Consider the following 137,524-nt stretch of genomic DNA (forward strand, 5'->3'; position numbering starts at 1 on the left):
TGGTGCTATCCTGCCGGCTTTGTCTGAGATGGATCAGGTTTAGAAGGACTGCAATTTCAAATCTCTGTTCCCTCATAAACCTGTGTAAAGTCTTGGCCAATCTACCTATGGCTAACCCCATAATAAACTTCACCATGCATCAAAAGTTCAATCCATAGCACAAGGTGCCTACACTTAATAGTTGTATATGTGTTTTGTATTTCCCTGGATGCCAAGATGTGTATCTCTGTATGTTTATCAGGACTTTCAGATTTAAGTAGCCTTTGAATCCTATGCAGGAACTATCCTGGGACAAAACTGCAGCCTAGGACTTGACTTCTCAGTTGAGTGCCCCGAACACATGGCAGTGGAAGTCAATCTCCTTGTGCACCCTTGGCTTAATGATTCCTCCATCACTGCACAGCAGTGCTGCATCAACAAGATGCAAGGAGGTGATGAATCTCTTAGAGAGGAGGGTCTCCCACATTGTGGGTTGGTTATTTAATCGTTCATTATTCAGGGCTGCTGAGCATTAGGTGACAAAGGTGTGTGCATTGCAGAGGGAGCAGGAGCTCAGTAGAATATTGGCATTAATCAGAGACAGATCTTGTGCCTCCAAGAGATGTCATAGTATTTTCTGGGAGGAATATGTTAGAGGTTACCAGTCTGATATGGTAATTTAACTATCAGATATCACATGCAGAAGCTCAACAATGTAAACATAACACTACTTTCACAGGAAGGATATTAAAATACTATTTGGGAAAAAAACTGTCAATCACCCTCCCTTGAGAGTGCATCTTCCCATTTCAAAATAGAGACACTTTGCCACAGCCATTACTTGATTTGCCCAAGGTGTCACAGGAGAGGATTTAGGATCCTGAGTGACTTCTGGCTCCGTTTTCAACTACTAGGCAGCAGGCATAAATATGCGAGGGGAGCTCTGCTTGTTTCTTGGGACTGTGTCAGCTGTTTTGGGCAGAAACCATCATCTAGGTCATCTTCTGTACAGCCTCAAGTACAGTTGGGTCCTAGCCTGTGACTGAGTCTCCTTGGCACTTAGCAGTAAATAATGAATAAACTGAGTTTCTGACCAGCCTTTTTTTCCCCGGGCAAACCTCAAATGACAGATTTGCCTTTTTGCTGGGGGCACGTGTGCCCTGGGGCTTCAAGCCTCTGTGCAGTGCAGGGTGCCCTTAGACCTCAAGCCTCCTCTGAAAGGAAGAAGCTCCTCTCTCCTCTTGGCTTTGGGATGAAGAAAGTTATTGTCTCTGCTCTGACCGTTAGTGCTCCTTATGTTAAACATCTACACTGTAAGTACAGGTATGCCTGATGCCCCTTTATAATTCAGAGAGGAAAAAGGCAGCAATGTTAACGCCTCAAGTTAGATGAGACTCTACGCACCATGTGTAAGCTACCTTTCTGTTCCCTGAGAGCACTAAATTTTTGTATAGGTTCTAGAATTTGTAAGTAATCTCTCCGTTGTTGAAGTTCCAAGAATGGGGTTGTTGGTGTTCCCTCCGCCCCCATCCCACCTGCTATTGCGCTGAAGCATCTAGGAATCCCTGGCTTTTTGATTGATTTTCCTCATTAAAAAATCCGTGGTTGTAGGTGTCATTTCTGCAACATTTTAGGGCTAATTATATGACAGTCTGCTGCCAAAATTTCTTGGGTTTGGCTCTTGCAGTATTTTTTCTCTGTGTTGGATTCCACTCTGGTTTTATTTGTTTACTGTATATAATAAGTACATACTGTCTTGCTATAATTCCCTGTATTTATTGCACTGATGCTATGAAAATGAAGATCTGGCTGAACTCTTATTATTGGCAGATAAGTCTCTGGGAGTTGTGACTCACTAATACTGCAAAAATAAGAATCAAGTTTAAGTCAGGTTCAGTATTCCAGCCTGTGCTTTCTCATTAATTCATCTCCTTTTATGGAAGTGGTTAATTGTTCTTTTTTCTTTCCTAATTTCTAAAAGTTAGTGGGTTTTTTTGTTGCTTAATATTCATAGATGCTCCATTGATTATTTTGAAAACTGCTCCTTCTAATAACTCTCCTTTAATTATTGAAATTTATTACCTAGTTTGTTGTGCTTACTCATGCCCATGTTTTTTTTTAAGTATTGATGAATGTGAATACTGTAATACGTATTAATAATTAAAAATCTTGCCAGAGTAGTTGCATGTCAGTGATTCAAAAGGTGAGATGCCATATGGGTCTGCTTCAGAGTCGCATAATCACTGAGACTGGCTGGCACCTCTGGAGGTTGCCTAGTCCAACCAGTCTAGGGTCACCTACAGCAGGTTGCTCAGGGCTGTGGCTAGTCAGGTTTGAGTATCTCCAAGGACGGAGACTTCAAAACCCTCCCTGAGCAACTTTTTCCAGGGTTAAAACACCCTCCCAGTAAAGAAGTTTCCTTATGTTTAAATGGAATTTCTTGTGGTTTCAGTTTGTGCTCGTTGCCTCTTGTCCTATCCTTGGTCTTCACTGAGAAGAGTCTGGCCCCATCCTCTTGACACCCTCCCTTCAGATCGATAAGATCCCCCACTCAGCATTCTCTTCTCCAGGTTGAACAGTCCCAGCTCTCTCAGCCTTTCCTCATATGAGATGCTCCAGTCCCTTCATCATCTTAGTAGCCCTTCATTGGACCTGCTCCAGTAGCTCCATGTCTCTTTTGTACTGGGGAGCCCAGAACGGGAGACAGTTCTCCAAGTGTGGCCTCACTAGGGCTGAGTAGAGGGGAAGGATGACCTCCCTTGATCTGCTGGCAATGCTCTTCGTAATGCAGCCAGGAGGCTGTTGGCCGCCTTTGCCACCAGAGCACACTGCTAGCTCATGGTCACCTTGTTGTCCATCTGGAACTCCAGGGCCTTTTTCTGCAAACCTACTTTCCAGGAAGTCATTCCCCAGCCTGTACTGGTGCACGGGGTTGTTCATCCCTAGGTGAAGGGCCCTGCACTTCCCTTTGAACTTCATGAGGTTCCTCTCTGCCCATCTCTCCAGCCTGTTGAGGTGCCTCTGAGTGGCAGCACAGCCCTCTGGTGTATCAGTCACTCCTCCCAGTTTTGTGTCATCAGCAAACTTGCTGAGGGTGCACTCTGTCCCTTCATCCAGGTCATTGATGAATAAGTTGAACAATACTGGACCCACTTGACCCGGGGGGACACCACTAGTGACTGGCCTCCAACTGCACTTCATGCCACTGAACACAGCCTTCTGAGCCTGGCAGTTCAGGCAGTTTTCAATCCACCTTATTGTTTACTTATCTAGCCTGTACTTCATCAGTTTGTCTATGAAGATTTTATGGGGGACTGTTGAAAGCCTTACTGAAGTCAAGGGAGATGACATCCACTCCTCTCCCCTCATCTACCCAGCCAGTCATCTCATCATAGTAGGCCGTATCAAGTTTACTAAGAGTGCTTTCTCCCTCATAAATCCATGTTGACTATTCCCAATTACTTTCTTGTACTTCATGTGTCTGGAAGTGGTATCCAGAATTAGTTGCTCTGTCACCTTCCCAGGAATTGAGGTGAGGCTGACTGGCCTGTATGTAGTTCCCCAGATTTTCCTTCTTGCCAATTCTTGGAGATCAGGATGATGTTTCCTTTCTTCCAGTTCCAGTCTGTTTCCTAATCTGGGCCTCCTCCACTGATGGTAAGTCTTTATTGCTCTAGATTTCTCTTCTGGTCTCAAGGGCTTGGGATTTCTGAGGGCTGGTCTTACCAGTAAAGAGTGAGGTGAGGCAGGCATTCAGGACCTCGACCTTTTCTGTATCCTTTGCCACCAGGGACCCCATTTAGCAGCATTAGCATGTTTTCCCTAGCCTTCCTTTTACTATGTACTTGTAGAAGCTTTTCTAGTTGCCCTTCATGTCCCTTGACAATTTCAATTCCAGGTGGGGTTTAGTTCTCCTAACCCCATCCCTGCTTGCTCAGACAGTGTCCCGCTATTCCTCCTGGGTCACTGATCTCTGCTGCTACCGCTTGTACACTTCCCTTTTATGTTTGAGTTTTTCAGGAGCTCCTTGTTCACCCATGCAGGCCTTCTGCTGGCTTTGTTTAATTTTGCTTTTCAGGATGGTTGCTTCCTGAGTTTAGAAGAGACGATCCCTGAAAATCAACCAGCACTTCTGACCCCCTCTTCCAGGGCTATATTCCACAGGAGTCTTCCAAGCAAGGCTGTGAATGGGCCAAAGTCTGCTCTCCTGAAGTCCAGGGTTGTGATCCTGCTTTTTTCCCCTGCACAGTTTCCTGTGAGAAGTCCAGGCTGTCAGTCCCTGCATGAGCCCCCTCACCAAGCAAAGCAGTCACTGGATCAAGTATGTAAGACATGCCCCCCCCCCCGCCACACATTTTCTCCTGTCTTTTTTTTTTTTTTTTTTTGGGGGGGGGGGGGGGAATGACAATCCCCCAGAGGGGAGGGAAAAGATCTGGCTGTAAATATTGGGGGTGAGGGAGCAGGCACTGATACCTGAATTAAGTTATGCCCCTGAGAGATTTTTGCAGTGATGGGAGCTCAACTTTTTTTTACTGCATAAACCCCTGGTAGCAGTCAGAATAACAGGTTTGTGGCCTGTGCACAAGTGCCAAGTGTCTATCGTATGTGTAGGAAAACCAAACACTGTGAACAAGTCTTGTGTTTTCCATAAATCATTCTGCTTCATTTCTGAAGTAGAGTAATTGGCAGTCTGCACCCTATGTGCACATATGTGAGTAGTTTGATTTTAAATGTATGAAACTACTCATCTACTTAATTTTAAGTGCACAAATTTGCAGGATACAGAGCAAGATCTTTGCAGGCACAAAATGAGTATCTATGAAACCAAAGCTCAGCATGAGAGAGTTGCAAATCAAAGCTCCATAGGGTCAAGTCATCTACCAGTTGCGCTCCCTTAATAAACCAGTAACTAAGTCACTGCAAGGCAAGAAGGCAGTTAAAATACTGAGTTGTAGTTCAAGCTCATGTGTTTTCTCAGTGGTAACACCTGGCCTTTGCTCTCCACCCACCCCTGTGCTGTTGGGCAGCACAGCCTTGTGCATGGGTTGCAGCAAAGTCTTGGTGACACCTGAGGGGTAGATGTGGCTGGTGTGGGACCTGACCTGGGACTGTTTGTGGTTCCCTGGCAGCCCTCCAGCCTGGCTGCTGCACTGCCAAGAGGGCACAGGCAGGAACACATGCATGGCAGTGGGCACTCCCATAGCATGATTGGCAGTTGGCAAAAGACTGGTCTCTTTTTAAGGGCTCACATGTGTAATGCTGACACTGAAAGGGTGACTCACAGCTTGCTTAAGCCTGCTACAGCTACTGCTGTACCTATACAGACAGGTATTTGTTTCATGACAGCAGTACATCATAGTCACTGCTTTTCAGATTATTTTTTGGGGGCATCCACTGCTCAGCACTATGTTCGGTAAACCTTTAATGTTCCTTTATTCACACCTATGGAAATCTTGTTAATGCTTATGTATGAAGGGGAATGAAGGAATCACTTTTGAGTCTTGAGTTCTGGGTAACTTCAGTAGAGCGACAGCTCATGTATGAATATAGGGCAGTGTTGGTTTGCTGAGATAACCCACACATGAGCTGACGTGTGCTGGCAGAATCACTCCAGGATTTTCTCATTCTACCGCTGGAAAACTGCAGCTAACCCTTACAGTGTGGAAACAATGAAGACTCAGCATGCAATCAGTGCAGGGAACCTCCCTAAGGTCTGACTGCATATTTAAGAAACAGAAAACATTTACAGTTCACATACTGTTAGTTATAGTTTACATTTTGTTAAGCATAATTATAGTTATGAAAGCTCTTTGCAACAGTAGAAATGTTAATTTTTGTTTTTAGTATCCCTGAAAGGACCATGGGCCGAAGGAGGAATGTGGAAGTAAGACTGGCTCACAACTTAGTGATTAATTTTTAATTAATTTAAACCAATTGCCTGCAGAGTTTTGTTTTTTATATATATATTTTTGAAATAATATCCTTCAGCACATCTTCCAGTGATCTAAATAACTGTCTTCATCTACTTGAGGTAACAATACTCATGATGAGTGACAATGCTTTCTGTGGACTCAAATAGTAAAAAGCAAGCACAGCAGCAGTTAGCCTCACTAACACAGCTTTACTAGCTGATTACAGATGCAGCAAATGCTTTGACACAACTAAGATGTTCCAGCTGTTGCCTTTACCTACCTATTCTTCCCTCCAATGAGTGCTGTCTTCAACAGCCAGACACCTTCTCCAAGTCTCATGCTTCCCCATGAACAGCCTCACCCAGCCCCTTAATTCTTGGCCTTCATCTCCACCCCTGCTCCCCCACTGGGGTGCTCTCCCTGCAGCCCCCAGGCCCATCTACCAGGACACTTTCAGTACAAAGTGAAGTGAGACACCAAGTTTCACACCTCCCAAGCAAGCAGTTCCAGAGCAGCAGCAGCAGCCGCCTTGTAAGAGACTGCACTTTGCCACCACGCTGGTCACCACCTTGCCACCACAACCAACCTAATGCAGCTGTGAACAGCATAGACAGAGCCAGGCAGCGCCCTCCCCCCCAAAAAATCACAGCAGACTCCACATAGGCTGCATGGACAGGTCTGCAGGTACCCAGGGAAGTACCCTGTGAATATAAGATGGGGGTAGTCCTAGAAAGTCAAGTGATGCATCAAAATGAGGCATCCCATTTAAGCAGGATGGATGCAAAATTCCCCATGACCTGCTAAGGCTACTGTTTTGATCACTGCCTCTAGCACTTCCAAGACATAGAACAGGACCTGTCCCTGTTTGGGCCACCAAGAGACCCACAACATTTTACAAGCACTAGCAGCAGCACAGGAACATTTTGCCTTTTTTTCCCCCTCCTCTTCCTACTTTAAAGTCAGCCTGATATTTGCAGAAAGACCAGTAGGGGTGATGACAGACTAACAGAATACAAACAGGATGCAACTAGGAGGGGGAGTCCAGACAAAGTAAAACAATATGTATAGGAGTAGCAGTTTTAGAACACTGCTTTTTGGATTACACCACTTGAGCCAGTATCATTTAAGACCAAACACAGACTATTTACAGCTTAGTCAAAAGAATTTATTAGAAAATGTTAAGCACTACATAAAACTAGTTTTAAAATATTTTTTCAGTAGACAGCACTCCAGCCTTACACTACAAACACCATATTATTGACTTTGGACAGCCACTGTGCTCCTAAGACATATCTTTAGGATGAGACATTCAAGCAGCATGCACAGTGAAACAGTGGGAGGAGTGCAAGGAAAACCCTTATAATTTGCATAAGTTCACAGAAGGTATACAGTTTCATAATTCCCCCCCCCCCCCCCAAGACAATTTAGAGCAAATGAATTACTGATACCCTACAGGTATCACCTGGGCTCAGCATTTCCCATCATTTTATCGTCTGCAGTAGTGCATGTTTGGAGTTTTAATACAAGGAGTTTCAATAAATAGAAATACAGCTTTAATACTATCTTAACAAAAACATGACTACAAGGTTAAAGCACATGCTTCCTCAGGCAGTCAACACTAACAGACTTTGCTGCTTTTCTGGAAAAATAGGAGGAGAGTCTATGTATTAAGGCAATGCATTTTTTTATTTCAATATAGCAATTGTAATGAACTGCATATTTTCTGATAAATTCTTAAGTATTTCATTGTAAAAAATAAAAAGTTACTGATCACATTCTAATCTATCATATTCTTCATCAGGATTTGAAATACAGTGGAGCATCACTACAGTCACTGCCCTAACAATGTGGCAGCAAGTGACATCTTTTCTTCCAGCCAAGAGCTGCAAAAACAAGAAATTAATGACCCCTTCCTCCTCCCAGTTTAAATCCTCCATTGTTCCTTCCCACCCAATTTCCACCTCTCCTTTTAAAAAGAACATTTATCTGGCTCCTGAAAGGAGCTTTATAGCAAGGCTCAACTGTATAGAGTAAAAAGCTATAAAAAGTCATTAAAATCCAAAAAATCAGAGACAAAAAATGTAATAAAATAAGTACGCATGGCGTGATCAACCAGGATCGACATAGCAATTTGCTACATTTTTCAAAAAGTGCTAACCAATTTTAGCTTAAAATTGTTCAAGAGATCATACAAATTGCTACCACAGTGTAAAACAGAGTATTTTGAAGAAAAAAAAAAAATGCCTAAAACCTGGCTTGACTGTAGAAAATGTATTATATTGGTTTCTAATTTACATAGTATTATTTAGGCACACAAAAATAAATATAGACAGTCAAATGCTTCATTAAGTCTGTAGAAAGTTATAGTTAAAACCAAGTGATCAACTGTTGTGACATTACTTTTTTTTTTTTTTTTTTTTTTTTTTTTTTTTACACATGATATATATATATTTACACACATATATATCTCACGTGTGCGCGCACATGGCTGTATATCCCTTATTTCATCCTCAGGCTGCAAAAGTTTAGAGGGCAATACTACTTTCATGCCAAGACAAGTTCACTTGGGGAACTACTGGCTACTATGAGATGAGTTCTCAAACAACCTCGATGGACACTTTCTGCCAAAATGGTGTATTCATGCTTTTGGCTGGAGCAGAACCCAGATCTTGAGCCAACACCAAAAGGTTGTTACCACACAGCAGGACTGAAGGGGGATGCTAAAATTTTAGTAGCACTGTCTTACAAAAAGAGGGAACCAAGGTTCCTTCTATACTGTATTGCTCTTGTAATACTAATTTGAAAGGATCCCAAGCTGGCTTTTTCCATAAGGAACTAGTAATGATCTGTGCTCCAGCAAACCTATCTTCTGCTATTTCAGTAAAACAGGTTTGACATCAGGTGTAAGCATTCTTCTAGCACATTTAATGAACCCACATCTGCTTTCAAAGTGATTTTGGTACCTGTACAAAACACTAGAGAAACATGCTCCAGAAAATCTAAAAGCTGCATGTGACTTAAGACCAGGTACTTTCAATTGGTGATCTATGCTACAGGCCGTAACGGACTAGGAAAAATATTACACAGATCAGACTGGCACAACTGGCAGTCTCTGATCAACAGGGAGATGATCACAAATTCCAGCTTTCTTCATCTTCCTCGAAGTTACAAAGAAACTAGTGCTTATTTTTTCAGGAACATCCAACTCTACAGCATACTAACTGCCTATGTCATTTTAATAGCTAAGAACTGAGGTTGTCAGTGCGTTATAACTGATACATAGAGATTAATCAAGTTCATCCCGCTATCTTGGAACAAATTGAAAAACGTCACAAACAAAAACAAGCAGCATAACTTTTATTTGGTGTTACAACAGATGTACAGTGCCCATGATTTTGGGCACTGAATCTTACTGTTTATGATTTTTTTAAAAAAAATCTAAACAGTTCTTCTGTTCAGACAACTCCATGTGCTTTTTTATATACACAGTGACCCCTGCATTCAGTCTGTCCAGTTAACACTAGAAATCTTTGTCAAGGCAATACATTATCTTTGCTATAATTAGGGAGAAATCAAAAGAAAAAATGTACTTTAATCTGATTACATGTACTGTACATACCTGTTCCAAAATCAATGTACTCAGACAGAAGTTTCTAATTTAATGCACTCCATTATTCAAGTCAAAATGCTGTACATCTAAGTATCCACACAATCGTACAATCCTAATAACTCTCTCCTTTACACCTTTTACTTTTTTAGACATCTGTTTTTAAAAAGGAATAAAGAAGTTGTACTGTAGATCTACATTTCTTTAGAACAAAACATTATATACTACATTGAAAAATAATTTTATCAAAACCAGATTCAAATCAGCCATGTACAATTTTCAGTTAACTGTTCATGTTGAAATTGCACTTTGTAGATAGAATAAAATTAAAAACTGAAAACATGATCTATTTTCTTTCACAGGACACTGCCTCTTCTGGATTCTTCTTCCGTGAATGTTTATATTTGTCTACATATGCTTTGACTAGATTTGCCACTTTTGCAGAATTAACTTCTCCGCTCTTGCTATGACAAACCTACAACAGTATTAAAGAAAAAGTAAAATGTGTTTGAAACATTATTGTTGATTTGCCACTGTTTTACATTACATAACTACCTTCTCCCCACCACAAGTTCCTCCATGGCCAGCAGAATAACTTAGGAAACTCCTAATACTTCCTAACTGCTCAGTTCCATTCAACCATTTCAAACAATAAACCAGGTAGTGTTCTGAGGAGCTAACGAAGCTCTGATAAGTGTTTTTGTTCTCCCTTCCCAGCAACTACCAGTTGTCCCCAAAACACACACAACCCCCTCTCAACCCTACCTCAACTGAAATGTACACATCTCAGATTTTATTAATAAATCAACTTACTTTATCTACAGCTTTCCGCACAATTTCTTTATATTCCTCCTTAGTGATGTCTTTATTTTGGTAGAAAGGTTTAATAGCCAGTTTGACCTCTTGTGCTGCTTTTTCTTGAATTAACAATTTCTGAAGAATGAACAAACTTGCGTTATTTTTAGATGCATGCATATTCATCTTTTTAATGTGAAAGGAATGATTTAAAATTAGTTTGAATCAATCCTAAATTAAAACTCTGCAGATAAAAAGTTACTCTAAACAACCAGGAAAACATGTTCAGTTCAGTCAAATTTCAACACTAACGAGAACTGTATGTTTTACTAAAAACAGACTATGGCCCCACAGCAATTAAAACAATATTTGTAAATAGTGCTGCTCTAAAGATGGCGACTCTTTAAAAAGTCAGTTTGCTAGTTTGTTATGTCCTATAACCTTCCCCCAAAGTACTGAAATATGATGAAGATAATGGTAGTGAGTATACTACACACAGTTTCATAATTTGCTCTCTTTTGTATGACAATTATATATATTACTCTGAACTTCGAACTTGCCTGGTCCTTCTTTGAGCTATCTGCGCTGGCTTCCACCGTTACACTTGCTTTGTTTTCTCCCAATTTCACAGCAGCATTAGAGCTTTTGATATGACTTGATGATGTTGCATTACCAGAACTTGGTCCCTGGACTGTTCCCACATTTCCCAGGGCTGCTGTTGGAGCAGACAAGGCTGGAGCAGTCATGTTATTACTTACATGAGGAGCACTTGGAATTCCCTGTTTTAAAAAGTTATCAGTAGTTAATATGTTATCCTTCAGTATGTCAATAAATCTTCCTGGAAGTTTCAGCAGCTACAGAAATGACATCAGTACTACGTGTTTGGGTTCATTAGCTACTTTCCACACTGTCCATTATTATAGAAAATGTGCATATAATACCAGATTTAATCAAAGGAAAAAATAAAGCTTGAACAGCAATGTATCCTGCATGTCATCATTGCAGTTTCTAGATTCTGGCTCTAAGGGAGGTGCCAGTGATGCACAACTCTCAAGCAGGATCCTGCAAACAGGCATGGATGGTGTTACCAGCACCAAAACATGCATACAAAAAAAAATAGCTTAAAACACATTTGCATTCATGTATCATAACAGTGTTTCTCCAAAAAGGTTATTTTCGCTTTTTTTTTTTTCTTAAATCAGCTTGAACTTGCAATGAATGTCAAATGTAAACATACCTTTAGCTTTGAGTAAACTGTGGGTGAAACACTGATTGAGCACTGGGATCTATTCTTAAGGAAAGGCCATTTTCAGTGCATTCCCAGACACAGTCTAAAGACACTACAGACACTGTTGATATTTTGGAATTGAGAAATGAAGTAGTTCGCAACAATTCAGATTGAGGCCGGTTTTAGCAAAAGCCAAGAATGCATCCCCCCAACATATTACAAACACTGTTTCTGGCAGGCGACCCTAAATGTCCCTTTTTTCTCTGCAAGTAACCATCATTATTTTTTGCAGGTGTGCATTTATCCAGATGGGAAATAACAAAACAGGAATTTAAGCTCTTTGGAAAGGACAGATATTGAACTGTTAAAATGAGTATGCTAAAGCTAGCCAGTGCTATCTCTTCATCTGTCTTGAGCAGGAAAGGATAGGCTAGGACCCTACAGTACTCAGTATTTTTATTGCGATGCCACCAAGGACTTATTCAATGAAAGCAAAAAGAAAAAGGAGCAGTAGCTCCCAAGAGCATTTAGGTGCATGGACACCGTTTCACAAAGAGAAGAGCCAAATATAACAGAGGCTTTACTAACAAATACCTCTATTTCGCAGCAACACACTAAATCTTTGTAGAATATTTATTACTGCACTGGATAATTAAATTTGACAGAGGTTTATGCCACACATTCTTATTGCTTATGTTTTAGAGATTAAACATTCTGAATTTCCAATTGTGAAGATAGTTCATCACAGACAACAGGCCTAAGTCAAATCAACAAGCTATCTCCTAGCTTTTTAGCTCAAATAGTACCTTTCTATTTTGCACACTATTTGAAGTATTTCATATGGCCTCTAACCCCACTCAGTATTTCCCACAGAACTCAACTCCGTTTGTTGTAAGTTTATGAATATGAATGATTAACAGCAATTGAAAGGGGAAAGAATGTAGGTCATTAAGCAATTCACATTTTTTAAAGACAACACAGGAAAACAGAGGTTTAGAAATCACTGTTCTAAAACATCTCTTTTTCAACCTGGAATGCTGGTAAAAGCATTTTACATTAGAGTTAGTGGCCTACAACAGAAAAAAGCAAAAATCTCAGTTGTACCCATAAGAATCCTTTACACACCACAGATGTGGTTTTATGTTTCCTTGGAAGACCATATAGCCTACTGGAAGTTGCTAATATTCCTTTCCCTGATATAAAAGCTCTTAATATAAACAGCTGGCTACAGGAGGTGCTCACATACACAGAGGCTGTTTTAAGCTGTCTTGGAAGGCACAAACGGATGCTCTGACCCACCCTGAGCACAGCAGAGTATTTTGGAAACTGCAGAAATGAAGTTTAGTCTCAGAGAAGACATGGAAAAACAGGAGAATCAGGCAAGTGTGAAGTAAAACATACCAAAGAAATAATTTGGAAATTCTCAAAGAGACTGAAAAGATTAAACAACAGAAAATGTGTGGGGAGGGGCTGGGCCACAACGTGCCAAGACCATGACTGCTGGAGAATGAAACTGAAGAATAAACTGGTGCCACACAGTATGTGAAGTATTTTTTTCCTTTCTCTCTGATGATATATCCCAAAACAGAATTCCAGCAAGAGGTAGAGGTGCACTTACTACACACTACTGAACAAGGATTAAAGCATTTCCTAGAAGCTAGAGTCAGGTTTTGAAGGAGAAAAACTTTAACGTGCCTTATTTCTGGAACTGAAGAAAAAAGTTAATTGACAATACTGAAGAAAATTTTCAGTGCTCCATTATCATTTGGAACATCTCACTACTACAAATACCCAATTATGGCATTAATAGTTAAAAACTACAAACTCAAACCAACCAATATCCTCATGAACACTTCCACTGCATGTGGGTAGGGAGGAAAAAGAGGGAAGTTAAGAGAAAAAGAGAAACTTGTAAGTATAAATTTAATCAAGTATGCACTATTAAATACAAGAAGCCTTTTAATAACCTGTAACTAATATATTATTTTAATACTGCTCTTACCATGGTTTCCGATAAAGCATACCTGCAGTTGTTTTCCATCTTGCTGTGAAGCAACATAGTTGACTTGCTGAGACGGTGGGGGTGGAGGTGGAGGCGGAGGTAATCCCTGAGACAGATTTGTGGGAGCAGCTACCTGTATGAGAGGTACTCCGGTATGGAGATGCAAAGGCATTGGAGGATGGATGTTGAAAGGACTGCGTTGCATATTCATCATAGGAGGATGGACACCCACTGGATACGGAAAGATATTCATAGGTTGGTGCTGTGCATTCACTTGTGGCATTATATTCATTTGTTGCTGCATCATATTCATCGGTAACTGAGAACCATCACTTTGCTGGTTGCCTTGGTCTTTGAGGTTTGGATCTATCAAAAGAAAAACAGACAGTACAAAGTACAAAATGTGTATTTTATAAAGCACAAGTGGAACCAGATGTCCAAACTCTTCATGAAGTATAGAGTATCAAAAAAGAACATCTATAACCCAAATATTTTAAAGATACTGTATTACACTATTACGGAATACTCATCACCAGATATGCCATGGGGTCAAATGCTAGTTTCTTATCACATATTCAGCTCTCTGCTTCCCTTTGCCTGATCTACATGCTGTCACTGTAGCCATTTCTGGTAACTATAAAAACAATCTGATGTATATTATCATTGAATAATCATCATCCTCAACCAATTTCACAGATCTTCATGTCTGAAAAAAGTTGCTCAAAAAAACCCCAAACCAAAACCCACCACACTTTACTGGCACAGCAGATAAAGCCTAGAAGCAAAGAAGTGCCATGCTAAGAGTTTATTTTTAAAAGTTGACTTTAGTCTCATGTTATCTTCAACAGAAGCCAAAAAGTCACATACAAGTCACATTCACAGACAAGCAGCAAGTCTTCCAGAAGTCAAGAAACTAGTTTTGAGAAACAGCTGATGGACTGTAATTCAGATGCATTTCTCTTCCCTTAGAATTCCTTTTATGAGGAATTCTGTCACCTCCTTGAAAAGGATCAGGAGTCAACTCCTTATGCTTCACCTCAAATCACCTTTATTTAAAGATACCAACCCAGCATGTTTTACCCAGATTTGAGAGATTATACTATTCTCATCCCAAATTCAGGTTTCAAAAATGAATATAATAGTGCAATCATTCCCAAACTATGTGACATGAAGCCTGCAAATCACACAAACAGTCATTTCAATTAAAGGTTTGATAAATGTTGCCTACAGCAAATTGAGAGTTGTCAAAGTTGCCTCAAAACTGAGAAGCCACTGATGCATCTCTGAACAGAGGAAGAAAACTGCTGACATAAGATGAAAACAAAAATAGAAGATTAAACAAGGAGATAATGGGAAAGTGCAAGAGTGGTCGTCTTCAGAACTGGATTTTATAGTTCTTTTAATTTATAATTCACATATGCCATTTATTTCAAAGCATTAATAATCTGTGGGCAACTTCTTAGTTCTTCAGAATCAAACTCATCTGGAGTTAGGTCACTTTTATCAAAAACATTATTCCAATCAGGGCACTTACCTTGTAAATAGAAAATACACAAAAATATTACACTTCCATTGGGGCTTTAGAGAATTTTTATGCTAAAGTACAATAAAACTAAGGTTTTTGCATTTATAAATCTTCCCTTTTTTCTTTAAGCATTTAAAGAGGAAAATGTTTATTTAAAAGTAAGATAAAAGTCAACATAATGATTTATCATCTCTGGACTCTACAGTGCAAGTCTTCACAGACAAAAAGGCAAGTCTCCTTGAAAAAAACACCCTTTTTGAAAGGTGGGCAGATTCTAAAAGTAACCATGAAGAGGATATACTTTCTCTTCAACCTGATCCATTTACTTCAGTAGTACTCTTCAGATACATAGTCAGTAAATTTTATGATATAAAACTTGTGCCTTTAAGCAAAAAACAAACAAAAAGCTACCAAAAACCCTGCCAAAACCCACCAAAACTGCACACCTAAAAACTTCCTATCAGAAAAAAGACTATGGATTCACCCCAAATTATTTTGAAGAACTAAAACTCAAGATGGGACAGTGTGACTAGCGTTTTACTTAGCTACTGCAGCTGTGACTAAATTACCTTTTATTTTTCAAGACTATGAATACCTTGCTCAGGTGTCTCCTCTTCTTGTCTCATTCCCCATCCAGACTGCGGGCTTGATGAATTTCGTCCTCTTCTTGAGTAATAATTCTGCACATCCGCTGGTAAAGTCTTTCTTACAGCCCAACTGGATGCAGATGTCCAGCCAGATCTATCAGCAGGCGTATCAAAAGAATAATCTTGTTCATTCTTACGTCTGTATGGCTGATGTTCTGGGAACCTTGAAGTTTCATTCCCAGAACCATTGGAGTTCCCTGAGAGGGGTTTTCTATTTTGCCAGTGATTTTCACTCTGGTCTCCATACATGAAGCCACCTCTTCCATGCCCACCTCTTCCACGCCCACCTCTCCCACGATTTGAAACCCAACCAGAACTGAAGTTTTTATTCCAAGAATGTCCTGAATTATCATGCCGGTAGTCTTCCCAGTGTGGTTTGTCTCGTTCTCTGTTCCTAATTTCAGGAACAGAATTTATCCTTTCCATTACCCAGTCTGGACAATCATTTCTGCGTTTGTCTGAAGAACATTGATCATCATTATGTTTTTCTGTGTTGTCCTTCTCTTTAAGATTTTCATTCTGTTTTTCTTGATCACTCCTTTTGTATCGATCATTTCCTCTGGGACTTCTCCAACTGTCATTTGCCCATCTCTCTTTCCATCGAGGTGAATGACCATCCCTCTCATTCCTAGAGGACGAAAAACCTTTATTTCTTGTTCTAGATCGTGATCTTGACCTAGATCGTGACCTAGACCATCTCCTATTTCTTCTTTCTCTGTCACGATCTCTCCTTTGACAATCTCTGTCACTGCTTCGAGACCTAGATTTTTGCCTTGGAGAGGAATCCTTAGCTCTTGACCGAGAAGATGATCTTCTGCTTTCCCTTACAGTTTCTCTTTTGGGAGATCGAGACAGTGTTTTCTTCTCATCTTTGATTGTCTCTGTTTTTGGAGACAGAGATGAGGATCTCCCTCCCTCCCTAACAGTTTCCTGCTGAGGTGATCGAGAGCTGTCTTTGGTTTCCTCCCTTTTAGGGGATGGTGATTGGGATTTCCTACCCTCTCCCCTAGTAGGGGACCAAGTTGTTGATGGAGAGTGAAATCTAGACCTTCTAGTTCGAGTCTTTTTATCTTTTTTAAATTCCGATTGACACTCTTTTTCTTGAGGAATTGTTTCATCTTTTTCATCAGAGAGTCCTGAAAGTGATGTACAGTTTCCAGCAACATTCTCTACTGATTTCAATTCTCCTTGATGTATACTCTCGACAGGTGGTAACTGTTCAATTTGAGGATCATTCTGGTCACTGCAAAATGAGTCACAATCCATTGGTATCATTTCATTGTTATCTTCACCAAAGTGCTTATCTTCAGTATTTATTTTGTGTGACTCTGAAGTTCTACCCTCTTCGCTCTCTGGTGTAGCCTTCTCTTTTAAGGATTTTTCTGATGCACTGTCTGAAGTAATGTTGCTTATTAATGTATCTGCTTCTTTGTCTTGGACAGATTTTAAGTTTTGAATATCTGTACTTACAGAGTCTACTACTGTCCTTTCTTTAGCCTCAGAATCATCTATTTCTATGGCTTCTGGAGGCTCGTGCAATTTACTTCTGGGGCTCTCTAATGGGTAATTTTTCTCCAAAGACTCTGGATATTCCAACAATTCATTTTTTGGAATAACTATCGGTTGATCTATTTTTGTCAAAGTTTCAACATTCACCAATAATTCATTCTGAGGACTAGAAAATGTCTGATCTTTTTCCAGTGTTGTCATATGCTCAAGTAATTCATCTCTGGGAATAGTCATTGCTTCCATTTGCTCAAGAGTATCTTCACAGATATCCTGATTCTTAATATCTACATTTTTTTCAGTAACATCCTTTATTTCAAATTCCAGACTTTCTCTCTCTAAAGTTAATATCGGAGGTTCTTGGACAGACAAACTTGCATCTGTATTTCCTGAAGTATCTTCATCTTTGTCACACTTTCCTGTGGTTTCCTCAATTTTTGCATGTTCACTACAGCTTTCCAATCCATTAGCAGATTCTGTTTCCACACTATTTCTGTGCAGAAGGCTTGTATTATTGCTTTCATTATCTGACTGGTGGTCTTTATCTAACATTAGAACTGCTTCAGACTCAGCAACTTCATCATCTTCCACTGAATCACTGGAATATTTTTCAGAATGTGCAGAACTTCTCAGTTTCTTTTTAACGAGAGGTGTTTGTTGTTTAACTATTCTTTTAGACTTTCGTTTCGGAAGAGCTTTCTCCGATTCTGAAGATGATTTATTCAGAGATGTGTTACTGCCATCAGGGGCACTGCACCCAGAATTGCTTGATCGAGGTGAACTCCGAGATTGACCAAGAGTCTCATTTTTGCTGTTCCGCGCAGATCTTCTTCTAGGAGTAGTATTAACAGACTTCTTTCTAGTTCCTCTAGTACCAGATGAACCAGAAGCTTGTTTTTTCTCTTCTCCTTCTTGGGTACATGCAACAGCATATCCTTTGCCTGAAGATTCTAACATAAGTAGAACATGTTAAAGTCTGAAAACGTTTATGCAAATACAGTTAAGTACATAAAATGAGGTTCTCTGGTTTAACAGACACCCTCAAATAATACAGTAAGATTTAATAAGAAATGCTGCCACAGCTTAAGCAGCTAAATCATATATTTTGTCTAATACAGACTTCTTTGAAGAACAGAATCAGCCTAAAGAAGTGACATGTTAGCTATCTAAAGGTGTATTTTAGAAGCAGCACCAACATTGCTACATGGACAGTAATGGCATTCACGAACATTGCTACATGGACAGTAATAGCATTCACCATTGTGACTCAGAGAAGGTTTGCTATCGCTATTTAAACAGTGAGAAATTAAACCATTAGTAAAGTAACAAATTAACCACACAGCATTGGTAACATACAGCAGTTCCAGTCATTCTAAATTGAAGGCCTTTTGGCAGACTGAAGTTGGCAGTAAAGCTCAATACTGTAGAAAGATAAATTTTTAAATGGCCATTAGTGGATTATCCCATGGAAAGCAGTTAATCAGAAGTACCCATGACACTGTTCCTCCTTACAAAATCTGTTTTCAGACACTGCAAGCTCATTCGCAGGTTATGACCAAGACCTTCTGTGCTCCATAGCAACCTGGACTTAAACTCTGCTGCAAGGCTCCCGGGATACCTGCAGCATTTGACTGACTGAAAGATGACTAAAATCTGTGGCAGCCTGTGGCAAGTTAAAAAAACTAAAGCTGTATTAAGAATGAAAGCAAGCTGTACAAAGCAGCACAGGAGCTCTTGTGTTAATACTGTATTAACTTTATTTCACACTAGCCACAATGTAGTGGACAGGTGTCACATTTTGCAGTGGTGCCACAGAAGTCATTGTAGGAAAGCCAACGGTTATAATTACTGCAAAGCTCAGGAGTTTAATAAGACAACTAAAAAAACCCAACAACTAAGTAAATATACTTAAATTTCATCCTGACTTTAGAATTAAGTATAATTTATTGAGATATCCATTATATTGTTTCAGACTTCATGCAGATCTTGAAAAGCATCATGAATTTGGTGTCTTTTACAGCTTCATTTTCATATACAGACTAAAAACTTGCTAAGACATTAACTTCTACAAGGCCTGGATTTTGCAGTGAATTTATCACACTATGCTTGAAAACAATTCTAACTCTCTGTACAGGGCTGTTATTTTCCATGCTTTTACTACACTAAAATATTTCAGTTTAATGTATTCTTAAATGGATTAAAGAGAAATAAGATACAAATTGATAAGACAAGAAGTATATAACAGCACAAAAACCTCTTTCTACTACCTACTACTTGTTTATTAAATGCAAATATATAATCTGATAATCTTAGAAAAGTAATTCCCAAGCACTTCATAGTTTATCACTTTAAAAGGCCAAAATAGAGGACAGGAGTATAATCACCTAGTCTGAGCTCCTGTGTAAACAAAGGAGAAAGATTCCATATAATACTTAACCTGACCATGAAAAAAAAAAAAAAATCTTTGTATTAAGTCCCAGTGTTCCCTGTTTCCTCCATCTTCTGCCTTTTATTTCATCTCCCAGATTTCCTGTAAGAGAAGGCCCTGCTCCCTTCTTCTTGCATTTGCCATGTGTGTCGCATTCAGGTTTTTCCTCGCTTTTGCCCTTACCTTTTTTTTAGTCTTTCCTCTTCTCAGCTGCTATATGAAGAATGAATGAGAAAAGGAACACTCGGCTCACTGGGTGCAGCCAAAATCCTCAAGATGTTAAGACATTTTGACATCCAAGGTCCACTAGTTTTGCTAGGAAATTTGAAGGCTCTGCACCTTATTTCCTGTGTGCTCTTTATCAGTGGGAACTCTTCAAGTCAAACTTGAAGATCACTTAAGACTAGTATCAGTATGAAAAGTACCGAAAAGTACAGTATTCAGTAGGAGCATACAACAATGTTCTAAGACTCAATCTTGATGACTGTCTTTCTCCATGCTTCAACTCTCTTAGCTTAGCATTTAGTGCAGTCTGTAGTTGCAATGTACTTTGTCTACAGTAGAAGTACTATTACATAAAACAGCTGAACTTCCCAATTACAGGGCCTAGAAAGAGTCCTGTATTGTTACTTTTCGTCACTATCTCCCTGGGTCGGGAGCAGGTAATTTGCACGCCTCCTGCCTTCCTTAGATGTGGTGTTTCTGAGGCTCCCTCTCCAGAATCCAACCCTTTAGCTCAGGTGTGGCAAGATCATACAAAAAATTAAGTTATTTTCATGTTATTTGCTGCTTCTTGTTAACTTGATAATTTCACATTTCATAATCACACCTTTAAGAGAGGAAGTGGAATGTTTATATATAAAAAAATCTGAGCTCTAATCAAGACAGCAAATGAAGAGACTCCATTTTAATCATATTTTAAAACAAAAATATAAGGGGGAGAAAGTAGGGGGAGATCATTTCCTTTTCTTTCTTTGTCAAGACTGAGGCTCAAAATCTCCTGCTTCTCCCAAAAGACAGCATAAGAGATTTAGTTCCCTGTTCTGCACTAGGATTTGACAGCGTTATCAGCATTCACAGATCAGTTGTCAAAATTATCAAAACTAATTCCTCACGTGTCCTAAATAATCTAATGTTGAAAAAATAATTTGGGATTTATTTAAATGTTTGCAATCTCTCATAAGAATAATTCTTCAGTTTTTTCTGCTTGTGGTGTAGATTAACGAAGTATGACTAAAAGAGAAACCAGCACACTTTTCCCATTAGTTTTCCTGCATCTTTCTTCTCTGCTTCAAAGAGCAATAGCTGGCTTCATTCTTGAACATATCTCAGGCATATAAGCTCAGTCATCAAATAGCTTAACAGTCCTTTCCTTAGACCTAAACTTCTAAACTTCATTAATTAATTTGTTAAATTAAAATCTAAATTATATTTAAAATCATTAAGCATTTGCAACACACAGTAGGGTCCCCTCATCAATAATGAAGAATAACCTTCTTCCAAAGTTTAAGAAACAGAACCAGAGCATAAGAAAAGGATTTGAAGATTCTTCTGCTGCTGCTACCATCATGACTTAGTTCTAATTTACGTAAAATGGCTTATTCACTGGATTTAACTCCAACACATCTAGTCTTCTCAGGTGAAGAGGACCTTGTAGTAATGTTTGAAATGCGCTTCTGAATCTAAGGTGGGTGAAAGTTCTGGTATTATTTTAACCTTCACTTTTCAGTAATAAGGATCAGAAAGGTAAGTCAGAGGCATGAGCTAACATGTCTACTCATTACCACTAAAAGCAGAAATGGTTAAGCATCAGATAAAGTGCACTTGTGGGAAGGGAAGCTACATTCTTTTTGAGTACAGAGAGACTGGCAGTTAAAGCAGCTGGAGGAAGACAGAGTGCACTCCCTCCCTGCCTTCTCTTCTGCCAAGTTTCTGCCAGATCCTGGAGCTAAAGTCACTTTTTGCAAGCTTTTGCCCTATAGCTTGCTCGTGTAGTAAAAAGAATCCAGACTGTACTGTTTCTTGATTATCCTTTGTCAGCAAATAGTTTGCTCCTTACACTGCACAGTGTACCACTGAAGTATGTCAAGCAATTTATGATGGATCAAACAGCCATTTATACTTAAAACAAGAAAAAAGTAAGTTGTAAGATTAAAGAAACAATACGGAATTTAAATATGGAATTAAGTTACATAAAACACTTGATATTTTAATCTTCAAACAAAGAGTAGTTATGCCAGTTTTGGAGTGGCTGGCTCATCTTCTACATTCCAATTTCAGAAATAATCCAGCTGGTTTCAAAATAGCACCAAACTGCATCACAAGAGTGTGTACCCCCCCGCCATAACTAAGTATTCTGTTTAGATTTCCAAGAATCAGTTTTGGACAATATTCTACATGAGCTATAAATAAAACTTACAAAAAAAAAGTTTACCAAAGTTTTCCAAAGGCCTGATATTTCTTGGAAGAATTGTCCCTGGCACCGTAGTAGAAGTAAAAAGAAAGGTCTCAGCTTCAGCTCCGTAAGACATTAAAGGAATTCTAGAAAATTAAAAGCATTAAGATTAGTTGCTTTAGCTGTTTGTAACAAGTGTTGGAAATAAGACAAAAACAGTGTTATCAAAAATACTAAGCAAGCATTACGCTTCCAGTGTAGTTACAGTTAGAGAAAGGCAAAAGTGATAGAGCATGAAAGTTTATTTCTTCAAAAATACTTTTTTCAAGGGGCATGCACTGATTAAGGCACAAAGTTTAACTTCTAACAATCTTGCAAACAAATCAGACGTGGAAGCCCTACAGTAAGCTCTGAGAAGCTCTGTTTTCCACTACATAACAGTGACATCACTCTGGCCTTCAACTCTATATTAAGACATTAAACCTAAAAATGGTATTGAAGAATGGAGAGAGTTTTTGGTGCAATTTCTGTAACACTGAGCATTATTTACTCAATTAAAAAAGTCTGAGTATCCATTCAGGCTATATAGCATAGTGTAATATTAAACACAACTGTTCTTAAGTACAAAATTTCTCTAACATATTGGAACTAGAAAATGAAGAGACTGAAACCTCGTTCCAGAATGTCCTGAAGTTTCTTCATTAATTAGGCCAATGTCTAAAACAAATTTGAATTTATTGCAAGGCTTACATTAATATCTAATCTATTAAAACAGTTTGAACAAGGTGTGTTATGTTAAATTCACTCTTCGAAAGCCAAACATAAAATGCAGCTAAAACTGTAATCCAAATCAGTAGGCTATACTACTGGAAACAAAATTTTTAACACTGATTTAGCACTTCAGCAGAATAGCCTCTTTTGCAGAAAAATTAGAAACTGTATATATGTAAAATTAATAAAGGCATGTTTATGCATTTTTTCCTAAATTATCCCACACATTTAACTACTCAAGAATGAATACATTCTTAACATTTTTACTTCAGTAAGAATTGCTTCAAATGAAGCTTACCAAAAACACATAGAAAGCCCAGTGAACATGAAATGCATCACTTTAAATACACATTTTTACTTTTATTTTTTTTTAAACATATGAAATATTCACACTGCCTCACCAGAAAGGCAAACCTTGCAGAAAGACAGAATTTAGTTGTAGATCTAAAATTTTTAACAATTATCAACAAGTTAGAATGACGCTTTCCATAAGGAAAATTGTATGTAAACATGATATAAATTCATTATTTAAAGCGTAGGTGCAACTTTTAATTATAATTAAAAAATCTATTTTATTCTCATCATTAATCTTTGTTTTAGGGCAAGGAGAGAGTTAAGAGATATGTGGGGAAATTATCACCACAGACAGAACCAATTTCTCACTGTCTTTTTTTAAAATCTGCTATTTTTAATGCTACTACATGCATGAAAACATTCCTAGGGTATGTTTTAACACTCATCTGCTCTCCAACAAACTTATTCTTTACTTTGTGTTTCATTTCATGAAACTCCTCTTACTCTTTCTGGATGCATTTGTTTATACACAATTACAGAAAAAAAAAATGTCAGAACCAACCCATGCAGGGGATAAAGAGCAGTTAGACATTAAAGCAAATGTAGTCCAATTTCTAACGATATAAATAATTTTAGAAGTGTATTAAACACACTAACTTCCTAACTAACAAAATGTTTAAACTTGCATTTCTGTGAAAAAGTGACATATTAAGGTGCACAACTCAGCAAAGTTACTATGCCAAGCATTATGATGAGTATTAGGATAGCATTAAGATATACAGAGAAAAGTCCATTTACATAAAAAAGCATGCAGCAAATATACCAAAAATTTAACAGTTACATGCAAACAATCTAGTTTTATGATCAAATGGTATTGTATCTAAAAATCAATTTAAATTAATCAAATTCCAAACTTTAAGTAGTTCATTAAGATCCTTTGCTAGTATACATGCTAAACATGTACCTTTCAGCTCTAGCAAGCACAGATGGACAGGACAATTCCAATTCTTGTCTCTTCTGTCTGATCACTGCATTGATTTCTGTGAATTCTGTACTGAAATAAAAATTTCACACCACTTTAAAAATAAATTTGTATTATGACTGCTTTATACTTCAATAATTGCTTCCATTAGTTACTATTTTTTAAATTAAACTGTATTAGAACTTTCAACAGTCATGATGAAACTGTATCTGTGTACTGTTTAGATGGAAAAGCAGTCATAGCAATAAGAGAAAAGTCCTAAATAAATGACAAAGACAGAAGGCGAAACAGGAGACAAAATTTGTCTTCAAGGATTTCGAAGGATGGAGAAACTTGGTATCCCTGACAAATTAATATTGTTGCATGCATGGCAAAAAAAAAAAAAGTCCCCCCCCCACACTGGGAGACTGTTACGCACACACAAATGTCTGATAAGGCCGTATTATCCAAATAATGTTCTTCTAGACATTATTACAGACTTTTAATATCTACCATTACTTCAACTGTTTTTTTTTCCTCCCTTCCGCCTTCTCAGCCATATATGCTTTTTATGCCTGCTCTTAAGTACTAGTCTCATTAAGCAAAATTTGCTCTATGGATGTTTAAAGTATTCCTCTTGTAGTCAAGACACAGAAAATCGTTTCTGCTACAAAAATACAAGAGAGTTACTGTTAGCTGTTTTGCTAACTGCTGCTGTAATAATAGGACTGACCCCTCTCTATTTAAGGCTTCAATTCAGCAAGGAGTATAGATACATGCTAAAAATTAAGCATCCTGTTAGTTCCTATTAAATCAATGAGTTTAAAAGCATATGCTTAAATATTATGCTGAACACACAACAGGCTAACTGGGACCTCCCTTAGCAATGCTAATTTTATAATGTTAGTGTTTATTCTTTAACTGCTGTTTAGCAATGAACATAAAAGCAGCCATCCTTCAAAATATTTCTAGGTAATAATAGACAGATGGAGGCAAAAAGAACTATAGAATCTACAATGCTGTAACTTGCTGGTTTGTGTTAAACACTAGTATATACTTACCAGTCATTTCTACAGTTTAAAAAGGATTCTTCATTGCTACTGCTGGCTGGAAGCGTACTGTAGAAATTAGTTCTAAAGCTCTTACTCCAGCAGGTCTGTCTTCTGGGCTACAGAATAAAATGACAAATGAAACAGATCCAAAATGAAATAATTAGCATTTCATACATAAAAATGCACTGAAATTAAGTTATGTCAGCAAGACTTTAGCTCACAAAAGCAGGCACCACAGTAGCTCCATGGTTAATTCTATATTGAGATCTGTAGTTACAACAAATTTTCTCTATTCAATCTTAAACACCTGCTCTTTGCAGACAAATCTAATTTTCTATAGACTTTCTACAGGAAAATTGTTAATGCTCCATATAGAAACAACCTATAAATCAGCCATATCTTTACTATTTCACAATTCCCCTTTCTGCTAGCTAATGAACCACAGTGAGTACAATGGTAGCACCTTCAGACAACACACAACTTCACAAAGTCTTTCAATGAATGCTTGGTGTTTAAATAACAAGACTGCCCAATTTAAGTAGCTGGGATTCTCCTTTGCCTGCAAGTGGAGTTAGGGAATTCAAGATTGACTGGTATTGTCCATTTACTGGGTCCTCACACAAAGGGACAACATTCCTGTTTATATTTCAAACACCACTATTTCAATTGTTATGAATACTTAAACCACTAAACATCAGTGTATTGCCTTTTGCATTGTGTTCAGTGAACAGCTTGACTTTGCTGGTGTTGCTATGCACTAGGCTGGCTGTAGAAAAAAGCTGAACAATAGATCTCCTTACATTTTCCTCTGATTACCAGACTGACATATTTACATATATTGAACTGTTTTTGAAATGTATGTCCTACCACCTAAAGGGTTAATGCCACTTGGAATCTGGCTGAAACATTCCGTGTTCATTCCACTTCATGGATATTTTAAAGTTAGAACTTACAGGGTCTTCCCTCCATTTGCTTTCAGAATATATTTACTTTGTAAAAAAAGCCTCTTTGTAGTAAGATGTGTACAAATGGATTTCTCAAGTGTGGAGTCATGTTCTACATGCTCTATCAAGCTTTGGCAAGAAAGATGGTTTTGACCTGAACATGCCTTATTTCACCAATGTTCAAATAGTGAGCCTCTGCCAAAGAGCTGTCATTTTAAAGTTTTTTTTCTTCAAAAAAAATACTTGTTTCAAAAATTAACATTTCTCTCTTCATCTAAAAAAGATGTCCAAGTGTTCCAATAATATCTTTATGAAGTGGCAATTAGTAAACTAATGCTTTAAAAAAAATTTTTAAACATGTATCAGATAATTCTGAATCCTGCACCTGTCACACTGAGGTTTTGGGGAGATTTTATTTTTTTAATAAGTCTACTTTTGCTAATGTACCTTTTTTGTGACAGATACTGTATGAAACATTAACACTATTCAGTACTGCACAATAAATTACTGAAACTAGATATAAAAGTGTTTATCAACCCTGAAGCCCAACTACAGGCTGATCTACCAATAAGCTCTATCTTTCCAGTTCAAATGCTTTTCAAATCAGTGAAAGACAATTTTGACCTTACACAGTAATGGAACCAAAACTTGCAAAGGCCTGACTGAGAAGATAAAGTCTGGAGCTAAAGATAACCATAAGAACTATGCTCCATATAAAATAAATGAGAACTCAAGCAACCCACTATTGAAAGTCACGTAATGCAGCAGGTATTAACATCCTACAGCAAGCAAGGCATCAGGCAAAATATGGACTTAAACAGTGTTTTTCTTCCAATTTTTAAGATCTAGGTAAGACAGAATAACCAAGAATATAATCATTTAACTTAAAATTTAAATTAATTGCCCAAATCTATTCCATGCAAATATGCTTACAGGTATAATTATTAATAAGAAATACTGATCATAGACTGGCATCCCAGAGACTTGAAATATTTCTGAAAGGGCAGGAAGGCAGAATTCAGAAAACAGAGCCTTTAGAACTTCCTAAAAATTCCACTCAGAACCTGTAGTATGGGGTAAAATTTATTAACTAAACAAGAAGTCTGGAAAAAAAATTCTTAAAAGCAATCTCCCATTAAATTCCAACTTCATGGAAACTATAAAGCTAACAGTTTATCTGTGCAACAAATCACTTCAGTTAATTACACTGCTGAATATTTTTACAACAACAACAACAACAATTGGTGAATAAAGATGAGAAGAGGGTAGGTAGTATCTTCTAATGCAAAATGCTAATCTAAGTGAAAATATTTACCATCACAAAAGTAAACAATCTGGGAGAGAAGGTCATATAACCTAGTACTACATTCTAATCACTTTCTTCAAGACAAAAAAAGACAAACTAAAAAGGCAGAAGTTATATTTGAATCATATTACAATTAACAAATAGAAAAGTTAAGTCAAGAATAAGCAGAAAGGTAGTTTTAAAAAATGAAAAATGTTTACAATGTTTCATTATCAGAACCAACCTTGTTTATCTTCACAGACAAAGCTTTCTTGTTTCGTTTATCACACAAACCTTTACCTGTGTGAAATAAGCAGCAATACACTTTGATCTTAATATATTAGTTTTTAATTATTCATTAAAATCCTTAATGCAATGAGATGTTAATGAAAGTGTATCCAAAGTGTATTTACAATGTGTTTACATATAAATTCAGTTTACATTTCGATATTTAGAAACCTCCAAGGAACAAGTTTTTACAACTATTCTTAAGCTACAGTCAGGGAATAACAGCTTATGGAGCAACGAACCATTACAGAATAGCAGCTTTTTTGTTTTTAACCTACAGAACTGTTAACAAGGAACTATTTGTTTGTGCTACTCTATCTCTTAGGAGGAAGCCACATACTAATGACTGAGGGAAAGAGCAAGTCTTTCAGCTTGCCGTGAAGAAGCTCAAAAGTTTATCTGTTTAACTTCCAAAAAGGAAAGCTGAGATTTGACTTCATTATACCAGATACATACGTACTTTGGGGAGAAAAGACAGGGTACAAAAGGGTTCTTTATTCTTGCAGAGAAAGGCATAACCAGGATCAACAGCTGGAGGCTGATGCCTGGCAAATTCAAGTTAATCACATACAACAAAGAAAAAAATGGATGACATTTTCTCACAAGACGGCTGATTCACCCTAGAGCATCTATCAATGTATTTTCTCTTCAAATTAAAACTGGATGCTTCTCAGGAAGGTAAGCTTTGGTCAGATGCAAATTACTGCACTTAGGGACATGCGTGGGTTAAATTTAATGCCCTGTAATGTGCAGATTAGATTAGATGATCAGTTCATCCTTTTAGGCCTTAAAGAAAAAGCAGGATTTAAGGGCAGTAATTTCATTATCAGATAATGAGAATGCTTTTTAAAATCTTGAGAAAAACTAAGATTAACACCCCAAACTGACTTTAAATTGCTCTTTCCTCTTCAAACAAATAATATTAAGTCACTTCAGTTTCATCTGTACTCAGCCAGACTAAAGAAGATAGTATCTAGAAGAATTCCTTTTTTAAAAACATGTAGCTTTGTACTCCTTCAGCTTTGTGAAATATAGTTTATAAATTACCATTTCATCGATACCATTTTCCATTTGGATTTCACTCTGCCTTAGTTATGAAATATAAAAAATCAGATTTTCAGTCAGCTCCAATTCTTTTGGAGACTTGATACAAAACACTATTTGGGCTGGAGAAAACACACATCAATAGAGATATTATATACACTACAGAAAAATCTAGAGTATTTCTATGAAATGTTTTAGATGAGCAAAATAAAAATGCTTGCAATTTCACAACAGCTATTTCCATGTCAAGCATTTTTGACCTTTTCAGATTTTTGCTTAGTTTCATAAGTTATGAACCCACTTAAAGAGCAATACCTATTAACAAAGTCTCTCAATATGGAACCCCTCAAAACACTGCTAAGGCTTTTCATTTCTGAACGGTCACTGAAGACTTCCTATAAATAGAAGCTTATCATTAGCTATGCACTACATGATGCAGAAAGTGCTTTTTAGGCTGAAACTAAATGCATTTCACTTGTGACTGGAATTAAGGAGGTAATTTTTCCAGCAAAAAGAATATAGTAATTCCAGATACTCAGAGTTTGTTCTCTTAAGTTCCAGACTCTTCCACATCAAAATCAAATATCAAGCAATAAATGTGAGCAGTTAAAAAAGAAAATCTGAAAGTTTGGCTCATCAAGAAAAATAACTGTTAAGTTCCATAATAAAAACAGCAATTCTAACAGGTATAAACAAACAGATGAAAAAATATCAACTTACTGTATTTTTTCTTCACAACTTTGTTGAATTTTGCTGCTAACAGCCCCCTCTCTGCAGGTACAGCTCTTCTGCAAAATTAACAGACGATATTATGAGCAGTAATCTCTTTGGGCACAACTAAGCTAAGAGCATATATGTCCAACCAAAACCAGTTCCTATTTCAGGGAACTTTTATTTCATGCACATAAAATTCATGGCTTCTGACTGCTATTAAAACTCCAAACTTGCATGCTGTGTAGCACAATCTGTATATTAAATACCATAATGCTTCCAAAAGCTTACAAACGGAAAAACATCTCATCTACTTACACAACAAACATCAGTATTAAATCTGAATGTTTTACTCTGCTTGATTTCATTGCAACATGTAAAAGATGTCACAACTCATATGCACAAATACTTAGAAAAGTATCAGTGGCGTTTCAGAGAGGTGCAAAGGTCTCTCTCCTTAGTATCTTGCTTATTTTCTAAATAATAAATAGTAAAATCACTTAAAATCCAATCTCAAGAACTCTATGCATCATACAGACAACTGAACAATGACTTTAAATTATGAACATTTAGTGAAATTTACCTGTGTATTCCTAAGTTACCCCCATATGCAAGTGCTCACACATAAGCATTTCAAATTATTTTTTCACCCAGAATTTAATGAGAGAAGTAATCTTAAGAAAAAGTTGCAGTATCAAAATACATCTTAAGTTATTCCCTTTTGAAACTAGCTAATTGGTTATGAGACATGAAACATAAGAAAACGATGTGCCTCAAATGTACAGAGCCATGAGAAACAGATAAAATACTGTGCATCGGTATCATGCTTTGTTTCTGAAAACTGAGTACATGGAGAGTTAATTACTAAAGAGATTATCAACTGGGAAATACAAAAGTTGAAGAGAATTTTTAATCAACCTGCGAACATGCCAATACTTGAAACACCTGATTAATAAAGGGCAATATCCAAATATGCTTCCTATATTTTGTACCTGTAAATTAAGTACAATTTTATATATTCTTAAAGGAAAAAAATAGACAATTCTCTGAGATACAGAATGACTGTAGCCCCTGTTAAGCTGACATAACAAGCAAAAACATCACTGACAAAGAACAGCAGCACTTTCACCATCCTCTTTAGAGACATAACTAGTAATTTTATTTGACTGATCAGGAATTAATTTAGAGATGGGAGGAGGGAGAAAAGGAACAGAGTTGCAGCGAAATAGCATGCCACCAGAAGTGATATTTCTGTCCCTTGCTTAAAGCTCTAAAATTAAATGAAGGATTTAACAGGAAATCAATATGAGCTCTTCTTTACAGCAAATGCAACAAGACAAAGTTTCTCAACACAGGAGGAATATTTCCACAGTTCCCTCAAACTCACCAAAATGCAATCCTTTCTCAACTATAACTATGCTTTATAGTAAAAAGAAGAGCAACACCAATGTTTACAATAATATGCAAGGGTAGGTTTTATCCATTTAGATAACCAAAGAAAAGTATCACTGTTGTCAAAATGTGACCTAGCCATACAATCTTAACTCAAATTAAGAAGAAATTTGTCAGATTTGTTTTGAAAACCACCACTTTTACACCTCAATGCAATGTATACACTGCTTCTTACACCGTTTACTATTTATTCCAGTGGGAATTACATCAGTGATAAAAGCTAAATTACCACCGATGGAGGAATCAAATTTTTCAAAAAATAAACTAAAAGAAATTAAATAATTTCCAAGCTGTACATTTTATAACAACTGAATTTCTATTTTGGGTATCCCAATTAGAATGCTTTAAGTGCAATACGAACCTGATAAAACTCCTCATCTTTGCGTGGCTATATTTTCCCTTATTGCAGGCACAGATTTCCTCTTCTTCCATCTTGCTTAATTGTTTCTTTACCTGAATCTGCATTGAGAAATAAAGTCAGTCTTCAATCTAGAAACTCAGTAAACACCAACTTTAAAAACATTCAAAATCTCTAAAGGCCTACGGGCAAATAAGCTCAAATAGAAGGACTTGAAACCTCCTCAAATCATAGCTTAATTTCATAGTTCACAGATTTAAAGATATTTTGACTTGTTTTTCATAAAATGGAAGAAAACCCTGATACGTATATTAACTATGCCAAAGATGCATACAAATTCCACAAAACCACCAACTCCTTGAATATTCAGAATGCCATTGCAAGCATCTCAAAAGTTACGCTCTTTCTTCTATTGAGAATTAGTTAGTCCAAGGTCTCTGAAATAAGCTGGTTAATATGACTACATGAAGCTCAGCTTTGAAAAAATGCTGAACTATAGTTCAACTTCCAAATGCTTCCTCATTCTAAAAAAAGGAAAAATATTGTCCTCTGGAGTAGAGTAGCTTATAGATTTCATACAACAGAATTTTGAAAACATGGAAAAAAATACCATTTTTATTACAAACTGAATCTTAACAGTGGAAACCTGAACCATGAAGTTACGTGAATGGCTACATTTCAATTGTTTTCATGGGATACTTCGTATTTTCTTATTCTACAATCTTGACTTGCGTGTAATTTAGTTTTCCAGCTGTTATTCTAATTACGAATATCACAGTAGTTTAGCTATCAACTTCCTGATACTGCCCCTGCTAATACTGACCACAGTGGCAATGTTTCTCTGTACATCCTCCATCTATCCCTACTGTTCCAGCACCTCTTTTTCAGAGCAGGATCCCTCTTTGTTCTGTTTGTCTACTTGTTCACACCACAATTCTATGAACAAGAAACCTGATGCACTAAGTAAAGTTGATAGAGCCTTTAAACTACTCCCATGAAAATCTTCAGTTTATCTTTTTTCAGTTGCTCCCTCAGTTCTTCAGAAGTAAAGATGAAATAGGTCAGTATGTTTCCCTATGAAAAGAAATGATCTGCAGCTGTTAATCTGGTTCCTTTACAGCTGGCTACCTAGGGGCTCCAGAAGCATGCGTGCACACACACATACACCAGAAAAGAAGGAGCCTGTTTCCTGAACACAGTGAAATGAAAAATCAGTAACTCAGGACTTATTTAGAACCATAATTTTATCTCAGAATTTCAAAACTGTACCTAGAAGTACCAGAAGCTTTTTGCACATATTTTCAAGTTCAGTAATCAACATCTATCGCAATTAAGTGTTTTTTCGTACTTGATAAACTGTTCTCTATAGCAGCTTTATTCAGCACATTTGAATGGCCAAAAGATTCAGAAGTCTAGACTGAGCAAGGCTTATCATTAATTCACCCCTCCTGCTTTCATGAATTTGTCCTTGCCGGTGTATTAGAGACAGTGGTAAGACTTCAGATCAGCTAAAGAATGTAAGACTGTCTGCTAGTTAATATAACATTTGTTTACAAAACCTAATTAAGGGGGGAAAAAAACCCTTCAAGAATGATACTCTTGGGTATATCAAAAATGTCTGAAGATGATCACGAAGCTGCTGATTTGTTTATATTTTATTACTGTACACATTTATTTTGGAAAAATTAATAGAATTTTAAGTGTCAAATATTCTACAGAAATGTTAAAGCTGTAAGTAATAAGAAACCGTATTTAACAGTCACATATGAACAGGAGGCATGTATGTTCCTACAACGTCAGCTATTTAAGATAAAAGGCTGGGACTTACCTTTATCTGATCTTCTAACGCATCAAGCTTACATATGGCTTGAAATGGTCTGCGATCAATAGGACACGAGGCCTTTGTCTGAAAAATTATTTTTCTTGTTAAAAGATTTATAATCAACTAGGGGAAAAAATCTCCATTTTCTATACTTTTACTCACACTTACAGTACTTTGACAGAAATATGCAAAATTACAACTTGCTGACACTAAGAATTTATTTGCATTTACTGACCATGCAATTTAGTATGTCATTTTGTAAGTAGATTTTTCCTTACTGGGAAATCCAGAAGAAACGAGAACATAACTCAGAAGTTACATTCAAAAAAGGAAAAGCATTTACATGAAAAGAAAAAAAAAAAGAAAAAAGTCATGGTTAACTTCCTTTTTTTAAATCCTTGTTAGGTAACTCTAGCATTGTACCACTACACAAAAGCCCCTTCTATTTCTTAATGTTGGAAAGCTAAATATGAGCACACAACAGCAAAAGAAAGTAATACAGTTACTAGGCACAGGTAGGGACAGCTACCATGCAGAACAGCACCACTTGCTCCTTAGTTTCAACGCTGTAATACAAAGTGTGGTAAAACTCACTAACATGTCCCTCAACTTCTCAGCTACTTAACTTTTAAATTCAGTGTCTTTTGACAGAAATCAAACAAATGACTCTCTATGAAAGATTACTGCTTTAATCTCTGTTTCAACTTTTCAACCTCCTTACTTCCTCTCCACCCTCATTTTATCATTTTCACATGTTTCTTTACTATCTACTGAAATCTTTTCCTATTTAGCCTTTGACTTCCATAACACTGTGGCTCTTCTAATATTGACCCAGAAGCATCAGCACGAAACCAAATTTTAAAATCTGCCCAAGAATTTTAATCCACTGCATACACCTCATGCTTTGTCAGCAAGCATTCTGGCACTGTTGCTGAACAGCTTTGACAAATAATATTTTTCTGCTTACCAGCTTCTCCCATAGACCTAACTTCAAAAAAGACTGAAAGTGAAGTTCTAATATTAACAAGGGAAAAGTGTTGGTGCTGACACAGTACAAAGAAACCACATCTCTGCAAGGAAAGCTAAAAAAACCCCACAAGGGGCATGCATACATGTGTGCGTGCACAAGCCTACTTGACCAACTTTTCTACTACATTCTAGCTCTTTTTGACAACCAGTCAAGAGAACAGACTCCCATGTTTGAGACAACTGCATTTTGTAAAAAAGTTTTCAATAGAATGGCCCTGAAGGAGACTATTTTGCTCCTAGTAGTAACCTGGAACATCTGGAGTTATGCCATTTCACTTTGGTCTTATCATCTCATCAAGCAATCTTCAGGCTCTGCCTTCTTTAGGAAATATTAAAATATATTCTTCTAGTATTTTCTGTAAGTAACCAAAGACAAAGGAATTACTTTGCTAAAAAACATGCTAGGAAAAAAAACCAACAAAAAAACAATTAGCACATTTTCCACTGAGGCTGAGTCACAAAACTGTCTCATTTTAAACAGTACACTCCAGGTATTCCAAGATCTAATAATCATTTTACCTCTGAACCACTACATTGGAGAAGCTGCATGCACAGTCATGTCCCATTTAGTATCTAAAATTCATTTCATAACCAGAATTCATCTAGTGTTTTTTTCTGCTTAGTTTCTTTAGAAGAAATTGTGTCCACACCTGCTCCCCCCATCTGCATGTCATTTGCATTCCCTTCCTTCTCCCCAGAACAACTTTTGAATTTAGTGACCATTTTCAACCAAATCTGACAAAAGGTAGAGGTCTCTCCAGTGTATTACATATTCAAAATTCAATGGAAATACAGATTTAATGTCCTTTCCTTAGCCATCTAAATGCCCACCCATTGAAGAAAAGGCTGCGCTACATGTGGATACAGACACTGAACAAAGAAGTATTACAAACCATAGAGCAGGGAAGCTTCAACCGAAGCCCCACCCAACCAGGCAATACAGTAAATCAACTTTTAGAGATGTGCATAGGAAATCAGATATTAATTTTTGATGCCAGAGAAGTACTTATTCATTTTAATTCCATATATATGCTCATCCCCCTTCCTTACTTCAGGGGTCTTCACAGGCTCTGTTCAGAACTCTTGGGGTAGGGAGGAAGTGGGGGAAATCCAACCTCTACTAGCCCTACTTCATCCACTAAACAAGAACCAGTATTTCAATTGTGTAATTTCTGCCCTTAAGGGAGTTATCAGGGAATTATGCTGTTTTTTAATTCATGCAAGATATAATGCTTCTCTTACAAGTAGAATTGCATGAGCAGCTATGAGAAACCTGCATACAAACTCTGTTGTCAAGTTAAAGAATGAATTTCTTTTATGCTCGTTGATTGGGGCTTTTCATTTTCCAGTTGATTGTTTCTTCCTCATCATCGATTGCAAGGAGTGCCCAAGTTCTTATTTGCCTATACAGCCCCCAATCACTGAGCATTCAGATGGCTTATAATTTCAACTGAAGTACCCAGAACAGAGTTAGATTTTATTTATTTATTAAAAGAACAGGGATCCTTGCATGAACAAGCTGTTAAACAAAGGGTAGATTAAAGCCATTACCTCACCAGAGCTTCAAAAGGAGAGGTATTTTATCCTTACCTACACCTTCCCCCCCACTGAAGAACTCCATTGTTCCCTGCAATGCCATGGCCTTGGTGAAGAAAAGGGGCCTGGGTAATTAAGCCAGTTCCCTAAGAACTCAGATTATGAAGACTGTTTTTGTCTTGTATCAAACATAAAGCTAGCCCAAACAGAGGAATATAGCAGTGTTGCTCAACTGAGATACGTGATAGTATGCAATGCATTGCAACTGTTGAACCAGCTGCAAACTTCTCACAGTAAGTACTTCGATTCTTAGATGCACTAGACTGTCAAAGACAGGTCAAAAGAAGCATAATTTTCTAGTTATTTTAAGTTCATTTCAGAATTAAGCTGATCTGAAATTTAAGTTATTTTGAGAAGAGAGTCTGTTTCTATATATTTTAAATTTACACAAGAATGTTATGTCCCCAAATTTAAGTCACAGTAAGTTGTTTATTCATTGCTATGAAATACAGAATACTACATGTATTAGCAGTAAATCAAAACATTTTTACTCCACTAGAAAAATGTTCACTCTTATTTTTCAGTGGAACTGGACTGATGTTTAATAATTACATACATTTATACATAGTAATTAAAAAAGAGGAAAAGATTCTGGAAGAATCAAAAGCTATGGTTAGGTTCAGACATGTTCAGAAACAGCAGATATTGTTTTCTACTCCTATGCAGTTGCTTTTCATAGCCCTAATTTTATCTGATATTTTGCAGCAAATCTTGAGATATTTTAGCAAAGACATGATAGTTTAAGTGTTCCAATTGTCAGGGGTCCTTGAGGGAAGATAGAGGTTGCTCTTTGTTGTATATTTGTCTAACGATACATCAGCTTTCACCTGTCAGCTAATAGATGGCCTTTAAAGTGGAAATGGAAAGAACAAAAGACCCAGGAAAACAAACAAAATAAACCACACATTCCCTGCCCCTCCTCCCAAGAGGAAGAATGAATCTGTGCTGCTGCAGGGGCAAGAAAGGGTTAACACATAGGAAAAAAAACTGACTAGTTTTTTGCAAAAAGCAGTCCCAAAGAGCAGCAGCCTTTTTCCTTGTCTCTTGTCTTTGAGAAGATGCTTCGGGAACAAAAAAAAAAAAAAAAAAAAAAAGCACAACACAACACACACACAACCTCATTCAAGGCCCCTTAGGCTTCTATTCAGGAAGCATCCTAAGCAATAGTGAACATGCACTGTCCTTTTGGAGGAAAAAAAACTAAAACAAGAAGTTAAAGATAGAGAGATGAAAGGAGTCCAAGTAGAAGCTACCACTTTTATTGTGCATAAAAGGGAGAGGGAGGAGAAGAGATCTAGAAAAAACACAATCTTAAATGAATACTACTGTATGCAGTTATAATTTTTTTAAACATAGCTCTCTAAAAACAGAATAAAATCAGAAAACAATATTACAATAAAACCTAGTATTTAATGTAACAATTAAAATTATTAGGACAGCCCAGCTTGTATTTCTTGAGGGGTTTTTTGTTTGTTTTTTGGTTTTTTTTTCTTTCTGACAACGCTTTTCTTGGAAAAGCCCAGAAGAGTAATCCAGAAGAGTAATCCAGCATACTGTTCCAAACATCTTTGGTTGTTTTACTGTGTACATGAAACTACATAATAGTTTTCCTGTAAAAACTGGTAACTCTGAAGTGATTCATTCTTTCACCTATCCTGTGATATCCCGAGAACCTTCTTCATAAGGTATGGAAGTACTCAATGAAGCCTGTAACCCCCGAAAAGCTATATATGAGCAGGTGTGGGGTTTTGTCCAAGTTCTCTGAAAACACACTTCAAAGTATTTTGATCTTTTTCAATGACCCTCTGGAAAAAATGTTGCTTTAGCTCCACAGGCAAGACTTGATGTTCAATATTCTTATAATTGCTGCAGTATCACAAAACAGTAATCTTGGTAATCTCAAAGAGGAAGTGTCCTGTATCTTAACTGCATCACTTCCAGCAGCATTTAAAAACAAACAAATAAAAAACCCACAGACAAAAGGCTGGAGCAGTTACCCATCTTCCAGCTGGGAATTTTTAGGAAAGCTACCCGGATAGGTAACCTAAAATGTTTTTGGCTGACAGAATAACTTTAACAAATAGCCCCATCTCATCAAGTTTCATGTTATGAGGTTTTTTGCACTTAGTAACAAGGTGAGATCAAGGAACAGGAGTTTCTGCAAAAAATCCCTTCCACCGGATTTTTTTTTTCCTCCAATGGTCCATAACTAAAAATGTATTCTTCCACTCCTATTAAAAGTTGACCTAAAAAGAAATATGGTCTTGTATGGTGTAATACTCCTTTATTAAAGAACCTGTTAAGCAATACCAAACACTACCAAGTTTTCTCCATTAAATTCAGGCTTAATGCTAAGGTTTGGATTATAGAAGTACTATCCAAATCTTTTACTTCACCCAGTAACCAACAGTACACAAAAAAAGCCCTGAACAATTCTGCCTCTATCTTCAGTGAAAAGGGAGACACCAGAAAGTACACTAGTATACTATTTCTAGAAAAAAGTAAAATCCCAGGATGACCGTTTTTTTTTTTTTCAGCCTTCTTAATAAAGTACATTTAACATTTTTGCAGTTGAGCTTTAGAAGAGCATCATTTCTGGCAAGAGATTGCAGTTTATTTTTATAGACATATCACTGATGGATCATAAAGATAAACAGAGCACATAAGAATAGAAACTCTAGTCTCAACACCCAGTTGACACTCATTAGTTACAACTTTTAACAGCTGTTTTCTCTCTACCCACATCATTCAGGCTGGCTAGTCTTCACTTCCTATGCAAGACTGCCATATGATGCTTCTATATCCCATAAAATGCTGACAAGTTCTACTGGAATAGTGGCCGTCTTTAGGAAAGGATGAAATGATTCATTATTTGTAATGAGCTGAGGATTCTATGGTAAGTAAAGTACTATGTCACCGTACTTTCTTAGATACTATATTATCCGAAAGGTGAATCCAAGCTCAAGAACATTCACACATCGAGTTTCACACTGCACTTCCTCAGCGATGCTGTTGTAAGTTGCTGCATGAATATATTTTTCTTGATAAATATGCCAAGAACAATTGCACACCATAAAAGCCAATATGTAATTTGAAAAAAATATCAGAAGTCTAGATTTTCTAAAATAATCTGAATAGTTTTCTGTGCAGCAGTTCAGATATTGTCTAGTTTCTGTCTCCAAGGCAGTGCATGCATAGAGAAGGCTTTTTTTCTTCTTTGGGCAAGGGGGTATTTCAGTTTTTAGGTTTAGGGTTTCTTTGGCAACACTGTACATTGGTTCGTCAGTGTAACCCCAGCTATGCCCACTGCTTTGCACTGCAAACAAAGGGCACTGCTGAACTTGTCGCCACATCAGCTACTTCTTTCATGTATCCTTAAGAACAAAGAAAGTCAGATCAGAAAGAGTAATACACATCAAGAATTCCTATAACATACATATACAGCATACTCTACATAAGCAATGATCCAAACCTTATACTAGTGAATGACCGTTCTAAAAATAGGACACTCACTAGAAATGTAATGCAGAGAAGCTCTTTGTGCCACCTCGTTGTTTCTGTGTTTAAGTCAACCACTGATACTGCACAAAGCCTGTCTGAATGTGCCCTGATGCTTCAGATAATTCACAGCTGAATGTGATCAATCCACTTTCAAAAGCCTCCAGAGGAGCAAAAGCAAATGACAGAAACCAAGGGTTAAAAGATACAAGCTTCACAGGGAAGGGCCCCAATTAACTTCTCTTACATGGCAGTTGTGATAATGCCCACAATACATGTGCATTATCACAACACATCTTTTCTTCAGCACTCTTCTGTTCCTATGAAGAATGTAAGAGGAATTAACAGCAAAGCAAGGATGGAATTGTTTGTCTAGCATATTTATTAACATTCTGAAGAACAAAAAGCAAGTTAACTTTCACTCTGCTTTACTGTATTCACTTCATCTCCTTTAACTTAAGATTGTTGTCTTCAAATAGGATATCAAAAAAAGGGAGGGGATAAGGAGCTTTCCTTTAACGCATCCAGGGAAGATATTCTTGCTGCTACTGCAGTTGTATGCAATTGATGAGGTGGTATTAGCTAATTTGATATCTGCTTGCCATAGATATCTAACTAATGTCACTTCACATTAGTCTTACTTAAATGTTTTTAGTACTGCTTATTATGAACTAATACATGTGCTTAGCAACTTGAAATACAAAACAGACTTACCAGAAGAGTGTTTAAAAGAGCTTTTCTAATTTTCACCCAACTGGTTCTACTAGCATTATGATAGACACAAGAAACACACATAACTACTTCCCTTGCTGTGACACAATACTGATGGTGTTTAAAGACTCTAGGTAGGGAGCTGCAGCTATTGCTCGGTATAAAACCTTTGTGATGTGGGCAAAACAATGCTATCATGCAGATGTTCTTTGCAGTGAAACAGCCCTTTACTTTACTGTCCTTCACTCTTCCCATTGAAGGGTGTGTCCAACAGCCTCAACTCCAGATTTAGGCATCAAATGCCTTGTACTCTTGATGAGCTTCAAACACAGCTTTACTGAAACAGCATCTCAAAAGTTCTACATTGGTAAATTGACAGTGTTTAATTTATTAAAGTTGAGGACAGCCAACACAGGGTGAATGACATTTATGCTAGTCTTTGCCTGCCTACTGAAAACAGTCCTTGGAACATTTTATCTGATCAACGCTGCCCAGTAATTCCTGGAAGAGCACTGGCTGGCACAGCCAAAGGCACACAAGATGACAGTCTAGTAGTACAGAACAGCCTACTAGTATAGGCAATATCGGACACTGCAGTTAACTACACTAAACATAGCCAAAGATGATGGAATAATTTAAAACATTTCAAAAAAGCAAAATTGAAGAGTAGTTACTTGGTGGAAATTCTAGTCTCTATCTCATCTTTAGGAGCTAGACAAGTTTCCTCAGAAGGAAAGAAAATACAGCACTCCAAATTAACTGAACACTTGAAGTAACACTACTGAATTCCCAAACCAAATGCTTGGATTTAGCCATCAGGACCTAGCATATCAGGTCATCTTCAGCACATGTCCTATCCATTTTTAGCCCTTCACGAAATCAAACAGCAGATATTCACTTAAAAGCAATACATATCTCCTTAGAAAGCCAAAAGGCCTCTAAGTGCTATGGCAGCTGCTTGCAGAAAGAAACCTGCTACTACAGGACACTTAACTACAGTTGTAATTCTGAAAGTCTCTCATAGCTAGAAAGGGGAACAGAACTGCAAACTTGCTCTTACTGTTTGCCTAAACTACCTTGGTATTAAGTAAAATGCACACAGTTTTGCACAAAAGCCAAAATAATTGGCTTTAAGAGTTTTATGCACAACTTGAAAAAAACAGTTTAGAGAAGTAGTTGCTCACATTGTTTTGAAGTCCAAGTGCAATGCAGAAAGAGGGGAGATATCCACCTTGAACACAAACTGCTGACAAAGGCCTTTAAGTCTATGGAGCACAATGGTAACTACAGTAGACCACACGAGCACTTGAAGGAAACTTAACACTTTTAAAAAAGAGCATTGTTTTGCTTGTGAATCTTATTCATAACTTTCTTATTCTCTAGAAACAAGAAAATAACATTTTTAAAACCAATTTATTTGTACCCAAGGGAAAAAACACTTAGTTTTTTAAACAAATTGGTAATGTATTTTAGAAAAGCAGATAATTTCAGTCTTCATTATTCAGTGTGACTTAACTGACAACTAAATAATCAATAATTACTTATTTTATGATCAACCAAGAACTGTCAGAGAAAGCAAATACTATGCAACACTTCTCTCCAAAACAAAACACAGTTACTAAATATTAATAGTGGATACAGAACCACATGGCATCAGCATGCTTATGTGTAAATGGCTTATCATATGTTTCTATCAATCCAAGTTATAAAATCTCATCTGCTTCCCACAGCTGAAGTGTCTTAACATCTGTCAACGAGTTTTCAAAACACTTGTTTTAGTTTAATTAAACTACAAGATAAGGCAATGGAATTTCATGGACGGAATAGGTCCAACTGTCAACTTCCTCAGAAGAGGAAGTACAGGTGTGTTCACTATCAGATGTCACTAATGGAAGGAAGCAGGTAGAAGCTTTAAAGTATTTTAAAGTAACTTTAAAAAGAACAACCCAGTATTTTTATGCCATCACATTTACTCCATCTGCAGTTTAAGAGCTGAAGTTGCTTTCTGTTCCATTTGTATAATACTTCATGCCAAAAAAGGAAATTTGACATGCCAGAAAAGTGTGTGTGTGTGTGTATACATATATACATATACATATACACACACACACACACGCACCACACACACACACATATATCTAAAATTAATTTGCCTCTTCAAAAGAAAGGCTTCCTTTCCTCCTCAGGCTTAAAAGCATGTTAGGCAGTGTGAACAAACGGAAGTCCAGCAGCAAGCCCTCAATCTACTGTATTGCTTTTCTGTACATTTTACTGTTCATTGCCTTTCACTTGCTGTAATAGCAACCAGCTAAGAAAGTCGGAGGAAAACTGAGGATGAGAATTTCCTGTTCACTACAAAATGAAAGCATGGCAATTAATCACTGCAGAACAGAAAATCTGGTAATAGGAGACAGTTTATTACCCAGTACCCACATGTTAATAACTATAGAAGATTTTAATTCAGAACAGCACAAAACCTTTTAGCTGAATTCTTCAAAGGGTTAGAAAACTCAGGTTTCATTAGACTTATATTGTAGATTAATGTGGAAACATTGGTTCCAGTCCTGAGAGTTCACAGTATAAGAAACAGCTTAAGAGAGAATACGATGATAAGATTAAGCAATGCTGATATAAACATGACATTGCAATATTACAGAGTATACATTAAAAGTAAAGTATACATTATATGACCTGATTATACCATTATACCACCTGACTTTCCAAACATCCATCAATTTTTTTGCCAATCTCTAATAGCCATTAGCAGAGCAAGATATTATTACACTTTATTCCTTAAAATCTGTTTATAAACTGGTCATTAAAACACTTTTGTACAAAGTCACAATGCATACCTACGGAGTTTTAGGAAGACCGGTTATTAGATACAGTAGATCAAAACCCACAACTTTGATTCCTAGACTTACCTCAGCCCACTTAAGAATACAAGTCATGCAGAAGGTATGACTGCAGTTCTCAGGAAAACCAATCTCTTGTTCTAGAAGGCAGCTCAGACAGATGGGGCACTTGTCACCATCATATATTGAAGCAATAGAACAGGAACAGCACTTTTCATTTTCTTCACCTAGTATTAACATTGATACTTTCAATTTTTGTCAGTTTTTGAAACAAAGTCATTGTAAATTTGAATAAGATAACAAGGTGCAGTTAAGAAGTTTTATGCAGTTAAAGAGAAAATTAATCAGGTTTTCGGGTATAATGCAGCCAAGGTGCCAGCCACAGGAACAGTTAAAGGAATGGGGGAAAAAAACTGCACAATGTATTTCATAGAATAGAATCACCGTATCAATATTTTCATTAAAACAAATGAAAGTTAGCTCTCACGTTATTTTAAATAAGGAAAGCATCATTGATTATTTCCTACTTATCATGAAGTCATTTAGTTATTCTTTTTCTGAGAGCTCCTCAGAAGTTTGCACTCTCTCTCCATGAAATAGTTCAGCATACCTCATAGTCAATATCTTACACACACGCGCTCCAATTTTCCAGTCTTAGTTATTTTCATCTGAACATCCCCAAATATTTATCTAATCATGCACATTAGAAATGCTCCTAATCTTGTTAAAATTCGAAATTGTTTTCAGAATATAAACATGCAAGAACTTTTCTTCAAGGAATTTTACTCTAAGTCCACTATTTTCCTGAGTAACAGTTGTCTCCATTTTGGTTCTGATACTAGAAGTTAACAAGCAAAAACACTGAACTCACAGGAAAGCATCTGGGGACCCCATCAGACAAAAGAAAAATACTTTGCTGGGATAATCACTGTTTACATGCCTTTTTTCAAAGCCAGCAGCATACTAATTAGGAGGGTATATATGTAAAAATCTGACCTTCACAGCTAGGACCCAAAAGATATACTTAAATATTTACACACATGGACATTACCTTCCATGTCTTCATGCTCCTGGTCATCAGCATCTCGAATATGTCGCTTTCTGTTCTTCATTTTCTTAGAAAATGTAGTCTGGAAAACAAACCATTTACACACTACATTTAGAACACAACCCGAAACCAAGAGTGACCACTATGAATTTAATGAGGAATTACTAGTGCTCTTTACTTCATCATACACGTGTAAAGTAGAAACGCATGACATAAGGAGTTTGATAGGGATCATTAACCACCTATTTGCAAATGAGTATCATTAATGCTCTCCAAATGGTCCTTCCAACTTGAAGTTTTTCAGTCAAAAGTGTAAATTTTTTGTAGTGATTTAAGATCATAAAGTGCTTTTATTTTGAAAAGTTAAATGTATTGCTAAGCTTCTATGCAAACCACCCTACATAACACCATGGTAATTAACCTCTGCAAGTTGTCCCTCATGAAATGTTGGAGAGGGGAAAAAAAAAAAAAAACCTAAACACACAGGAACCAGAAGGGCCAGTTACTTTCTGTGCCCATAATTACAGTGGTAGCAGCAAGTGAGAAAAGTGAAAACTACTGGTAATCCAGGAAAGAATGCAAGGAAAGCTACAATAATCAAAAGAGACAGGTCGCAGGCGCAGCTAAGAATCATGAAGAAAGAGGACACACCTTTCAACCATTCTCCAAAGGAGTAGTGTCAAGTAAGACAGCAAGGATACAGACCATCCTTGTGATACACATCACACAGGTCCAAAGAAATTGGCATCACATAAGAAACAGCATGTTCTAAGTAGCTTGCCTACCACATGCAGAATGAGATATGCTTGAAAGAGCAGCTACACCAAGGAGTGGATCTGTGGCATTTCAAATGCCTGAAGTCACAGCAGAGGCTGTATAAGCATCTAAAAATCCAACCCCAAAACCCTAGAGGTACCAGCAATTTCGTTCAGAAGTCCATACAGCTTTATTTACAGATGAGCTAGAACTTCACAAGGGATCAAAGAAGTCAGAAAGTACCAAAATTTGTTACATAAGCATTCAAACCTGAAGCCAGCTGATGAGGGTTTCAAGCCTCTTTAATGCCTTTGCCAGGAAAAGCATGAAAGAGTCTTCCCAGCAGCAAAGAGCTGAGAACACTACAATCACACTTGTAAACTCAATTTCAATTTAAACTTTAACCACACTGTTTTCTCTACCCAGATATCCAGGAGGGTGAGACAGTGTTTGCCTCCTGAAACTGCCTCTGATCAACTCTTTACTACTTGATCTTGGCAGCAGGAAGTGTTGTAGTGATCACATCTCTTTATTGAGGAAAGGAATGCTCCTGCAGATATATCCATTACATAACACTTCTCACTTGCTTGGGCAACCCAGGAAAGCAGGACTCACAGATGAGAGTTGCAAACACAGACGGTTCATTAAAGACATGGTCAAAACTGTGAAACTAGTCAGAAGCCTGTAATTAGCATTCTAAATGGCTCTGGTGTTCCTGTTAGAACTTACTTTATCATCCCCCACAAAGGAACCTGTGAATCAAGTGGGGGGGGGGGGGGGCACACAGGGGGAAGGGAATAAAGAAGATGAAAGCCTACCAATATAGGGGTAAATTCCCTTACAGTTAGTCATCCTATTCTGATACAAATAAATGACTGAAAGGGTATTTAAAGAAATATACAAAATTAATGTGATTCAATTGTTTTAAACACCTTTTCATTAAGAATGCTGGGTTCACAGCTGCCAAATGTGTTCATTAGGATAAATGGTATCAACTCTGGAGCAGCTACTAACAGTAATAGCATTCCCTGTAACACAAGCAGTATTAACACAAGTTGCATACAAACTCTTAAGAAAAGAGCCACTGACCAGACCACCACCTACCAGTAATAATCTTTACGAGTAAGCAAAGATGAAACCCAGCAAAAGCCAAACCAACAAGTTGAAGCTTAATGCCTTAAACAAGCACCAAAGACCAAGCAAAACCCAATATTTGAACTTAAAAAACAGTATCAAGTTCTATTATTTCTACTCTGGTTTGCAAGAGGACTTTAAGTGGCTTCAGTCCCAGAGACTTTAAATCAAGGGTGGGTGGGAAAAATAAGTATGGAAAAAAAAAAAGAGAGACAGATGTCTTGCAAACTAAGTCTTAAGGAAGCCTCAACTTTCCTTTACAAAAGCAGAAAAATGCGCAAGCTATGCTCAAAATTCTCTCATCCCTAAGGTTCCAGCACATGTCACAGCTCAGCCTATCTAAAGAAAAGACTAAGATCTTCACTCTGCATCCAGCCACAGACAAGGTCTTAAACAGTCACAATGTAGACACCAAATTGTAATTAAGGAGTAGCGGTAGAATTCTTGCTTATAAAAGCTCTTGAGATCAATAAGGTGGTTTGCAGAAATAGAACCTGTAGAAGCTCTTTATATTAGTAATTCTTTAATAGAAGAGAGTAAGATAAAAGGTTACACTTTAATAAAGACATTCCAGGACTTCTTGGAGAGTTACAGGAATTAACGAAATAGAGATCCTAAGATTCCGACATAACATTAGTAAATTCGAGATCTGCAGCAACTAAAAACATTTATGTTGCATTACATCCTTCTTACAAATCCATTATTTGAACAGATACTGAGTGCCATTAACACACTTAAATCATCTTAATCTTTTTGCCAGTCTGACACTGTATTTCTCACAAAGCAGCAGAGGAATTTTACTACTACTGAAACAAAGCATAAGATGTTATCAAAATGTACGTATTATTTAACAACAGAACCTTAGAAAAACTATTTTCTCCACTATTTTAAAAGGGATGTTAAAAGCAGCAGAGCAGTAAAAGAGTTAACACTAAAATCACTAGTTTTTTTATAAATAAATCAAAAACCAAGTTTAAAAGAAAAAGAGAGAACAGTGTTTCAAGAGGAACAGAGAGCACAGAAAATTAGCATTTTATTTATTCAAAAGTGTGGTATATTGCTTAGCTTAAGTTTTAAGAAGATTTGTATTTCTCAAGTTTTCATTACAGTTGCATGTTACATAAGAAATCTCTATTCTTGGGTGGGGGTAGGAGGTGAAAGAAGTGAGATCAGTTTTCATTTGTCAGATTCTCCCAGTTACCAAGGCTTATGACCTCACATCAAGTGCTCCAAGCCCAACCTGGCAAACATATCTGAAGAGTGTCAATATCCAAAGAACAGTTGTATTAAATTCCATTGACTTTTTTTTTTTACAACCAACACATTGTGAGTTTAGTTACAATCATTCAGTTGATGTGAAGTATTGAAAAGCACCCTGAAACGCACACATGACATTTGACAAGACAGCAGCAAGTACCATACTATCTTAGTGCTCTGAAATGAATGACCACTCCCCCCCCAATGCTCTTTAAAGATAACATTCAAAGAAGAGTTAAGGCATAGCATTACAGTCATGATGACATTTTTCTGCTGCTTCTAGTAAGCTTTCAATATAATTCCTTTGAAACAGAAGTTCCTTGTTTCATTTCAGATCCCAGACAAAAAGCAAGAATACTCTGGTATATTAAACTGAGAAGGGTGAACAAGGATGCTTTCACAAATTGAGGTGTGTCGTCCTGTCCCTCCCCCCCGAATTATTTTTAAGGAGTTAAACGTTTAAGTTTGTAGGCTACTGCTCAAAGGGAAGTCCAGTTCTTGTCTTCAAGGAAGACATGCCAAAGATACTCACCAACAAAAGTGCTTAAACAGAGTGAATCACAGAATGTAGCAATAGATTCATCACTGTCAGTCTAAGGAATGTAGCCCTCAAGATGCACTTAAATAACTCCATAAGATAGATATAAATGAAAGTTATGTCACAAAAGAGTATGATTTTATATTAATATTTAATATTTTACAGTTTATAACCTAAAAATACAGATGTAAAACTTCGCCGATGCACAGCGCATGTAGAAAGAAAAAGCTTGGTCTGTTCAAAGTCATGCAACTGAATTTCCTATTAAACTAAAAATCTATTGCATTAAAATCTCACAGTCAAATAGACACAGAAACACCATATAGCATGAAAATTTACATTAGTCTAACAACAAGTGACACACATGAAAGTGGCATGTGTCTGCCTTTTGATTGGTGTAGCCACAAAGTCTTTACAAACGTTCTTCATGTCCTGCAAATAAAATACAACAGCTAAATACACTCTCTCCTGCAAACAGTAACAAGTCTAGGGGCCTATCTACATAGAATTTGTTCAATTGGAAAAGGAGGAAGGAAGGGATTGGGGGGGGGGGGGCGGTGTCAAGAACACATGCAACAAAGTAACCTCCAGTAAGCAAGCGCAAAATGATGTCCAAGACTGGTTTATTCTTGTTCCCTTAACTTCAGCAATTTAACTCAGGAAACGTTTCTAAGTAACTTGCAACTTCTTGTATACACGTTGCATCAATAATTAATTTTAGGAGTGACTTGACCTGTTTCTATAAAAATGTTTTCAGGTCTCTTCAAAGAGATTTGTGGCATTCTATTAGCTGTGTTTTATTAGCTCAGGTTTAGTCAACCATACATTCATTATACAGTAAGCAGATGTTTTTGCTTACTAAAAACTACATGAACACCCTTTACTTCCATCAAAGTTTCATGCAGCAAATAAAATAATTGGGGGTCTAACCTGCTGTATGCATTTTCATGGTCTTTAAGAAACTTCAGAAGGATGTTTAAGACTCTCCCTCCACAAGCAAATTTAAGCAGCTCACACCTTTTTTTTTTTTTTTGGGGGGGGGGGGGGGGTCACACAGACATGTGCAAAACCAAAAGTTTTTAGCTACTAATGGTAGAACAAGGAATGCGCTCTGGAGTTCCCCATAACCTCTGAACCATTAAGGAACAAATGTCCAACTGATGATGAAAATCCATTTGAAGTCTTCTGCCCAAGGCCCAGCAACTATCTTAGAGATAGACTCAGGAAATGCTTAGTATTTCAGATCAGTATTTCAGATCTCACCTTAATGTTTGATAAGCTTTTCACCTACTAGTATCACTTTTTTGTCTAGCATAACTCCAGGGGAAAAAAATGAAACCACTGGGTATTTCCAACTGTTCAAAAACCTTCACAGTTTAACTAGAAAAACTGTTAATTTGTCTGAAGAACCCAAGATAGGTAGATAGACTTGGTTCAAATGACAATTCAGTAATATTATTTGCCCTTCAGTAACTGAGGATCTGGAAGCACTTATCCTGTATTTGTTCCTTTGTGTAGTGAAATCTCATGGCCCAGAACTTTAGTGAGAATGGAATCAATAGGCACACTCAAAAGAGTGCTTTTAAGGAGGATCTTCACTCTTTGTATACCCAAATTGCACCTTGTCTGCATTCCCAAAGGGAATGCCATAGAACCAACAAGATGAAGAAAAAGACCAGTGCTGTGCTTTGGAGAATAGAAAAGAAACCTTTTTCTATAGGTGGTTTAAGCCTATTCATGCAGATCGAGTGTCTTGGAAAGAATCTGTGCTATTCAGGCAAGGAGACACTGCTGATTCAGAGTCTTTCCAAGTTCTCTAAGGATGCAGTTACCCAATAGAGTTAATCTCACAGTTTTCTGCCAAAAGAAGCTGCTCTGTTTCTCACTAGTGTTTGTGAGCAGACTTAGCTAACCAAGAGCCAGAGATGTGCCAAAGGCATTGCAAATGACAGAATGGGGGACGAACTAGTAAAATGGGATTGCCCCTTTTCGCTGCAGCAAGGTGCTAGATTAGCTAAAACTTTCTTCTGAAACTGCACCTTTCAAGGGGGCAGCAGGGCCTAATTGCCTGCGAACGCCATGAAAATGCAAGGTAAAGCCAGAGGATAAAACTGTTGAAGTCAAATAGCTAGAATTCTGCTATTTTAAGTAGCATGTGCCCTTCTGCCTACCTTCCCCCTCCCTACACAAAAGGGAAACATAATAAATGGATAGCCTTCTCAGCATTTCTTTTTCCACACTCTTAACAGCAAGAAACTAGTAAGCATACTTACATTGCAGATGCTGTAGCTGTGTCCCTACTAGATTTAGTACTTTCAGTTTTGTGACCACCACAATAAGAATGAACTGAATATCAGCTGAGAACACTCAATGCTTACATGCCCAGTGAACATTTACAAAAGTATACAAGACAACAAAACTAATAACCATCTCCTAAGCAAGGGAAGCATGCACAACTCAAGGGAAATGTGCAAATGCAGCTTGAGGAACTGCCACAGTGGCTGAGATGCTGAGATTATCTCATCCAGTAGCTCTTTTGCTAGTCAGACGGGTTAAGAGTTTCAGGGAAGATTTAGAACCTTGCAGTAGACACACACAAGGTAATCTCCTTCCTGTATAAAGCTTATAATCACAAACTGACTTAAAACCTGCCATACAGAACTTCTCATGTTAAATCAAGGGAGTAGATAGTATTCCTCACTAAAGTTTAACACCTGGAGGACATACGCCAAACATACTAAAAGACATCTTTTTCAATGCCCTAATAACTCATGTATTTGAGAATATTCCATGAACTGTAGGGCACAACAGGACTTTTACATAGTGTTATGTGTCAAGATGCTGCAACATGTCTAGCTTCTGGCATTTAAAACACTTCAACTTACTGGACAGCATAAGCAACTAACCAAACAACATAATACCCGTTTATTCATCAGTGTCTTGACAGGCCATGCCAATCTGCAGATTTCTTCAGTAATCTACAATTGCTAACAGTAACCAAACAAACTCCTGACCCACATATTTTGAAGAAATGTTAGTATGCACATTATTCATATGCATGAGGATGAATACTCGTGCTAGCCTTACTTCGAAAAAACACTATTCAAAAAGCTTCAGCAGGACCCACAACTAAACGAGACACACTGCCAACGTGAAAACACCTTTGTATTGCAAGCTTCATACTTTGGCATTAATACCTGCATAACAACATGATGCTGATATAATGCTCTTAAACAAGAATTATCAAAGCCAAAACAAACAGATTCTACACATGAGACTGAAGAACAGCAATGAAGTTAGCATCACCAAGAGGTATCTGTCTACTAAGGAACATCCCATATCGTTCTGTGCTGGGAAATTTCAGCACACATCCCAGCAAGACTACAAGATTAGAAAAGATTTGAGGGTGGTCTTTTTTATTTGTTTGCTTATGGTGTTGTTTTTCTGATAGAGACATTCACAGTAGCTTTGAATGACTCTGAACATGAAAAAACCCACAGTATGTTACACTCCAGATTTTATTTTTAGTTTTATTGTCAGCACCAAACCCCTAAGGTTAGCTAGTCAGTGTTTGACAGAGCATCTCATTAACTTCCAATCCTCACGCAAAGGAAAAATTCAGTAACCAAATATCACTCAAGACATCAACAAAATTCAGCCTGCTGAAGGACAAGCACCCCCTCACCCCAAAAATCCTAATCATACATTAGCTGGTTCCTCTGATCTACCAGTCTTCATGTTCCTTTCCTTCCCACAGTAAAGATAATTCTCACAGATTGTACCCTGTAATAAAGAAAAACATGGTAGCAGGACATGGAAAACAGTAATATTAACACCAGAAAATATGCAATAATAAAGTGACAAATCCAAGAATCTCGTGCTAAAACTCAACCAATATATCACAGTCTACAGTGAAACTCCAAATCCCATCCCAAGGAACCATTCAAAAAGAGCAAGCCTTTTCAGTTTTTAGTATACACAACTTAGGACAACACAATGCACCAAGATTTGGGAAACACTGCTATGCCTCCCTCAAAAGACAATGCATGTAAGGGCTCTCGGTCTCTGCTGACTTGCTCACCAGCATCAGCATAATAGCTACTAGGACAGTCCATACATAGACTGACACTTCCACAATCCAGGAAAGGTATCACATTTGACAGAAATGGTTAAAGTATCAAAGAAGGAGTATTTGTTCTCTTTCACTATGTCTTTGTTCAAAACACATGGAACAAAGTTACCCTACAGACATCAATCCTCACCATGCTATCACATGAGGCCAAGTCCCCTTTTCTAAGTAAGCCCACGAAGAGCTGACAGCAACAGCCGATTACAAGCTTGCACGGCAGTTAGCAGCTTTTAGACATGGCAGATTTGAGTTCAGTACTGAATCACCAGTTACCTTACTGGCACTGATGCATAATTACCTACAGAAGACAAATTTCGTTTCTCATCTTTCTGCACTGTCAACCGTGAAACATTTTGTTCCACTAGGATAGGTGGCAGAAGTTTAAGATGAGTTCAGGACATATCCCAAAAGCTCACACCCAGTAAGGAGCAATGAGAAACTGTATCTCAGCAGATTCCCTCCACAGGTAAACAATGCAAATCAATTCTCTCTCCAGCATTTTCAATATCTGCCTGCAGCTGTGAGGTTAACTGATTAGACCACACAAATCTACACACCTGAAGCAGAGAAAAGTGACAGCTGCAGTACTACTAGTACATTAAGGGTGACCACTGACAACCAAGACAGCTCAGTACTTAGACAAATTCAGTTTACAGATTGAGAACTGGCTGAGGCTTACCTACATTTTTGCAAGGGAGAGAAAAAATAAACAAACAAGCAAGCAATCAACCTTCCTAACCCCCCCCCCCTCCCCCAGCCAACACTTTTAGGAATTAGTCATCACAGTGCAGTCTCCTTTGATTCAGAGTATGTATTCACAGTTGATCAATCTAACCTGCAATTCAAACCTATGCTCCTGTCCCTACTGGCTCTTCAGTCACCTTTCTCAAGTTTTTAAGAAGACTCCTCTCCACTTGAGCAGTGGACAGCCTAGGTTACTCAAGCCTCTGTCAGCTCTTGGGGAATACAAAAGCATCAGGGACAAAGTTGTGCATTTTCCCTATGCACTGGTCTAAGGTAACTCTGCAGAGTAACTCTCCAATATGAGTGCCACTCATAATACTACTTTCTAGAAACATTCTGAAATACCAGAGTCAAGTCCCAAGCCTCTATTTACATAAGTCTGTGCCTGGGCCCACAGAAACTGTAAGACAGAACAATCATTGGAGTTTGCATATTATGTCATGGAACCACAGTTAACTGCTCCCAGCAAGAGCATATTCATTTATACAGGAGAGAGGAAAAAATAAAACAAGTTTCTAAGACAGAGGGTGAAGAGGATGTAATACTCACAGAAATTGAAGACCAATCTATTTTTTATTTTCAAAAGAGTATTTTTATTGAAGTAATATGCACTGTGCTGTTTCACATGTGCATGCGTACAACAAGAATCCCGACCAAAACAAGCACTGTATCATAACTACCCCTACTGGGAGAAGATGCACATATGCCAGGTGCTAAATCATGTGTTTTCATATATATCGATAAGACACTGAAGTAATGTAGTGATAATACAACCCCCCCCCCCCAAAAAAAAACAGTATGATGTACTTTTTCTTTCATAACATCCTCATAAATGTAGGAGTCAGTGCTTAGGTGTTTCTTCTAGTAGTCTGTGAAGAAACTGTGTGAAATTGAGATTTAGAAATAACAGGAACTAATTAGGGATTAGATACTATTGTCATGGTGCACGTGGTTCAATCAAATCAGCATAAACTCATGACCCTATCTTCAGCTGCAGAAGGGTCCTTAGTCACATGCATACTTTTGCAGCTGGAGGGGATAGTGTTACAGATCAATGTCAGCAAAAACAGCTCAGTCATTTCCAAGAATAGTTACCAAAAAAAAAAAAAAAGTGCTTTTCTCACATTCATTACGATTTTCAGCCACTTGAAAGCACCAATACTTTCATGCTTTCCAGCAAAAAGTAGAAATTTGACAGTGGGTCACTGAGATCAAGAATATGCTTCCTGCAGATGCAGCCCTTCCAAGTCTGGCCAAGTCACAGATCTGAAAAAAGTAAAGGTTATATTTACTCAGCAAGTCTTTGCTACTCATCGCATTTAGTTTTTGCGTAGACTGGATCTCCACTTAGCATACACTAATAATTTGAACTTCCTATCCCATAGCTATGCTGCACATGCAACATTCCCACAAGATGAATGAGCATACTCCAGCTAGTGCTATGGCAACACAGCAGGACTTGGTGCAGTCATTGCTCTGATGCTAAAGAAACTAGGAAGACCATCTTTATGTTTCTTTAATACCATCCTAAACATGCCCAAGCAGCTAGACTCAAACACCAGGGAAGCAAGAGCTGAACCAAAGGACCTTGGCAAAGATAGTGAGAAACAGAAAACTAAGACTGGAAATCAATGGAAGGAAAAAAGGTGGTCAAAACTGATGGAGTAAAACACAGAGCAAGACTGAACCCAAACAAAAAGCTCAGAGGGTGCAGCAATGGCAAGAAGCATACTTACTATGCAAAAATTAATGGAACAATGAAGCCAGAGGGGTAGGTGATTAGAAAGTTGTATGGAGCCAGAAGAGGAAGGGCTGAATTTTGCAAAGGAAGAAATAGCATGCAATGGCCTAATTAAGGACTAACTTTATTTTTCCTTCCATCCACATCATGGTAGTCTTATTCCTCAGCTTCTGAATGCTGAACCTCTGCAAACTGAGGAGTGTTCCTCTAACAGAAAGTGTGTAACGTACAGGCTCCCCTACCATTTTACGTATTTAAAAGTAAAAACCCACTACTGAAGATTACATGCAACTATACACACACCCTTAAGATAAAAAATATACTGAATTTGAGTCCTCTACCAAAAAGCATACTGTTCTTCCATTTTAAGCATCAAGCATCTAGTAATATACACTCTTCGGGTATTTAAAAAGAGATGGGTTTCCATAAAAAGTAAACTCAGCTTACAAGTAAAATATACAAACACATTTAAAAACAAACAAATAAGAAAGAAAATAAAGCCCTTTAATAAGGGGTTTTGCCTTGTTCAGGCATACTCCTGAAAAAATGCACTAGATGAAAGCTACGGTGTCTGAAACGTTCTGCTCTACTTCCTTTTCACTTTGCATAACAGTATTTTATAAGCTTAGGTCAGAGACCTACACTTTAACCTTTTCTAAATCTCTGACAAAATAAGGCAACACTTGATTTTTGGAAAATGGTAGAAAAATAAAGAGTTTGCAAAGTGTTCAGCATGAAAATTGAAACAATTTTGAGTGTCATTGTATTTTACACAGCATCTCTTAAAATATTTGACAGAAGAATAAAACATTAGACCTCATTTAAGTAGCAGAGGTGAGAGAGTAAGCGGTTTCAGTTACTGTTGATCTTGCTTTCAAAGTCTTTACACAGTGAACACTTTCAAGATAACTATAATAAAGCTGGAAAAATATAGCCAGTAATGCAAGACAGACATGAGAGGTTTTCTTCATTTAACATAATAGCAACAGACAAAAGGTAACAGAAGCTGTTACCACAAAAAGGGAGAAAAGCCAGAGCTGGGCTGAAAAATCTAACTTGAACTCCACCATCTTTACCTTCCACTTGTGAAAATAGTCTGCTAACAGAAAAATATGCTCATCATCATTCTAGCTACTTTATCACACAGATGGCATCATGAAATCTCCTATAATGAAGCAGGACTTTACTGTGGATTCTTAAATAATCAACCTTATTTTTTAAATATTGATTATTCTATCTTATTGCAAAACTTCCAAAAGAACTTAAGTTTCCCACATCAATAGTATTAGAAGCTATGTACAGTTATGGACCTCATTCTCCAAAGCCACTTGCCACAGTAAACCACAGAATAACAGCAGGTACCAACTGACTCATCCCAAGAGTTGGAATAGCTGCCCTTCTTGCTAGGGCTGATAAAGCTACATTTTAAATCACAACCATACAGGCTGAGAGAGAAGCATACACTTTACCTTCATTTTTATAGGTATCTGATAATATATAAGACAAAACTCAAACTCAAGGTTGTCCTAACAGACTACTATTTCCCCCAACCATTTCATAGGACTTCCAGTTACTTCACTTTTATTACACTTATCCATCTGCACGGGTCACTAGTTTTTGTATTGCAAGTGATGAACTAAGAATGTTAAAAAAAAAATGCCCAAGAAGAGTAAGTGCTTATTCAGCAGCTGTACAGAAAGCAAGAGAAGAATTTCATTCTTTCCTTCCTCTGTCTTCACAAATGTTGAAGTAATTTGTTCTGGATAGTGAGTAATCCAGTCAGCCAGCTCACTCATTCTTTGCAGCTATCCTCAGTTTCTACACTAAAACTGAAGTTTTGAATACTAAGACAGCTGTTTTGGATAAGGTTTTCTACATCTCTTAAGGCACAGCAACACAGGTAGAAGTCTTCACTGCTGTAGTTCTGATCTGTGTTGCTACTTAAGGATACTGAAATACATGAAGAATTCGATCCAAACTTTAATCCCACAGATTTTCATACCCATTAGTGCTATTGGCAGTAATAAAAGCCAAGTAGTAAGTGGAAAGACAACAAGTGTTAACTCACTTGAAGTTTTCCAAACTAGTATGAGATAGCTTGAAAAGTTCAAAATGGATCAGTATCAGTCCGGTTTACTCACATGTTACTTTAGAGGGAAAGGCACAATTAAGCAGTAGTGAAGACCTAGCAACAGCGGAACAAAGACTGCACTTTAATGGAAGTACACCAATCCTTGAAGAACATTATTAACACAGACAGTTATTGGAGTCCACCAGAAAAAGTTATCAGATACTGCAAGTTAACCATTGCACACTGCATTTGAAGACAGTTTATTGAAAACATTTCTTCCTTATCCTACTTGATAGCAAAAAGCACACATCATTCTCCCCTTCTCCCTACATATACATACACACACGCACATGTATATATGTAAAATCTTAAACTCAGAAGAAATGCCACTGGCCACAGAAACACAAGATAGTTATCTTCTCATGTTTCTTACAACGATGGAATGAATAAGTGTAGCTCTATACCAATCACTGCATGCACCAAGCTATGATCCAGTCCATGGATCATTAACCAAATGGTCCTCAATCTCTTCAAAAATAGATACATAGTAGGAAAAAAAAAATCAGCTTTATAGAAAACTGAAGAAAACTCCAAATTAAAATGATCCAACATCTGATATTAAAAAAGTCAGATTTTTACAACCTCCTCAAAAGAGGGAATACTACTACTTGTTGAATAGAGATATTTTCTGAGAGCATTATTTAATAAAAAGATAACGTTGCCAGATGGAGATTTGGGTAAAAAGGTGAAAATACTCATTTTAGCACAAAATAAACATACACACAAGTTGGAGTTGTGTATGTGTTACCTGATTCAATGCATTTTATACAATATTTATTTTAATCTTGCCTAGTCAGTAGATAATCAAATCTTCCTTTGTCAAGTCAATTTACTATTTCCCCAGCCTATTAATGACAACTTCCACATTTGATGGAAGTCTGATTGATAAATCTTCCCTAGGATGTTTAGTTGGAGAAACAATCAGATGTGCCATAAAAATAAGCTGCAGGAAAGCAATACTTTCAAAAGTAAGAGGCATTTTCCTTAACTTTGTTTATTCCAGACAGAGAAAACACTGCTTGTTGCATCTGATGTGGGCCACTGAATTACAGGTGATAAATATTCAACCACTGAGAGCCTGTCCGATGCAGTCACCCTGCCTTTGGCTTGCCATCAGTTCTAGGTGTAGAAAGAGAGGCAACAGAAAATTGTTCAGGACAGCAAAGCTGCAGCTTTAGGGAACATAAGGACACGCATACATTCACCTTTTACCCTTCAGTAGCTACAGTTCGTTTGATATTTCATGGCTGCAGAAGACTAACTCCCTGCTCAAGGGTATCATCCTACTTAAATTGTTCAAGATACCAAGACCAAGTGATTCTCAGACCCCAAACTACAAACATTCATGGCCTTTCTGCTTGCAAACCATGCCCCATTCCTCACTGTTTGGGGTTGGGGGAGCAGGGGAGAAGAGGACCAAACAAGTAGAAAAGAAAAAAGAGAAGACAATCTCACTGCACTCTATCCTTTCAGACCATTGTCACTGTCCTTCTGGGAAGAGGGACTAGTATGTACAGAAGAAACAAAATGTGCCTATGCAGCTGAAAAGCCATGAGTTAGCCCTGTTCTGAAGTACTCTTTACAGAATACTTTCAGGTATAAGTCAATTCAACACTATTTCTAGGTCTGCAAAAGCAGCAAAAGTCCCTCAGCAACAAAGACGTATAAATCTAATCTTAGCTAAACTTTAGTTTAGCTGATTAACTGCAACCATTTCAGAATTCATTCATCCAAGCTAATAACAGTGGTTGTCAGAACTAAATAATCAATCTAGTTATCAGCAGTAACTTGATTAGATTTTTTTCACTATGAAAAAGGAGTCTCTCTCTCTCCCCCTGGCCATCCAAGACTGCTTGCAAGAAAATTCTCACCACTGAACAGTGGGTTTGTAGCAGGTAAGCCTTGAAGCGTGTGTGCGTGTGCAGCTATCAAACTTTTTCCAATAGTGTTTTTTCCTTTAACATCATATATAAGGTTTTAAATATATCATTAATTGAAATAAAGCCATGCTTAAAATAATTTACTAAATAAAGCCAGCTTTAAGTAACTTAAACTTTTGTGTATGTTTTGTAATAATCAGGACAGGGGGAAAACTGAGATGATTCTGCAAAGAATACCAGAGAGAAGCTGTGTAGGGTTTATAGTAGTTTTCCACTGAATCTCTAGAATTTCTGTAACAGGTAAAAACAGATGTTTATCACCGGAGCAGAACCATCATGCATCAGGAGTGGCAACAAGTTCTATAAAACAAGAGGCTAGAAGTCATAGATAAGATTTGTCAAATACAGACACTGAGAGCACAAAGATAAATTCTACCATCTGGATATTTCAAAAGTGATAGCTGAGTAACGGTAGTGTACATTTAAATCTCAGTGTTAAGTCAAACCCAGTCCTCACATACTATGTCAGAGTGTTTGAGCATTATAAATTAATCTTTAAAAAAAAACCCAAAACCCAAATTCCTGATCTTAAAAGATAACTTGAATATGAAAGGAACAGGTGATCATAGTTTTACTGTTTTTACAGTGGCTCTGAAAGACAGCCTCTTCCAGGATCACTTGGATGAGAGAGGGGTTATTTTTCTTTTAAAGCCACAAAGTTATTGTCCATTCTGCATATGCCTAAAGATCATTCACAAAAACACTTTACTATGAGTGGAACATGAAACAAAAGTGATATATTTCTTACTTGGGTCATTTATTGCTTTGAAAGTTGACATATCAGCAACTGTAAACTACTGGAAGTAAAGCAGCAAGAGATTTAACATTGTGACTTCTTAAAAAAGAAAGAACCACAATACCACCACCCCAAATAGCTCCCCAATCTATTTCTCATCTCCTTTAAGAGGTACAAACAAAAACAGAACAGACATCATATTCCTAGAAATTCTAAGAGAAATTCTAAGAGAAGCATTTGCAAAAGTACTTGAGATCATTTCCAGGTCCTCTTTATACAGCTACAGAGGATGCTGGTCTGTTTTTCTACTTTGCAAATATCTACAGCCTTATAGTTAAGAGAGACAGATTACCACGGCTGATCAACCAAATAATAGTGACTTCATTTAAGAAACCTAATACTTATTTCTGTTGAGATGGAAAGAAATCATGACAAGAGGAATAAAGATCTCTCTCATTCTTCCTGTTCCACGTATAAGAAACTTTCAATACCCATGCAGTAAAACTAAGTTAAATTACATTTCACTTAAAGTTACGGTCCACTAGAAGCTGAATTAAAAGCCAAATACATTAGCAATATACAAACATAAAATCACAGAGTAATTTGTCTTGATCTCCATTTAAGATTACCAAAGCCCTAAAAGGCTACAAGAATCACAATCTTAAGATAACTGTTCAATAATAAGGGGCATTCCAATCCATTTCAAGTCATTACTTCAATATGAACAGCCTTCATAATCTCTTGTCATTTTTAAAAGATGCTTTTTTGCCAGATGTACCTGATACTGATTAGTTACTGATACTAAACGCCAGTATCTGACTCATTACACAGTTATTTGTACTTCACTCTTCTAAAAACCTTAAAATTCATTTGCAGTCTAGAATAAAAATATTATGGGAGGAAGGGGACCAGGATTAGCCTTACCCCAAATCGTTCTGCTTTGAAGTTATAAATTTGGAGTTTATCAAAGATGAGTTATATCTGGGGCTTAGTCTAATAATATTCTTTAATACACACTAAAGGGAAAAAAATTAGGACACAATGTACTCTAGAAAACATGAAATGCAAAGTCTCTCACTGGCTCGATTGCTCTATCTTTTCCAGTCTCCAGCGTTATTCAGTACAACTTTACTGACTTTGTTAGTCTCCATTTTTCAAAAGTCAGAGAGCAGAGCTGGACTTTATTTTGGTCTCTCCACATAACTTCCTCCACAACTGTAAAGTCTTAAAGTAACTCTTGCTACGTGAATACCAGTACTCCAGTAAGTGTGCCGACATTTAGAATCTGTAGGCAGCTAATTCAGAACCCGCTCTGCAGAAAGCTTTTCACTCCGGAGAAGAGGACCAGCATTATATCCCCTGAATAGGATCTTTGTTCACGTTAGCGCCGCAACAAGAATGTCTCCACGTGAATCTCCCTCACACATCACCACGACGCCGGGCTCCCCGTCCTGTTGTTACCACTCCACAAAAGCTTTCGCCGGGCGGTTTCGGCGCAGGCAACCGGGCAAGGGGCAGGCTGAGGGCCAGCGAGCCGCCCCCGCGCAGCCCCGGCGGCAGCTGCCCCCCTTTGTTTTCGCTCCCGCCCCGGGAGACGAGCCGGGCGGCCCAGAGCCGCCCCGGAGGCCCCGCGGCGGGGCAGCGGCCTGTCACGCCGCACCGGCTGGGGTCAGCCTCCCGGCCGGCGCCACGACGCCGGCGACTAGCGCAGCGCCGGGCACGGCAGGAAGGGGGAAAGCCCGGGGCCGGGAGCAGGCAGCAACCCCCGCCCTCTGCCCGCCGAGCGCGGCCAGGGAGCAGCCCGACGCCCCGGCGGGCTCCGAGCGAAGGTGAAGGCCCAGCAGGAGCGGGGGGGGGGGCAGCGCCACCCCCCCCCTCCCCGCCCCGCTGCCCGGCCGCCCCCCTCACGGAAGGGCCCCAACTACTTTCGCTCTCGGCACAGAAATTCCCGCTCCCGGTCCCGTCCCCGCCGAGCCCGCCCGCCGCTCCGGCCCCTCCCGCCGCCGCCTACCTGGCGCCACGGCGGCCCCTCGCGCGGTCACTGCGCCGCCGCCACCAACATGGAGGGGAGGCTCCGTGTCCCTGGGCCGCCGCCGCCGCCTCAGGGCTTCCGGGAGCGGCGCCCGCCGCCCCGCTGCGGCCGAGGAGCGCCTGCCCCGGCCGGGAGCCGCGGCGGGAGGGGCGGGCGCGCCGCTGCCGCCTGGGCTCCGAGGGGCGCCGGGCTCAGCGGCGGCCGCGCCGCATGTCCGCGTGCGCGGGGAGAGCGCAGCGCGCGCGGGGGCCGCGCGGCGGCGCTGCTCAACCGCCTTCCGCCACGGGCGAGCGGCGGCGTGGCGGCGCAGTCGGCAGCGAGACGCCTCCAAACCGTCCCGCGCCGCCGGCGAGAGCATTGTGGGAAAGGTCCTCCACGGGCCTCTTGAAGCGGGGGGAAGGGAGGCGCAGACGCGAAGTGGGGGGGGGGGGAGGGAGAGCCACGTGACCCGCTGGCGCCACCATGTGGGGAAGAGCCAATGAGAGGAGGGCGCGGGGCCGGCCCGGGGCGGGGCGCGCCGGGTGGGGGCGGTCCCTGCTGGCGGCCGGGGGGGCGCCCGGCGGAGGGGGCGGGTGACGTCATCTAAGGGCGCCGGGGGACACCCTGCTGCGAAAGCACTTTTTTTAAAAAAATAAAGTTAGTAAAAGGATGTTTAGTTAGTGCGTTTCTTGGGGCGTTAGGCACAGCCCGGGGCCTGCGTGTCCCCCGGCGGCTGGCGGTGGCAGGGCAAGGGGCCTGGAGGCAGGCGGGAGGTGGCAGCTGGGCCTTGGGGAAGCGGCTGTCCCCCTGCACGCTTGCAGAGAGGTTCAGGGCTCCCCGTTGTGCGTCTCCAGAAGATTTCCAGGCTCTGTTAGTGCTTGTTTGCTGTGAGCCACCAGTATGTGCACAGAGCTGCTCACAAGTGTTCGGAATAGCCTGATGCCTGCCCCCAAGGCTCCTGTGGCTGAGTGGGAAGATGCAATGCCAGTAATCCTAGCACCCAAAGAATGTGTGAAGACACAGGTGGTATCAGCAATGATCGATGCTGGTAACTGCTCGTGGGCCTTGTGGAAGTAGCGAGATTTAGTCCTTATATATTCATATAACCAAGTTTTTCTAAGCAGTCTGCCATGCTGTCATACGTCCTGATTATAACAAACGTAAAAGTTGCTCAATACAACAGAAGCTGTTTTATGTCAGTTGTGTTTATACATCTTCATCGTCGCACTGGCAGATGGTTTGAGTCTGCTTGTTCTGGGTTGCTGTTCTGCACAGACTCACTCAGAGGCAGTAAGAGAGCCAGGAGTGCCTGTGGGGCACTGAACTATAAACTGAACCCATAGGACAAAGCATTTGGTTTAACGGAAAAGACATGGGAAGAAGCACCAGCTACCCCAACTACACAGACTTGGAGGAGTGTCTTGTCATATCCGGAATGATATTGTTACAGCCTGGCTGGAGCAAGAGAGATGTCAACATCAGTTTGTGTCAAGAGTGATGATACCGTATGAGTTGCTGTGATTACTGACAGAATATTAATTTAGGATTAACTCAGAAGAACTTGAATTAAGGAAGAGTAGCCTGTAGGGAGAGCATCTAAGAGGAGTCACAGGAAGAAAGGAAGATATTGGATTCATTAGCAGGCTGCAGGGAGATATAATAAGAAACAAGACTAAAACCATAGGTAGGAAAGCACAGACTTTAGAATGAAGATGAAATGTCTAAGGTAAGTCTGACTTTAAAGGTTGTTAAGGTTAATGAATTCCCAAAATCTTTGATTGGATCACCTAAAGGAAGGAGTAAGCTGTTTTGAAGCTAGAGATTAAAGAAGGCCTTGTTATAAAGTAAGAAAGATAACTCTCAGTGCTGCATTTTTGAATACACTGAAGTCTAGGATGATCCTAGAACACGACACTGAAGCAATTTAGAAGGGAGAATGATGGGAGAAAAACAGCTATGTGATTGACTCTCCAGCCATAGAGGTATGGCTTTGTTGAAAGGAGGACATACTATACTGAACTGCTTGATGAACTTGTTATTGTTGAGTCTTGTAATTAAAACGATTACTAAGTTGCTTGGGATTCAGGGATGCATAGAAAGCCTTGCTATTCACTGATTCAGTCACGAGTCATGAAGACGTTGCTATCAGCTACTCAAGCTGCAAGGACCATGTTGTACAGCAGAGCCAGGGAAGCTGAAGAGAGGTGATTATGAGACAGAGCAGCACAAAGGGAAACGCTCACTTCTGAGGTGCTAGTCATAGAGGTTTGATCCTCTGACTCTGTATCTTACATGAGTAAGACAAAAGCATCCATTCCAGCACAGGCCTCTAGAACTACTCACACAACTTGAAGATATCAGTAGATACAAAGGGCCCTTTGGCCCTTTGTCATTCACCTTTTGAGATGAGCACATACCACACGCCACTCATGGTGTAAAGAAAAATCTGCGAGTTTCCTGCTGTTAGCTCAGGCAACTATATCTTGAGCTTTCCTTGTGTCCATGAAGTTCCAGCTCTCAGAGGTCTCCAGTCCTACTAGGGCTGAAGTACTGGAGACTGCTGCCTAGTTGGATGTCTGCTCCCAGAATCAACTTGTCAAGGGTGAGCACTCAGTCAGATCTGTCAAGGAAGGAAGGAAGATAGAGCTTGGGACATGGCTCCTTCTGTCTGCTCAGTGTCTGAGGAAAGAGGGAGCAAGGAATTTGGGTTTTGTATAGGGATGTAGAAGTAGAGGGTCGTGAACTCCAATTTTCTGCTAACCTGGGCAACCATGTATTACAGGCACATGCATAATTTTATCAGGCTCCACTCGTTTAGGCATCCGTTAGTACTTTTCACAAAAATTTAGAAGAGAGGATGATTTGGCCTGAAGGAATAGATAAAAAATATTGAGAATTGAGCTGAAGATGGCAGGAAGGGATGTATTAGACTGGGACAAAGTTGACATGAATGGTTACAGAAATAATTCATTGCAATTTTGGGAAAAGAAAATTCATTACAATTCATTACAATTTTTTAGTGGAAAAGCTGGGTGCACCAGCTAATTAGGTAATCTTTCTGCCTGAATCTTCCAATGAAAAGAGAATCTTATTTAAAAAATCTTATGATTCTGAAGCCAGGCTTGTGATTTTTGGCATTTCACTTTCTTTTTCACACTATAGGATTGGTAAAAACACCTTCTCTTAATTCTTTTTTAACCTATTCTAAAGCTTTAAATGTTCTCAAAGTGACCGAACCCAGAGGCTATTCTTAAAGAAGATGCACATCACTACCCAAAATTCCTCTGTGGATAAAGTCTGGGACTAGTAAAGACAGCTAGTATTGCCTATCGTTGTTTTGTAGCTAGACTTAAATGGGACTGTTTCTTCATTTTCCAGCTTTCTCAAAAATGATCTACTCAAAAATCGTGAGTATTTACTCAGGCTGAAAGAGGCACGTGATTTTAAAAGTACTTTGGAGGCCCTGTGTTGTTTGTTTTGCCTGGGAGCATACTCTGCCCAATTTTCAGAATTTCTCCACAACTGTGAGAGCTGGAAACTTACCTGAAGCTGCGACCCTTACTGACTCGTTTGTCTCCGGGGAGGCTAGCTTGGTGTGAAGCATGAACTGGCAGAGCTTGTAACGCTGTTGTGAGAACTGGTAGAAACACAATGTGCCAGAAGGAGACTGGAAGACAGAGGCAGGGAGAACTGTGTGAGTGAGGGCAAGTTAATTTGCAGAGAGGCAAAGCAGGGAGTATGACACTAGAAGTAAGAGTGGTATTAGGGGAGAGAGGGAAAAGATGAGATTCCCCGAGGTATTTTGACAGTAATATGGTAGACAGCATAGGAGGGGTAGGGGTGGATGAAGAAAACAGGGAGGTAGGACTTAGTAAAGAATGGGACTGCTAGAAGACAAAATGGCACTTACCCATGAGCGCAGAAATTAGGATTGCCACCAAGTTCTAAGGGGCAGATGGGGAGATGGGGATGCTTGCATTTTTGTGTTGTAAATTTGAATTCTTAACTTTAAACTATCCTGCATCTTTTAAATGATCTTACACCATTTACCATCTACACACCATTACAGCAAAGGCAAATAAGGGACAGGCACTTAACGTTATTATTGTTACTTTCTTAATATAATAAACCTGAAGCAGCCTGAATTGTTGGAGTCTTTTGGAGTCTTGAAGCTGCTAGTACTGCATTGTATCTCTGAAAAAGATAAAGTGAAATAAATTTTAGAATAGTGGATTGTTCTTCCTATTGAGACCGTTTTAGAATTGATTGATCAAGGCCATTGACATTTTCTACATCCAACAAACAAAAAAATCATTAATGAGATAATATTTTTGCTGTCCGGTTTCAGATACTCATTTGAGCAATGAACAATTCATCTATTTTGGCGTCTGGCTTCTGCACTTTCGAAGAATGTAAATATACTCAAATGATACAAAAAAAGTCTGAAATGGACTCTGAGAATTTATTCATAGCTCATTCACCCTTGCTGCCCCCATGAAGGATCAGTCATGCATGTGTAACTCCTTCATTCAGTCTGTTCTCCAAGATCTCTGCTGAGGGACTCCACAGACTGCTCAAGCACGCTATTCCACTGTTTTAAAATTCCCACTTTTGGAATGCTGCTCCTAATGCCTAACCTGGATCTTTGCTGCTACATCATAAGTTAGTACTTTTAGTCTTGTCCACCATGGGTGCAGGGAACAGATTATTCCCTTTCTCTTTGCAACAGACTTTTATCTGCTCTTGACTTTTTGAAATTCGTTCTCAATCTTTTTTTTTTTTTTTTTTTTTTTTTTTTTTTAGGTTAAACAGCTTCAAAAGGCCTACTAAAATCAAATACACTGTAAGTGCTGGTTCTGTCCTATCCAAAGGGCTTATTACTCTGCTATAAACGGAAATGAGATTGGTTTGACATTAAGTTGTTCTTGAAAAATCAATGTGGTTTGTTACATATCTTTTTCTTATCTTCCAGGTACTTACAAATAGTTTGCTTGATTACTTTTTCCAGAAAATTTCTGGGAATCTCTTTCTTTCTCTTTCTGGCAATGAACTCTGACTATTACTTTCATTTCAAATTCAGCTTTGGCCTGTGTTCATATATATATTGGGCAAAAAATTGAATTCACGGGAAATAAACCAGGTGGTTTATCTCATTTTTCTAATCACATTGTTTTCCGAAGTCTCTGTCTGTGGTACTTGCATTCTGTTGGTTTTTCAGGGAGTTTTCTCTATCTTTAATCTTTAAATTCTGCCATACGTGTGTTTATATATACATATATATACATATATATACATATATATATATCTATATCTCCAAATAAGTAGGTTGTGTATTTTTTGTGTCAAGATACCTTGGATGTTTGGCTGCACTGATAAAATTATTTAGTGTTAGAGCTTTTCAATTTTTCCTTCTTTTAAAAGTTTTGTCTGGTTGAGATTTTATGCCTTTTTATTTACATGCAGCATGTCTTTGCTTGTAAGCTTCATTATTCTGAAATATCGCATAGTTTTCTGCAAGTAAAAGTCAGCAGAATTACTCAGGATGAGTCAAGACATACTCAGGTAATGAGAAATACAAGATTTCTGCTTTTTAGCCAAAAGGCTCGTGAAAGACTGTCCTGCAAAAGTTTGGTCTAACAACTGAAAAAATCTATTTTGAGTCTATAGTCAGTTTAGAGGGCTTTCTTTTTCTCTTGTATGTGTTTTAGTAAATGCTAAGGGCCATGCTGGAATCATTTTACAGTTGTCAGAGCTAAATCTCTGCTTTGGTTCACTGCTTGTTAAAAGCCTTCTCCCATGTCACCCAGCCTATCTGTGTCTTTCAAACATCGACATCGGGCTTTTGCTCAGTGGAGGAGTCATTTGATTTTTCTTTTTTCTTCCTATAACTTATTAAACAGGATTAAAAATTACTATTGGTTCTACTGTTGCTGTTTAAAACAGCCATGTTTGCCATGTAACAAACTAAATATAAAACCCCCATTGGCATAATATTTGGCAAAACTCTGATTTGGTGGGTGGGACCAGATCAGATAAAATTTGGCAGCATACATATCAGATTCACAATATTTCCATATCCAGGAATCAGGCGTTAGTTCCTGACAGTTTCCTGTTCAATTAAAGTATTTAATTGGGGGAGAGGGGGGAGGATCTTGGATAAAACCCTAGAAAATAAAACTCCCTCAGTTCTTTGTGGGGAGCAGCACATTTTGTATAGAATCAGAGGAATTTTATAATGCTCTTGGCCAAAATGTTCTTCTCCCACTATGCCAGTTAGTGGTCGCATTTTAACTGTGCTCAGTGGAGATGCCTTGGAATCCTCTGGAATAAATCCCACTGTAGAAATGAAAGATGTTATTAATAGCAAGATTGAATATTATGAAGAAGAAAAGGTTTCCTGTGTTTAGGGCAATGAGGAAACAGGATGTGAAATGATTAGCCATAATTTATAATATATAACCATATTGTTTCCTCAGGAAGAAATGGGATGGGTGTTACCCTGTCATGGAAAACACCACTCTTTAATTATGCCCAGAATTCCATGAGCATTTTACAAATATTCCAGTGCTAAGCTGTGACAAACCACATTCATTTGCAGTCTTAAGACAAAAAAAAGCTATATTAACACCAATATATGATATATGCGTACCTTGCAAATTCTAACCAAAAAAACCCAACAGTGCACTCCTTAGTAAAAAGAGCCTGTATTCTTTTCTTGTTTCAAATTATGCTTTGTAATCTATGGAATGATGACTTGTCTAACTAATTTAGCACATTAGACTCAAACTGAACCATGTTATGCAATGGTCCACTTTACCACCTTGAACAGGTTTACTTTTTCACTCAAACTTGCTGTAACTGGTTGTGATAAATATTACTGAAACCTTTGGTGTAAGTACCGCCCTTCTCTTAAAAGAACTATAGGAGATAGCTAAGTAAAAGCCAAGTTAAACCCAAATCAAAGGCATGCATGGATTTGAACTCTCTGGGTGGAGAGGTTTTGCTGTGATCTGTTTTGAACTGCTCCATGAGTGTGTATGTGAGAGGGAAAGAGCAAGAGAAGGAGAGGGTGAACAGTTATTCATAAGGCCAAGAAAAAACTGAGAGTACAGCTGAAATATTTAGGGAAGCAGAATCTTTTTACATTTGTGCAAATAAAGAGAATAAGCAAAAATGTAACAAAAAAATCCTTACTCCAGTATCAGCTTCTTCTGCTGAGTTGTAAAATCCCACATTGTTATTTGTCCATCCATTTTCATCAAATGGGGTGACAGTGCATAACCTATATATGCATATATGTGCGTCAACCACACATGTGCTTCATAAAAGTCTGTGACAACTCGCATGAGACACATAAGCAAGCTGTAAATTTTGAAGATACAACACTTTAGCTGGAACTGGTGGCACTATGAGCTACAGCAGGGGATTGTATGTTTCTGGGCAAAAATGTGATTATGATTATTTTCAAATGTTGCCCAAGGATGTTCAACAGGATTGCAGCTGTTTAATAACATAGGCCACTACTCTAAAACCCTTGCAGTCTCAAAAGACTGAGGAATGGTGGAAAGCAATATACATTTCTGCTCTTTTCATATTTTCCTTTTAAAAAGTACAAATCCTTGTTTTATATTTCTAGTTCTTTGACTGCTTGCATTGACCTCTGCATACTTTTATTTACTTAAATAATAGCAATTTGTGTTTTTGAGATAGATAGTTGTTCTTACCTTTATCATTTAATATTATCTAAATGTGCTTCTTGGCAAGACTCAACTTTTGATACCTCCTTTTCAGCCAGCACTGAAAGTGTCTCTGGTTCTCAGTCTCAACCCATGCCTGTTGTAGATTCAGCCATCTATTTGGGAAACTTCGCTGTAATCCTCTTGGTATACAAAGCACATAAATTAAAAGAATTTGCATTTTCCCAGGTGGCAGTAGGAAAAAAACCCACTAAAATTATATGCTGAATTTTAAAGGTTTAAGTCTTAATACAGTTCATGTAAGGTCTTGTCTTTTCTTTGTTTTTGATTAAGAATCACAGAATCACAGAGTGGTTGAGGTTGGAAGGGACCTCTGAAGATCATCTAGTCCAACCCCCCTGCTCAAGCTGGGCCACCTAGAGCATATTGCCCAGGATTGTGTCCAGACGACTTTTGAATATCTCCAAGGATGGAGACTCCACAACCCCTCTGGGTAACCTGTTCCAGTGCTCTGTTACCCTCACAGTAAAGAAGTTTTTCCTCATGTTCAGATGGAACTGCCTGTGTTTCAGTTTGTGCCCATTGCCTCTCATCCTATCACTGGGCACCACTGAGAAGAGTCTGGCCGCATCCTCTTGACATCCTCTCTTTGGATATTTATACACATTGATAAGATCCCCCCTCAGTCTTTCTCCTCCAGCCTGAACAGTCCCAGCTCTCTCAGCCTCTGCTTGTATGAGAAATGCTCCAGTCTCTTCATCATCTTAGTAGCCCTCTGCTGGACTTGCTCCAGTAGCTCCTTCTCTCTCTTGTCAATACAAGCCCAGAGCTGGACCCCGCACTCCAGATGCAGCCTCATTAGGACTGAGTAGAGGGGGAGGATCACCTCCCTCGACCTGCTGGCAATGCTTTTCCTGATGCAACCCAGAATGCTATTGCCCTTCTTGGCCACAAGGGCACATTGCTGGCTCATGGTCAACTTGTTGTCCACCAGGACTCCCAAGCCCTTCTCCACAGAGCTGCTTTCCAGCAGGTCAGCCCCAGCCTGTACTGGTGCATGGGGTTATTCCTCCCTAGGTGCAGGAGTCTGCACTTCCTTTTGTTGAACTTCATGAGGTTCCTCTCTGCCCATCTCTCCAGCCTGCTGAGGTCCCTCTGGATGGCGGCACAGCCCTCTGGTGTTATCAGTCACTCCTCCCAGTTTTGTGTCATCAGCAAACTTGCTGAGAGTGCACTCTGTCCCTTCATCCAGGTCATTGATGAATAAGTTGAACCATACTGGAGCCAGTATTGACCCCTGGGGGACACCGCTAGATACAGGCCTCCAGCTGGACTTTGTGCCACTGAGCACAAGCCTCTCAGCTCTGCCGTTCAGCCAGTTCTCAGTCCACCTCACTGTCCACTCATCTAGCCCGCATTTCATCAGCTTGCCTATGAGGATGTTATAATGGGTATATATATATATACCATTTTAATTATATTTATATATATACACACACACACACATATATACATATATATACAAATGGGTACCCATATACATAAACACATACACACGTATATAAAAAAAAGAAAAAGGTGTGTATATACCCATTAATGTTCTTGATTAGTGAGAGGATGGGTAAACTGCACCTTTCTCATGTGTTTTAAAATGCTTCAGTTGGATAAAGCAATTGTCAAGTACAAGTTCAGCAGTTCGACTGCTTTAGCTCATGTCTTTATTACAAATGCATGATAAATTAGGCATATCCAGGAATTATTGTAGAAATGGAGGAACCCTATGAAATTAAGCTTTTCTGGGGCCTGTCACATAGTAGCATTAATTGGTATTTTGCTATTTGCAGGTTGACTCCTAACTTTAACCATACAGCTGGGCTCTATAGACAGAAGCACTGCTCCTATTGGATACCAGTAACCTCTTGCATGGATAAACTTATAAAACAGCTTTCCTTCCCTATCTTTTTCTTCTTCTTCTTTTTGTTTACCCTGAGAGATGAAAACACATCTCTCAGGAGCTTATGCAAGCTGAACCATTACTGCAGAATATTATAACACTGCAATTTAATATGTTTGTTCCCAATAGAATCAATATTTTTGTACTCATATGAGCATCTGAAAGATGATGAACAAAGGATTTTATTTTTTAAACTGATGCAAAAGGTTTCTTACTTGCGTCTTTACATTACAAGTAAAGCCAAGCTAATTTGTCTGATCTTTTTCCTTGTATTTGAGATATTAGAAACACTGTTTTGATCTTTGCTAGTTCTACTACAAAAGAGCCACACGTACTTCATTTAAAATGCTGAATTTTTACCATAGATTTATTTTCTCCAAAATATTAACTACTACAGGTCAAAGGTGCTCAGAAAAAAAAGAAAGAAAGAAAAAATACATCTGTCTTGAAATGCGTTTCCTCCTCAGTTTTACAGCATTTTGAGTCTTGCAGGGTCATTTCCCTCTCCTTGAGGTTTTAGTTACTCTAGACTGTCTCCAGATTTCCTGTTGTTGTAGTTCCTGCTGTTGAGGAACTCTACATCTGTATCTCTGTTGTTTAAAAATGGCAATAACTGGAGTAAGAACAAGATTCACTGAAATTCTACCTACCATGTCACTCGATCTGATCTAAGGGAAGTTACAGAACCTGACGCAGGGCAGTTTCTCCTGAAAATATCTGGCCATTCATACCAAAGAAATGTGAGAAGCTGCCTTCTCCACTTGCGTAAGTAATCTGTCCCTCTCCTGAAAGTACCATTTCATAAAGAAAACACCAACAAATCCCAAACTGGTAGTGTCTTACATTGATATGCGGGATGATGAACTGTGATGTTTGAAATGGTGGCTCTGCTGACTCAGGAGGTGGTAACGTTCAGCAAAAGGGAAAGGCAGATAACTAGAGGGGGGAACCTCTTTGATTGCCCCGACTGAGTCACCCAAGCTTGTCTGGAGACACCCAGACATGGTAGGAGATGATCCCTGTTCATTTTTGGTAGTGCTGGTAGAGTTGTGTAAGTAGTAGCGAGGAAAGCAGATTGTACCAGACTCTTTCTCTTGAGATGGCTCTTTTCATGTTTTTGGCAAGTCTGAATCTGTCTAGTCAGTCTGTTGGTTTCCTCTGTTGACTGCGTGGGTCCTTCACAGAGCAGGCAGAAAACAGAAATGTAGTTAAATGCTGCACAATTGGAAAGAGTGATTGTTCTGAGATACAAGGTCTGAGGGCCGGGGCAGGTTTTCGGAGGACTTTTAGACCATGTCTTCAATTAATTAGATTTAAAGTTGCGTATGTCTTTTTTTAATGCATTCTTTAAATGCATTCAGCAAATGGCAAGTCCCAGCACGATAAGCAATAATCCAAATTACTAAAATAAGAACAAAACTTGGCCGTAGCTTAAAAAAAATGTTCCATATTTCAAAATATTTACTACATAGCTCACATGAATTGCATCAATGCCAAAACCACCATTGTCACATTTTCCAAACAGTTACATTATTTTGTATTATTATCAAATATTTTATGTTGGCGACATAATTTGAACTTTAGTGATTTACTGCACCAAAACTGGGATACAATATTACAGTCCTTAGAAAATAATCTCCAGCTGATCACCCAGTAACAGCAGTACAGTCAACCATTAGATTGCTAGCTAATGGTCCAATATAAACTGAAGTGCTGTTAGCTATCTAATAAATGCAGTTTTCATAGCAGGTTCACTAATAAGGGCACTACTGAAAAGAACATCCCTTAATCATATATAATACTACTGGTGTATTTTTAGTGCTTAATAATCAGTCTTTCTACCCGTAGCAAAAATTAAATGTCTGCTATTATAAGCGTGGCCCACTTAATATACTTTAAGAATAACAGTGCAATATGTTCAAAAGTCTGTTGAAATAAATAATTTCTGGCACTTCCCCCGAAATAACACTTCAACGAGCCTCTGCTTGTCTGTAGCTGCATGTGTTGACATTATGGAAAAATGCAGCGAGGTGGAGGGGTTGTTAACGTTACACGGTGTGCAAGCTAATACAGCCACCGTCCTGGCAGGACTGGAGGAGATGCTTAACTTGATGCACTGTGAAGAGTTCTGTTGAATCACTGAGATTACTCACAGGATATAAAATTAAACACCTAGGTAATTATTCGTAGGCCCATCATCACATGCCTCTAGGCTATTTTGTTTTATTTTGTTCTCCTACGGTTACACTCAGAAATGGTTTTCAGCAGATAATCTAGGATTTTTTTCCAGTAGGGCTTTTTTCCGCCTGACATTTCTTAGTCCTTTGAATTTAAAATGCTAAAGAAAAATCTCACCAAGACTGTAAGCACCTTTACACCTATAACTAATAGCTAAAAATAGTAAAATAACCTTTCCAATAGGAATTCAGTAAGTTGGGTGCCTAACGACGCTCCCCTCTGCTGCGGAGTGGCCACATGCAGGTCTTCTGGGACTCCCAAGCTGCGGGGTGCAGCCCCCCACGTGCTGCCGCTTCCCTGGCTGGGCCTGAGCAAAGCCTGAGCCTGAGCAAAGCTTGAGCCTGAGCAGAGCCTGAGCAAAGCCTGAGCCTGAGCAAAGCCTGAGCCTGAGCAAAGCTTGAGCCTGAGCAAAGCTTGAGCCTGAGCAGAGCCTGAGCAAAGCCTGAGCCTGAGCAAAGCCTGAGCCTGAGCAGAGCCTGAGCCTGAGCAGAGCCTGAGCCTGAGGGCCACTCTGAGCTGCCGGGGAGAGCAGCCCCAGGGTCATGCCACAGGCAGGGCTGCCACGATCTGAACCAGTCACCCCAGCAAGGCTCACAGGACACAGAGATAAAAGATAAAATTTGGAGTAGTGTCTGAAAGGAAAAGCCATTCTGTCTTCATCGAGTCCAGGAGATAAAAAGCCATGAGTGGGTTGCAATCACATAATGCCAAAAATCAGAGGGGATTTGAGTTATCAAACCCAATTACCAACTATCAAAAGAACCAATATTAGTTATTTTCTTAGCCCAATACCTCACTGTTACTGCAGACCTGTTTAGGTGACATGCCGGCAGCTTGCTGCCCTCTGCCCACGCCTTAGCAACTCCTTGGTGAGCCATTGCCCTGCATGGTCCATGTGCCTTTAGCACACCCAAAGCATCCTTCTGACCCATACTGAATGGTCATGTTTCTCAGGCAAAATTCGAGCAGGTACAGGAAAAAAGAAAAGAAAATGCTAACAAATGAGGTGAGCTTCTTTAGAAAGTCCAAATTGTTAGGCTGGAGAGCTAAGCAGATCATATAAAAGCCATCCTCTCAGGCTGGTAGGAAGGAAACGTTATAAAGTAGAAAGCCATGTTTCTGCCGAGGGAGCGCATACATATTTTGTGCCTGTTAATAATGCTAAACTGTTCTGTGGAGTCAGTAGTGGCTTGCTCAATTTGACATTAAATGTGTGGCTGAGTCCATCCCCTAGGTGTGACAGTCCTTAGGTTTCGAGCACTAGTGTTCGCTGCTCAAAACAAACATTTTAATCAGGTAGTATAAGGGGGTTTATTTTTGCCTACCAGCCATCCTGCTCATTGCAGGGCCAACATACCAGCTCACTGGGAGGTACCTGCCTGCTTCTGGGTCCTCTCTTTTTTGTGGTGGGAGAGGCGGCAGCCCTCCTGTGCACGCAGCTCATGCCCCGGCAGCCGAGCGAGCCGAGCCCTCGCGCTGGCACGTGGCAGCAGACAACCGCAGAGCGCATCAGGGCAGCCAGCTCGTGAGCAGGCCCCCGCCCTGCCGGGGAAAGCTGTCTGCAGCAGTGGTTTGCGGAGGTTTCTACATGAGTTTTAGTGAAGCAGATCAGGGAAAAAAAAATCAGAAAATCAGATTTCTGTTTTTTAGAGGGAAAATGGCTTTTCATTCGACTTTGGACTGGGTATTAATTCTTGAAAATTTTAAATGGGAAAAAAAGATGTATATTCTAGCTAAAATTGTCTATATTTTCTTGAGCTTTATTTACTTAGATAATTGTGGGAAAAGATGTAAAATCCTCCTTGAATAGGCATTTGCTCCAAATGGAGGTCAGGAGGAGCAGCTGGAAACACACTTCAGACACGCTTTCTGGGGCAGCTCCTGTAAAGCAGTCATCAAGTAGGTGACATTTCCTTCCTACTCAAGTCAATACCTGCCTCGAGTGACAGAAGATGAGAACTAGCTGAACTGGCCACATGGTGGAGCTGATTTTGGAGAGAGGAAGGCCAAAGCATCCTGAGAGATGCTGCTTGCTTTTGGAGAGATGTTGCCTTCCAAACTGCTGGCAGGTATCCTGCTTGGTCTCTTCCAGACACAAGTGATCTGTAGGCCTTCAAATAGAGAGCAAAGGCAGAAAAGCAGTTCTCAACAGGGAAGAGATTTAGCAAGCTGTTTAGCAAGCTAAATAGAGGGAGTCGAATGCCAGCAGATGTAGGACCCAACTGCTACAGTTAAAACATGGGCTTAGTGAACAAACCTAATTTTCCAGCTTCTTGAACATAGTACCTAATTTCCACCTGAAAAGTATTCCAACAGGAACTAAAATTCAGATTATGATTAAAAATTAGCTTGTGATTGTTTCTGTGAATAGTACTATTTGTGAACGAGAAGTATAACTGTACTGCAGTACTGTGTATTTCCAGCAAAAAAGGATTGCTACAATAACTCCTTTCAGATCATGCTCGTGTTCATTATGATAGCACTGTTTCAAAATTAATTATCAAGCAAGTAGTAATTAGCCAAATCATATCAAGGAGAGGTCAGGTTTTATTGCTCATCACTTTCAGCCAGGTGAATTGAGATTGACAAGAGGTGAGTAAGACTGAGGTTACAGGAGATCTGAAAGCCACCCGGTTCACAGATCGTCAGTACAACTGGGAGCATCCCTCTGCCCACCACAGCCCGGGAGACCTGAGCTGCTCCCCGGCTGAGGAGCCCGGCTGATGTGCAGCCCTGTCCGCGCCCGGGTGAAATCGCAGTCATGCACTAGTACCCGTAAGCAGCAGATGGCAGCATGTCATTCTTTGAGAAAGTTATTTGGTGCCTGGGAACGAAAATTCATAACTGTGCTGCTTGTGAGAAACCACAAACTCTGCAGAGACACTGCTTTTATGTCATGTTACAGTCTCCCTCCCTCCAACACACCTTCTGTCTTTTACAGGCTATAAGTTACCTGTCTCCGTCCGTCCCCTTGAGATAACCCCTGGTTCACACCCCTTCCCTCCCCCGGCAAACATTTCTTTCACAGGATCAATAACACTTTTTGCTTGCAGCTTTATTCTAGTTATCCTCTTTTTCTGGGGAGGGTTAAAGGCTACAACTTGTCAATGGGGCACTGAGCAGCATGACTGTCCGTCAGGGAAAGGGCCCAGCAGAGATGTTAATTCCAATTATGTGATGCCAAAACTTCACAGGATCAGGCTTTATATGACCCGACATATTTATATTGTAATAGTACTGTAAGTGAGGGTGTGCATCATTTCCTGTGATTGTCAAGCCTTTGATGGAACTCTTGGTATGCAATGAATAATATTATTACAATACTGTACTTTCTTAAACATAGAAGGCATAATTAAAGTCCCACCCACAAAGGTCAGATACATCTGACCCGCTATTGTTAAGACTTAAGAGACTTCCATTTATTTTAACAATAGCGTGTTTATAATATGAAGTCAATGAATTTCTTGTCTTTGCGGAAGGTGTCATTTTGCTATTCCAGGAGTTTTGGAGTAAAGCTAAAAATAGAGGACAGATACTATTGAAACAATTTGTCAATTACCAAAAAGTAACACAACTTCAATGAAATCAATAGAATCATTATTTACATCAAGGTACCATCTTGTATGTTTAAAAACAGATCTATCCCCTTAGAGGTAACATTGCTAAACCAATAATATTACAGATTAGAAGCAATAATACTTTAAAAAAAAATCAGCCATGTTGCATTTTTATTTTAACACAGTAAATTTGTTTAGAAAAAAAGCTGTATTTCTCATTTTTATGTCAGTTTTACTGTCTGGATCTCTTGCAGAAGCGCAATACTGTTCTGCTGTATTTGTGTCTAACATTCCTTTGGAACATTTAGGGGAATCCCATAAAGTGAAAAAGAGTTTGAACAGTTATCACAAATAGCACCAAAATAATTGCTAGCAAAAGAGACTAGCAAGGAGCAATCTATTTTGAAACTATTTTATGCATTTGATAGCTCTGTGTATAATTTGTTTCACTGTTTTTTCTGATAGGACCACTTAGGCATAGATCTTCAGAGGTATTTCAGTTTTGAAATCTAGGACAAGTCCAGCGTCTACATTTATTACAAGGAGCCTAAATATTTTTGTGGAATCATATATTCGTTCCTTATACTGCAAACACATTAATATGTACTTTGCTCCGTTACAGTGAACCATCTAGTTGTTACAGGTTATAAAAGAAAAACAATGAAAAACAATCCATCTTTCTCAGTTTTTAAATAACAAAAGTGTGAAAATGGGCAGAAACTTTACATCCAGTGATGTAAAATTTATCAATTAAGTCATTTGCGATAGATTTACACATGATAGTTCACACTGCTGCAAAGGCTTTTGTGGAGTGAACTAACCCAAACTCAGTTCCTTTGGCTGCTGTGCGGGGAAGGATAGGAAATCTAGGACTCCTCCGGTCCTGCTCCCCTACGCGGCCTATTCACCTCGTATGCATGCGCACATAGGCACATGCTGTGGAAGGCTTTCGTTGACCTTTTGCTGAGAAGACCATGCTGTGACTACCTCACAAAGTGGCAATTTCAGGCAACTGTGCCTTCTCTATCATTCTTCCAGCCCTTCCTTCTCTTCGAGCCCCACCATCGTCTCTGGACAGTTTACGGCTGGCTGTGCTTGTCCGCATGGTCACCACGTGCTCAGCAACTTGTGGCCTTGTCCACATCCAAATTTACTCACTGCTGAAGCCCACGAATCAACAGGGACTGCGTGTGTATATTATATTACTTTTCTTTTATACTGGTATGAGAGAAACATATCAGCACATTTTAATGTATGTGGTACTGATGAAAATGCTGGACAGATGAAGCAAAAAATATCATCAACATCTGGCAGTGTAACAGCAAGGCTAGAAAAGACTATGAAGGACAATGCCTGGAAGTGACTTCTCAAATTATTGCATGGATATTTGCAATTTTTCTTCTCAAGCTGGAGGGGAGAGGGCAGGGTTCAATACAACATTAGAATGAGTCTAAATTTTGTTCATGATTGATTAAGCTGTCTTACTTACATACCCTATCTAATCCTACCTCTCAACTCTGTAAATCACATCCCACAGCCCACTTCTTAGGCATCAACCCAGAGGATCATGATGAAAAGAAAATCTCATTACCGATCAGCAGTGGAAGTGATAGAGAATGGAAAGTAAATTGTAACTTTGCTGCCTAGATTGGATCAGTTTTATCTTCATTTTTTATATGGTATTAATTCTTAGACAAAAAACCCCCCATAGAATAGTGCCCAGGGGTGAGGAGAATAAAGCAGAATTTGACTACAGGATTTTCTGTGACCAGAGGAGTCCAGATCTTATGCTTAAGGTGTTGGACTAGGGAGTGAGGGGCCAGAACATGATGTTTACTCCAGTGTCCCCAGTTAAGCCCACTGATGAGCAGTGAGGATTTTCAAAGAGAAAATGAACACAGGAAGAGAGCTCTCACGGGTATCCTGGCCAGAAATAGCGATGTGAGGCACTTTAAAAAAATCTGCTCTTATTTATGAATCTAAGTAGGAGCTGAGCTCTTCTGGCAATTTATCCCTAGCGGGTGAGACCAAGCATTTGGAAAATCTGACCTTGCGCACCCTCCCGTGATATCTGGGAGGTGCAGTTTTGTTTCTTTGATTCTTCACATGCAAAATGAAGGCAGTGCTGAAAGTATTCACCTTTCAGGGCAGGGGTGGGCATTGATTCAGTTGCCACTACACTCAAAAAGGTAGGGGTTTTATATAAGTAATTTTGATCTCGTCTCTTTGGATATTTTTTTTTTATTAAGATAAATTTGCTTTTCACTGGGATTGAATTAAGATATGGTTAATGAGTGTGTGGGGAGGATGTGGGAAGTGTAAGCAGAAGGAGGCACCAGCACAGTATTGTTCACGGGAGCCTTGAAGCGCCCGAGTGGTGTTACCTGTGTATCGGCTGTCCTCCAACCATCTGTGCATGGAGACAGCTCTTTTGGGGGCTGGGGGGGGGGGGGGGGGCTAGATGTTCAAACAAGCCCCTGCAAACTTCAAGGATGGAGTAAAGGAGGGTCTTCTAGCGACATAGCACAATCTTTCTTCCACCTTCCTCCACTGAGAGCTTAATCCAGCGCCTGGCAGAGCTGGGGAGTGGGATGGTTGTGGCCATCACCGACAGAGGTGATGCCATCAGGGTGTGCACAGCCCCATCTCTCTTCGACCAGCACTATTAGGAAGCTTGTGTTTTGCAGCAATAGCAGAACAAATGCTGTCAGGAAGGCCATGTGAAATCAATGTCTGTTTAATTATTCATTGCATATCGCTATGCCGTACTAAAGAAATCATTCAAAACCATATACTACCCAGCCACTTTCAGCTGCTTTCCTCAAGGTAAGCATGTGACTCCAGTCTCGATTGCTACTGTAAATATACAATTATTTATAAACTACCTCACAGGGACCATATGGTCTCCTTTTGAATAAAAATGCACAGATGGAGCTGAAAAAAAATCTGTGAAAGAGAGGCATAGTAAATTGATACGTAGCATACCATCTGCTTCCATGTGTGAATGATGTTATAGCAAACTGCAGGAGGCAGAGCTAAGAGAACTGTGGAGAGCCAAACTCCTTTATGCTGTTTGCAGATCTTCTGCCAGTCTTCTGCCTAGTATCATTTTTGTGTTGTCATTTGCTGTGGCAATAAACCAAGAAAGCCATATTGGCTAGCTTCTACGTGCTTAGGACTAACAACTGTCCCTTGTTTTCCTTGCATATTACTATCCAGTGAGCACCCCAGAATTTGATTTCAATTGCTTTGATCTTTGCTAGGTTTATGAAACACGTTGAATATCACCAATCAACCAGGCTAAAGTTAAAATATTTGTGACAATGTTTATTCTGTAGAACAAGGAGAAAACTGCTGTAGAGCTTCTCATGCATTGAAATATTTTCCATATTGGACTGAAATATCTTACAGGTTTGCTTGAGAGGCTGTTAGAATAATATTTGCGTTAGCTCTCAGTTATTACAAAAGACCTTTGAAAGCGGCATATCTCTGGTTTTTATTATTGTTTTCTTAATATCAGGATGCCACAAGTACATGTGTCAAATGGAAGCCTTTGAGAAGAGCCTTCACTGTGGCTATTGTTCTCGATGCCATCCAGGTTATGGTGCAGCAGTGTTAAGTCTTAAAATGACTAGCTGGCTACGCAGGTGGAGGGTGGCTTATTGAAAGGAAAGGGCAGCGTAGTAGGTTATGAATGTGGGCAGGTTGTCCCTGTGCTTTGCTCTGTTCAGTGTTACAGGAGCCAGAATGCTGGCAGTCCCTCGAAAGAACAAAGGAAATGACTGAAAAATTACAGGTTTTTTTATGGCGAGAATAGAATGGGAAAGATGACAAGTGGGGCAGTCAGTCCTAGGAGTCTGGAAACGGTTCAGTGAACCTGTATGGCAAACGCAGTAAGTCATTTTTGCTCTCACGTGGTTTAGAAACTAGACTGAGGGCCACAAAGCCAGTTCTGCCTTTCCTGCCTGGCCCGTAAGAGCAGGGAGTCAGAGAGCACAGCGGTGCCTCTGCCGCAGTTGTGTGCGGGACGGATGCCCTGGCGTGTGGCCCATCCTGGGTGGTGTGGGGCAACCTCAGGTCTGAGCTGCCCCTGCGATTCCCAGGCTGTGGGTTGCAGCACCTGCATGTGCGGGAGAGCAGAGGCACGTAAAGATGCTCAGGATCTTTGTGAAAGCTTAAGAAAGAGATCATTTTCAATAAAAAGGCAGAGAATATACATTTAAAGAATATAAACAATCACATTTACCGAATTAATATAATTGTAATAATATTGTCAGTAATATTATCAATAATATTATTAAAATGCATTTAACTTGCTCAAGTTTTGACACTGAAATTCTAACCCCAGGCTCAGTCTGTTACAAAAAAACAGACGAAAGGGAGCTATAAGTAAACTGAGCTGCTTTATTCTCTTCCTCTGGCCTCCTCTAGGCCCTCAAAGACTGAACAGGAGGTGAACCCGCCTTCTGGCCTGCACCCCCTTGCCTGGCCAGCTTTGAGGAAGGGGTAGCCTTAGGCAGGCACTTTCTTCCTTTGCAGTTTGTTTTACTCCTCCAGCACAGAATACACTTGAACAGAGTCCATTGTCTTTACTGACTATGCATTGGAGGCAGTTTGAGACTTTCTGCTCACAAATACCTGTACAAAAGGCTGAGATAGAGAATAGTGAGTCAAATGAAAGCATGGCCCTTCAAGGCCCCTGTATTTTAATATAAAGTTTTATGACCCTCTGTCAGTCTTTTCCTACTTCAGCCACTGAAGTGAATAACTGAGGTTATTCATACACAATCCTTTTCCTCTTATTCCCACTTCTAGGCTTCCCAGATAGCTCGCAGTTCATTGGATCATCTCTTTACAGGCTCTACCAAACTTTGGCTTTAAAGCAGCCTAGACGGAAGACAGTCCTGCCAAAAGCACCATCTGCTGACTTGAAACAGAAAAAGCAGCAGGCACCCAGTGTCTTGCAAACTGGTCAAGGCCATCGCAAGCAACATGAGCTGGGCGGCTAAATGACACAAGCACATCGGAGTTGTGTTACGACTGTTTTTTTCAGATGTCAAAGCAAAACACTCAGAGTCTGGCTTGCCCCATCATCTTATGAAAAATGCTGTTAGTACCACTGTAGACTGCAGTCGCCTCATTTCCCTGCTGGGAAAGGTGGATTTGTTCCACAGGTCATTAGGAACTTGTACATTGGAGTAACATTTCAGTTTCTGTGTGTTCAGACAGAAAATGATAATGCAGAAGGAAATACTTTTGGTGACCTAGCTTCACCAGAGGTGGGAGCAGATGTATTTTCTATAGCATGCAGTACTGCTGCAAAGCCTATTGGTTTAGTGCTAAAATGCTGGTGTACATGTTGATTTACCACTCGATCTTGGATATGAACAATAAATTTGTGTCAGGGATTAGCCTGCACATGTAGCCCACAAGGAGAAAAAAATACAGCCGGTATTATTTTTGCTCAATAGACCACAGAGGTGAGGAAAAAGAGCAGTAAGACAAAGATGCAGTTAGAAACGTGAGTGCGTTTGCAAAGTAATGTTGACTCAAGAACAGAGAAGACTTTTGTGCCCAGTTGGGCAATCCTCAGTACCCATCACTAGGCATATTGCCCACCTCATCACAGCATGGGCAGCTATCCCTCACACATTAGGTGGCGTTTTACATTAAACTTTATACCTGCACTTGCACTTGCCTTCAGTTTTTTTTCTCGATTAGTTGAGCTCTGCAATAATGTTCACCTAGATGGCCCAGAACTCCTATAACTCAGTTACAGTAGTTTTCATTCCTTAAAATGTTTTCCTCAGCAGTGGAACAGTTACATCCTTTGTTATTTGGTTTCCTGGCAGTTTGTTGACTCTCTGTATCTTTTCAGAGTGGGTTTAGATAATTTTTCGTTTCTTACCAAGATTGGAACTGATAAAATGTAAATTCTGTAGCAGTAATAAAAGGTACAAAGACTTGAAACCTATATAACATTTCTTCCCCCCCCAAAACCCTCCCCCCCAACCAAGCAATGCATGTATAGCTTAGTATCTCTGTAGAGCTATATAAAGGCAGTCCTTCAGACTGTATAAATCTGAGAGTAATTCCTTTGGGCACAGCAGACCTCAATCAGTTTGCAACAGTCTGCGAACCTTGGAAAGTCTGTGGAAGGGTTGGCTGGGAATAGCACTTTATATCTAATTAGTAAATCAGTCTGGTCCCTTTCGCTAGTGTTCTTAGCACTTGATGGTGGCTGCCAGTGACCTTTGTGAAAGAAACCCTTTCCCATCCCAAGATCTTAGCAGCTAAATTTCTTCACTTGTGAAACTCAGCACTCTAATGGCATCTTTATTAGCAGTTGATTAGCTTGTATTTCTTTGAAAATGTACAGCATTTGTACATTGTACAGTGCTGTATAGCTAATCTGGTCTACAGTAACTAGACTGTGGGTTTTCTGCCTTTGGCTTGGCCCTGGGACCAAAAATTTGCTGGGCAGAGCAGCAGCAAGGACACACAAAACATCTTTTGCACCTCTGAGCTAGAGGACACCCAAAAGTTAATACTTCTCAGCCAGGTGTCAGAGGTGATATGGGTTGTGTGCTGGGACAGTGCTTCCCTTTGGTGGAGATCTAGAGACAATTATAGGTGCTGTCTCAATGGACCTCTATAAAATAGTGGGGTTGAAATCAGTGCGTGTTCTTGTGGGTGAATGCCCTCATCATGCCTGTCACATGCCTGTGTGAAAAGGGCACCGCTTGGAGCCAGCTTCGATGACTCTTGCTCTTTGTGGATGTTGTTTTCCTTGCTGAGCTATGCTAACCACAGTGTTTTTGCAGAGGTAGGTAAGTAGATAGAGTATGTTGCAAGAGGTGTTTTCTAGCTATTAGTTTTCACCTATTTTGTTCACTGGCATCTGGACTGTTTGTAAATACCAAAAAAAAAAAAAAACCCTTTCCATTTTAGACAACTGTCCTTAACTAGATTGGTGTTCAGATGCCCTCAGAGGAAGTATGGGCTATTTCTGCAGTAAACAGGACTATCTCTGTGCTTGGTAGAGGGTTGTAATGTAAATATGTATGTTTCTTACTTGAATGAACTGGTTTATAATCTTCCTTTCTATTTAGGATAGTGAAATTGTCCTCAGAGAAGTCAAAGTATTGCTGATTTACACAGTCTCCGTGTTTGCCTGGTGTTGTCCTGCCACACACTAGCTCAGTGTTTTAGTTGCCTGCCTAGGGTTTGCAAACTCTTGGAGTGCATCTTCTGTGTGGTGGGATTCGGGCTCTGTTCAGCTGGGAAGAGGAAGAGAGAAGAGCAGAGTTTGGCCTCCCTATAATGTGGAGCAGGCAGGGACCTGCCGGAACACGGGACAAAGAAAGATAATTAGTGAGTGCAAATCTGCTCTGTCTGAGCACACTTCACGCTTACTAAGGATTGCTCTGCATCTTGGAGGGCCTTAGCTGCCCCGTGAGAAAGATTTCGGACCATTTCTCTATTTTTCAGCCCAAAAGGATCAAAATATGATCCTTTCTCTGGATTAAGTTGATCCTGAATGTTACAGTAATTGATCAGATCTTACATTAGGAAAACTGTATCCCATGTGAAGATGAAATATCTGGTTTTGTAGTGATATTGAGGGTGCACTGAAGCCATCAACAAAAGCAGAATTCAGATATTCAAGCTTTTTCACAGAACAACTTTGATAGTTTTTGTTTCCAGAACTCTTTACCAACACAATTTCTGTATCTCTTAGTGCCATCACTCCTGGGGTTTGTTGCATTAATGGTGATGACTGTGGATTCTGGTTAAAATAATCTGCCTATGTAAAGCCAAGGAGTTGACCCTGTTTGTTCTGCCCTGAAAGATGCCAATTAGTGCTGCACTCAAGTCCAAGTTTAACAAAGGCTTGAATGTTCCCGCGCCTGTTGCTCAACAAGATTGTTTATCAATTTACACGGAGGCCACACTGCCTTTTCAAAGTGCTGCTGGAAGCCTGCCAGAAGTAGTAAAAGAGACTGCTCTCATTGTTTAAATGCCACTGAATACAAGAATGGCAGACTGATGCTTGTTCTCCTTTTATTTTAGGATGATCTAATTGCAAGAGATATATAATTCCTTGTTATGTCAGGGAAGTTGTTTCTCCAGCATCTGGTACTTTTCTGATTATCTACAAAATATCTGAAAATTAATAGGAGGTCTAGCCCTCTGGTAAACGTACTATTGGGAACTGTTGCCTAGACAAAGCCTGAGAAGACTTCAGAGTGAGCAAGAACTAGCTTTGTCAGTGAACATATAATTTTTTTTTTTACATCCCAGTAAATTACGGAAATGTGTTTCTGTATGTGTTCTACAATGTGTTTCAAGAAATGTGTTCTACAAATGTTGTAGCATCTGTATGCTGCTGTTTTTACTGCAGTTGTACAGGTCATTAATCTGATCTCACATCGTAAAAATTTCTCCACCCTCTTTATGAGTTTCTTTGTTATCATAACACTTTCCAATACCTTGGCGCGTAACTCTGCTACACTCCATTATAATTACCCTGGGTAGAACAACTGCTTTTTTATACTTGACAAGCCTAGCTCATTCAAATGGTCTTGCGGAGCACTGTGTTCACCACATTTCTGTGGTAAATTGAACATCCAGGAACACAGTTGGGAATTCTGGAGAATTGGTCCTGAAGGCTGGGAAGACATTTGGCCAACAGATTCTTTCTGCTCTGGGCCTCGTTTGAAAACTTGGCAGCACAAAAGCTCTGCTCCTGCCTTGTGTTCCTCCCACCGCTGATTTGCAGATGAAAAGGGATTGTAGACATCTGCAATGACATCCATGAAGTTACTCCAGTGACGTGGGTGCAAGTGAGAGCAGCCTGTGGCTCTGAGAAGACTTGCACAGGAGGACAAATTGTGTGTGTGTTTCAACTTGGCTGTTGGAGCTGCTGCCATACAGCCGCCCCCAGCACAGCAGGACAGGATGAAGGAGCCTTCACGTGAGCCTTCGCAGACCACATCCACATTTATCTGGCCTTGCCAGCCAGCTCACCAGTGCTGATGCAGCCCTTCAAATCACTGGGCTCTCCTATCTGTGCCCAGCAGGCGACCTCCAGATGGGAAAGTTGAAAAGAACTGGTGTCTGCAAAGGCCACGAGAGAGCATTAGGAGAGAGCCAGGACCTGAACATTTGGGAATATTGCCACTTTGAAGACAACCTTATTACAGCAGGGGCAGAGCTTTAGAGATAGGTGCCAGTGACACATAATGGGGTGCCACAGGGGAAGAGAGGCACACAACAGACCCGGCGCTAAGACACTGACCTTGCACAAGGGTATTTGATTTTGCCAGCCGCAGCCCTGATAGCTGTCGTGTTGCCTTGTTAGCAGTGAGCAGAGGTAAGATTGGTTTCTATAGAAACACAGGGGAAAAAGATGAGGTAGAATAGCAGAGATAAATGGGAGCCTCTGCATTTGGGTCTTTTACCACTATCTCACATATACGTATTTTAGAAAAATAATTCTAGCTCTGATGAACAGGTTGGTCCCACTTCCCTCTCCTCTCAGCCCCTCCCCTGGCGTTTGCGATGCTCCCAAGGCAGCTGGCCCTGCGCTGCTCCCGGTGCAGGGACAGGAGAGTAGAAGGCGGCAGCAAGATAGGGAGGCAAACACCATCTCCATGGCAAAGTGGCCTGTGGCAGATCGTGGGAGCAGAGCTGGGAGGGTGGATGCCTATTTGGAGCCCCTGGCCAAGCTTTTGCGGCTGTTGTGTGGTGGAAAGGAGAGAGGAAACAGCAGCTGCACAGATTGTACTGCATTTGATGCTTTGTTGTCATCTCGCTGATCATGGTGAAACACCTCCACACAAAGTTCGTTGCCATCATATGTTGTGCAAATAAACAGAAGCTGCAAGGGGACATTATTTCAAAAGAAGGAGTATACCATCTGACAGTAAATTCCTGAAATATTCCCAAAGTATTTTTGAATGCAGGATAATGTCCTCCCTGCTGCTATATCCACATTGGCTTCACTCCGTTGCCTTATGCCAGGAACACGTTAGCACCCATCAGTTCTCTCATGGTGACTACCTCTATGTGATCTATTGCTCTGCCGTGTTTAAGCTTTTTGAGGTTGCCCACCTTCTAAAGAAAGTAAGAGAAGCAAGTAGCTTTGCATGTGCTGATGGGCAAAGCCTGTAACAGGCATTAATGTGGATGGTCCAGGTCTGTGAAGCCACTGGAATTGCAGAATCGGACCAGTCACTTGGCAGCTTTGTGCTAAAGACTAACACTTGTCATGGTAAGTATATGAGCAATGTGCTTGAAGCATGGCTAAAATTTGTCATGCATGTTCTTTCAGCCACTGAGATTTTGTTACTTTTTACTTTGACAAAATGGAAATGTGCTGCTTCTGCATGTTGCATAGGGAATGCTATATAGGTTCTGTCAGCAGGGGTGGGAGGCGAGTGAATTATCAGTCAGTGGGAAAGTGATGAATGACTTACGTTACACTGACCCTGGAGAGATCCAGTAATATCTGATCCCCTCCCTCACTATTAGGATTGTTCTTTATATCTTTCCAGCAGCCAAGGCTACCTGATTTAGCAGTATGTTCCAGGTTTTGCAAAGCTTTCATGAAGTGAGCACTGCTGGGAAAACAACAGAAAACAGTGGAACAAGTAATTTTTGGAACTTACCTGAACACCAGTCCCCTGAAGGAGTCCAGGCAGGAAGAGCTCATAGAAGTATGTTATAAGTATGGTCAGTGCCTGGTGCATTCAAAGGGCATGATCTAAAGTAATGATCTCCACCAAAAAGTAGGCAAGGTCCACCATGTTTACATCTATGGCAATGGGACACTGCTTAAGATTTGCTGACTACTGGGCAAACACAATGCTGAATGAGTGTATGGGGATCTGTTGTTAGAGACAGTTACCTCTGGGAAAAGGACCTGAGGCTTAAAGTTGGATAGCCTTGCCCAAGGACGGAATGTGGTTCTTGGGTTCTGGGTATGTTCTGGCTCCTACTGATATATGTCTCCCCATTTTTTCCAGCGAAGTAATCTCTGTGGGGCAGGGCTTGCAGCTCCACCGATAGCACAGAGATCTCGAAGAGGGCAGCCGTCAGCCAGGAACCACTGTCAGCATCACGAGATGGCTTCGCTCTGTGGACTGGCTCCCACTGACAGGACTGGTGCTTGCTCAGGAATAGTCACCCCTGCCCATACCAATTTACTTCCTGAGCCCTATTGTCTAAGTCTCGACTCAGCTACACCTTTTTCCAAGAATCCTGATAACCTCATGTTTTTCAAGCAATAAACCATGGCAAAGCTGAAGCACATTAAGCCGATGGAACTGTCCCTTGCCAAAGCCATGACATTTAGCAGTGTAATATGAACAGCTTTAAGAGACTTCATTTTCCCTAATTGCAAGTTGAAGCAGAAATGCATGGTACCTGATATTTGTAAAATACAGGCTCTCATATAACAGATGCCAGCCTGCCTGAAAACTTCTAACACTGGGATGGATCTCTGTTGAAAACAGTCAGGGGGTCCTATTACGGCCACCAGGCCTGCTGGCACAAACAAATGCAAAACAGCTGGTGCTACTGTCCTGCATGAGTCTGAGGAGAACGAGGTGTGAGAAGTTACATCCACATTCAATTTATCAGGGATTTGTGATAGGACAGACTTGGAAATGGACTCATGCCAACTGCTACCATCTCCTTTCTCTCTTCTTAAAGTTGGTGTGAGTACTTACTTCCAGCTCTTGGCACAGTGGGAAATAAATCTTAATAGTGGCCTGAATGGTGGCTTCAGCTTTAAGACTAAGTGTGCAATTTCACATGAGCTGAAGTCAATCAAAAACCACACTTGAACCAGAAGGGGGTCTCTTTCCCTAGGCAGAGCTGCTTCTCTTGCAGAGAAAGGTAATTTTACTTTTTTCCTTCCCCACCCTCCACACCCTCCAGGGACTGGTCAGATGAACTCAAAGATATGACTGACTGTGGGGCTACAAGACCAGTGCCAAGCCAAAGGTGGAAGTGTGTGGCTGGAAAGGAGGTTGGTGTTCCTTCTTTGGCTGTGTGATTTTAGGCGAACCTCAGGTGAAGTTGTGAAACTACTCCAGAAGGTGACAGCTGTTCACTCTTTTCAGGAAGAAAAGAAATATAGTTTCTCCTCTTTTTTTCTCCAGCCCACAACCCATGCCCCTGTGTTTTAAGGTATGGCTCTGAGATGATTACATTTTGCTGGGTGGAGAAGTGGGAGCAAATGGCCAAACGAGACAGGCTGTTAGCTCAGGTCAGTGCAGGAGCTTGTATCTCTGTGCTCCCAGGAGCAAGACTTTGAGACAGGTCCCTGGGCTTGGGGACCAGGGAAAGGCTTGCCAAAAATCTTCTGATACCTGGATCTTCCCATTGCCTTTCCTGCAGAGGGGACCTGGGGAATAATGCCACAGAGATACTGGCTCATCTCTCCCTGTTCAGTCAAGTAAGCCATTTATGACTTACATGTCTTATGGCTAGGACTCTAGCCAAGAGCTCTTTTCGTAAGTGGTCACTAAAACCTGAGCACTAAATTAGTGCTCAAAGGCAAAAAGTTAACATTTTCCAGAGCCCCTAAGGCTTTGACAGAAGTACATTGGCAGATACAGCTGGGAATGCTTAAGGCATTACTGTCCTCAGTTATCTCCTCATCCCTCTGCTAAAAGATTCTGCTTCAGTAGCCAAGGAAGTACAACAGGGGTTTATCCACTCCAGGCACTAGTCTGGCATCTGAGCTCAACCCCAAATACAGTGGCTCTTGAAGCTAAACCATCTGGCTTTGCCCTGAAGCAGATGAGGGAACACTTGGACAGTCTTCAGAAAAGAGGTAGGACAAAGCACTGGGCTTGAGCAACAGTATCATCCTCAGCCACCCCAGCCTGTGGTGACTCTACGCCCCTGGCTTCAGGTCTCTTTAAAACTGTATTGGAAATGTTATGCAAATGCTCCATAGCTTTGTATTGATACTTTTCTCTTTATATTGCACAGTCTAATGTAGTAGCTTTGCAGAGCTGCATGCCTTGAGTTCAGTGAGACTACTCACATGAGCAAGAGCTGGGAGCACCTGCCATTTAAGAGATTATAAGGTACATATATATACGTTCATCCCTTTGAAAGAAATCAGTATGACTCTGACATTACTTTAGATCACAATTTTAATGTTTAAAAACTATAGAGGTAACAGAGAGATTATAGAACTTAATACATTTTTTATTTACACACAAAAACTGAAAAACTGCATTGTTTATTTGAATATGAACAGCACAAAGTATGGTGATGTTAGCAGAAGCAAAACATTACAATGACTCACTTGAACAATCTACTAGAGATGAGCTCATATCAAGTGTACATCATTCAAACAGTATTGTTTATACTGGATCTGGGTGAGCCTTAACATACCTTGGGACTCTTAGAAACAACTTTATATAAACAAGTTAAAGTTCAAGTCTTGTGGAAAAATACCTTTACAGTTTATATTTTGTTGGCTATAACACTGCAAACAAAATGTACATTTGTATTAGTTTGAAAAGCTCTGTAAAAGTGACTGCGTATAAGTTTTTCCTCAATTTTGTGCTCATGGTGAAAACAAACATTCCTTCAAGTTTCACTTTCATCCAAGACTATAAACATGGAAAAAATACATTTGCTTTTAGATGCGTTCCTCAACGTCTGTTTTTCATCAGTTCTGAAAATCACGCTTCCGTGTCTTACAAGTGAGACAGTCAATGCAGCACTCGCCTACAGCAGCACTTCACCTGACAGCAGAGGCTGGGCTCTCACGGAGGCACTCTCAGGACATACACAACTGTCCACCTTACATCATCTCCGTCCCTGGACATGCATGTATCCTGGGGCCAAGACACAGGCACCCCCATCACAGCCTAGAAGCTCCCCTATACAACAGGAGGTGCAAGCGGACCCTTGTCAGCTGGCCAGGGGCACTCTCTCAAGCGGGAGGTGCTCGGTTTTGGCCACAAGATAGCAGCATGCCTGGGTCTGAGATGGAGGAGCAGCCACCAGACTCTGCAGAAAGGGAGCTGCGGGGAGCAGGCTATAAACAGCATGAATTGTTCTGATTGTCGCCCACCCCGGGCTGAGAGTATTTTTTCTGAACTACAGCCACGTCTTGTGGCTGAAATGGAAACGCAGAAGTCCTGGTCTGACTTCTATTTGTACTAGTTGCCTTCTGTGGAAAGTATTGGCGTACATGCCTGAAATATCAACATGGCATAGCGCTGGGTCAAATTGCTGGCTGCAGTTTGCTCCAGTTTCTGCACAAGGCCTTTTCTGCACATTAATGCCATGTGAACTCTGCTGAGGAAGTAAGAGGTATCTGGGTACTAAACAGGCCCTTTACATAGGGAGAGATTTTACCCAGCAGCAAGACTGGGTAATTTGCTATTGAGAGAACAGGGTGCCATGCATTGGAATTAATTCTAGCAATTTCATTGGATCTTTTATTTTTCTTTTATTTGTTACATTTAGCAATGTAATTATAATTTCAGGTTTAGAATTTAACTTGTGAACTCTTGGGAGAAAGGAAAGGATATACATTTTGCTAAGTCAGAAGCTAAAGTATTTGTATTTCTATTAAAATTATTCTTAATATGCAGAGACTATTTCAACACTTCTATATCATAGGGGATAAAGAACTGCAAAAATATACAGCATCCTATTTATTTACAATATATATATATACATAAAAATGAAATTTCCTACAATACAACACAACTGCATAGATTTGTCTTCAGAAACATAGGCATGTGTACAATTTGTGAACTCTAGACCTTTCCAGCCCTGTACTTTTTATTAATTCGTTATCTTTTTCACAGTTTGTTACAGAAATCCTTACATTAGATACAAATAAAACATTCTTTGTGTAGGTTATAGGAAATAAAGATTTTCCTGATGCCAAGTGCTCTTGGGAATTTTTTAAGAGAGCACCGTGGTGTCAGGTGATAAAGCCATTTCTTGGAATTGCTGATGGAACTGAATACATTCTGCCGTGCCTTTCTCCTAAAGACACCGAGGGTGGGACTGTAGGACTGGAGGTGGGACAACACCACATGGAAAGAGTTTTGTTTTGACCAAGATGCTCTTTAGCCTTAATGTAAGGTTCAAGCAAAGAAATGTATTGATTTAAAGATGAGCTAGAGATACCATTAATTATTACTGTTAGTTATTATTAATGCACTATAGCAGAAATAGCTATAGTGCTTACGTATTGTAAGGCAGACGTACAGACAAAACCCATAGAATCTCCATACATTATCCAGCCTGCATTTACATGTTTGACTCATCCAAGAGGAGCACAAGCTATGGATTTGTACGTAGCTCAGGAAAGCAGCCCTCGGGAGTAGACAGGTATCCTTCACCTCACAGGATAAGACTGGCCTCTCTGCACTAGGCCTGCACTGTGGCTGGGCACCACTTGGGCTCCACATTGGCTCTACAAAAGGTCTGAGCCGGTGCACAGATTTGGCATTGGCCCTCTGACCAGAAGCAAGTATCACCCAGAGAGATCACTACTCCCTGGCTATCATTCCCAAATAACAATGTATTGTATTTTCTTTATCAGGCATGTTTATCACTGGACAGAGAAGGACAGCTGTATACTGCAACCGTAAGAGTGGTTCAAGCTCATGAGTATTTTCTTTGCAATGTGCTGTGGGCTAGGAGAGGCAGCTTGTAAGCATAGGATTAACTCCTACAATCTTACTAGGAGCCCCTGCTTCTAAATAGATCTTCCTTGTCCCTAACTGCTTACTTGTTGCTATTTTGCAAACAATAATTTTAAAGTCTTTTGTTGTAGTTATTAGGAGCAGTTTTGCGTCCAGTCTATGAAATCTGCAGTGCTCACAACAGTGATAAACTCTCTATGAGAAGAAAGCATGCTACCACCTACTAAGTAGATACGGTACTCTGGATCCTATTATTTTTACAACAGAGAAACTCCTACAGCATTTCACTGTGCTCTTAAAATCCTAGCTAAAATGTGGGACTCGTACATCGTTGGCTACAAGTTCACTATTCCAAATGAACTGAATAACAACAGTACATTTTACAGATAACCTCATACAAATATTGTCATCCATCACTGATGTTGACAGTTACAGCAGGGTCTATTGCATTCTGTTAAGAATGTATAAACCTGATGAGAAAACAAAAAGCACGTTATTTCACGTTCATTACCACAGACATCAATAAACACATGATTCCTTTCCATAAATATCTATAAATATGATGTCAGTAAATCAGTCTAAGCAGATTTCCCTCTTTTTCAGAGACCCAGAAACAAAGTCTATTTAAAGACTCAATATTTTGGGTGTCTGTTTTTCAGTATCTAAGATATGCTTTGATGGTGCAGTACCTTGGGTCATTTCACTCCGTGCACACACCCAGCTCATTCTTCTCCCTGTTTATTCAGGAAGACTCCAGTATATAAATAAACTGAGAAAAAGGAGAAGGCAGAAGGAGAAAGAGGGATAGTGATGGAGGAGATTTGGAAAGATGCAAGGAGCAACCAGTCATCCAACAGCCCTTCAAGTCAAAGGAGGCCGAATGCCAAAACTCAATGTCAAAAACTCAGTATTCTAAATGCTAGACTACAGGATACTTTGGGGAGGTGGGGAGGAGGGGAGGGATGTCACACTTGTGACCTTGCTGGGACCCTGCACAGCAGATCAGACCTACAGCTCCTATCTGGGTATTTGAAAGTTGCTCCCAGGATCTCCCACCTCACAACCCCCTGATGCACAGAGCTGCACTGCTCATAAATTAATAGCAGAAGAAAAATAAAGGGGGAAGGAAAGCAGGAGAGCTCTGGAGCATTTTGAGGATAACTTCCACAGTATTCTCAGGTCTCAGTTAGTTTTTGGGGGATGAGATCCAGAGAGGCACCTCAAAACCTAAAATGTGACCCCAGCAAGCTGACTCAGAAAACAGAGTTAGATGCTCGGCTCCTTCCATAGCTAACAGGGAGAGTTGGGTGCCTGTGAAACGGTAGCCACAAACTTACACCCAACCGAGCTGGGAAGATGCCCAGAACTAGCTGAAAGGAGATGCCAAGCACAGGTTCTTCCCTCTGAAGTCTGACTAATGCCTGGATTTTCAGGCTGTGGTATGGACTTCTTTCCTGTGAATAAGGGCCCGCCTAAGCCGGGATCAGTCACATACAGAGAAGGTGCAGAGAAAACCGGTGAACCACGCCATTGCTGACAAGGTTGTGATACCAGCTGCTGGAAAGCACAAGCTGCTGGATTCTCAGCCTGCCTCAGGCTCAGGGTCCCATGCAACCCAGTGGTTAGCATGTTAAACGCTAGACTAAGATCACCTTGGGGGAAGGATGTCACGCTTGTGACCTTGTTGGGACCCTGTGCGGCAAGGAATGGAAATTTAATGGATCAGAAGGAGAAAAGACTAAAGAGAACCAGACTCTGCAGCCCAAAAGGTCATTTTGTAAAAAGGGAAGAGACTTCTAGTTTTGATCTTCCTTACAGACACAGGTCCATTTTTCTTCTTCTTCCTCTTAAAGCCGGTAACTGTGCAAGGTAAAACTTATGAGGAAGCATAAACCTGTACCCATCACTCATTTTGTTAGTCTCTTGTCCAACTGGCTAGTTTGTAGGACATATTATTGAAATGAGAGTTTGCCTCGCTGCAGGCTGAGGTGGACAAAAAACCCACCACTCACTCTTATTCCCAGGAGTAGTACTGTCCTAGATAGGTTATTATTCTGAAAAGTAGCTTTCTCCATGGCTTTTTTTTGAATCAAAAGAGCTTGGACTGTAGGCATCTGTGATGGATTCAGCACTGTCACTATATACGTATGCATGTTTTAGGCACATATCTGGATCAGGCTGCTCCTATTTCTGGATCACAGAGTATCGGCAGGAGCTGAGTACCTTATAGTCTAGACTGAGATGGAGACCTAGAAGCCTAAGTTTAATAGGTTTATTTTTTGTAGCATGGACTTTCTAACTAACCTTTTCTAACTAAATTACAACTAAGGCCTCAAACTAACCTCTCTGGATGTTACCCCTAGAAACCAACTTTAAAGGTCCTAAGAGGTGTCAACTCTCAGTGTTCTCAACTCTCAGTGACTTCAAGAAATGTAGGATAATGCAATGGAAACTGAGACAATTCAGTAGCTCACAAAAATCCCAAGATCTTGAATTCTCCATCCCTAACCTTAAAAAGAACAAGCTGCCATGACATATAATACCCACAGACGGCACTGCTAATGACAGTCTCCTTCCATAGTTACAACGGGAGTCGAAAATGAATCAGCTACTGGGAACGAGAGAGCCATTGCATACTGACAGATACGTCTTGAACACAGAGAGGGCATTACTTAGCCCTTGAATGTGAACCAGGGCTCTCTTTAGACATTAGTTCTTTCAACAGGAGCCTGGTTCATACTTTAAGAGTAAAACTCAGACACTTTTTAACTCACACAGTAAATGATGCAAAGTGAACACATTTATGCAGCTGGCAGTGCACTAATAGAAGTCTGCTTAAGATGGTTAACAATCACCTGCTTAGCATTTGAATCTCTATAAGTAGTTCTCTACACCAGCTATAAGGCATTAGGCAAATGCTTATTTTGTGGACCACAGATGCAAGTTACAGTGTTTCTGCTAGTAGTAATTTAATGTCTTTGTTATGAAGAATTAAGGGATGAGAAATGTAAATGAAACATTTTAAATACAAAAAGTGTTTACGTTTGTTTAAAGAAGTGTTAAAGATTTCATTTTCCATTAGAAATCCAGTAGTTTAGCAGAGCGAGTCAAATCCTGCTCCCACTGCTGTCAAAAATCCTGCTGACTTCAATAGGAGAAGGATAGGACATAGAAGTGGAACTGGTCTTTACAAGGTCAGTCTTGGGTATGTACAAATGAATGCCAGAATGTAAAAGGCATAAAGTATGATTAAATTTGCAGGTTTTGAAAAAACTGGAGCTTGCCATTTTTTCCTGAAAAGAGTGGGACATGAGGAAACAGTTTAATGCTGAAGAAAATGCAGACTTCCTATGGAAATCTCAGAATATCTGCTTCTACTCACTCTCAAGTACTCAGTGCTTTGTGTCAAGTCTATTTCTGGTCAGTTTCAAACTGAAATGTACCAGGGAAATGGTAGCTGGTGATGATCTTCCTTCTCCTGCTCCTTGCACCCCTTCATAAAAACACACACACACACAAACACACGCCACATACATATGCACGTACACGCACGTGCACACACACACACATGTCCGTTCCCCAAGCAACAAAACAGCCAAGCCATATGGCTGGCTATTCCATCACAATGTTTTAAAGAGAAGCACCATATTTAGGACCTACATTTATACATTGCTAATTTGCGCTCTTCATGGTGCTTTTCATATTCATATCCAGAATGCTACACTTACTCAGGGAGGCAAATGGTGTACAAAACAGTAACAAAACAAACAAACAAACCAAATGCATACAATTTAAGAATAGAATTTTGGTTAAAAGCCAAGTGAAAGGGTGTGAACTGACAACATTTGGAACAATTACTCCAGTTTGGATTGATAATGACAAATACTGCTTGCTCTAAAGGAGCAGAGCTTATGGTTTAAGGGCTAAGAATAATAACGGAACAATGCAATTCATGGGTGGAAGAGGAAAAACAAATTAATTATGATGAATTCCTATAAACAACGCTCTATGTAGTCTCACAGACGATTAACACAGACTTAACGCTGATCTGATAACTCAGTATCATGGGACAGAGTGATATGTCTGTTGGAAAAATGGGTCTGTTTTCTGCAAGAAAATACATCCATAACAGTATTTTCAGTACTGGATAATCATTATTTGGATTTGATTTGAGTAAACTCACAAAAGATGGAATAGATAACAGAACGGATGGTTGCGATTTTGGTGTGTAGCAAACAGGGATGTCTCCTTTTCATAATGAGGTTAGCTTCAGTGGCCTTCGGTACTGCCTCCTGATTGTACCCAATCATAGATGACCAAAGGAATGCTCACTAGGGAAAACATTATCCCCAGTGCCAAGAAAAGAGAAGCCTGGAACAAAAAGGAAGGAAAATCAATGGATAAAAAAGACAATTAATTGAAATGTAGTAACTTTTCTTCTTAAGGAGATTTACATGGTGATGTATCAAAGTTATCAGTGAAAATGGGATAGCACTTCGGTAAAGGTAAGACCCATAGATAATTGAACATATTAGTGTCATTCATAATTACTTGCTTAACACCAAAACCATTTTTTTCTACTTCCAATTCACTACTTAAATGCTGATCATCGCTAAAGAGGATTAAGTGAGTCTTTTTAGGACCCATCAGCCCTGCCCCTTTCAAAGCCACATGGAAGTGGCTTTTCCCATTGGGGATGTGTCTATGAAAGTCCAGCCCTTTCACCCTGGAGTCTGTGGATGGAGCCCAAAGCAAAACACGGGCTTCCTGCCTGTCCAGAGCAGAAAGGACTGACTGCAGAATGCTTATAGAGCACCCAGACATCCACAGAAGCTATATGGAATTTACAATAAATCGTCTCAAAATGGAAAATTGGCAAAAGCTCTCTCTGATATAACACAGTATTTGCTAAATTTTAGAGTGGGAATATACATGAGCACTGTGTCTTTTCATCTGAAACATTTTCTTGGCCTCATGGAAAATCTTCTCAAGGCTCTGTCCCATGTGCTTACGCCTGTTCAAGGGCTAACATTTCAGCTGGCTTCTTCTGATGGAAGCACCCTAAACTTGACTCAGCTCCCGTAAAACAGAGTGAGAAACACTGCAAACAGAACTCTGTACACTGAAATGGAGAGTGCTTGTCTGGCTGAAAGAGCTGCCAAACAGCGCTGGAAGAGTACCCTGCCTCCAGCGACTGCTGTTTGCAAAGCTGGAGCTCCCCAGCTGGGGCAGAGTCTCTCAGCAGAGGAGAACCCAGGGAACACAAGGTATTCTACACGGTAGGGACCCAATGCTGGAAGGCTCACAAGGTAGGTGAAGAAAAAGGACAAGCGAGGAAGACAACTGACTGAAGCAAGAAGGAAGAGTAACAAAAAGGAGTTCCTGTGTTCAGATAGCCAAATCAGATCTGCTTTCAGTACTAGTACATTTCAAGGAATGACAAAAGCATTGCATTGATTGGAAATAAACACCTACCCAAATCCTCTGAGTCAATCTTGCTCCATCCTGATGTGTAATTTTTAAATACAGTGATGAAGGAAGAATGAAAATCAGCATATTGGCAGAAGTAACCCCTGCAAAATTTAAATAAATGAGTTTTGTTAGTTGCCAACAACAGCTAATTCTTATGTTGCTAATTAGCAACATCTTTTTAGTAGTACAAAACCAGGATACTGTACCTACAACTCCGAAAATATCCTTCATGGTTGGGATGAAAATGACTAACAGGTTGATGATAACCAAAAGAACAAAAGTAACCACAACATGACGGCATAGGTCAAATTTTGTTTTTCTAGCCAGCTCAAATAGTGATGAACGCACCTGCAGGAAGAGAGAGAGTTCTCTGTCAGGAATAGTCTGAAAGCCAATTCAAAGCTTCTCATGTTTTTTCTTACTCATTCTTCATGGGACAACAAGCTCCCCATAGAATTGATAGAAATTCTGGGGTCTTTTGTGCAATCCCCTTGAAATAATCCTTGCAACTAGTTTGATATTTCAAAACTGTACGTGTACATGGGTCTGAGGTAGGATATTTCTCTTTACCATGCCTTTTGTGGTTTTCTACACTTAAAAATGAACTTCGCCTCTGAGCCTGCTCCTAGTAAAATCATGTGAAATAAGAGAGGGCCCCTGCAGATTCAATTTAAAATGGATTTAAGACCAAAAGTGATTGATTTATTTCCGGCAGGGAGAACTTTTCCAGAAGTCTGTGTGGGAAAAGACTGATACAAGTTCTTTCTGTAGTGGCAACATCACTGATTCAGGAACTGCTGAACTGTGTTTTTAGAAAAAAATGCACTGTGTACAGACATTACCTATTTCCAAATTGTATAGAGATTATTACTTACAGTGAAAAACAGCACTGGCACTGTGAGTATCACTGCAACAATTACAGCTAAACGCACTGTCAGGATAAGGATGTCATCTTTACTCTGGTACTTGTGAAGCAGATCTGACTGCACATTGTCTATGGAAAAGACAATAAGGTAAGTGTTCTAGCAAACAGGCAATTAATTCACAGAAACCATTGCTTAACAATGGCCTTCTTGAACAACAAGTGATTTATCTGCAGACAAAAGAGTATGGAATGAAATATTCTTGAGTTAAAACAGCATTTTGAACCAAATCCTAATGATCCCATTATCCCAGATTAATCCTTTGGAGGCCTGATTCAAGAAAGCACATGTCTAAGTTTAAGGTAATTTTCACTATAGGAAAGTCAACAGTGAGACATACATGAAGATTTGCTTACATATATAAAAAATAAGTAAAGTGAAAAGAAGCTATTTCCAGTTGGGGTTTTCTAATTGGGTTCTAAAGTGGGCTTTCTTTTTAAAGTTTCAAATGACATAAAAATAACCACATGCACTGCAATGGCTCAATTTAATACAAATGACAAGGCTCAGCTAAATTAATATAAACAGCAAATAAACTTCCAGCAAAAAGCAGCGCCTCTGTTCTTAAATAAGAACAAAGAGTATCTTAGGTCAACTCTCAGCAGGACATTTTGACATTTGTACTCAGATCCTTCTGCAGCTCCTCTGAGGGATGCCCTTCTGTGTTTTTCTCTCAGGCCTGTCATCCCTCCTCAGCAGTGCTTTTAGCTCGGCCCCACGCCAGTCAGCTGCCCCGCATGCACTCCCATTCTGAATGCAGCCAAGACAAATCACTGTGGGTGCCTAATGTGGAGGCCACTGACAATATTTTAACAAGACCTCCTGCAAAAATGTTTCCTTTAAGCTGCGATAAATACTGCAGAGTTGGTCTGCGTGCACCAACCAACAGGAAAAACAAGTTGCTATGAGACCTACGCGTTTGCCTTGCATCTTTAAAATATCTAGTAACAACAACCGAAGGAAGCAGCTGTGCAGCTTACCACAAAAGCACGCTCACTGCCACTTTTTAGAAAAGCTTATGTTTTGCTTTTGTCTGCAAATCTTAGAAAGCTGATAGTAAAACATAACAGCTCTGAAACCAAAGTCTTTAAATGGAACTTGGTGGGCATATGCAGTTTAAATAATCTTTGACGTGGTTAAATCTTGTGCACTTCTGAAGGCAGAGAGAACCGTTCTGCAGCAAAATGCTTGCATTCCCCACAGGAAATCCTTCCAGGGAGAGATCACATGTCAACAGTGTTTAATTCCCACCAGGAGAAAGAAAATGCTTTCCCACCTCCCTGCAGATTAGGAGTGGGATTTTTCAAGCCGAGCACATACACAGCTTCTGTGACACAGAGCTTACTCTGCTCCTGCGAGCACAGGCTGCAGCTTCGCTACCACTCACGGACTGCAGCCAGGTAGGAAGTGAAAGGCAGGGCTTATAGTTGAAGGTCTGTTTTCCTGTCAGCTAGAAATACCGCAGAGCCCAACCACAGTGACCTTTTAGGGGAAAAATACCACCTCTTTTCTGTAAATCTGCAATATAAATATAGTTATAACTGTAACACTTTTGAGAACATAGCAAACAGACAAGTAGCATTGGCGTAAAAAATAAATGGCCAAAATAAAAGTGCTGTTCTTATTCAGGTAAGGGTAGAGGAGAGGGTTAGAAAACTGTAGGTGTACATATGAAAGGTAAGATCTTGTCAGTCTCAAGGGTAAGAAGGATAAAAACGGAAGAACTTTATTTTTCCCTTAGTTTCTTTTTTGCTGTCTCTCAGCACACTGATTCTGCAGCTGTTAATGTTTGTACAAGCCCAGCGGAGCCATACGAAGGCATCCAGCTTCCATCCACATGCTCTCAGTATTCGGGAGCACGAGTATCTGACCTGGGGAGAGGGACACAAGACACACTAGGAAATGACTCCGTCGTTCCCTCTTGGGAGAACTAGAAAGCGGCAGCCCCTACCTCCATGGACTCCAGCCCCTCGCCCCCGCGGGGCACGGGAGATTCCCGGAGGTGAGCTTTATGGATCCGTTTCCTCAGATCCCTGGGGCAATCGCATCAGAATCTCCTCCCTGCCAAAGTGAATGGGTTCATACTGATTTACACCCACTTGCTCCCGGGGCTATTAGTTAGACCTTTAATTTTAATACGTTTGATGCATTTCTACGAAGATGTATGAGATAGCAGCAGCCCAGGTGTTGGATAAGAACAGCTGTTGCTGTTGCCACTTGCAGTATATATACTCTCACTTCCAGCAGTTTTACTGGGAAAATTAGAACAGATGATCTCAAATTATTTTAATGCATACAGACTCAAGGCCTCATAATCAGAATGACATCTTGAGAAAACAAATTACGAGACAGGTACACCTTTGGAAAAAAATGCCAAATTTCATACGAGTTTATTCTCTCTTGAAATATGTGGCTGTCAATGAATGATATCATGAATGAGGAGACTGTAATTAAAAAATTACTTTACATACAGTGAATAAGACTGATGACCTTTGGGTGACTCTGTGGTACAAGACAAGGGTCAATTTTGTAATCTGTCTTGTATGCTCTTAATGGTCCACCATGAACAACCATACTACATTTCAAGATTTCCATTATAATGGGGAATGGGAGTAGCTTCCTTGCAAGAGTGGTATTTTTTCCCACTTTACTTGGCATGGATACAATATAATTTGTTTTGCTTTTTAAAGTGAACTCATATTTATGAAAAGAGACGTGGTTTAAGTCTCAGGCACTGAAATAACCATCCTTCAGCTGCTGAGCTGGGACAACGCTCTGCTCTGCACTTCCCTAGCTGCCTTACCAATTTATTTAACCAAGAGCTGAAGGGATCAAGAGACACAGGGAAAACACTTGGTCCTTTATCTCTACGGTGACAGCATCAGTAAGAAAATCAAAGAGCTATAATGGCTGATTTGATACCCATTTCCCAGAACCTGTTCTCAAATCGGTCTCATTTTATACAGATACGCAGAACCAGTCACATATAAGTTATAACCAATGTGCACAAAATTCAGGTAATGGCCCTGGAACAGAAAACTTAATAGGACCCAGCTAATCCCCAATTCCTTTCAACAAATCCCTTCCTCACATTTTGAATATGCCTTTTGTAAATAATACTTTTACTTGCACTTTTCATCCGCAGAAAGAAGAGAGAGAAGGATTTGTACCTTCATATGAAAATGTGAAGGAAAATTATTCGAAAAAGTATTTCAATATAGTGAACATTTCACGTATATTCCCTTTCTACTTTGATCAGCAAAAGCTGTTTACTTACCATAGAAAGTCAAATAACCAAATATGGCAGTCATAAAGTACATCACAAACATGGCAAAAAATGAGATATTTGAAACCAACTGCATTTTTTTCTGTGAACGGCTGGAGAAAGAAGAAAAAACACATAAAAATGGTTGGACTGTATTTGGATAGCTGTTTAAAAATGTATTCTTTGCATAAACATATTGATTAACTCTGAGAGACTCATGAATGTATTTTCATTTAAAACAGGAATTCTTTCACAGTTGCACAAGGAAGAGAAAGACTAGAGAAATGGACCTTACTCAGGGCTTGAGTCAAGCAGCACCGTGACCATCCTGTGGCTGTTTCCCTAGCCATACCCTTTTAAGCTGAGTGAAAGGTGAAGCAGAGTGGACAGGACAGCCTGTAAATACCTCAGTAATTAAATCAAAGTGCCAAAATAAAGGAAGATTAAAAGTATACACAGAAAAAAAATATTCTGAATGTTTGCAGAAAAACATTTGTAACCCCATGGGTAGAAAATAATGAAAGTATACAGACCACTGCAGACTATTATAAAATGGGTCAAGTATGAACATTTCATTTTTAGATTTTTTTTTCTGAAATATTCATACGGCGGTACCTAACGTTAGCCTTTTAAATGCACACAGGCATGCCACAAATAGACACCTAAGAACCCACCAGAGGAACCTGAAACCAAAATCGCCTGCACCCCAGGGGCTCCCCCAGTCCTCACTACGCTGCCTCCTCCCTGGGGCTCCCCCCGCCGACCCGGCCCCATCTCAGCCCAGCCCGGGGCTGTCAGTTGCTGCCCTGCGATGCTGCCACGGTGCCACCTCCAGCCCCACACTACGAAACTAACGCCAGCCCTGGGAGCAGACCCACACGGAGAGTCCCCATCCCTCAAATGAGTATCTTGACCACTGACACGACTCAGAGACGCCCCAACGAGTACCTGCAAGGCTGGTTGTACAACAGGCTGTACCACTGCTCTCATTTGTAGCCCTAAGTCTTTAGAGCCTTCCTCAGGGGCTGTTCGAGAGCCTGTACATCCCTGACTACAACGCTCTTAGGAAAGCAGCAGGCGGGCTGGTCACCGAAGGGACCATAATGTGCAATTCCCATGCTCAGCCAGTGCACTCGGCAGGCCTGCACGCTGCAAGCAGGTGCTGGTACTGCATGCGGCATCCTCATCGCACCCTTGGAAAGGACACCCTATCTAGGGCCTTTTTCTTACACAAGAAAAGTTACTTGCGATAGGCACATCATGAGGTATCGTTTCCTTTTGCAGCAACGCAGCCCATCCCTAACAGCTCTTAAAATTCACTCTTTACAGACAAAGAACTGGTCAGACTTTTTTTTTCCTATCAGAGCTGTTTTTATTGGAAGCCTGAAAATGTCATAGCGCCGATCAAAATGTCTATCTGGCCAAAGTCCCAGCACAGATACAGTTGGACTGACTAAAGAAACCCTTTGCTGATACAAACCATGTCTCTTACAGGTTTCACCAAGACAGCTGTACTGGTAAAGATGTTTTAGCACAGGCAAGGCTGAGAATAATTTTTCCGGTACTGCAAGAGATTTTTAGTTACGTTGGAACACATGCCAGCAGCTGAAATACATGCCTCGCCTATGCAAAATAATGATCTGCACCACTTGGCTCTCCCAAACTGCTGTGTACTTCCAGAGAAAACTCCCGAAATGTTGCATTATGCTCAACCATCCCCACCACCCCAACAGCACATCTGGGAATACAGATTTCCTAGCTCACAGCCATGCTCCCTGACTTGTTTAGTTTTGTTAAAGCGCATCTCCTCTGAATGGCATGAATGACTCAGAGCACCTCTGCACTAACATTTTCCATGCAAAACAGTTCAAAACAATTAATTGAAAAAAGGAAAAGGCTTACTCTTTAAGTTCGCTGTAGATTGGAAGGACGGATGGGTGGCACACAAATGCAAAAGCAATGGTGGGCAAAGCATACACAGTCTGTTCAAAGAGAATTTCAGGAAAAAAGTTAAGAAGAATACGTATTTCCGCCAGTGGCATAAAGAAATGATCAGTGTTTTTCAACTACCTCAGCTCCCAACCTTCTGGACTCTTCAACTGAACATTGAGAGCCCTATTCAGGGAAGGCAGAAGACCTGTCAATTAGCACGTATTTAACACAACAGAGGGAACAGTGCTCTTTTAATGGGAGGACGAAATCTTCACACTGGTCATGCAAACACAGTTTTGACTCTATCCTCAGACTGCAGTAGTGGATGCCATGTGGCTACTGGTTTTGTTCCCTGGAATGGGTTTCCCTGCCCAGTTACTGCCTTTGTTCCTAACACACAGTCACTTGTAAAAGGGGACACATGTTGGGTCACCACTACACTACTCTGCCTTGGTATGGAGTGGGGTTTGCACCAGCAGTGCTAACACTGAAGTCCTGAAGGCGAAGCCCATATCCAGACTGTAAGAAAAGAGAAGAGGAATGTAGAACTTACAAATAAATGGGTAATTCAAGGTACCACACTCAGTCCCTTCATTTCCCAGGCCAACAAAAGGGCTAGGAGGACTGTGGAGGGAGCATGCTCAGTCCTTGGGGAAAGAGAGAGACCGTTACGTCACTACTAAGCACAGAAGGCCTCTGAGGGGAACCTCACCCACTTCTCAACCAAAAATCCAGTGGGTTTCAGCTGTCAGCATGCAGCCAAACTTTACAAGTGATCTCAGCACTCAAACACTTCCATTCTTCCCAAGAAACTGGTAGGAGCTGAGCTCATATGAAAAACAGGCCCTTGTGTGAGGATAAAATGAGTCAATCCTTGTGTGAGGCTTTCCCCAGCACCCTGAGATTTCCTTGCCTTGCTCACAGGAATCCCACTTCCACAGCAGCAGTTCTGGGATTGACTTACAGGGCACACCTGAGTCCTGTAAGACTCAGAAAACAGACTGGTTGGTCTCCAGTGGCCCTTCCTCACCCAGGCCTGTGCTGCCTTCTCTCTCTCTGTCTCTCTCTCAGCACGCCATTCCTCAACGGGGGAACTGGCTGTCCTGCCACACACCAAAGTTGCTAAAATGGTGGGCAAACAGTTGGCCCTGAGGGTAACTCTCTAGAGTTCAGATCCAGTGTGCCTAATTCAGATGGACTGTGCCGTTTGAAGTGCATCTATTGACTCTGAAGTAAATACTGGTATTTACTTTAGGAGAACAAGATTGCCCTTCAAGGTTAATTATCTAAAATATATCTACACCTAAGCTAATACTGCACACGCCAAGTTGACTAACTGTCAGTCTCTGGGCTGGCGGCTCCCCTCCAACTTAAAAAAAAAGGTCTGCTCAGATTAGTTTCAGTTTCTTGAACTGAAAGCTGGTACAAAAAATACGATTTTTGCACACATATACTATTGATGTGCACTCTGTAAGAACAGAAGCTGCAATACCCCGAGTACCCTGCCCTACTAGATAAGGACACAGCTTAATGAACGCTTCAAACCGGCACAGCTGAAAGAAGCAATCCTACTGCTTCCACAGCTACAGCTGCTTGCTCTCCCGTGCCTTCCTCCCTGTGATGGCATAACTTTTTCTGCAGCTGTGCAGTGATTGAGGAAAGCGTTCAGCTGAAAAGCAACCAAATTTTTGCTGGATTAGCTTTCAACTGTATCTTTTTCCCGATCTAGTTCACCACATAGCTACAGAAACACATACTCTGTCACAAAGAAGTGGTTTGGGTGCAGAAGGACAGAGGGATTCTGGGCTTTGGATGCAAAAACAGCTTACAGTTTCTGCTCAGCTACAGTCTAAAGGCTCAGTTGTAGCATATATAGTAAGAAGCAGCAGGAAGGAAAGTCCCCCAAAGAAAGCGTTTGTTGTCCGGTGGAGCTCAGGCTCACAACCTTAGCCCATCTACCACCAGGGCAGCTCACTCTATCTCAGCTTCCTGGGGGACAGAGAGGCAGAGTAAGACTGCAAGGAATTAAATTCAGCACGGCATTTGCATAAAACTGGGGAAAGAGGCTATTCGTGCATTCGCTTTCAGAGCATGTGTGGAAGGATGACAGAATCGGGCCCTACACGGTACTTTTGATTGATTAAAAACATGGAGTGCGAGTGCATATATTATGTGTATTAAAAATAAGTATCATAAAAAGAAACATACCTTGGAATTAAAGATAACATACTTTGGCTTACACATATGCTCATGTTCTGAGCTATTTGATAGGATAGGTGATGTTGCATTTAGTCCCAGTTCATAACAGGAAATTTGAAACTTCTTGTATATAACCTAGAAGAAGAGCAGAAAACAGCCAATTGCTAAAAGTAATAATAAAAAGCTAATTAAAATTCAAATGCCTGAGAAATTCTGAATATTCTATGAAGCAACTCTAATCCAGCCAACAGAGCAAGCTGAACTTACCACTATGAGAAAAAACACCATGCAGCTTAATGAAAATCCACTGGTATAGCCAAGATACCCTGAAAGAAATTCAAAAGAAAGCTAATCCGTAACTATTTTACTATGCACATCTGTTTTTTCTTCTTCTCTTTATTACTTTATGAAAAGTTTAAATTTATTTAACATGTATTATAAGCATCTGGGCAGCACAAAAGCTTCTCTTGTTGATTTGGGAACTTTTCACTTCACAAAGCTCTTGGCTTTCAAACACATCAGAGCTTTGTTCTGATCGGTTTGACTTACGTATTATTTTCTAATCTTTCTAAAGGTCATCTTTAAGGCAGCTAGACTAATTTTACTTTTGAAAGGAGCTGTGATAATTGAAACAAACTAGAAAATGGGAAACTGCCATTGGAACGTGAACTGAATTCCCTGATACGCAGAAATGTGAAGTTACTACGGGTTAGTTTCTCAAATGAAAGATCACAGCATGAGTTCAGTGCCAAAACTTGTTACATGATTTCAAAAAATACATTGTGTACTTATCAGCATCTCTGTAGACTCAAAATGTGATCCTCTATACACATATAACTTTACAAGTCTAATACCTCCAGTTAACCTGACCACTGAAAATGTTAATGTTTATAGAAAAATCATTAGTTTTTTGCCATCCCACAATTTGTAAACATATTCTTAGAGTTTCCACACAGAATATAGTTACCTTATGAAATAACCACCCTTTTAACTACAAAATTTTTAATCAATTTCCACAATCATATGGATGAAGCTCGTTTATACTGTCCACCCACTGTGACAGTTTAGGCCAACTCCAAGATGCTCAAAACACAGCTATTTCCTAGGCCAGGCAGTTGCTTAGATTACAAGGAGAGCACAAACTTTTAAACTATATTTGAGTTGTCAGTACGACTGTCAGTGGCATGATGTGCTGACTCATTTATTTTATTCCCATAAGGACACTTGCATCTTACCTAAGTTCTTAAGGAGACATAAAGGGAGGATTATACCAAACGTCACAGTGACAACAAGAATCCGCCCATCCACGTACCATGCCCTGGATAAAACATTAAAAAAAAACATGAACACACCTTCAAGGCTCTCTGGCTTCCCTTACACTGAATCAGCCACTCTTTAATTACTACAGTAACAAAACGATCTTTGGTCTTCTTACACTACAAGCTCCTACAGAAGGAAAGATTGGGGCCACATCTGATCTTTGTAGAGTACAGGAGTCATTAAGCATCCAGTTTGTAAAACACATCACAGTTTTGACTCAGATACAGCAGATTTTCATAGACACTAGACAAAATATTATTCTGTGACTGAGATCAGTGGCTGGGGCTGCAGGGTGGAGCAATATCTACTGCAACCTGATATAAGACACCCTGCCAGGATGTGAGACGATCATGAAACAGACGGCCCACTGCTGTCTTGGTTGCTGAACCGCCCAGGCACATGCCTGAGCTGCAAACCAGACTGCTGCGGGCTGGCATGTGCTACCCAGCCACAGGCTACATCTTCTAGCAAAGGGCTTCAAACCTCGTCCTGCTGGAAAACAGCAAAGGGGAAAATGGACAGCACTAGTGAATGTTCTGTTGATGTATTTTTACTGCCCTGTCCAAGTTAATACAAAAACCTGAGGAATGGGATTTCTATTTTTTTCTGTTGCATGACAACACATGATATAATCCAGTGCAGAGGACATTTAATACTACAAAGAAATACCGCTCCTCTGTTAAAGAAGCTGGTAAATGTCAAAGGGTGATAAGTGGCAGAAATCTAAGTATAATATTCTGCTATTGTCAGGTATTAGTATTGAAAAATTTTATACTGTGGACTGTGCTTTAGGGGCAAAATCCTGTAAGATACTAAGAATGTAGGGAAATATGTAATATCTTAAACTCATGTTGTTTCCCATGGGTGCTGAATATGTTCAGTATCTTCAAGTGTTGCCTAGCACTGTACAAGATTGGATCCTGTGATAAGAATTTTTATAAATCCTAATTCTAAAGCAAAATCTGGTGTTCACAGGCAGTGACTACTGATGACTTGAACTTTCATTTCCCTTCCCTCCTTCTTTCTTTCCCAAGGTTGTCTTATTTTCTGTTAACCCATTGAGATACTCCTGTGAAAATCTGTGGACAAGCAGAGAGAACATCCAATACTCAAGAGCTTTTATAAACATATGCGTAACCTTATCTACACAAAGTAAAATTCTAAAATCAAATCACCAAAATGAACTAAACTTACGAAAAAGATTCTTCTTTTCCCATTAGAAACTTTATGGCAGAAGGCAACTCATTTTTGACTATGAAGAGATAGCTCAACATTGCTGGAGGAAGAAGAAAGTCGTTTTAGAAAATGGACAAGATATTTTGTGGAATACACACAGAAAAGCACCCTGAACATGGGGAATCATGTCAGCTTCTGATGATGTAAGACATAGAACTGTAACTGACTGTAAACTACTGATCATTCAGTAATATGCCATTTTTAAAAGACTGAATGCAAAATTGTAGCTACAGTCATATGAAGGAGCTTGAAGATCCTAAGACACCACTGAGACGATGAGGAACCTGACTGGTTGGTAACCATAAATGAATCCACTATTAAGATATCCCTGGGTTTTGCCTTTTTTTTTTTTGCATACGCTTCATCTCCTTTACCTCCAACATTCTGAAGAGACGTAGATCCAAAAACAATCATTTTTCCTGGAGTACCAAAGACCTGCTCACCAAGCTTTTCATACACCATGCAGCCTGTGTTAAAAGAAATGGGGAGACGGATAATTCATATGTCAATAAAAGCTGTTGAAACAAAAAAACGGTGATTCCTTTTTACCTAACCATTCATCTGTGCAATTATATCTTCCCTTTGCAAATAAATAGAGCTTCCTTTCTTAACTAGTAGGGCTCAAACTTATATGGGAATGTTTTCTTGACCTCTATAAATGTTATATTTAGCTAGCAATCATTTTTGAAATTGAAGCTCTTAAGGAGGCTATTATGCCCCTTTAATGAATCCATCTCTACCACTTGTGACATTTAAAGTCCTGGTATTCCCATTCTGGCATATTAGGTTTGCACTCTCAAGGACAGTGAGGTAGAAAGCCTTCTCTCCAGACAAAATTCAGCACTGCAGGATCCACAATTCAACATTGGCATCCAAGCTAGAAAGACACAGTAGCGCAATGCTGTAATTTTGCTTGGTTTAACTAAACAGACTAAATGAAGGCAGCCACTGGTTTATGTGCTGATTTACAATTTTTAATGATGAAGCACTAAATTCTGAATTCTCAGCATGCTATGGTTTTGGTAAAAGCAGGGCAAGGTGTAAATTATAACTAAAACTTCATTTCTAAAATTTGTCAAGCTTGAGAGGCTCCTCTAATAATTACATTGTGTTTCCGTTAAATGTTTTTTCATCAGCTGTGGTTCAGGCTGAGAAAAAAGATTGAACATTGTGAAGATGGCGAGATACACAAGAAGACAAAGAGAAATATTGCAGATGTTACATTCAACAGACTATTTTAAAAATTTATCTCATTGTTTGGATTTCCCTACACCTCCTTATAGCTGACATTTCTTCTTTGGAACTTGTATAAACAGTAAGTTTGAGCTTAAATGTAATGCCATCTCCAGCAGCATAGAAACCAGGGCTTAGATTCTGAGAATTAACAGAGCACAAATGTGTGCACAATTAGGCATGCACGTAATTGAAATAGGCAGTTGCTGTCATTATACACACCGTAACAGTAAGTCATGTATGTCCAAATTAAATATTTAAATATGACAATGTTCTTACGCACAGATAATTTTCAAAATCTGGCTTCAGAGATTATTCCCTAAGGAAAGAGACTGCTGGACTTCAGAATACGAAATCATTTAACACTGTATAGATAATCTCTAATTTCTGTGTTTAGAAATATATTTTGCTTAGAGATATACTTCTCTTTGTAGAGAAACTGTTTCCTTTTACTTTCTTCCAGGAAAGCTCCTACTACACCATCAAGGCTACCAGGAATTTCACCACTAGCAATTAATGACAAAATGCATTTCCAAGTAAGCTTCACTATAAACAAAGATTCACTATAATTCATTTGAATTTGGTTTTGTAACACAAAGAAACTATTAGAGATGTTCCTTTTATCTCTCTGAAAGTGGAATTTCACTACAGCAGAATTCACTCCTTTTCAAACATTTTTCTCTTCATAGTGATGGTTAGATGCTGCTCTCCATTGCTATGGCATAAATTCCTTTTAATTCTGGGCTTCTAACCAAAAAGTGTTAGGTCTTTCTGTTATGTCAGCAAAGTGACAGAAACTTATCTTTCACAAAGCCCTTGGCCTTATTCTGACTACTTTTCACCTCTTGTTCTTTACAACTGTACTGAAATAGTATAATAATGCCTTAAATTACCTGTTTCCTTTGAACACATCAACAGGAGATATATTGAATAAATAGACAACAACGTCACTGAAACCAAAAGCAGCCTACAAAAGAATGAAAAATACAGCTTACTGTAAGAGCTGAGGTATAACATTGCAATGCTTTACACGTCAGGTCAGATTCTTATTCACGCTGAAACAGTTTTTATACTCTTCTGACAATGCAGAGAGCCCTAAAAATAAATGTGATTTACATGCTGTTTACAGTTTCAGTACATCACACCGGACATATAAAGCCCTGTACGCACAAGAATTCAAACAAGTACAACTTGCTTCGGAGAACTGGTGTCTGCACCCTCTTGGTGACTTATAAGATGTCCTGTTACATAAGAGCTAAGATTTACTCGGAGCAAGGATGAGCTGTATATGTTCCTCACCACCCCGTCCAAAGCTTTCTTCTGGAAGCTGAGTAAAAAATTTCAGAGGAAAGTCATCCATTTAAGGACTTCCAAGCCAAAGGGAAGCATCTTTTCCCACGCCATGTTCCATACGTTGCCAAGGGGGTATAGGAACGGCTTTTCTCATGCTTCCCAGGGCCTGTCAACGGCAGGAGAGGAGGGAGGCTAGGACGCTGCCCAGGGTCGCCCTGCTCTGCGTGCAAACGCGACTCCCTTCGCCGACACGGCTAATGCAGTTTGGCTGGATGAAAAACAAGATGTGGTCTCTCCAGCGTTTATCCTGGCAACGTTACTGGCCCTATCTTCACGCTGAGTGATGCCCAGAGTTGTGGCCTCTGCGTATGCCAGCGGTGGAGCCGTTATCTCCTCTCTCACCTTGCCCCAAGACCTGCCAACACCCGTTTCTCTCAGGAGCAAAAGCAGAAACTGAAGGCTCACATCCCGCCCAGGCAGGGACTGATGCTCCCCAACTGGTGTCACTCTCTGTTCTGTCGTGATCCGTAATTTGACTTCACGCACAGAAGAATTACAGGAAGCAATGACCAAACTGTTTGTGTAGGGAACTTGCTGGCACATATAATAGTTAGTCAGCGCTAGGGGCTAAGTGCATAAAAACACGTTTGCTCATTGCTCTAGGACTCTAAGCCAAGCACCATGTGTGCCTTTCTCTGCAACACCCTGACACACGAAGACTTGATGATGTTTTCACGATGTGTGTGAAGGGCGCTCAGACAATCCGCTGGCAACTCCTCTCTTTATTATGACAACTGCCCTCAGGACATCAAGCAAAACAAACCTAAAATTTAACAGAAAACAAACGGCTGCCATAGATGGGCAGCAACATGTCTTTTTCATAGTAATGCACAGAAAGAGCAGGGTAAGGGGCTTCCCCCTCCCTTTCTTTAGAAATATTTTAGGGCGAAGTAATGACCCAAAGGTTTCTTGGGGCCAAAGCAGCGGCGGAAACGTAAAGAGGGGATATAAGGAACTACTCTTTTGACAGCAGAGAAGGATGGTTGACAGCGACGCTGCACTTCGCACAGCCCAAAGGGCGTTTCTGGAGGTGGAGGTGGAGAAGGGAGAGGAGACAGCACAGGATGAGCTCACTCCGCTCCATTTTCGAGGCTCGGCTGAGCCCCACTCCTGTGCCCCCTGCAGACCGACTGCGCCCCTGTCTGCAGCGTGGGGCTCGGTGCTCACAGCCACTGCTGCTCGCCCGGCCGACTGAGTCACTCCCGGCCCCGAACAGCTCTGGCTCTACGAGCCAGAATCAAGACTATTTTAATATTAAAAGCTCCTGTTTTTCAGGCACTGAGCTCATGGAGGCTTTGCAGTGGTAAAAATAACACTTCCAAGCAGCCAGGTATTTATCTGATCTGTTGTCTTTACCTCCCCATAGGACGCTTACAGAGACACTTGGTATTTTCATTAACGCTGTATGAAAAACTTGTTTGTGTTAGGGCCGTGGTACGGACAAGGATATTCACGCCAGAACCGCCCCTTGGAAGGGACTGAAAATGTCCATGCCACTCACTCCGCACAAATTCAAAACAGAAGCAGGGGAGCTTGGCCTGGAGTCTCAAGAGCACTCCCCTTTTTATTTTGCCTACTTTTAAAGAAGTGCTGGCAGCTACACAAGAAACCAGCACATGCAAAATTCACCTCCCCCTACAAATTCAGAATAAACAGTTTAGGGCACGGGGTTGATATAGCGCTAGGAAGAACAAACTGTTCCTGCAGCGCCAGTGCTGCTTGCTCACAGCTGCCACCTTACCAAGTGAGCTGAAATACGTACTGTCCCCGGCCCGCTGTGGCGTCCCAGGCTTTGTGACCAGAAGACCTGTGAAGCTCGTGCAGTCACCTGCCTTACTGCACGAGACAGCGCTGGGCCCCCATGAGGAAGGGGCTACAGCAGAGCATGGCAGAGTGGCCTTGCACGGCTGCAGTATCCACCTGTGCGGCCTCCCAGAGGGTGCCACTAACACGCAGGGCAGGGCAGGGATATCCAAACTCACATGCAGCTGGCTGTAATCTCATACTATACCTCATGGAACAAGCCCTGTGTCTCAGCAGAGTTTTTTAGATCATCGCAGAATCACAGAATGGTCTAGTCCAACCCCCCTGCTCAAGCAGGGCCACCTAGAGCAAGCTGCCCAGGACCCTGTCCAGGCGGCTTTTGACTAGCTCCAAGGATGGAGACTCCACAACCTCTCTGAGCAGCCTGTGCCAGTACTCAGTCACCCTCACAGCAAAGGAGTTGTTCCATAGCTTCAGCTGGACCTTCCTGTGTTTCAGTTTGTGCCTGTTGCCTCTCATCCCTGTCACTGGGCACCACTGAGGAGAGTCTGGTCCCAAAAGATCCCCCTCAGCCTTCTCTCCTCCAGCCTTAACAGTCCCAGCTCTCTCAGCCTTTCCTCATATGAGAGATACTCCAATCCCTTAATCATCTTAGTAGCCCTTTGCTGGAGTGGTGGTTTCGTCGAGCGCTGCATCATGTGAGGTGCTAGACTAAATGTAGGTCAAAGGCACCTTGCATTTATCCGGTCCCTATGCCTCTGCAGTGCCATCCAACACAGCAGTCCTGGGGCTCCACAGTGGCACCACAGGCAGAGGGAGCTTAGCTATCGGGAGTGCTCCTGTCACCTGCAGGTGGCTTGGTCCAGCTGGAGCCTTTTGTGCCATCTTTCTGCAGCAAGGTTTTCTCCCCTTCTGCACAGAGGAAATGATGCTTTCCTTTGGCTAGGGCTGTAGTTATTAACAATATTAGGATTAAATTTTTCTGAGTTTCTGAGAATATTCATTGTCATGGTTATTTTGCATGTCCTGTGCCAAGAATATAGGATCTGAACTGATCCACAGCCATGGCAGTGTACGCTTCAGACTGCAGCAGTTCTAAAGTTGTGAGAGTAGAAATCAAGCTGCAACTGCTTTGTTAGTGCTTAAAATGCTCCTTTAATTTTTCCACCTCTATTTTCTACTTTCCAAAGATGGTGCATGCCAATACTGGCAGACAGACTACATGGACAAAGCCACCTTGAAACGCTCCAGAATTCTGTAATTTAACAGCAACAAATGTAAGTGCTTTCTCACATGCAAAAAGCAATTAAATTATTGCTAGGACTCTAATCACTTGTAAAGCAGAAATGGTTCTAAGATCTACCTTGTGATAGAGACAGCAGAACTATACATTTATTGGAAAAATGCACTGAATCAAAGTGTGGGAAAAACATAATAATCCTGATGGACTAGATTTAATTCTGACACTATTGCATGATAAAAGATTATTTAAAGCAGTTCAATTTTCAGGCATAACTACAGACACCACATGCAAAGATCCTGCCTAGGCTACAGAGGTGAAATCCCTGCCAGCCTGGTCAGTTAGTTCCTGCTAGCTTCCTTACATTTGATCTCAGTAGGCGGATCTAGTTCAAGGCCAACAGCTCTAAAGGCGTTATAAAGCTAACAAAACCAGTTGTCCACTCTTAAATCCACACAGTTAACTCTGTAGAGAATAATGCTGTTATTTTCTGTATAACATCCCTATAAAACATTCAGCTTTGGCAGTTTTTGGTAAAATTTGCTGGTACGGAGCTACACACACGCTACTCGCGCTAGGAGAAGCCCAGTCACTATCACAGACATGTAGAAGTTTTCTGGTGTTCAGAATCACTGGTTTGACCTACTTCACTTAAAGAAACCCTGCCCTTTCACATCCTTTAAAGCAAACACATTTCACTGAAACTCTCATGAAAATCTGTGTGTTTGCTGAAAGAAAGAGAAGAAGACAGGATTATTTATAGGAAACTAAAGCAGTAAGGAGAAATTGTGGGTGCAGTAGGATGACCTTTTGTGAAGCACATGTAAAAATTATCTCTTCTTAGCTGAGACACTATTATCTCATTTCAGAAGAGGTAATAACAAACCTGAGGTAATTCTTTTTGGTTACAGCAGTTTTTGCAAAAACACCAGACTGTGCTCTCAGAGGTCTGCTTATTAGAACATGGGTGGCATATCACTTGCAGGTTAGACTACTGTCAAAAAAATACCCAGCAAAAACGGAGTAAGTTCAGTCCCTCTTTATAAGAAAGAATAAATTAAAATTGGGCTGTGTAAATTAGAACCCATCCACTTTATAGCCTACCTTAGTTACAACACAATTATGACACTGCACATTCCTAAGGTAGGTGGATTAATTCCTTGGATTATTCCCAGATTTTACCCAGTCACAGTGAATTATATAGTAGCAGCATGGATGTTGCTACCCTGGCACAAAACCCCGGCTCTACATACTGCTTTGGCTATCTACTCTGTAACATACAGAGCTTCCATTAAATATTTCCCAAAAATCTAACAAACAGCAAAGCCCTAGATTTTTTAGATTTTTCATTCAAGAAATGACACTTCTTTAGAATTATCTGTAAATGCTGAACAGTTCTCAAATATTGTAAGTTATTATATTTCTTCCCTCAATGAACACGTATTACTGGAATCTGTGCACAATTCCCAACTGATTTCTTAACAATCACTTTTCACAATGAAATGTCTCATACTGCAGTCCAAAATAACACAGTATTCTGTGTCTTAGTCATTCCTTGGCACGGTTTCATTTTTAAACTATAAAATTCTCCTTTACAAAATGCCTTTTTTTGGTGGAGTTGGGTACTCTGCCTCAAATCCTTTTTCACACTAAAATCTTGGCTATATTTGTGTTGGCTTCTAAGGACTTTCACATAACAAACTGAAGAAACTCTGGGAGTGAGATGGAAATATAATATGTAACATATAAATGAGTATAAATACTCTTTTCTCTTGATAAAAAAGGTAGTTATTGTACCGTGCATGATGAAAGCTCTAGAGCTCCTGTAACACAAATAAGAAGCAGGTACTATCACATTGCAACTATCACTACTGAATAAATTCGCTATTTCTAATATATATGTAGTTTGTAGACCATGGGTAAAATCCTGGCTAGGCTAAGTCAGTAGTAAATAACATGAACTTAATTTGCTCCAGAACTACAATTAGTGTCTTTTCTTTCACAATTTTGAATAAAAAATATATCTGAAATTTGTAACTAACATTTTTAAACTTGATTGCTACACTTGAGTATTTGAGTCCATCTTTAGATACCTAAACAACTGACCTATCCATCAGTACTTGGAAATCCAAGCTATTCATACAGGTTGGTTACACCAAAGGAAAAAAGCACTTCGCATTTTAAATGCGAACCCCACCTTGCTTGCAGTGCACATGTTCCTTGAACACAATGAAATTGCACAGAGACCTGCTACTTCGCACATAGATACTTACAAAAAAAGGAGAATTCCCGTGTTGGCCAATGCAAAGGCGAGGCCTAAAATTCCACTGCCCATAATAGCATTGCTGAGATTAAAGACAGACATTCCCAGTGAAGTAGTTCCTGGAATCTGGAGAAATGAAAGATATACATGTAAGTAACAGTTTGAAACACAGCAGAGAAATGCACCTATACTTTAAACTGCAATATTTCTGATCTATCAAATGTAAGTAGCTACTTCTATGGAAACAAATCAATAAAAAAGTGCAAGGTTTGAAAGAGAAAAGGTGTGGCTAAACTTTCTCACAGCTACATTCTGATCACTGTTTATAGATTGTGTAAATTGACATAAATGGTATAGGCCATTATATATAGGCCTATATACATAGGCCAAATATATAACTCACAACACACTTTCAGTTTGAAAATCCATCTTTCACTACGTTTGTGAAACATCTCAGGCACAATTTATACATTGTAAAGCCATAAGAAACCACCATGACCTCCTGCCTAACAAAGGCAAGAGGACTTCCCTTGTCTAAACTGGACCAAAATGCCTGGTTTTTTGTGTGTTTTTGTTTTTTAAGTGCTGAGCATGAGCAGTTCCTACTGGAACTTGAATTTCAGCTATAATTGTGTGTGCTCAGCACTTCTGAAGACCACATCTAAAGGCCACACATATGCACAATATGTAGTTCATTTTGACAGAGAAAAGAACAGCAAGAGGCACTTACGTATTCATCACATTTCTTTTTTTCCAGGTGGCTGTTTGTAAGACTTCTTCTGCTTTCTCGATCCGAAATAAACTTGCTGAAAGAAGTCAAAGGATTTACTTCCAGCAGGAGTGTTTATAAAATGCAAACACATTAATTCTATGAGCATCATGTGATTACAAAACATGCAATGTATAAAAGCTGGATGAGAAAAGAGGTCAAACTCATAACTACGAACGAGCCAGATTATGCTTCACTTACACTGGCATACACTGGGCATCAATAAAGGTAACACTAGCACAAGATCAGAATGAGTGTATACAGAGTGGTATTTCAGGTGATTTAGTAATGAAAAAGCACCGATTTTGTGGACAGGAAGACGACAAATTTGCACAGACGTTAACAGGGCCCTGTTAATGGACTTCTCCAGGTACCCTGCCGAGGTGTGGCCACCACCGGACCTTAGCTACAAAGCTGGCTCCCGGCCACACCATTTGTCTTCTCTGCGTGCTGCAGTCCTCACCAGCCATTGAGCCTCATGGCATCCAACATCAGGATAAGCCTGTGGGAAAGGGGCTGTGGCACCTGGGTACTGAAACCCTCCGGTGCCACCTCCGAGTCAGTGGGGCTGGAGTTAAAAGGAGGAGGAAGTGGGAAGCCACCACTGCCCGGGGCTGTCCTGAGCTCAACGACAGGCTCTGTCAACACACTGGAAGCTCTGGACTACCGCATTTTCATTACAGGGTCTTTGAAAATCCAAGTATTAAATTCACCAGACTGCAGAATCAAACACTTCTGTGCTGGGGAGCACAGAGTAAAGAGCTTTTCTTTCTCTGCACCTGCTACTTGTGCTTTGTCCTTGAGACGTACCCATCAGGAACTTGCTGTCGCCAGAGCAAGATTTGCCTCCTGCCTTTGTGTTTCCACATCCTTGGCATTTATGACACTTCTGATCTGGGTTTGCTGTTATTTTCTCCCAGATCCTGTCTTCAACGAATGTTTTAGTTTGCCTATAGCGTTCTCTTGACTTTTCAGCTTTTGAAGACTTACGCAAAAACAAGTCCCTGGCATCTCTGTTACTTTACAGATGGTTCTTAGGCTCTGGCTATTGCATCAGCCACTCTGTGTGCTGCCTTCCTTACCAGCGGCTGTCACCAAGTTTCAGAGACCCTTTTTGCTGCAGGTAAATTAAGGTGGCTCTTCTTAAATGAAAACAAACAATAAACTAGACACTGTGGTTTGTTCTATGTAAAGAACAGCCCTGCTAGCCACTTCCCACAGCTGGGACTGTCTCCTGGCGAGGGACAGACAGTTCACACTCTGACTCAGACTATGTTTTACTTCAATGCAGCCAAAGGTATTTAGGTTGGTAATAAGACACTGAATTCATAAATATAAAGCTCTATCGAACTTCCTTAACATCCTGGTTGTGCCCTAATTACTAGCAAAAGATGATGAGAACATGGTTTCTAAGCATACACCAAAAGGATAGAGCTGTAATCCTACTGATTCAGTTTCCACAGCTGACACACTGGGCCCCGCATCTTTAATTTTTTTCGTGAAGTACCTTGTGCTCAGTCTTTAGATACAAAGGTAAACATCCTTAATAGAAAAATGTCTTTAAAAGTCTGACCTTTCTCTACTATGTACTTCCATTTGGAGTTTATCCCTTATATTTGGCAATATCTGTCAAAAAGTATTTCGCATTACTGCTGCTTTTGTTGTAAATTTGACTCCTACCCATCAGTCTGCTTTGATTGTCTTTATATAGACAACAACCAGCTATAGGTTCCTCCTATATTTTTTAAATTATTAACTTCAGAAATTAATTTGCTGCAATATACAGACACCATGCCAGGTTTAGCAGTCCTAAACAAGTTGGAATAGTTGACCGAACCTCCTCCACTGTCATAAAAAGTGAAAAGGAACCATTCCTATGGTAGATTGATCCAAAATTAACTTTCTGAAGTTCACCGCGTAGGTATCTTACCCTCATGGAATAAAATCTCAAACTGGTCTTCTATAGATTCAGAGCTTGCATATTTTCTTTTCATGTCTGTTTAAAGCTCATCTCTTGAATATAGGCAGCTGAGTGTGAACAGTTTGGAAAAGACATTCCAGCTCTCTCATGAAATACCCTGCAGGCAATTTTACAGTCAGGAGCAAAGAGAAGAGTTTTGTCTCCTATCGATTTTGAAGTGCTGCTGGGAACATCTGCGGACTTTGCCTTCTTCTGTCATTTATGGAGATCCTGTGTCATTTTAGATTTTGTCAATTATGACAGAAGCAACTAGTCTGTTCCCCTCCTCCACTTTCTGCTCATTCCTAGTTATTTAGCCCCTGTTTAATAATTACAGAAATAATAATTTTGTAGATATTATTGCTGCTTGGTACAGAAGTTCAATGAAAATTATTGGTAAAGAGTAAATGATAAAGACAATACTTGAATCATAATGCTCAAATATGAAGGTCCCTTGGAATTCTGTATTAAAATATTTTTGAGGGAAAAAATTGCTTCTCCAGAATCAGTATTTTCTGTGGCAACAATTCATTTCTTTCTGGATTGGACTTGAGAAAAGCTAATCTGATTTCATAAACTGATCTAGAGTACTGTTTTCAATTAGTCCTACATTAAACTTGATTGATTGGACTTGCTGTGCAGCCTCTCTTCTCCTATTATAAAGCTGGGCTCCTCACCCCTTCCACATTTACCATGTCACACTGCTGATTTTTCTCGATTTATGCTATGTGATGCAGACTGCAAGACAAAGTCAGACAAGGGACTGTGGCTTGTATGTGTGCACAGGGCCACCAGCCTTTCAAATCGCAACTTCTATGAGGGACATATCAATGGGTGTAGCTTTTTTACAAAGTGTGTCCCAGCCACAGGACTGCTTGTCCAGAAAGCTTAGCAGCAATGCAGTTGTGGGGTGCATAGGTGTCCGCCTGGTCTTGAGGCTGCACTCCAGCTGTGGCTGCATTCATTATTGCAGTCAACATAACCTGCAAGCCCAGACGAGAAGGTTGCCTTAGGACCACCCTCAGAAGGTGGTACAGGCATGCTGTATGACACCATAAGTTTTTTTATAAGTGGAATGTATTACTGAACTTAAAAAAAAAAAAAATAGGGGGAAGGTAGTCCAGTGAATTTGACAAAAAAAAAAATTTCCCCAAGATTTTGCTTTTTATGAACATTTAACTTTTTTCATTTCAGGGTGCTGTTCTCCTACAATATGAAAGGGAACATACGTTGGAATACTGGAACTTCTAGTTAAACCATGACAGGCATCTGCTCTGTTTAACTGATGTCCTCAGAAACTGGACTATTCACTGTCACAGAATGTTGTATATGTGATCTTTGTAAAAATGACAGGAATTAAGTGAATTGATTATTTGCTCCAGATTCTCTCAACCCTCACAAGGACTAGAGGCCACTCTGAGAGGTGCTGTAGAAATGCACAATAGGATGGTCCATGTCATTAAAGCTTTGTGACTCCCTGACAAGCACGAAATCCCTTTGTGCTGTTGTTGTCTTCATTGCAAACAGTTTATTCATCCTTGAAAGACATAACCTGTTCTTGTGTATTTCTGTGTCTAGTTGTGCTTCACATATCACAGCTGAGTATGAACAGTTTATACCAAACTTCTCAGATATGTTTATAAAAGAATATCCTGGCCAAAAATAATCAGCTCATCTTTGTGATGAATCCATCTTCATATTTGGCTTACAGAGAATCTGTTAATCTAATTCTTCCTTTTGTTTTGTTTAGTGCAAGGTAGAAAATTAGTCTTATTAGCAAAGTGGCTTTAAAAGGACCATGTTTAACTATGGTTTCAAAATTAAATTTATTAAAGGACTTATATGAGAAATGTCTCATAAAGGTGCTATCCGACTTAACCATTTTGGTTAAGCAGAGCTAAAACCATTTAACTATGTCAGATATACTTAAACATAATTAACTTAAAGTAATATTTGACAATGCCTTAAGCATTTGTTAGGGAAAACTAGTTTTGCCAAGATGACAGACCTCTCTCCTTAGGCATCTTCCTAAACTGAGCTGTAGCTTGAGCAACGGTAAAGATTTCCAAGGCAAGCACGAACAAGAAATGCAAAAGAAATTTTGGTCTGGCTTATGCTGGGAAACTTCTACTACATCTGGGATTACCTATGAACAACCTTGTTAGCCGAGAAGGACTGCTGATAATCTACCAGCAGCTGTAAACCAAGACAAACATTGAGTGTCACGCTAGCCACTTGCTGAGAGTTTAATCACTGTTATAGGTACAAATTTGTTGATGACCAGCTGAATGGATTTTGTCCTGTTAAACAAAGCAGTAGGTCATCTAAACACAGGTTTACAGTCACATTCAGAGATGGCAAAGTTTCATACCCAGGATACCTGGTAAACAGCACACCAAGAAGGGGATGTCTGGATTTGATGCAAGTTTCTCCTTCACTTCCAGAAGAAATTTAACATTTTCACATACAAAGAAAACCTCTTCCCAACACAACCCCCCCAAACCAACACTCCCTCCCAGCGGTATATATAACTACATATTTAGGCCCACATTCAGGCTGGAAATCCAAAGGAAACTAGAGATTTTTTTTCCCCCAAGATCAAGAAATGTTTGGGATTTAAGCACAGGCCTGGAAATAGCTCCTCACTAGTATATCTTCCCCAAAAGACCCTTAAACCCTCTGATTTGCATTGAATAAGGTAAGCTATGTACTGGGAAAAGAAACAGGTTTAAAATGAAATGCAGAGTGCAAAATCAAACAAGTTGAAACAACTAAAAAAAGATAGCTGAAAATTACAGATCTAATCTAAAGCTCAAGTGAAATCAACAAAAAAAGTCCCACTGGTTTTAATGGACTGGTGGAGTTTCACATAGCCTTACACCATATGTCAGACAGCACGAAAAATGCTCTTTCGTGCACCGATTAATCTCTTATTCCTCAGAGACAGGACATTTGCCAAAATATTTCCAGGAAGACAGTAACTGTATCCTTTGAGGTGGCTTTTGGGCAGGGGAGCAGAAAAGGGTCTACCTGTCTGCTCGTTGCCCTTGTGGGCACTGAGGCACTCGCGCACGCTGGTTGAGGGCTTGCTTGGGCGCGAAGGGTCCTTCGGCCCCGACTCCAGTGGAAGCCCATGGGGCTGTGCTGGCGCCCGCGTGATGCTGCCCAGGCAGTCCACAGCTGGTAAGGACAGCCTCGAAACTCTTGTTTTTAAGATGGAGAGCAACATGAACACATCGGATGTGTAGGGCAAAATACTACTATATAGTAGGCATGAGTAAATAGCTATCCAGTGAGCAGCCCAGCAGACAGATGATAGATGACCTTACTGGGCTACTTCTATAACGAAACAATACTTTGTGAAGGAGAAGAATCACCCATACAGGAATGGAAACTGGGGAATGCTTTTGCCTCCCCTAAGAGCCAGAGAAGTAATTAGAAATCCTGTCGAAGTTTCTGACACTCTTCCCTCACCCACTTTTCTTCTTTCCTTTGCAGGCAGTCTACTTGGACATCTCCGTGCTTACCATGCGCTAACTCCTCAAAGCACACCTTGACTGTCAATAATCTAGCATACATGGCGCTCTCTTTCCTTACCCTCCATAAACATTCACCAAAAAATGAAGCACTAACAAGGTTTTTCCCGTAACAGTTACTTGTGGCACAAGCCAAAGAGTTCCCAAAGCACAGCCAGCCCAGCACAGCTTCTCCTTCACCTAGCAGGGGTATAAGTCCTCCACCGGCTCAGGGAGTGTGCTTACCGTTATTGCTTCCTAAACTCCTTGCCTTATGCAGTGAACCAGTAGGAAAGCCAGCAGGTTCATACTGGAACTATTTTCTTTTGGCAAAGTTGGAGGGTGTTTTTGTGTTTTTTTTTGTTTTGTTTTTGTTTTTTTTTAAATACAGAAGTGGTTTGTGTTTCGTTTTGGCACTTTCCATCAAAGAAGTTGCATCAGAAAATTCCTGATCAGTTCTAATCTTCATCAGTGCAGCTGCAGTGCGGTCACGTTACTAATTCTCGCAGCTGGTAACTGCCCCAGGACTTCCCCTTAGCAGAGCGTGACCTGCCTGGCAGTGCAGGGCCCAGGAACGCCTGGCAGCATCCGGCCGCTCGGCTCCTGCCGCAGAGCTGCACCCTTCCTTGTGAAAAAACAGCTGAGAACTGCATTTTTACACTAGAACCTGAGTTTCACTGAGTAGCCAGAAGCCTCCCGCAAGCTGCTGCCAAAAGAAAGAAAGGGCAAGAGAAAAGGGTAGGTTCAAGTTTTTAAAGATCATAAACACTGGCAGTAGCAGTCCAGCAGCGCTGCAGTAAACAAACAGGATTGTGTGTGGGCACTGGGTTCCTTACTAGCGCAAGTACCTGGATCCCCAAGCAGAAACCTTGATACTCCACCTTTGTTTGCAATATTTGAACAGGAAGGTTGATAGAAAAACAGCTTCTTGTTTTATAGGTCGCAAAACAAACGCTGAGCATCAGCAGATCTTTGCTATAAACATAACACAGTTTGACACCTGTTGGACACTGGTACCTGACAGAAAGGCCCAGAAGAACTGCTGTAATGTGAATGATGTTGTTCTTTTTAAAATCAATTAAAGTTTATAGAAGGAGAAAGAAAGTCAACGGTCTAATAATTTAAAAGGACGTACTGATTTTTACTGACATTGATAAATAGCAGTATCTTTGAAACGTGACCTCAGGTAGGCAAAGCCTCTGCTTCCCCAGCTTCCTGCTGTCGCTGTCTCGGGGAGCAATGGCTGCAGCACAGGTTGTCCTGCTGGCTTGCAAACGTGGACCAGAACAACTTTTCCTGCCAACAACGTGAGCTGTAAATTGCCAGAAGCTTGCAATACGTGGCTGTGGCCAGGCAGGTTAAAACCGTAATATCAGAGGTCAAAGGTCAACAAAATGATTTGCCCCAAATTATTCTGTTGGTCTAATTGTATCTATTATTATTACTTCCTTGCTGTGTGTAAGCAGACATTTCAAAATGTTGGCTTTTTGCTACATTATATGTTTGTGCATTTTATTAGACTAATTTGAAAGATTCAAAAAGATGAATAAATTGCCACTCTGTTTGCTTTATCTGCTGTTGCAGCCTATGCCCAACAGATGTCACATATGAAATTCAAATTACATCTTCAAATGGAGCATGACTTGGTAATGAATAATTCAAGACATATACTGAAAATTAGAATGCTGTTTTTAAACAGTGTTTCTTAGCACAGGCAGCATCAGTGGAAAAATACTCACCTATTTATCTGACCATTTTCCACTTCTGTGAAATCATTTGAATCATTGCTGATGTTATCATCTTCAGGGAGAGTCATATTCTGCAATTCAGTCAGTTCTAATCCAGCTTTGAAAGGCATCCTGGGTGAGGAACTGTTTATATCCAAGTGTCTATCCAAATATTAGTGTTTGGTTGGTATCTTGCAAGTAAACTGCAGCCACAGTGTGAGCAATCTGAATAAAACACAAGAAAAAAACCCAAGATGTATGCCATCCATAGTAGGCAATATCATCAGAAGAATACAGTGAAATCTGGACAAGAAAAATCATCTTTACCAACCAATTTTTGTATTTTTAGAGGCACTTCAGGTGAATGAACGCATTGCAGAAGAGTGGTAACATTATACTCCTTAATTAGATGAGCTTCACTAACCAGACAAATTTACCAAGTTGCACAACCAGTTGCTGAAGACGGTACTTGTATTTATAAACTAGCGAGCAAACCAGTAATATTTATTTCAGAAAAAAAAGGTTAACCACCTACAAATTAAAGAATAAAAATATTTTGCTTGCCCAAGTCCCAGTTAGTTATTTGCCACTCATCTTCTGTATGTTGTCCATGCTGCCTCTCACTAAAAACAATAAAATAAAATAAAATGCTCTCTCACAATTTTCATCGCCTGTGTCCATACTGCTGCTAGGTGGAGGGAGCAGAGGGATAGAATTATCCCAGGATTCTGCTCTATTAACATCTGCATTCCTGATGTTTAAATTTGTTAAGATTAATCACACATAAAGTTTACCTCTGTAAACTCTCTTTACCAAAGCACTTACTCTGAACAAAGGCAGGAACAGACAAAAACAAATCCCTAAACTTGTGGATTATATGAATAAAAATAACGTATATCTTGTGTCCAGCTGGTGTTGCCTAGAGATCAGCTGGTCTCTCCACTGATAGATGTGTCAGGCAAAAGCACCTAGAATAACATCAAAAGTAGACAGGACAAATCTGCTACAGTGACATATTTCCTTACTGAAAACACCAGTCAACTGAAAGACCGCTGTTTTCCCGTGTCAGACCACTCTCAGCTGAACTACAACTACAGCGTAACGTTGCGGCCACAGGACGTTATTCAGAAACAAGCTCCCACAGCCCAACCCTCTCCATTCCCATTTTGTGAATGAATTTTCTGCAGTAATGCCAAACAGCTATTCGCCATTCACCCTGGGGTACTTTATGAATGCTCACACACCAGCTTCATTTGGGGATATTATCAGATTGTCAGCGCTACCTCAAAACCATCAAAATACTCACATACAACCAAAGAAGCAAGAGCATCCCCATCTTTTACGGGGCCCCAAGGAAGCAGGGGAGGCCTTAGTTCACTTCTTGTTCAGTTACGACATCTGCTTGTTTCAAATTAATTTTACAGGACCCAATAGTTCTGGCCTATACTACATCCTCGCCACATATAAAAGAGATTTGCAAAATGAGCATTTTCACTGTAAATAGTTTCTCAGAAATTTAATTTTATCTTGAAGTTTACATTGTCTTAAAAAGACAGCTTTCTCCACACATCCAAAAAGTGTCCAAATTTAAGGTGTAAATTTAAAGGTTAGCCAAAAAAATTTACGATAAGGTAGAATCCGGTCATTTCTACAGAAGGAGCAACTATATAAGCAGTTACATTGGCGGATGGTACGGGGTGGCAGACCTGGCCAGAAGAAGGTGCCGTGGGACGTGAACTCGGTCCTTTGCAACTCATCTACACAACAGTTTTTAACTACAGATACTAGGAGAGTAAACATCTGGGTATTAAAATGTTGGCGCAAGAAAAAAAAATGGATTTAAACTGCTGATAAATGAATACAGACTGGTAAGTAGAAGGTGGTTTTAGCAGTGACATTCTGGAACAGTCTTCCCAGAAGCAGCGGGGATAAAATAGTCTACCTATTTTGGAAGAGAAGCTTGATCTTTTTATAAAAGGATAAAGCCACAGGAGAGAGCGACTGCCGAGGTGGCGTGCTGAATCCTGAAGCTTCTTGTGACCCTACGTTCCTAAAATAAACAATTCTTTAACAAAAGTGACAATGTCTGCAAGGAGATTTGCATCCATGGAGATTTTAAAATCCATGCAAAGGTTCGTCTAATATTCAAGCACCGCAAATTTCCCTTTGGGTACAGTTTTGCGTCTTAGTCCCCCACAGGGATTTTCAGAATTGCCTCGACGTTGCCCACACTTAATAAATTCCACATTAAGTGTTTCAAAAATAGGTGCTGAAATTAGCACTTCCGTGAGGTAAACAATGTGCTGGAGAGTAGACTTCACAGCTCACTGACGTGCAGCTCCTACTTCTCATTTCTGCTGGTGTCTAGCTGAAACGCTATAAGGCTGGACTAACAGGAAAACGGCTCACTGACTTATTTGCAAGGAATCTTTACAATGCAAAAGTCCCAACATTTTGTGTTTTCACTAAAACTCTGATTCTATGAAAAACTGAATGAAGACACAGCAAAGTCTTAGTACAATTGATGCTGGCTGGAGCACTAGCAATAATTCCAGCAGATTCAAGATTTCAGGCAGATGACCTGCTCCTGCAGTAGCAGGAAGGCACATCTTTGACTCTGTACCATGTTCTTCCTAGGTTTACTGATCTACTTAAAAAAAAATTAAAAAAAAATCCAAACCCCCAAACACCCTGAAACCAAAAAACCATTGAGTGAAATAGTGCATTGCGCATCCAAGTCTAAGAAAACCTGATCTCAGTGCCAAAACACTAGGAGAAAAACAGAGAAATGTGGGGCTGGCAACTGAAATGTTAACTGTGATAGCATTAACTCATGGCAAATCTTTGGTGAAGGATAACCACCTCATCTTTAGCATCTCCATCTGTAAAATTAAGATGATAACAGTGATAACACTCAGTTTGTAAAGCACTTGCAGACTCAGCACAGAAAGGTGCAATATGCAATACAAAAAACAGACTAAGCAAAACTCTAAATAACTTTACTTTGGATATGCACAGTGCAACATCTTTATCAGAGCTAATCACTCTAGGCTCTCTTCACAGTCAGTTAAGTAGAGGTGGTCATAAGATTTCACCCCCAAAAGGCCTATTTTAAATGTCTGCTTATGGATATGACAAATCGCATGCAGATTCTAAATAAAGTCTACAACCCCTAAAGGTAGGATTCACCTCAGCCAGCTTTATTCTCTGAAAGTAGCGTGACCGTTCTGGGCTCATCATCTGGACTCCACAGCTGAGAGAGAGAAGAGTCTGGCCTTGCCAGACTAATTCACCCCAGCCTAAGGGAGGTGTTTGTAAGCACGCTGAATTGCTCTCTGCGAATACAGAGCTGTCTTGAAAGCGGCTTTGACTGGAAGCCTTACACTGAGAGAGCCGAGTTAAGTGAGTCTCCACCTCAAGTGTCAGTGCCACTAATACTGAGGAGAGGAAAAAAAAATTCAGCTAATAAAATTTACCATTGGTCGATTTGGAGCCACACTGGAAGAAGCACGATGGTATTTGTATTCAAGGCCTTTTTATTCATGAAATGTCATAAAGCAAATTCAAATAAAAATGCTATTTTGGCAAAAATACCTAGACCAAGCTTTATTCTTAATTGAGTCTGAAAGGCAATAAGCAATCATCTGACCAGTGAGGGTAGCAATCCCAATCAATGCCAGTCACTGTGCTTACTACTCTGCCCATCCTTAAACCCCTCCAAAAGGAAAGCAGTGTCCCGATACCTGTAATCAAACCTCTCTCTCCCCAAACACACACAAAGTAAATCAACAACAAGAAATACGAATTCTGCTCTTACTTGGAACTTCTCCACTAAGACAGGCAAACACTCTGCATGAATCACCTCTAGAAACAGCAGCAAAGGACTAATGCCATGTTTGCAGGAACGTCAAAGACTTGTGTTTTGTAGCTGACCCAGGTCCTCAGCTGAGTAGAAAAAGCACTGCATGAGGCTAGAAGCTTGCCTTTACCTTTAGACATCCTATGACATGTCTTGTAAAACCTATTACAGATAATTTACTTATCATGTGCTGCTTACAGAATAACACCACTGCCTTAAAATTATGAGAAAGATAACGATTGGTCAGTGAGTCCATATAGAGGACACAAGAAGATAAACTGAAATTATTTTTTTCAAGGACATTGAGACCTTTGCAGGCCATTAAAATACATTTTCAAGAACTGATCTTTTTCGCTACTGCCTTCTGAAACACCCTCCCCCCCCCCCCCCAAACCCTGGAACTCCAGTTTTCTGGACTATCAAAACATCACAACAGCAGTAATAGGCTTGAAAAGTTGGCAGTGATAGACGTGAAAAGTTGGTGTATTTGGAAGAATATGGAGACACTAACTTTATTTCTTCTCCTGGCTTAAGCATGAATCCTTTCCAAGCAGCACCTAGAGGAAGTGTAATTCCAGTACACTCTTCACTAGAAGTCACATTTCTATCAATAACATCATCACTCCTGGAGGTAATGGTGATGGCATGATTCACAGGTATTTTTTTTTAATATCCTGGAAATGACATAATTCAGAAGTATGACCTTAGACGCATGGCTGCCCAGAAGCTGACCAAGTACCTAAGAGGTGCTTGGAGGCAGCAGTAAGTTTTGATACTGCTTTACCCCTTTCTAGGCACGGTGTTTGCCACATGACCTTGCACACTCACTGCACACTTCCTTCACTGCATTCCCTGCAGTCAAACAGTCTTGTAGTTTGGTGATGGGTTGGCATTTATCCAAGACACACTAAGCAATTTTAACTATGGAATTCAAGATAATTTACTAAAAGCTGGAATATGATTCAACTTTCTGTTCAAAGAGAGTTTTGCCAAGAACTCCTCTTGGTAGGTTAGGAGTCATCAGGATCCAGTGCTTGAGTTTCACACGAGCTGTTTTATTCCTGCAAAGACTGCGATGCGATACATCTTTCTTTGCTCATACTTTTGTATGTTCTTTCAAACAACGCCAATATGACCAGTAAGACTCTATGGATATAAATAATGAAACACCGAGCCTGAAACTCTATGAGCGATTCATGTAAACAGCGAAAAGGCAATAATAGGCTCCATACATAACGGTATCACGTTGAAAGCCCAGGAGGCAACTCTCTCCTTTTGTCCAGCATTAGTGACACCTGACATCTGGAACACAAAGTTCCTGTTTTACTCTTAACCTACAGGAAGGACAAAATGGAGAGATTAGAGAAGAGCCACTGAGATAACAAAGAGCTTGGAAATTAAAGACTGACTCACATCCACTGAGCAAACGTCTGCGGTGCTTGAAATGTCACTGCCTCCAGCTACTTAGTACTGCCCGTCTCCACAAGGCTAGAGCCTCCAGAGCTGAAATGGCCAAGCGAGCGTGTGCCTCCATCCCCGCTGCACCCCTGCCCAGGCGCGAGACGCCCTCGCCGCAGGCTGTGAGGGAGACCAAGCGAGATGCTGGCACGCACCCGACCTGCGGAGACGGGATACCCCTGGCCGTGGCAGTGCGGTGGGGAGAAGTCCTTCCAGCTGCTGCAGCTGTGCGCGCCCTGAACATCATTTCCAGGCCCCCGGCTAACATAGCAACTCTGTCCTCTGACACAGCCCCCAAGATGCAAGGAATAGGAACAGTTAAAAGATAGGGTGTATGTGTGTGGGGGGAAAAACAACCAACTGACAGAAGGCTTGATAAAGAAGCTCAGAAAAAGGTGTTATAAAAAAGGAGAGATGTACACAAATGCAGATTCTCCACCTTTTTCTGTACTGTGACCTTGTGTTGCAACAAGAAAATGTTCCTGCTCTGCCCCATCACTTTCAATGCTGCCCTTCCGTACTGCCATAAAGAAAGGGAAGACAGTCCCAAATTAAGTCTCGACAGGCTACTCAGTTGATCAAAGGCAGGCAAATAAGAAATCATAAAATACTAGTCTGATTCACCCAGTGATTCATTACTTTAGGCAAAACACTTAAAGATGAGCCATGAAGGAAAACGGTTTTAAGTACATTTTTGTTTTGAGCCCTTCCCAGTCAATTTAGGGAAGGCATTTGGCAGAGGAATATAGTCACATTTTTTCCTAATTATATTTCTCTGTGAAATCCTCTCAACAGTCTCGGTTTTGCTGAAGAGCTCCCAGGACGCACCACCACGAGCACCCGGGCTCTTGTATTCCACAGAAATTGTGCTGCGAGAGTGGGGCATTATGGGTTACCTCCATAACACACACTATCAGAATGAATTCATAAAGACTTCATAGCAGCTTAAAAATTCTTGTTTAAAATTAATTTTTCTCCTACAGAAGGAAGAACTTTTTGCATTGGTCTGTAACTCACTTTTCCTTTTTTCTCCTCCAGTTTACATGCAAATTCTTGGCTTCACTTTCCTTGTCTGTAAGAGACTCAGACTGATATTTACCTGATAATTCTCATCATACCTATGTAAAGCTAACTGGATAATGCCTGTAAAGCACTATGAGCATGAAAAAAGCTGCCATTTTTACTAAGAGTGGCTGTTCAAACTTCTTGGCTTGGATAAAGGTAAAGCAAAAAATACGTATCAGAAAGGAATCACTTTCATTTAGATTTAGAATATTTAAGTAGTCCCACAACATCTTGCTTTTCTTCATAATACATATTTTTAAAGCGGTAGTTATTGTCAGACTATTTGCTAAGCTTGTTTCTACAGAAATGAGCAAACTGAGGAAAGGATAGAGGGAGAGGGGAGAACAGGGGAGGAAGGAAAGTCCCAGTTATGCTCAGTCACCACTATTCCCCGAGACAAGAACAAAACCAAAAAGCAGAAAACCCCGACGAAAGGCAGGACAAAGACCCAGGACGAGGAGCCAGCAAGCAGGCACGCCGGAGAGCCCTTCCTCCCCTGCCATGCATTAAAACCCTTGTAAAAAGCAGGATTTGGTCATGAAGGACAATTGATCCTCCATGTTCTACGACACTGCAAAAAGGGTCTAACAAGGTAGAGGATAATCCTTCGTGCGGGGGTAGGTGGAGAGCGGCGGTCTCCTCCCAGCCCGTCTCCCATCTGCGGCCAGGCTCCAGGGTCCAGCGGGTCCCGCTACGGCCCCAGTAGCCTCCAGCGACCAGGCGGAGGATGCTGCAGGGTCCCTGGGGGAAGTGTTCGCCCTGTGCTGCCTCTTCAAAAAAAAAAACAAAAACAAAAGCCACCCTCCGAAAAGGCAAAGCCAAATAGGAGTCATTCAGCACTACAGCAAAGCAGATTCCATTTTAGTCAGTGAATTTCCACTAAGTCGCATCACAAGGCCTCTGCTCGCTGGAAATATGATAATTCCTAGATTTCAGAGAAGTTCTGCCAATTGCCTTCAGCACAATTTCAGAATGGGCTCCAAGCCTGAGAAATGGCAGTTATTGATACTATGTATTCTTCAGCAACAGATGGAATTTCCTTTTAGATACTTCTTACAGCGAGTTCATACTTTGGTGACAAAGGAAGTAAAAGTTAGATGGAACAATGCTATTTTCCCCCTTTGTAGCTGGTTTTACTTCTGATTTTAGATGGCTAAAAAAGAGCATTGCAAATCAAATAAAAGAAGAGCCTTTGCTAGTACTATACTTTTAGAGCAATGACTGGTCCATGTCATTTTCTCTTTCAAGCAGTAGTAAAAGACAAAACAAAAGATGAATGAAGTACCACAAGGCAGCAGTGACAGTCATTTGGAATATAGGCTAGCAGAAGTGCCCCAAAGCACTATGTGGGTCACAGAGTCATCCAACGATATGTGGCAGGCTCAGGCCAGAAGAGAAGGAAACTAGCTTCTCCTGCAACAAAACCAGCTGCCAAACGTGGGTTTTATTTCAGTTCTTCTAATGTCACATAAACAAAGCACAGGTTTACACACTTCCTCATCTCCTCTTTCACGAGGGTGATAATATAGCTACAGGTTGCGTGATAAACTCTGAAAAACAAGGGAACAAAACCTCTGCCATAAAAGCAAGCTGTACTTATGGACACGTGCATATATGTAGAGCCGCATGCAAACCCAGCACCTTTTTGTTCTCGTCTCTGGCTCGCTGAACGCAAGCAGCTTAGCTGTTACTCTATATTCACGGGCAAATACACACACACACATGTGCGCGCCGCGGGCCCAGCCTGCATTTTCCGAATACCGTAAAACTTCCCCGGGCTCCGCCGCCAGCGCCGGCTGGAAGGAGAGGCAGGAGCGCTGCTGACCACGACAGGATGCAAACGCCGAGGCCACTCAGCCTGTGGGGCTGCGACACACACGACCCGGCCGCCCATTTGCGGCGATCACGTTCTCCAGCTCCCTCTCTCTTTCTTTCCTTTTTTTCCTTTTTTTTTCCTTTTTCTTTTTTTTTTTCTTTAACGCTGCCGGGAAAGCTCGCGGCGGATCGCTGCTAACTGCCATTTTTAAGGCACACCGCAGTGCCTCCTGGCCGAGGCAGCATCCCGCGGCGCGGCGCGGCCCCTGCGCCCCGCGGAGCTGCCGCATGGCGCCCCCCCCCCCCCCCCCCCGCCGGGCTGCAGCCCGCCACAGGGAGCTCCCCCCCGTCCCCCCCCCCAATTTTTAGGTTTGGAAATGGGGAGCGGCCGGCGGGGAGGCACGTTTGGGGCGGGGGCCGGGGGCGCCCGGCGGGGACAAAGCGCGGCCCGGGCGCGCTGCGCGGGCCGCTCCGCCGAGGGCAGCGCGGGCGCGGGCGGCGGCGCGGAGACAAAGGCGGCGCCGCGGCGCGGGGAGCCGCTCCCCCGTCCCCCCGATTGCATCAGATGCTGCCTACCTTCCCCGGCAGCCGTCCCCGCGCTGCAGTCCGCCCTCTCCCCGGCGGGAGCACGCCGACGGGTGGTTAAAAAGATAACAATAGTAGCAAAATAAAAAATAAAATAAGAGGAAGGGAGGAGGCGCGGGGGGAGCGGAGCGGAGCGGAGCGGAGCGCAGGGAGCCAGAGGACGAGGACGAGGAGGATGCCGCGCCGCGCCGCGGGTGTGTGCATGCGGCGGTGGGCGGGCGCGCGGGCGCGCGCGCGGGCGGGGGCGCCGCCGGGGCCGCGCCGCGCCGCCGGGGCCGCCAGGTGCTGCGCGGGGCGGCGCGGAGCCCCCGCGCCCGCGGCCGCCTGCTCCCACGTGGCCGCGGGCTGCGAGTCCACTCCACGCCACGCCACGCCACGCCGCGCCTGCCCTGCGCCCGCTGCGCCGCAGCCTCCTGCGCGGAGGTGGATTTTTACCGCCTTTTTTCTTTTTAACTCCTTTTTTAACTTTTTCTGCCTGTTCGTTTGCTTTAACTCGTTTTTTCTCGCTTCTTACCCTTTGGCCTGCCCGAAGGAGAGCGCTTTCTGGCAGGCAAGCCTGGCTGTACAGGCTGGGGGATTTTGGTTGAGTTTTCTCTGAAATGGCCACGAAAGATCCTCGTCTTACCCAATTTCCTGTTTCATCATGCAAAATGTATATACTGAGAAGGCTGCCATTTGTGTGAAAGGTCAGAGTGTTTTCAACCGGGACAAGGCACGGTTTCATGTACAAAGGGCGATTAACTTTAATATTAAATGTACAGACAATTTGCTACAGCTTATAACTCCCGTAGTTACAGCTATAAAGCATCGAATTAGCTCCTGTTTGCAGCTTTTCGGAATGGAGGAAACTTTCGAGGCTGAGCCTGAAACAAGGTGGCCTTATCGTTGCCAGCTCGCGCTGTGGCCTGCACCCCTCGCAGGCGCTTTGAGATGGCAGGCCAAAATGGCACTGGTGCGCGTGGAGAACAGCTCTTTCCAAATCACCATCTTTGTATATACCTGCCAGATTCCCTCTCCGGTTCTCGTGCCACATTTTTTTTGTTGTTGTTTTTTTCCACCCAGGTAATTCTTTGGATGTAAAGTGCTGTGCAAACAGTAATTTAATTAACACCTGCTGCAGCCTCCAAGGAAGAGATGTACATCCTTCCAGTAATGAAGCTGAAGCTCCAAGAGGAGTTAATTGCCCAAGGTCGTTAAGCCAAGGGCTGGTCTTTCAACGCTTCTTCATGTGAATAAACCTCTCTCACTCTCACTGGGCAATGCTTGTAGCCCCACGGAAATTTCATAGCAAAAAAGGCTATCGGGTCAGATTCCAAGTCAGGGGCTTAACTCCTGATCCAGTCCTATGCGCAAAGCACCAGACTGTTGTCCATGCCAAATAGCAGATAAGAAAATATTTGCAATTTACTCTTACATTAGACTTACTTCTCTTTAAACAGAGAATCAACCTCCACAGTTGCTAAATAAAACTTATATTAAGTAAGTGGTGGACATGGTCAGGTGTCAGTGTTGTAGAGAATTAGAAGCATCTTTCTGTTTTTCGACATTATTGATTCTGTTTTTCTTGATATTCCTCTAAGACTATCAAGGTCACAAACTTTGCTGTTTGTGACCAGTGGCTTCTAGTTATAGCTCTCGTTATTTCTGTAAGCTTTTCTCATGTCATTCACTCCTTGTTGGCCTTATTCACTCTGTATTGGCTTTTCTTTTTATCTTTTTTATATATAATCTCATTCCTATATCTGTCTTCAAATGCACTGAAGATTCAGGAATTTGCTTTTTTATTTCTGACCTGTCATTTTTCTTCCTGTTGTCCATCTGGAACTGTCTGTTCTGTTCTTGGACACCTTTCAATTTACTTTTATCTGGTCAAAATGGATCCTCTTCTCTTTTGTCTGAAATATTTCTTTGCCTTTCTCTTCTGTCACTGATAACCCCATTTCCATCTTTCTTTTGCTCAGACCTGCAAATTCCAAATGATCTTTAGATCGTATTTAGATATGTATTTAGATCATATTTCAGCTGCCTAAAATGCATCAACAGCCACGGTCATTCTCAGAACTGTGCCCCGAAGTACAATGTCCTTCCAGAGTTTGTAAAATTCCTTTCTGAATTGTCCTTCAAACACGCATGCTTACTGACTGATCCAAGCTATCTAATAGAAACAACAGACACATGATGAAAAACTATACCTATATAATAAAAATGAACTTAAATCAAAACACGCCAAATCATTCTTTGTTCGACTAAATCATCACACGTGTGAAAATTTGGCAAGCTTGTCTGTACACAGTTTATGAATTCTGTTTGGTATGGGATGCACTTTTTTTAAGTGGAACCTGGTTGGCTTCTTCACTGTCTTTTGCTTCCAAATTGCCGTAAAGCCTGCAAGAGTTTCCAGACCAAATTTTGCACCTGGCACAAAGCTGATGACAGAGGGTCATTAAATTTGGATGTTTATCCGTTCAAATATTTTACCCCTGGGCAAATATATGCCTGCAGCCAAAGGGAAAGCAGTTGTTCAAGTAGCTGAGGGTGGGGGGGGGGGTTCACTGCTGCTCACATGAGAAGCCCAACAGGAGAACTGGAGGTTCTTACAGAAACGATTTTTCGCTTCTGTTTTAGTGCATCTGTCATTGGCATGTTTGTACTTACATGTTAATGCATGTGTGAAAGAGAGGGGAAAAAAGAGAAGATCAGAAGCAGAAAACCAGCTGAAGGAGAGAAATTCTTTGTTTTGCAGAGAAGCTGCTTGATGACACAAAGTAACCTTGAATGTATCTGAAGTCTCTGACTGGTCTTCAGGAATGACCAAGAGTGATGAGGAAGCCCAGCGTGTAGTCAGTGGCTATTTTTACACCTCCGTTTATCTTGTGTCAGCTGAAGTAAAAAGCACATGGACTTTGGGGGATTTTTTTTGGTTTTGTTTTGGTTTTTTTTGAATAAAGACTCTGTGTCCATCCGCCGCAGAAAGCCCATGAACTTTGTTCTCTGAAACGCAGTGTCTTAGTCACTGGGCTGCTCACAGGACGGGGCAGTACTGGTTGTCTTTTGGGAAGTATTTAACCAGTGAGATCCCCTTGCCTTCAGGGCATTACAGAGATTCTGTGCTCAAAGTGCAGCAGATCTGCTGCAAGGAGGAACAAAGTGCTCCTTAGACTGAGCACCAACACATCGAGCGTATGCTTGGGGCCCATGGAGACGTGTGAACTCTTCCAGGGTGATGCAGCAAGCTATTGCACTGTCCCATGCAACTTTCCTCTTGGAAGTAAATTAAACCGGTCAACAAATATCTGCAGTTTCTAGTCTGAGGTGCCAGGATTTGCACTCTGACAAATGGAAAGGCTTCTCGGAAGTGCACTTGCTGCTGCCGTGTTAAAGCCTTGCTGGTGCTAGCAGGATCCCAGCACTGATTCTCTGACACTAGTTGACAAGGATATTTTGGCTGGCAGCTGAGCAAGGGAAAACATCATTGACTACGATGTGTAATGGGGAGGTCCGTACATGACTGGTCTTGCATGATACTCCAAAAATGACTGCCCACACTTGTCACAGAATTCGTGAATGCTGATAGCATCAACTGTGTTTAAACGTGTTCAGCCGCCTCCAACTCTGCATGTTGAGGCAATCAGTTTTCGAGGGCTGTGAAATCTTGCATGCATTTCTGTGACTCTGTGATCATGAGATAACATCGTTTGTTAGTTTCCTAGCCAAAGTGTGGTATACAACCACGATGATTAATCCTCTTTAGATTCAGAAATCCATGCAACGAACCAGGTAGTCATGCTTTTTCTCCTTACCTTCTGACCATCTGCTCCAGCTCTTTTCTCTGGTCTGAACAAGTGTTTTGCTAGAATACAAAGGTTTCAGATTTCTTGCATGAGCCTAAGGAAACAGCAGTGATTAAAACAGAGAGATCTGCAAATTTAATAGATGCCTGTAGTGATAGCAAAAGCTCCATTAAAACATGCTTTAGAAGTATGTGTAACAAAATGCTTTTTCAGTTTAAGCTCTTTTAAGATGTTGATTCAAGCTCTTTTAAGGTGTTGATTCATACTGTCAATTTATAGCACAGGTCTGACTAGACCATAATACTTTGATCTTTCTGAAATAAGTAGATTCAAATTATATCGTAACCGTGATGCAGGGTTGTGTTACAACACAAAGGGGAAGTCGTCTCCTATTTCCCCCAGAAAAGGATATTTTTTGCCATTCCATTTGTACAGGGTAACTTTAAAAGCTTCCTCCATGTATTCAGGGATATTCTCTGTGACGGTGGGTTGCTGTAAATGGTCCTGGCAACTTGTGACTCCTAGTCCCAGTGTAAGGTATAGCTATGGAAAATGGGATGTGACTAGAAACTTGAAGTAGTTGATAACTCTTGTGAATTAAATCATACTGGGCATAATTTCTTCAGTCAGGGACCTGCCTGCTAGTGCACAGCCCAGAAATTGATAACTCCTCTATTAAAAAAGGAAAAAAAGGATGAAAAAGTTTAATTCAGAATCTGAGTGCCAAATATTATACATCTAAATCCATGTCATTAATGAAAAGTATCCAAAGT

General features: G+C 40.4%; 2 protein-coding genes across 6 annotated transcripts; both read right to left on the reverse strand.

The window, feature by feature from the left end:
• Positions 1 to 7,034: 7,034 nt before the first annotated feature.
• Positions 7,035 to 61,259, reverse strand: SCAF11 (SR-related CTD associated factor 11). 4 transcript variants are annotated; one of them, XM_064508203.1, is made up of 16 exons: positions 60,861 to 61,259; positions 53,426 to 53,567; positions 43,747 to 43,825; positions 42,765 to 42,922; positions 33,013 to 33,090; positions 31,188 to 31,285; positions 29,384 to 29,451; positions 27,576 to 27,631; positions 25,112 to 25,218; positions 24,054 to 24,143; positions 22,064 to 22,170; positions 15,644 to 18,151; positions 13,546 to 13,889; positions 10,854 to 11,072; positions 10,312 to 10,431; positions 7,035 to 9,973 (listed from the first exon to the last, which is right to left on the reverse strand). In XM_064508203.1, exons 2-16 carry the CDS (start codon positions 53,429 to 53,431, stop codon positions 9,845 to 9,847), a joined length of 4,167 nt encoding a protein of 1,388 aa, XP_064364273.1. In that variant the 5' UTR covers positions 53,432 to 53,567; positions 60,861 to 61,259; the 3' UTR covers positions 7,035 to 9,844. The 4 variants fall into 4 exon arrangements, with proteins under 4 accessions (XP_064364273.1, XP_064364275.1, XP_025955689.2 ...); XM_064508205.1 differs by lacking the exon at positions 53,426 to 53,567 and having other exon boundaries at positions 60,861 to 61,258; XM_026099904.2 differs by lacking the exons at positions 53,426 to 53,567; positions 60,861 to 61,259 and adding an exon at positions 59,928 to 60,373.
• A 28,204-nt stretch (positions 61,260 to 89,463) lies between these two features.
• Positions 89,464 to 133,594, reverse strand: SLC38A1 (solute carrier family 38 member 1). Of its 2 annotated transcripts, none has more exons than XM_026099903.2 (16): positions 133,475 to 133,594; positions 124,191 to 124,403; positions 116,938 to 117,013; positions 116,218 to 116,333; positions 110,481 to 110,554; positions 108,729 to 108,821; positions 108,313 to 108,394; positions 107,034 to 107,116; positions 106,066 to 106,124; positions 105,808 to 105,933; positions 103,570 to 103,649; positions 101,680 to 101,780; positions 98,355 to 98,473; positions 97,686 to 97,827; positions 97,483 to 97,580; positions 89,464 to 96,378 (listed from the first exon to the last, which is right to left on the reverse strand). In XM_026099903.2, the coding sequence occupies exons 2-16, from the start codon at positions 124,307 to 124,309 to the stop codon at positions 96,277 to 96,279; spliced, it is 1,470 nt and encodes a 489-aa protein (XP_025955688.1). In that variant the 5' UTR covers positions 124,310 to 124,403; positions 133,475 to 133,594; the 3' UTR covers positions 89,464 to 96,276. The 2 variants fall into 2 exon arrangements, with proteins under 2 accessions (XP_025955688.1, XP_025955687.1); XM_026099902.2 differs by lacking the exon at positions 133,475 to 133,594 and adding an exon at positions 132,952 to 133,218.
• Between the last annotated feature and the right edge of the window lie 3,930 nt (positions 133,595 to 137,524).

This window comes from Dromaius novaehollandiae, chromosome 1 (assembly GCF_036370855.1).
Source record: "Dromaius novaehollandiae isolate bDroNov1 chromosome 1, bDroNov1.hap1, whole genome shotgun sequence".
Lineage (NCBI taxonomy): Eukaryota > Metazoa > Chordata > Aves > Casuariiformes > Dromaiidae > Dromaius > Dromaius novaehollandiae.

Excerpts from the sequence above, each read along its gene's own strand:
- SCAF11 (XM_064508203.1), bottom strand. Across the intron at positions 33,091-42,764 it reads GTATTCTTAAGTGGGCTGAG|ACAAAGGCCTCGTGTCCTAT; the intron begins GTAAGTCTAGGA and ends ATAATTTTTCAG. Across the intron at positions 10,432-10,853 it reads ATAGCTCAAAGAAGGACCAG|AAATTGTTAATTCAAGAAAA; the intron begins GCAAGTTCGAAG and ends TTCATTCTTCAG.
- SLC38A1 (XM_026099903.2), bottom strand. The coding sequence starts at position 124,309 with ATGCCTTTCAAAGCTGGATTAGAACTGACTGAATTGCAGAATATGACT. Across the intron at positions 98,474-101,679 it reads TGGTTATTTGACTTTCTATG|ACAATGTGCAGTCAGATCTG; the intron begins GTAAGTAAACAG and ends TCTTTTCCATAG. Across the intron at positions 96,379-97,482 it reads GATTGACTCAGAGGATTTGG|GCTTCTCTTTTCTTGGCACT; the intron begins GTAGGTGTTTAT and ends TTTTTGTTCCAG.